Source organism: Nerophis lumbriciformis, linkage group LG35, assembly GCF_033978685.3.
Source record: "Nerophis lumbriciformis linkage group LG35, RoL_Nlum_v2.1, whole genome shotgun sequence".
Lineage (NCBI taxonomy): Eukaryota > Metazoa > Chordata > Actinopteri > Syngnathiformes > Syngnathidae > Nerophis > Nerophis lumbriciformis.
In genome coordinates, this window is record NC_084582.2 from 11,312,877 (window position 1) to 11,435,000 (window position 122,124).

At 39.7% G+C, this 122,124-nt stretch overlaps 4 protein-coding genes across 7 annotated transcripts; 2 read left to right on the top strand and 2 right to left on the bottom strand.

The window, feature by feature from the left end:
* The first annotated feature begins 9,890 nt into the window (after positions 1-9,890).
* Positions 9,891-41,482, top strand: rnf44 (ring finger protein 44). 4 transcript variants are annotated; one of them, XM_061927882.2, is made up of 12 exons: positions 19,981-20,304; positions 27,975-28,164; positions 28,299-28,407; positions 28,492-28,521; positions 28,936-29,103; positions 29,798-29,971; positions 30,062-30,223; positions 31,560-31,675; positions 32,563-32,650; positions 34,624-34,745; positions 38,211-38,310; positions 38,381-41,482. In XM_061927882.2, exons 2-12 carry the CDS (start codon positions 28,061-28,063, stop codon positions 38,438-38,440), a joined length of 1,233 nt encoding a protein of 410 aa, XP_061783866.1. In that variant the 5' UTR covers positions 19,981-20,304; positions 27,975-28,060; the 3' UTR covers positions 38,441-41,482. The 4 variants fall into 4 exon arrangements, with proteins under 4 accessions (XP_061783863.1, XP_061783866.1, XP_061783862.1 ...); XM_061927879.2 differs by lacking the exon at positions 19,981-20,304 and adding an exon at positions 9,891-10,195 and having other exon boundaries at positions 28,299-28,521; XM_061927878.2 differs by having other exon boundaries at positions 19,983-20,304; positions 28,299-28,521.
* Positions 41,483-42,111: 629 nt separating this feature from the next.
* On the bottom strand, positions 42,112-68,806 carry faf2 (Fas associated factor family member 2). The gene is made up of 11 exons (XM_061927877.2): positions 68,649-68,806; positions 61,124-61,192; positions 59,342-59,476; positions 59,118-59,194; positions 58,898-59,036; positions 56,252-56,337; positions 56,017-56,108; positions 54,544-54,721; positions 51,643-51,814; positions 51,430-51,573; positions 42,112-42,507 (listed from the first exon to the last, which is right to left on the bottom strand). Exons 1-11 carry the CDS (start codon positions 68,709-68,711, stop codon positions 42,325-42,327), a joined length of 1,338 nt encoding a protein of 445 aa, XP_061783861.1. The 5' UTR covers positions 68,712-68,806; the 3' UTR covers positions 42,112-42,324.
* Positions 68,807-74,045: 5,239 nt separating this feature from the next.
* pin4 (protein (peptidylprolyl cis/trans isomerase) NIMA-interacting, 4 (parvulin)) lies at positions 74,046-80,997 on the bottom strand. Its single transcript, XM_061927921.2, has 4 exons — positions 80,838-80,997; positions 80,581-80,648; positions 80,391-80,510; positions 74,046-74,324 (listed from the first exon to the last, which is right to left on the bottom strand). Exons 1-4 carry the CDS (start codon positions 80,875-80,877, stop codon positions 74,166-74,168), a joined length of 387 nt encoding a protein of 128 aa, XP_061783905.1. The 5' UTR covers positions 80,878-80,997; the 3' UTR covers positions 74,046-74,165.
* A 3,242-nt stretch (positions 80,998-84,239) lies between these two features.
* nek12 (NIMA-related kinase 12) lies at positions 84,240-96,721 on the top strand. Its single transcript, XM_061927925.2, has 2 exons — positions 84,240-85,305; positions 96,277-96,721. The coding sequence occupies exons 1-2, from the start codon at positions 84,303-84,305 to the stop codon at positions 96,474-96,476; spliced, it is 1,203 nt and encodes a 400-aa protein (XP_061783909.2). The 5' UTR covers positions 84,240-84,302; the 3' UTR covers positions 96,477-96,721.
* Positions 96,722-122,124: the final 25,403 nt, after the last annotated feature.

The window sequence follows — 122,124 nt, forward strand, 5'->3', positions numbered from 1 at the left end:
CTACCACCAGGAGGCGGGATTACTGCGAGCCTCACACAGTGCTTCTTCGCAGCAGTTTTATGATTGCTCAGCACAAGGAATACGTTACACACATACAGTTGTTGACAAAATACACTGTACATTATATACCTCAGCTAACTAAACTATGGAAATGTATAATACAATTCATATAGCAATACGGTCTCACTGCACAGCAGGCCAGCAGTTAGCCGAGTCATTGCGCAATCCATGGTGAGGCTCAACTCAGTGACGTGCCTCAACTGGCTGGTGACTCACAGCAAGTCTCTTCTCAGTATTTGAACGGCAAATGTGAAAATTCAGCGATTTTGAATAAAAAATAATCTAAAACTGGTGAAGTTAAATGGAAAATAACTTTATAGTATAATCACTGCATACATATAACAATTCAATTTTTATTTTTTTTCTTTCTTTTTTTTCTTTCCATGATGGCACGTGAGGCTCCGCCTCACCTGCCTCCCCTGACTGCACGTCACTGATAAAAAGTATCATCTGTCTATACATTTTTTATACGCACACCTCTGCATAACAATAATATCCTTATTAACAATAAAGAAAACAAAAATGAAAAACATAGATTAACTTACAAAAAAGAATAACTTTATTAACATTGTTTTTTAGTCTTTAACCAAAATTACTTAAAGTGCATCAATTTGCCTGAAATAAAAATAAAAAAAAACATTTGATCCTTATTTAAACTAAAAATATTTTTTCACCAACCGGAACCGTTAGATAATTAAAACAAATACAATTAAATAAACTCAATGAATAATAATACATTGAAATTGATCAGCAACAATAACAAAACAAAAAAAATGTACCCTACAAAACAAAAATAAATAAAAATATTTTGTGCAAATTTTTTTTATCAAAATGAGACACATCAGGAACAATGGCTACAATAATGTTTTGATCTGTTAGGCTAGCCATTCTTTGTTTAGTTTTTGGGTGTTTTTTCCTGTGTTTTTGGTTCACTTACTTTTTTGTGCTCTTATTCTGTTTACACTTCCTGTTCTGTTTGTGTAGTTCCTGCACTGGCTTCACGCTGCTGCTGCTGCTGCTGCTTGGCGCTGTCTTCACCACCTGGGGGTGATTAGTAATTAGGTTTTTCACCTACGAGATAACTCAAATAAAATAAAAAAAATATGTGGGTTTGGCATGGCATCCTGGACAAGTCGCCACCTCCTCGCAGGGCCAACACAGATAGACAGACAACATTCACACTCGCATTCACACACTAGGACCAATTTTTAGTGTTGCCAATCAACCTATCCCCAGGTGCATGTCTTTGGAGGTGGGAGGAAGCCGGAGGAAGCCGGAGTACCCGGAGGGAACCCACGCAGTCACGGGGAGAACATGCAAACTCCACACAGAAAGATCCCGAGTCCGGGATTGAACTCACGACTACTCAGGACCTTTGTATTGTGAGGCTGTATTGACTACAATTAAAAACTACAATGTGACGTATACTTCCTATTTCCGGTTCAGGTTGTGCCCTATGAGTGTGATAGCTCCCCCCAAATAGGTACTACATAGAAGCCACACCACTTCCTGGGGTCATAAATCAATCCCTTGCTGGCCCCCCTTGTGTGGAGCTACTGTATAAGGCACGCCCACTTCCCGGGGTCATAAATTATTTTCTTTCCCGCAGTTCCCGCTCACCCCCATTTTATCGGTCATACAGTACCTTCTTCTAACAGTCATTATACCTGTGTCTTATCCAATAGACTTTGGTTTATGACTTGACTGTGAGGAACACACTGCCACTCCCGATCTAGCAGTATAAACAAGTTACATCAAAAGGGTGTGAGGGTAATAAAACACAGCTGAAGCCCTCCCAGTACTGTAATTATAAAGTGTTTACCTTCATTAGAGTCATGCTAGTGAGTAAAATTGCAATCAAATGTATGAAGTTAACACCTACTCAGTGGCCTTGTGGTTAGAGCAGTGGTTCTTAACCTGGGTTCGATCGAACCCTAGGGGTTCGGCGAGTCGGCCTCAAGGGTTCGGCGAAGCCTCCGCCGCGGAGGTCAAGACACACCCGACTCATCGTGTACATAAAAACTTCTCCCTATCGGCGTATTATGGATACCCCAAACAGTATTCTCTAATTTTCCACATGCGTGGACATACTCAGTGGCCTAGTGGTTAGAGTGTCCGCCCTGAGATCGGTAGGTTGTGAGTCATACCAAAGACTATAAAAATGGGACCCATTAACTCCCTGCTTGGCACTCCGCATCAAGGGTTGGAATTGGTGGTTAAATCACCAAAAATGATTACCGGGCGCGGCACCGCTGCTGCCCACTGCTCTCCTCACTTCCCAGGGGTTGAACAAGGGGATGGGTCAAATGCAGAGGGCACATTTCACCACACCTAATGTGTGTGTGACAATCATTGGTACTTTAACTTAGATGTACACACTGTGGCCACACCAGCAGCACACCTGTCCCAAACCTGACTAAATACCAAGTTAATCACCCCAAAAGGGACAAGCGGTAGAAAATGGATGGATGTTTTATTATTATAATCAAATGACAGCAGTCATTTCCATGGGATTATAAGTGTTTTGGCCCACTTACAATGACAATAACAAAAAATATAGTTTTTCATGAGCTGTGTACTAGTATTGTATGTCTGGGTGGGGGTCCTGCTTTGGAAATAATTTGTACCCCTTTCCGATACCGCATTTAGTTCCCACTAAAACATTCACATGTTGCACAATGAGATGTAAACACGGGATCATGTGTACATTCCTGTAACTTTCTGTTTGTAACATATATCCTTATTAGCATTACTTTAATATAATATTAATCATTACATGATTAATATTTATAAATTAAGATGAAATTAAGAAAAAAAAAACATTTTATTTTTCACTAAAGAAGGGTTCGGTGAATGCGCATATGAAACTGCCGGGGTTCAGTACCTCCAACAAGGTTAAGAACCACTGGGTTAGAGTGTCCGTCGTGAGATCAGTAGGTTGTGAGTTCAAACCCCGGCCGAGTCATACCAAAGTCTAAAAAAATGGGACCCGTTACCTCCCTGCTTGGCACTCAGCATCAATGATTGAAATTGGGGGTTAAATCACCAAAAATGATTCCAGGACACGGCCACCGCTGCTGCTTACTGCTCCCCTCACCTCCCAGGGTGTGATCAAGGGTGATGGGTCAAATGCAGAGAATAATGTGACAATCATTGGTGCTTAACTTTAACTTAATGTTCATGTGTCTATGATATATATTCAACATACTGTACAGTCCAATATATGGCCGTAAAAACAACCCACCTGTCGTAAGTTCCCCAAAACAATAATTAGCGTTGCTGGGGCAGATTATGTACCTAGCTGAAAGGATCAGATGACAAATGAGCATCTGACAAAACGGAATGTCGCCATCGTCATGAAGCAGTTGACATTCAAAGTACTTTGGACCTGATCTAAGATCCAAATAACAAGTGCTAAATAGTGTGAACAAACCATAAAATTAGGTGCACTATTGTGTTGCGTGTGATCTACAAAGACTGCATGTACAATTGATAACAAGTGCAAAAGTGGTGCAGACCGCCCTATTTAAATGAGAATTTTGCATGTTTACCAGCTGTCACCATGGAGACACTAACTTCCCTCCACATTTATGGCATCATATTTACTGGATGATAATCTAGACCTGTGTTTTTCAACCACTGTGCCGCAGCACACTAGTGTTGTAGCGCGGTCTACTTGCAGGTAAAAGGACATCTAATGCTTAAACCAAAAATACACAAAAGGTGAGTGCCCCTAACAAAAGGCATTGAAGCTTAAGGATAACTATGCAGAACAAAACTAAAACTGAACTGGCTACAAAGTAAACAAAAACAGAATGCTGGACGACAGCAAAGACTTACAGCATGTGGAGCAGCAGACGGCGTCCACAAAGTACATCCGTACATGACGTGACAATCAACAATGTCCACACAGAAAAAGATAGCAACAACTTAAATGTTCTCGATTGCTAAAACAAAGCAGGTGCGGGGAATAGCGCTCAAAAGAAGACATGAAACTGCAACAGGAAAATACCAACAAAACAGGAAAAGCCACCAAAATAGGAGCGCAAGACAAGAACTACAACACTACGAACGCGAAAACACCAAAAAACTCAAAATAAGTCCCGGTGTGAAGTGACAGGTGGTGACAGTACACCTACTTTGAGACAAGAGCTATAGTGGTGCATGCTTGGTTGTGGTTTAAATTCATATCCAAAAATTGCGACGACAACTTTTTATTGACTACTGAGTTTCATTTTTTAATGATTTCTGCTGGTGGTGTGCCTCCGGATTTTCTCAAAGAAAAAAATGTGCCTTGGCTCAAAAACGGTTGAAAAACAATGATCTAGACCAGTGTTTTTCAACCACTGTGCCGAGGCACACTAGTGTGCCGTGAGATACAGTCTGGTGTGCCGTGGGAGATGATCTAATTTCACCTATTTGGGATAAAAATATTTTTTGCAAACCAGTAATTATAGTCTGAAAATTATGTGTTGTGTTTGAGTGTCTGTGCTGTCTAGAGCTCGGCAGAGTAACCGTGTAATACTCTTCCATATCAGTAGGTGGCAGCCAGTAGCTAATTGCTTTGTAGATGTCGGAAACAGTGGGAGTCAGTGTGCAGGTAAAAAAGTATCTAATGCTTAAACCAAAAATAAACAAAAGGTGAGTGCCCCAAAGAAAAGGCATTGAAGCTTAGGGAAGGCTATGCGGAACGAAACTGAAACTGAACTGGCTACAAAGTAAACAAAAACAGAATGCTGGACGACAGCAAAGACTTACTGTGGAGCAAAGACGGCGTCCACAATGTACATGACAATCAACAATGTCCCCACAAAGAAGGATAAAAACAACTGAAATATTCTTGACTTCTAAAACAAAGTAGATACAGGAAATATCGCTCAAAGGAAGACATGAAACTGCTACTGGAAAATACCAAAAAAAGAGAAAAAGCCACCAAAATAGGAGCTCAAGACAAGAACTAAAACACTACACACAGGAAAACAGCAATAAACTCCAAATAGGTCAGGGCGTGATGTGACAGGTGGTGACAGTACACCTACTTTGAGACAAGTGCTATAGTGATGCATGCTTGGTTATGGTTTGAATTCATATACAACACTTGCGACAACGACTTTTTACTGTCAACTGAGTTTCGTTTTTTAATGATTTCTGCTGGTGGTGTGCCTCCGAATTTTGTCAACGCAAAAAATGTGCCTTGGCTCAAAAAAGGTTGAAAAACAATGATCTAGACAACAGAACCGACTTATCACACTGAAGTTGCGCTCCTGAACGAGTTGCGCTTGTAATGACCTCCTTGACACTTGTGTTGTTTTTTCCACTGTGTGTGGTATTTCAGTTCCTGTCCAGTGCTCATAATTTGTAATGTCACATCCTCTATCTTGCCACTGAGCACTGGCTCCCATACACCTGTTCTGGTTGCCAATCAGACTACTATTTAGGCCTGCCCTGACAGGGTTAGATCATTATTCTTTGTTCCCTTGTGAGTGATGTTGTGCACTTCCTGTTGCATAGCTCTCAAACCTATTTTCTGTCAAGTTACATCGTCTATGCTGCTCTACTAAGAGTATGTGTTTATTTCTAAAATATGTTTTGCCGTTTTGTGCACTTCCTCGCTGCACTTGCCGTCTTTGGTAATTACATATTCTTTTACTTGCATTCCGACTGCCGTCTCTGCATCTCTGGGGTCAGTCATGCTGCAAGCACCGCTCTCCAATCTTTACATCGGTGTTGTGATGGTGCGTCTGGCTCGTTCCAGAAAATGCATATTGCAATACGTTTTTCATATAACAGATATGATAATATATTTCCTTTATTAAAAAAATAACGCCTTTGGAAAAAAAATGCCAGCAGGCACAAAAACGAAATCAATTGAATCTGCTTTGATCAGCCACATGAGTCATCCAGCAGCTATAAAGTAAAATAAAATATTTTTCAACAGACAATATGTATAATATTTATATTTTTGACAGTCCAAATATGTTGATTTAAACAGACAAAACATTCTCTCTCAATTGTCTCACAGCCACATGTGTGTAACTGTGCCAGTTTGCACAAACATTTTTGATGTGCTAAATATTGACGCAAAACAGCAGCCGCAGAACAGTTTTAGTTTAGATAAATCACATTTAGCCAGGGCTAAATCATTATATTTGGGTCTTTTCCTCTCAGTATTGTGGCCGTTCTGATAAACCGTATAAATTCTAAATATACATGGGTTGCTTTATTTTGCTCATTCGTTGTGAAGACTTGGACTATGGCGTGGTTTGTTCTCCCGTGGAGCAAATGAACATTTGGACCAGACATGGCGTGAAGGTGAAGACATTATTTATTTTACACTAACAAAGGAACAAAAAGCGAGCTCAAGGCGGAAGTACAAACTTGACTAACGAAACAAAAGGACTTGCACGTGGGCAAAAAACTATGGACATGAACAAAAGTCGCTAACTGTGGCATGAATAGAAAAAACTTACTTGACATGGCATGAAGTGCGCAGAGGTAAACAGAGTGAGAAGCAGAAAGTCAGGGGTATGATGTCGCCAGGGAGACTTCCTGGCAACAATGGGTTTAAATAGTGGTGACATGATTAAAGACAGGTGCGTGAGTCGTGAGGGCAGGTGTAAACTAATGGGTTGCTATGGTGACAAACAAGAGTGCACAATGAGTCCAAACGTGGAACAGGCGAAACTAATGGGTAACCATGGAAACAAGACAAGGGAGTGAAAAGCCAGAAACTAAAGAGTCCAATAACTAAACAAAACAAAACATGATTACACAGACATGACATTCGTAATCCTCTGCACACAAGCTTAGTAGATCGAGCTTTGCTTGTGCTATCAAGTTTGCATGCGTTTTAGTACGTTGGAGCACGAACTGCAAGATCTACATTCAGTTAAATGGAGAACGGGAGGAAGCTAAAGTACTTGTTGTCAAAGACATCCATGAACTGGGCAAATATTTAAAAAATACATCATCTCAATTACAGCTCAAGAAAAATGAATGACACAACACACAAACAAAGAATGATTTAGTCTAATGGAACAAAGTCAGTATTGTAGTAAGGTTTCCAGTGCCTTCGATGTGACTGGTGTGAAACAGCTCTATCGTGAGGTCAATTTTAGTCAAGTAACTCCGCCATTCCAGCTGATTACTTTTCATTGTGAGGAGCAGTGGCTCCCTCTAGGCACACTAAGGAGGAAACTACATTTCTGTATTTCTGATTTGTTTGCAGAGATATTGAAGTGATCTATCCTTCACAGAAAATCTGTTGACATGTGCATTAGGATAATGGAGCTCACTGCTCAGTGTTGTTCATATATGTATGTGTTTTACACATGACCAAACTCAGCATGCTGTACTGTATCTCAGGACAGCAAATACACACTCGCATATCATTAAACACTGCATAACAGTATATAATCTTAAGAGACAATAAAGCTTAATATACAAAATGTACACTGACTACTTTTAAGTGTACATAAGTTTAATTTATGTAGTATTGTTTTAAAGGTGTAGTGTAATAAAAAGAGTGCTGTATATACTGACTTATGTTATGTATCCTGGTAATCAATGACAAAACAAATACATAATTCAACATAAAGATAGAAAGGATTTGTAAAATTATTTTCTAAATTATATAAATGTATTTAGTTTTATATATATATATATATATATATATATATATATATATATATATATATATATATATATATATATATATATATATTAGACTAGTACAGGGCAAAAGTTTGGACACACCTTGTCCTCATTCAATGCGTTTTCTTTATTTTCATGACTATTTACATTGTAGATTGTCACTGAAGGCATCAAAACTATGAATGAACACATGTGGAGTTATGTGCTTAACAAAAGAAGGTGAAATGACTGAAAACATGTTTTATATTCTAGTTTCTTCAAAATAGCCACCCTTGGCTCTGATTACTGCTTTGCACACTCATGGCATTCTCTCGATGAGCTTCAAGCACACCTGTTGGCGTGAAAACCATTTCAGGTGACTACCTCTTGAAGCTCATCGAGAGAATGATATATATATATATATATATATATATATATATATATATATACAGTCGTGGTCAAAAGTTTACATACACTTGTAAAGAACATAATGTCATGGCTGTCTTGAGTTTCCAATCATTTCTACAACTATTTTTTTTTATTAGTGTGATTGGAGCACATACTTGTTGGTCACAACAAACATTCATGAAGTTTGGTTCTTTTATGAATTTATTATGAGACATCACATGGACAAAGATAAGACCTTCTGGAGGAAAGTTCCATGGTCAGATGAAACAAAAATATAGCTGTTTGGCCACAATACCCAGCAATATGTTTGGAGGAGAAAAGGTGGGGGCTTTAATCCCAGGAACATCATGCCTACCGTCAAACATGGTGGTAGTAGTATTGTGCTCTGGGCCTGTTTTGCTGCCAATGGAACTGGTATTTTACAGAGAGTAAATGGGACAATGAAAAAGGAGGATTACCTCCAAATTATTCAGGACAACCTAAAATCATCAGCCTGGAGGTTGGGTCTTGGGCGCAGTTGGGTGTTCCAACAGGACAATGACCCTAAACACATGTCAAAAGTGGTAAAGGAATGGTTAAATCCGGCTCGAATTAAGGTTTTAGAATGGCCTTCCCAAAATACTGAATTGTGTGGACAATGCTGAAGAAACAAGTCCATGTCAGAAAACCAACAAATTCAGCTGAACTGCTCCAATTTTGTCAAGAGGAGTGGTCAAAAATTCAACCAGAAGCTTGTGGATGGCTATCAAAAGCGCCTTATTGCAGTGAAACTTGCCAAGGGACATGTAACCAAATATTAACATTGCTGTATGTATACTTTTGACCCAGCATATTTGGTCACATTTTCAGTAGACCCATAATAAATTCATAAAAGAACCAAACTTCATGAATGTTTTTAGTGACCAACAAGTATGTGCTCCAATCACTCTATCACAAAAAAATAAGAGTTGTAAAAATTATTGGAAACTCAAGACAGCCATGACATTATGTTCTTTACGAGTTTATGTAAACTTTTGACCGTGACTGTATATATATATATATATATATATATATATATATATATATATATATATATATATATATATATATATATATATATATTTATATATATATGTGTATATATATACATGTATATATACATATATATACACATATGTATATATATATGTGTATATGTGTATATATATACGTATATATATATATACATATATGTATATATATACGTATAAATGTATGTATGTATATATATGTATGTATATATATATATATGTATGTATGTATGTATGTATATATATATATATATATATATATAATGTGTGTGAGTGTATGTATGTATTAGAAAAACTAAACATCGGTTTAATCAAGTCACTGAGATAATATTTAGACAAGGAAATGTAGCCTCCACAGAAAAATATATTATTATCGGCCATGCATATAAAAGTACTAACAATGTTATTATTAATATTATATTATTAATCAACAAGAAAGGGAAGAATTGGAAATCCACTCCTAATTTGAATAATAGATGTTTGTAAAAAAAAAAAAAAATTAAATGTGCGGGCGTGATGGGACTATATGCAAAAATATATAAGTATATGATCATTAAAAAGTTAAATCAATGCAATATATTATTCAATCCGTGCGTGTATGATTTGTTTTCCTATCATATAGCTTTATTGCAAGGTAAGGGTCATAAAATGATACACATTCCTAGTTTTGTTGACATAACACGCAGAGTCCTTCATACTTGACACTTTGAGGAAGTGCACAGACGAGACAACCGTGGGCTGGATTATGCAGAAGATGGCGCGCGCAGAAAGAAAGTGGGGCGTCGTAAAAACGTAGAGTCGCATTTACGTGCAGATAAAGCGAGCTTTTACGTTAGGTTTTGCGTGTTTTTTTTTTGTGTGTGTGTTTTTTTTAATATATATATATATCCATATTTAGCGCGTGTTTCCACAGCATTTGTGAAATCCTCGCATGGAACGTTCCATGCAGGAACATCTGTCCACAGGATGCCGCGTTTCGCCTGACGAGATGTGAACATTTCAAGGAGGGAATATCAGCGGTCGGATGTTTGCACATTAACAATCAGGTAATTTCATTTATTTATTAGATTGTTTTTTTTTTGGGTGGGTTGTCGGGTCACGCTTGTAGGACGTGCGTGTTGTTGTTATGCTGCCTCCGCGGACCCTCCTTGTTTTGCTGCCACGGAGTGCAACGCTGTCATGTTTACGAAATACCTCCTTCTTCTTCCGCCTCAACGTCTCATTTTTGGGACGTTTGCGTGCTTTATAAAGCTGCCAAGCTATGCAGAGACGGCGCTTATTTGGGTGAAAGTGGGCCTGAAAGCGATGCTAATACACGGCCTAGCCATGATGATGAACATATGCTATTATAAGTAACGTTGTGCATATTCCACGAATATTCCTAAAAGCATTGACGTTAACGTGGAATATTCACGTTACATAATCCATGTCGTCCTGTCCTGGCGGGGCATTGTGGCCTCTGTGCACAAAACCACTTGATGTCATAATAATCCACAACAACATTATTAGGGATTATTTCATTAGAACACCCTGATATCGGGAGTCTAGATGCACACAATGTTTCGATAGTGCGTGTTTTTTTTTCTCCACCGGGTGCAAGCAAAAAGTACACTTAATTCACACATTGGGTTGTCGGATGTCATGGACCTTTTGTTTAGGAGCTACAAGTAGCACACGACACAACACTGACGTTTGTGTTGCGACGTCGCAGTCATGGCTGTCTCGACTAGGGGGGGTGGGTCGATCCGAATATCGACCATGTCGATCCTATACAGCGTCAGCGTTATATCATAAGTGCAGGGGTCGGGTTGAAAGAGCCATATTGGATCAAAAAATTAATAAATAAAAAAAATCTGTCTGGAGCAGGCCTGGGCAATTATTTTGACCCGGGGGCCACATTTAGAGAAAAAAATGTGTCTGGAGGCCGTGGCACGCCAAATTTCTTCCCCCAACAAGAACCTTCCCTCCATTTACTTCCGGGGTCATTTCTTCTTTCGTCATTTCCTCTTACTTACGTCATTTCCTCTTACGTCATTGACAGCGATCGACTTTGACTGCCCATCGCTGGAAGGATACTAGTTTTTTTTTAATTGTTTTTAATTTTTTATAATATAGCATTAAAGGGGAACATTATCACAATTTCAGAATGGTTAAAACCATTAAAAATCAGTTCCTAGTGGCTTATTATATTTTTCGAAGTTTTTTTCAAAATTTTACCCATCACGCAATATCCCTAAAAAAAGCTTCAAAGTGCCTGATTTTAACCATCGTTATTAACACCCGTCCATTTTCCTGTGACGTCACATAGTGAAGCCAACACAAACAAACATGGCGGAAAGAACAGCAAGCTATAGCGACATTAGCTCGGATTCAGACTCGGATTTCAGCGGCTTAAGCGATTCAACAGATTACGAATGTATTGAAACGGATGGTTGTAGTGTGGAGGCAGGTAGCGAAAACCAAATTGAAGAAGAAACTGAAGCTATTGAGCCATATCGGTTTGAACCGTATGCAAGCGAAACCGACGAAAACGACACGACAGCCAGCGACACTGGAGAAAGCGAGGACGAATTCGGCGATCGCCTTCTAACCAACGATTGGTATGTGTTTGTTTGGCATTAAAGGAAACTAACAACTATGAACTAGGTTTACAGCATATGAAATACATTTGGCAACAACATGCACTTTGAGAGTGCAGACAGCCCAGTTTTCATCAATTAATATATTCTGTAGACATACCCTCATCCGCTCTCTTTTCCTGAAAGCTGATCTGTCCAGTTTTGGAGTTGATGTGAGCCAAGACATCCAGGGGGTTTAGCTCACTTGTCTGCGGGAACAAACTGCCGTCATTGCTTGCCGTGCTACCGAGGTCCTTTGTCCCTGAATTGCTCACACACTCCGGCAGATTCAATGGGGGTCTGGCGGCAGATTTCTTTGACTTTATCGTTGGAAATGCATCTGCTTTGAGTGTCGCAGGATATCCACACATTCTTGCCATCTCTGTCGTAGCATAGCTTTCGTCGGTAAAGTGTGCGGAACAAACGTCCAATTTCTTGCCACTTTCGCATCTTTGGGCCACTGGTGCAACTTGAATCCGTCCCTGTTCGTGTTGTTACACCCTCCGACAACACACCGACGAGGCATGATGTCTCCAAGGTACGGAAAACAGTCGAAAAAACGGAAAATAACAGAGCTGATTTGACTTGGTGTTTGAGAAAATGGCGGATTGCTTCCCGATGTGACGTCACAACGTGACGTCATCGCTCCGAGAGCGAATATTAGAAAGGCGTTTAATTCGCCAAAATTCACCCATTTAGAGTTCGGAAATTGGTTAAAAAAATATATGGTCTTTTTTCTGCAACATCAAGGTATATATTGACGCTTACATAGGTCTGGTGATAATGTTCCCCTTTAACAAAACGTCTGTATTAATCGGACAAATTAACTTGAGGATATTCCTGACTGCACATTTGACGGAGAATTAAACGATTTTTGATTCGTTTTCCATGGGTCAACACTACTTCAGGGTTAATTTTTCTTTCAGACGGATGGGTTTTAGGTTGATATTGTTGGCAAACACTTATTACTGAGATTCACTCTAACTTCGAGTAAGAACATACCTTTACTGTATGCGGCTGGTCCGTGGTAGCCCAATATTGAGACGTGAGTAGGAGCAGTTTTTAGCAAATAATAAAAATAATTGCCAACAACCCCCATAATAACCCTGACATGACTTTGAATTCTCTACAATTATCAACTTTGCCCTCCGTGTTAAGTGACTTTCCGTAATGAGCCAATTATCAGTTGAGGTATAATTGAAGCTGCCTAATAATAAGTATATGCCCAATTGTTTGTCCATAATGTAAATAGCACTGCACATATGTACCTCAGTGAAGTCAGATGACCCGTGGTCAGACAAACGACAATATTTAGAATAAGAACATAAAAATAAAGAAAAACCTTGGGTATTTCTTCAAGACTTTAAAATGAGGCAACAACTGCAATGTAAAAATGATTTTTTTATTGTTTACAAATTTTTTGTTCCAAACATTGTTAAAGTACAGACATTTAACAGTATTATATATGAATTAATATTTTTTGCACGTTACCACGAAGACAGAAGTTCCCAGCAGCGGCCCTAACACTCCGCCTGAAATTTTCCCTAACACTCCGCCTGAAATTTTCCCTAACACTCCGCTTGAAATTTTTCAAAGCCTGCTGGTGTTTGACATAAGTCCCCTGGGAAAAATAAAGACAAATGTCATTCAGTGACACCACCATTTTCAGGAGATTTGGATTCTATCGATCGCTGTCAATGACGTAAGAGGAAATGACGTAAGAGGAAATGACCCCAGAAGTAAATGGGGGGGGGGGGGGGGAATTTGGCGTGACAGCCGCCGGTATATCTATTTTTAGGAACACTATTGTAGCTGAGATAGGCTCCAGCGCCCCCCGCGACCCCAAAAGGGAATAAGCGGTAGAAAATGGATGGATGGTGGTTCTCAACCTTTTTTCAGTGATGTACCCCCTGTGAACATTTTTTTAATTCAAGTACCCCCTAATCAGAGCAAAGCATTTTTGGTTGAAAAAAAAAAGAGATAAAGAAGTAAAATACAGCACTATGTCTTTAGTTTCTGATTTATTAAATTGTATAACAGTGCAAAATATTGCTCATTTGTTGTGGTCTTTCTTGAACTATTTGGGAAAAAAAGATGTAAAAATAACTAAAAACTTGTTGAAAAATAAACAAGTGATTCAATTATAAATAAAGATTTCTACACATAGAAGTAATCATCAACTTAAAGTGCCCTCGTTGGGGATTGTAATAGAGATCCATCTGGATTCATGAACTTAATTCTAAACATTTCTTCACAAAAAAAAGAAATCTTTAACATCAATATTTATGGAACATGTCCACAAAAAATTTAGCTGTCAACACTGAATATTGCATTTTTGCATTTCTTTTCACAGTTCTTTTTGACAGACATTTAAAAAAAAATCTTACATACCCCTTGGCATACCTTCAAGTACCCCCATTTGAGAACCACTGCACTAATATAAAGCCTCACAATAATGTCTGATTAAATGCTAAAAATGTAATGGAATTTTAAATGTTTCTATTGATTGAAACTTTTATTAGTAGATTGCACAGTACAGTACATATTCCGTACAATTGACCACTAAATGGTAACACCCGAATAAGTTTTTCAACTTGTTTAAGTCGGGGTCCACGTAAATCAATTCATGGTACAAATATATACTATCAGCATAATACAGTCATCCCACAAGTTAATCATCAGAGTATATACATTGAATTTAGGGCTGCAACTAACGATTAATTTGATAATCGATTAATCTGTCGATTATTACTTCGATTAATAATCGGATAAAAGAGACAAACTACATTTCTATCCTTTCCAGTATTTTATTGAAAAAAAACAGCATACTGGCACCATACTTATTTTTGATGATTGTTTCTCAGCTGTTTGTACATGTTGCGGTTTATAAATAAAGGTTAATAAAAAATAAAAAAAACATTTAAAAAAAAAAATTAAAAATTGCCTCACTGCATGCGCATAGCATAGATCCAACGAATCGAAGACTACCGGTAAATTAATCGCCAACTATTTTTATAATCGATTTAATCGATTAGTTGTTGCAGCCCTAATTGAATTATTTACATTATGTACAATATTTACAATCCGGGGGGTGGGATGAGGAGGGTTTAGTTGATATCAGCACTTCAGTCATCAACAATTGCATCAACAGAGAAATGGACATTGAAACAGTGTAGGTCTGACTTGGTAGGATATGTACAGCGAGCAGAGAACATAGTGAGTTCAGAAAGCATAAGAATTGATTGATTGGTTGAGACTTTTATTAGTAGGTTGCACAGTGAAGTACATATTCCGTACAATTGACCACTAAATGGTAACACCCAAATAAGTTTTTCAACTTGTTTAAGTCGGGGTCCACTTAAATTGATTCATGATACAGATATATACTATCATATATACTATCATCATAATACAGTCATCACACAAGATAATCATCAGGGTGTATACATTGAATTATTTACATTATTTACAATTCGGGGTGTGGAGGGAGGGGGGGGGGGGTGTGGTTTGGTTGTTATCATCAGTCATCAACAATTGAGAACAGAGAAATGGATATTGAAACAGTGTAGGTCTGACTTGGTAGGATATGTACAGCAAGTAGTGGACATAGAGAGAGAGAGAGAGAGATCAGAAGGCATAAGAAAAATATCTGCATTTGATTGTTTCCATTTGATTATTAACAATCCGGGGGCTGTATATATATATATATATATATATATATATATATATATATATATATATATATATATATATATATATATACAGCCCTGCCCCCGGCCAAATTTTTTTAAACCAATGCGGCACCCGTGTCAAAAAGTTTGGGGACCCCTGCTGTAACATTACATACAGTTTGAATAGTAACACTGTGTTTTAATATTTTAATTAATTGATTATTTTGCGTGAGTTAAGTTAAGTTTAACTTAACTTAACTTAATTTTACATGTCCACGCACAAACTTGAGTTTTGCGACATGGGCAATTATAGAAATTAGACGATGACGCAAAAAAAACAAAAAAACTGTAGGTAATTTTAAAAAACAAAAAACAAGACTACATGTAATTTCAGAGTAGAGTAAAACAAAATGTTTTTTTTTATTATTATATCAATGCAAATGTACAATAAACAATTAATAAATAAAATGGTAATATAAACTATGTACATCTGTGTGAGCTAATTCTTGGACATAGGACCAATGATTTGAATAAGATTTAATAGTACTGTAGTGTTTGCTCCTGTTTAATTATCCTGCACTATTGACTTAATTTGCTTAATTATAGGTCATAAAAGGTAATCATCACTTAAATATATTGTCCTATATTGTTATATTGATATGTGGTTAAAATTGAAAAAAGGCTGTTTACCTTTGTTCTGTGTTTTACACGGATGTAATCAATATAATCATTCAGGTCATAAAAGGGAATACCTGTATTATTTTGTTGAAATTGATACACTGTCATTATATTGTTGCATTTATTATGTTTTTGTTTGCCTAAATCCTTTGCTCTGTGTTATATACATAGAGACTTAGAGAGAGAGACTTCCTTTTATGGTCATTCAAATTTGAACTTTACAGTACAGATAAGAACAAAATTGTGTTGCATTAGCTCGTTGTAGTGCAGGATAAAAGAGCAATAAGGTGCAGATATAAATAAATAGATTACTGTATTGATTGACTGATTGCTTGAAACCACCCCGGGTCCCGACTCTGGACAGCCAGCACTTCATCCATGGCCACCGGACCTGTGTGTCTCCCCCTCCACAAGGGAGAGGGGGAGCAGAGGAGAAAGGAAAAGAAACGGCAGATCAACTGGTCTAAAAAGGGGGGCTATTTAAAGGCTATAGTATACAAATGAGTTTTAAGATGGGACTTAAATGCTTCTACTGAGGTAGCATCTCTAACTGTTACCGGGAGGGCATTCCATAGTACTGGAGCCCGAATAGAAAACGCTCTATAGCCCGCAGACTTTTTTGGGGCTCTGGGAATCACTAATAAGCCGGAGTTCTTTGAACGCAGATTTCTTGCAGGGACATATGGTACAATACAATCGGCAAGATAGGCTGGAGCTAGACCGTGTAGTATTTTATACGTAAGTAGTAAAACCTTAAAGTCACATCTTAAGTGCACAGGAAGCCAGTGCAGGTGAGCCAGTATAGGCGTAATATGATCAAACTTTCTTGTTCTTGTCAAAAGTCTTGCAGCCGCATTTTGTACCAACTGTAATCTTTCAATGCTAGACATAGGGAGACCCGAAAATAATACGTTACAGTAATCGAGACGAGACGTAACGAACGCATGAATAATGATCTCAAAGTAACACTCCAATGTCCATTAGTGGAGCTGTACACTTACTTAAAGGCCTACTGAAACCCACTATTACTGACCACGCAGTCTGATAGTTTATATATCAATGATGAAATCTTAACATTGCAACACATGCCAATACGGCCGGGTTAACTTATAAAGTGCAATTTTAAATTTCCTGCGAAACTTCCGGTTGAAAATGTCTCGGTATGATGACGTATGCACGTGACGTCAATAGTTGAATCAGACATTTTGGAATAGGTCGGTCGCCAGCTTAAATTGTCTTTTTTCATCGCTAAATTCCACAGTATTCTGGACATCTGTGTTGGTGAATCTTTTGCAATTTGTTTAATGAACAATGGAGACTGCAAAGAAGAAAGCTGTAGATGCGACCGGTGTATTATATATAGGGCTGCAGCTAACGATTATTTTTCTATCGATTAATCTATAGATTATTTTTTTCGATTAATCAGTTAATCTATAGATTATTTTTTCGATTAATTTATAGATTATTTTTCTTTTTACCGATTTTTTTTTTTATTTAAAATGAAGAGGAAAAAATAAATGTAGGCCAGTTTTTTCAAAAGGCATGGCTTTTATTTACAAAAAAAAAAGTATGGCCACTCAGTCAACATTGACAACAACATGACAAAATATTCTGTAACAATGTAAACATTTAAAACTTTTAACATTTAACAAAATTAAAAGTAGCTTATTTGCTTTTTAATGTGCAAATATAAAAGTAAACATCCAGTGCAAATCTTAATATTCTGGAAGAGTATAAGCATTTCAAAAGTAAAAGTATTGCTTATTTTGCTTTAAAATGTGCAAAAATAAAGATAAACATCCAATACAAAAAAGTGCAAAATGGAAATATTCTGTAACAAGTGTAAACATTTCAACAAAAGTAAAAGTATTGCTTATTTGCTAAAATGTGCAAAAATAAAGCTAAACATCCAATACAAAAAAGTGTACAGTGTAAACATTTCAACAAAAGTAAAAGTATTGCTTATTTTGCTTAATAACACAACAATGATAGTATGATTAAAGTGAAAGTTAATTGTTCGTTTGTACATAGTATATGTAACTGTTAATGTTGTAAAAGGTATTTGCACAACTAATTAACGTTAGCGTTTGTGACACGTCTTGTGCCGTGGGGTTCTTTCAGGACCGACAGACTGAACGCCAGACGGCTTTGCCAGGTTTACAATCTTTTAATTTTACACAAAGTCTTTTCTCTTCCAACTGCGCGGATCGCGCACCTGGGCACGATTGCGGCGTCGCTCCCGGCGCGCCCCGCCTCGCCGCTCGCTGGCCGCCGCCGCCTCTCCACAGCGTTAAAGAGGAGCGCGTCTTTGTAAACACTGAACAGGCACGCCAAACGCGCCTCTCAGAGCGAAACGGTGCTTTAGTTTATGAATTTACAACGCAGATACAAATGACACATTCATGTTTTTGTGTAATAATGACAACGTATACGCACGCGGACGATTGACTTGTTGATGGTGATGGCAAGAACGCTGTCGGGGGTTTTCTTTTCAAATGTTCGTTCATAGCCGTTGTGCTGCTATGATAGGCCATTTCCGCTCGACACAGTGTGCATACAATTGAAATACTCCCACACTTTTGACGACTTTTGGCGTGCTTTTTTCCCCTCGCTCGCATCGTCTGCTTTGCGCTCCGCCTTGACAGTAGTGTGACGTAAATATGCGACGCGCCGACGCACAAAAACGGCGTCGACGTATTTACGTAACCGATGACGTCGACTACGTCGACGCGTTGTTTCAGCCTTAGTGTATTAGCGTCTGGCTACAGCAACACAACCAGGAGGACTTTGACTTGGATAGCAGCTATAGCAGCTTGGATAGCTATCCGACGCTAGCCGCCGACCGCATCGATGATCGGGTGAAGTCCTTCGTCGCTCCGTTGATCGCTGGAACGCAGGTGATCACGGGTGTTGAGCAGATGAGAGCTGGCGTAGGTGGAGAGCTAATGTTTTTAGCATAGCTCTATCGAGGTCCCGTAGCTAAGTTAGCTTCAATGGCGTCGTTAGCAACAGCATTGCTAGGCTTCGTCAGGCGGTACATCATTAACCGTGTGGTTACAGGTCCATTGTTTAATAGTATTGTTGATTTTCTGTCTATCCTTCCAGTCAGGGGTTTATTTCTTTTGTTTCTATCTGCAGTTAAGCCCGATGCTATCACGTTAGCTCCGTAGCTAAAGTGCTTCACCGATGTATTGTCGTGGAGATAAAAGTCACTGTGAATGTCCATTTCGCGTTCTCGACTCTCATTTTCAAGAGGATATAGTATCCGAGGTGGTTTAAAATACAAATCCGTGATCCACAATAGAAAAAGGAGAGAGTGTGGAATCCATTGAGCCCTTGTACCTAAGTTACGGTCAGAGCGAAAAAAGATACGTCCTGCACTGCACTCTAGCCCTTCACTCTCACGTTTTTCATCCACGAATCTTTCATCCTCGCTCAAATTAATGGGGTAATCGTCGCTTTCTCGGTCCGAATCGCTCTCGCTGCTGGTGTAAACAATTGGAAAATGTGAGGAGACTTTCAACTTGTGACGTCACGCTACTTCCGGTACAGGCAAGGCTTTTTTTTTATCAGCGACCAAAAAAATCGTCGATGTTCTCTACTAAATCCTTTCAGCAAAAATATGGCAATATCACGAAATGATCAAGTATGACACACAGAATGGATCTGCTATCCCCGTTTAAATAAAAAAAAAATCATTTCAGTAGGCCTTTAAAGGCAACAAGTATTGGTATCGGCAATACTGTATGTACTGTACCTGGTATCGAATCGACACCAACATTTCTAGTATCGCCCACCCCAAGTCTGGACGTCTGCTGTCTGTGTTTGCTGCTCTCTGATTGGTCAATGCGCGACGGGGGCGTGTCCTCCCGTAACAATGCAGTTTAAGGAACATGCACGCCACGCAGCTTTGATGACTTTGTGACTAAAAGAGCGTGCTTTGTGTCCGTTTGCTCTCTTTGAAGTTAATTTGCTAAGTACTTGCAGCCGTGCGGCGCGGGGTCTCAAGCCACTGTCGACGGGGAGCCGAGCGTTAGCGACGTCGTACTTGGGACTTCTCGGCTGAATATCCGTCGGAGGAAACAAGCCGAACGTTGTTGTTTGTTCGGACAAGCAGTGTTTGGAGGCGCTAGGTTGATGGGACGCGACATTGTGGAAGCTGAAACACCTGCCGTCTCCTCTGCAAAAGTAAGCTCCCATGCTATGTTGTTAGCTCACTCGTATCGTGGGTACATTGACGCCGTGCTGGTTGTTTCTGCTTTCGCGAATTAATACTTCCCTTTTTTTTCAGAAGCATGTGTGCGTTTCAGCAGAATAAAATGTCTAAAAAGAGTTTCCACGCTTAACTGTGCAGTGAGCCGATGGTCCAAGCCTTAGCACAGTCCAGCTACCGAGCTAGCCCATCTCCTCCACTCGTCCCTGGGAGAAGGAGTCTTCGCTGTTTTGTTAGTAAATGTGTCGGTCGTGTATGCGGTGCTTCGTGCGATGCTCCGAAGGAATCGTGGAACCGTCAATCGGTGTCCTAAATGTCGAGCGCCACCGTGGCTTTTGTTGTTGCTTTGTCTGAGGAGCACATGGCTTTCCGTGTTTTTGTTCACAGCGACCCCTATTCATGCCTCTTGCTATACCGCAGTGCATGCATCCGTCCGTTTTCATCGTCATGACTTCATTTAATATACTTTTTAACGTGATTTAAAAAAAATAAAAACTCTTATTTTGTAAAATTTCACTTGCAAATTGTGTCGATTTTAGTCTAATTACAACGCATTTGGCAGTTTGTTATTCTAGTTTTAAAGATGGGTAATATAAACTAAAATCTATGTCTCGATATAGATACACATCTAATTTAAAACATTTGTATGCTCGTACAACACTTAAAAGCTTTAGCATATCTGTATGTGGAATTAAATTATGGGATGGATTAACCAAATAAATCAAACAAAGCACCAATATGATTCAGTTTGAGAGCCTGTTCAAACTACAAGTGTTCACAAAGTATATACATTTACTGTTAATATCTGCTTACTTTCTCTTTTATAGTATGGTATGATTCATTAGTATCGCGGTACTATAATAATACCGGTATAACGTACAACCCTAATGCGATGCGTCCTCAATGTGAACGCTCCCGCGCTCAGGTCACATTTATCCAACCAGAACGTCAACAAAAAGCGATAAGCGTTCGCCAAAAGAGACGGTTACAAAATAAATAGTTGACAATGGAGCAGAAAACAGGTGAACATAATGTTTTAGGAACTCACAAGAACATTTTACTACTTCTGTCTCAGACTGCTCGCCCCCAGACACGCTCTTCAAGCAGACATCGAAGCAAAATACACCGTAACATTGCGAGAGCCAAAATACTAGTCTTCTTCTTAATCTTCTACACCAGTGGTTCTTAACCTGGGTTCGATCGAACCCTAGGGGTTCAGTGAGTCGGGCTCAGGGGTTCGGCGGAGGTCAAGACACACCCGACTCATCGTGTAAATAAAAACGTTTCCCTATCGGCGTATTACGGATACGGCAACAGCAGAAGTCAGACTGATTTGCAGGTGTGTAATTTGTTGTGAGTTTATGCACTGTGTTGGTTTTGTTGTTTGAACAAGGTGATGTTGTGCACCAGTAAAACAACATGGTGACACTTTAGTATGGGGAACATATTCACCATTAATTAGTTGCTTATTAACATGCAAATTAGTAACATATTGGCTCTTAACGAGTCATTATTAAGTACCTATTAATGCATGGCCTTATTATAACACTAACCCTGGCTCTAACCCTAACCAAATAACTTTAAATTACTTAGAATATGTTCCCCATACTAAAGTGTTACCAAAAACATATAACTTTGTCTTGAATTTGAAAAAATACAACATTTTATTTTTCACTAAAGAAGGGTTCGGTGAATGTGCATATGAAACTGGTGGGGTTCGGTACCTCCAACAAGGTTAAAGGGGAACATTATCACAATTTCAGAAGGGTTAAAACCAGTAAAAATCAGTTCCCAGTGGCTTATTTTATTTTTCAAAGTTTTTTTCAAAATTTTATCCATCACGCAATATCCCTAAAAAAAAAAAAGCTTCAAAGTGCCTGATTTTAACCATCGTTATATACACCCGTCCATTTTCCTGTGACGTCACACGATGATGCCAATACAAACAAACATGGCGGATAGAACAGCAAGATATAGCGACATTAGCTCGGATTCAGACTCGTATTTCAGCGGCTTAAGCGATTCAACAGATTACGCATGTATTGAAACGGATGGTTGTAGTGTGGAGGCAGGTAGCGAAAACGAAATTGAAGAAGAAACTGAAGCTATTGAGCCATATCGGTTTGAACCGTATGCAAGCGAAACCGACGAAAACGACACGACAGCCAGCGACACGGGAGAAAGCGAGGACGAATTCGGCGATCGCCTTCTAACCAACGATTGGTATGTGTTTGTTTGGCATTAAAGGAAACTAACAACTATGAACTAGGTTTACAGCATATGAAATACATTTGGCAACAACATGCACTTTGAGAGTGCAGACAGCCCATTTAAGTACACTTATTAAGCCTGTTGTTCACTATTCTTTATTTATTTTAAATTGCCTTTCAAATGTTTATTCTTGGTCCGTCTGTTTACCAGCGCACTAGTCTGGAATGAGGACCGCACCAACAAAAAAACCGCCAGCTAAATATGACATCAGCAAATGTGACGACAACCAGGCGCTGCATAGTAGGGATCGACTGATTATCGGCCACGCCACGCTGATATTTCGCATTTTGACGTAAATCAGTAACAGCCTTTATTTACTTATTATTGTTTTTTTGATAAAACTATAACAAATACATCAGCAGATACAATATGTATACAAAAAATACCAATACCACTACCAATACCAATAAAAAGTAGTGATGTAGCTAGTAATAACCACTGCTCCATTTTGCTAAGATGGGCTGTGGTGCTCACATGCCCCCCTCCCTCGCGCCCCTGTGCTGTCATTTTTTGCCAGGAATTTCAGTTTTTGTACTTTAATCCTGAAGTATTTCTCCGTTTTGTGTTTTCGCTACTGCAACGACTCGCACGACAAGGCTCAATTCGCAACACTTGCATCGTGGGCTCATTAGAGTAGCACGGCAGGTTTTTATGTTCATGATACAATCAAATAACGTGACAGTGATGGACAGAAATTAAGATGACAAAAAATATATATTTGTCAAAAATCCAAACTTTGTGTATATTGAAAATTAGGAAACTTTTATAATAATAAGAGCAGGCAGCAGCTCACACTTTCTGAAACATCCAGGAAGCTAGCTTGAAAAATGTCTTGCGTGTGTATTTGCGTGGCATTATTACACACATGTTCATATGTGTGTAATAATGTTTATATCTGTGTATAAATATGTTTACATATGTATGTATATCTATCTATTGTGTTTACATATTATAATATTATAATGGATATATGAGCCCTGTGATGAGATGGCGACTTGTCCAGGGTGTACGCTGCCTTCCGCCCTAATGCAGCTGAGATACGCTCCAGCACCCCCGCGACCCCGAACGGGACAAGCGGTAGAAAATGGATGGATGGATGAATGGATATATGATTAATATATAGTATAATTGGTTAAGAGTATGTGAAAGTTCAACTCCTACCTTGTTTACTTGCGTAACGACCTTCTTAAAGTTTTGCAACCAATTATAAATATCAAGCAGCTAAAATGCGCCAATTAATGGATAAGTGTGCAGACTGTTTTGCAGTTTTTCCATCATCCCTTGTAATGTATTTAAATTACTGTATTATTGTTGTTTTTTTATGGTATTAGGATGTTTTTTTTTTTTTTTAAATAATTTCTACAAAGTTCAGTGAGCAGGTTGTTGTGTCACCATGTTTGTCGAATTTTTGTGCTGGTTGAATTTTTATTTCTGCACCATGACTAGAGAAGGTTGTTTGGAATGTGACATTTAACAGCTGTGCTGTGCTCCCATGAAATTATAATGACTGGTCACTGACTTTGTTCATCATCAGATGGTGCCACAAGGCCATCTGGCGGGCCAAATTAAATATCCTGGTTGTGGCCACATTTGGCCCGTGGGCCCCAGTTTGGACACCCTTGCTATAGACCACAAATGAACTAAATGTTATGTCACATGAATGGTTTTTAAAAGTAATACGTATTTGACATGAAAAAAAAACACAAGTAATGTAAGTTTACGCTTTGATATCAATATAAAACACAAAATGACACCAGCTTTGTTCTTCTCCAACAACACCATGTGGTTCAGTGCAACTGTTTGGACAACAAAACTAAACAGGAGTGTTACCTTTAACATCTGATACACAATCTGTGTGCTCACTGACAACTCAGCGTGTTGACACTTAACAGCCTGCGTTCAATTCAATGAGATGAGAACATGTTTTAGGTACTATTGAAATCATTTAAACAGTCAATATGTGTCAATGCACTAAATTAGTCAGATTTCTCAAATAGTTCGGCTCTAAATAAGCATCGTAGAACCCATGGAAACACCTTAATCCAATCGTGTTCAGTTTTTGAAAAGTCGATCTAACCAAATAGGAATGCGAGGAAAGAGAATGAACCAGGTATAATAAAGGCGAATAACAACACGTACACAAACGTCTTCATGCTGCATTTGTGCACTCCAAACTGATAACAATAACTCTGTACTGCACACAACTGGCAAGATAGTCCAGAAGAATAACAACCTTCATATGAAACAGTATCGACCGGGACATGAACAGTCTTTTCCTTCGGATTTAAAATTCCTTCCATCAATTCACAGAGCCTTATGAATGAACTTCCAGACATTTGAAAGTTTTGTTTCCATGATTCTCCGTCAATAAATTATTTCAAAAAATCTCTTTCTTTGCTTAGGACCTGCATCTGGTTGGGGACCTTCTTGGTAATACCGTCATGTTTGTAGCTCAATATAAGATAATTTCTTCATGCTGTCTGGTATTCAACAGCAGCATAGCCATTAGAGACGTAATATTTATAACATGGGCAAATATTAGAGCGGACATCAAGTACAGCAGAGCTAAACTGTTGATTTGTAAGGAGCCGCAGATGCTTGATGTGACGTCATACAGTAGGTCAACAGGAAAATAAATACATATATCTGTGCTAAAAGGAAATAAGCGCTCCCCAGTGTATGGGAGGCACACGGCGTATGACTCATAGCCTCATTCAAGGATGTGCAATTGTGCATGGACACTGGGACTTCACATGTAGGTGTAAACATTTAGAAAACCAAACTATTTGAGAAATCAGACTAATTCATGTACCGTATTTTTCAGACTATAAGTCGCACTGGAGTATAAGTCGCATTTTTGGGGGAAATTTATTTGATAAAACCCAACACCAAGAATAGACATTTGAAAGGCAATTTAAAATAAATAAAGAAAAGTGAACAGGCTGAATAAGTGTACGTTATATGACACATAAATAACCAACTGAGAACGTGCCTGGTATGTTAACGTAACATATTATGGTAAGAGTCATTCAAATAACTAACATATAGAACATGCTATACGTTTACCAAACAATCTGTCACTCCTAATCGCTAAATCCCATGAAATCTTATACATCTAGTCTCTTACGTGAATAAGGTAAATAATATTATTTGATATTTTACGGTAATGTGTTAATAATTTCACACATAAGTCGCTCCTGAGTATAAGTCGCACCCCCGGCCAAACTATGAAAAAAAACTGCGACTTATAGTCCGAAAAATACGGTAGTGACTGACAATGTCCGCAATGGGAAAAAAAGGATGAGTGACTGTCCCAAAAATGTTTTCCAAAGCCAAACGTGCTGGTGTGCATGTGCTGGCGCTGCTGCGACTTCATTTCCTGCAAGTGAGAAGTGTTGCCTAAAATGCATTAAAAAAATGACGTTTTGTTTCTGTAATTAAAAATTCTAACATTTCTACTAATCGTTTGGAATTTTACCGCGTTTTTACCGCGTATTATAATACCGTTTATCCTAGTCTGGAATGACTCAAGACACAAGAAAATGCGCATTGAAAGATGTCTTTACATGTAGGAGATGTACTATTGTAATATATTTTCTAAATAAAAAGATAAAAATAACAACATTAAAAGAAAACAGCAGACACCAAAACACATCAATTGAGTTCAGTTTAATCAGACCTTTAAATCAACCAGCAGCAATACAATTATAAGTTTAGATGATATGTCGAATATTTTGTATTTGTGACCGTCCAAATATGTTGACACACACGTAGGGCGGAGGATTCTTGTCTGTCCGTCGTCTGTCTGTACTGTACAAGCGCTGATCCTGCAGAACAGTTTGCACGTCCTTCTGACACATGTTAAATAAAACGCTAAATAGTGTTCGCAAAACGGTGATGAGTGTTGATAAATCACATTGCCTGTGCTAAATAATTATATTTGCATCTCCTCCTCCCAGTATTGTGGGTGTTTTTGATGATCAGCATATATTGTGTATATTAATGAACACAAATACACAAAATTGATTGCTTGCCTTATTCTGCTCACTTAACAGACACAATCCACTTTGCACACGTTTAGTAGATAAGCTTTGTGTGTGCTATCAAGTTAGCACGTTTTTTAGTACACGCAAACCTTTAGTAAGTCAGGCCCTATGTAAAAAGAAAAAAAAATTCAAATAAAAAAACTAAAAAATCTTGTCCAGTACTAACATACATGTCTGTTATCGGCTTCCTCGACTACTTATAAGAAGAAAACATATTGGTCGATCTCTAATGGGCAAGCGTATCAGCATCTGCTTTTGCTAATATAAAGTTGCTCAGATTAATTATTTAATTATTATATTTATTGCTGTGATTGTTGTGTGGGAAAGCACTGCGTCATGCTGAAGAGGTTTTTTTTCCTCATAATTGGGTTAACAAATTTAGCTGTATGACATGGGCAAAATATTGGAAAGACCTACACAATATTATGGTCAGATGTTGTACAATCTCAAATGAAAAAAAAATAGGGCAGTCAAAATTTATGTGAATGCGGGTGAATTTGTCATTATCAAACTGGCAAAAAATGGCTTAATTAAATCCAATCGAATGCCTCAAGATCTCTGAAAATGTATGTGGAAACTCATTTCGGACAATTAACACAAGTCGTGCGCAAATAGGCAGTCAAGTGACAGGCTACGGAACCAAACAAAACACTGTGGAAAATACTAAACCTAAATTTGTTTATCTTCTGGGAAATTCCGTACGTGAACCTTTCGCAGGTTCACTTACGGAAACTTTGTTACAAATTTTAGAGCTTCTATTTACTCAAGTTTGAGGACCTCATTTAAACTAAACTATCAAATCTACCATGTTCTTTTGTTCATCAGCATGGTTTAATCTTTTTTTTAGGTGGAAAAAGTCAATTCACTTCAATGAATCATTGTCAAATACATTGAGATGTAGAGATGTGAATCTCATAACAACTCACGATTCAATTTAATACTTATTCTTAGGCTGACAATTCGATTCAGAATCACGTTTTGATTCAACCCAATTCTTGATTCAAACCTCTTTTCACATTATATTATTTTGTATATACTGTAAATTATAATAAAACCTTTTTAGAACAGGTTACAGAGGTCCCCCTAATAAAGTATATGTGCAGCAACTAATCACAGAGATGGTCTGAAAAGCCTTACAGAAATGAATTTAAGTGTGTAATAAATAAGAGTTGCGATTCGAGTGATTTGTAAACATAAGCAACTTAGTGTGTCCTAGTGAACTTCATTGTTTTTTTTTAACTTTTTGCCCCAGCACTTTGTGTTAAGGTTGATTCATGGGTGTTTTTGAAGTTCAACTCCTAATTTCTTCCATTGTTGGACTTTTTCAGGGTTAAGACAATCAAAGGCAACATCCAAGTGCCTGCACTGAGCAGTTTCCTTTCCCAGAGCGTGACTCGTCTACACGACGTCACCAATGCGACCATGGGAAGTAGCAGTAAATAGGCTGCCCCCAACAGCCCCCTTGAACCCAAGGAGGTTTCTTGGAGAGCCCTGTAACATCCCTGTGCATCTCAGGAGGTATAAGAAGAGATTTGATTGTATTCAACAACAAGCTGTACACTTGCAGTGTTACATTCCTCTGCTAATCTCTCATCACATAGTGCTCATATTATTGTCAATTATGTGACTGATTATTATTTCTCATTTCTCAGCCCACAAGTGAGACGTCAGTGGGGCAGACGAGACAGACCTGTGCTACACACTTCTCTGGTCCACGATGAGAATCTCCATCATCTGCTTTTCTCCCAACATCACCAACAGGTTCCTATAGATGATTCCAGACAATTTAGCCACACCAGCTCTCAGCCACGCATGCTTCACCCTGCTGCCCACTTGCCTCAACAGAACCCCATCATGGTGGATCTACACGAGCAGGTAGCACATCAAGACTTACTTGATACTAAAGTTTGTGGCTGTCGTATTCTGTCATGTGCAGCAAATCCTTGCATATTTGCGATTCATTCATTCTTTCATTAACTAATTTAACCCGTCTCAGTGCGATTTATGGATTTGTGACCCCACAAATTTGCTAATTTGGCCCAAAAATGTATTGTATAATTGTTTTATTTTTCACAGAAAATGCATTTAATACACCCCAAGTCAGTAATTTTAAAAATAAATAAATGTGTATTTGGGGTGACACATTTATTGGGGGAGTCTTTTATTTGTACCTTTTTATTGGAGCGGAGGCAACCATTTGAGGAAATATAATTAACAATATTCCTAGTTTCACAACACGATACCTGTCACTCAACCACTGTGTCCACTTGTGTTTTTTTTCTCCTCCAGATGCACCAGGGATCCGTTCCAATATCATACACTATTACGACGGTGACAACCCATGGATTTCCCATCCACACTGGCCAGCATTTACCAGGGTGCACCACTCAGCAGCTCCCAGCATGCTCGGTAATGTTCAGCGGACAGCTCTCTCTGCTTTGCTGCCTTCCTCCTCCTGTGAGTTTAAAAGGGAAGAGCCCAAATGTCAGTGGCTTTTATGTGGTACACAATAGCAGCCATGCAGTCTTGTCTCTGTGCAGGGTCTACAGTACTTACACGCTACATTGTGTGTGTCTATGTCCTTGAAATCACAGCAAAATTAGTGGCATGACTTTGTTGTTGGTGAAAACAAGTCTTTTTGTCATTTTGCTGAAAGATGCCTGGTGTTGTGACAATATTGTCAGTGCTATGGTTTTATGTGATTGGTCATATCTGCCCATCTAATGCTTTTAACACGGGTTGGGCGATGTGTCAAACATTTCCAAATTGACCACTGATTGCTCTGCAATGGTGGTGAGAAATGTTATCAGTGTGAAAGACTGCAATTAAAATATTTCTTGTTAAGATGAATACATCTTGCTCTCCATGTTCTGAACTCCTATTTCAATGTTGAATTGAGCCTGGAGGAGTTCCACCATAGAAGAGATCTTAGTGGATTTAACTGAACTTCTTATTGCTGCTGACATGTTCTTCTTTAGATCGCAAACCATATAGTTGAAACCCAAAAGCAGCAGATTGTGAGCTCAACATAAACATCCTGCAATGTGTCCCTTCGCCCAACCCTACTCAAAGCATGGAAGTTTCATTCAAATTTTGAGTGGAGAAAAGAACACTCCTTAAAAATATATCTTTCTCTTGCTTTTCTCTTCAGCTCATACAGGCATGTACCATGCAGCATATGCCAGTGTCGTATCAAGCCTTCCCACCCTTGATCTCCAGCGAACATTTTATATTGCACCCAACCCCATGTGTACCCCCCCACCAGCCGCCGCACCTTACTCCTCTGAGCCAGTTTGTCCCTTTACAACCTCAGCACCCACGCATGGTGAGTATACCACATAAACTGTGGTCACCATTGTTTTTCCTACACAGTTAACCAAACATTTTTCATGTATTTCATGTATTTCCCCCTCAGCCTCTACAGAGGGTAGAGAATGAAGTTGACCTAAGAGGGGACCAACACCCATTAGGAACCTTCTCGTACCCTCCCTCACATCATCCACCAGCGCTGCCTCCTTCTCTGCCCATACAGTATCTTCCTCAAGAGCCTCTGCATCAGGAACTTCCCTTCGGAGTGGTAAGACTCATTTGCCATATTTGGGATGTGTGCATTAAAACTACACGGTATAGTTCCTCAGTGGGGGCCTTTTAAGTAACTTTTTTTGATGTGTGCATAAAGTTATATAGAACGTGCTGTAGGGGTGCACAATATTATAAATTATGATGCCACACTGATAAATCCATTAGCATTTAAAAAAACGCTCCAGTAAATAATTGCTCCAATGAGGCAAGGTGACATGTATTGTGTCGGTGAGTTAGAGTGAGCAAATCAAGCGCTCCTACCTTGTAGGAGATCGTAAACCTCCCTGAATTCAGTGTTAGCAAACATTGCATCCATTGTGTTGGACTTCTTTATTCTTGAAGAGAAGACATTGTTTGTGCTATTTACACCAAATGTTTTGCAAACATTCCGCAAGGAGGGGAAAAATTACATAAGCGCTTCAACACAAACTTTATCAGCCACCTAAAACGCCAGCATCGCTACGACAGGTTTTGATAGCCTAAGCAGATGCCTGCTTAAAAAAAGCTGCAGAGGTAGTCTTAAAAAAAGGCTAGTTCCTGTTGCTGCTGCTTTAGAAAAGTGCAAACAGTTTGACAGGGCTAAAGCGATCTGTGATATCTTTATAGAAATGTTTGCGCTGGAGGACCAACCTTTTTGTCGATGTTTTTTCGAATGTGAGTTTGCTAGCAAAATACAACTTGATCGCCACACTTCTGTACACACTCCATCCATCCATTTTTTTACCGCTTGATTGTGATAGTGGGATATAAGGACATACAGTAAGTTTCAATACTGCTTTATGGACGTGATGTGAGCCCTACCATCGTAGTATTGTCATATTTGGTTTAGGCAAATCTACAGGTAGAGTTTATCAAATCCACTTTTCTTTATTCCTTACTTCCAAGTGTGCACAACCTACAGTTAAATCTAAAATTACAAAATTATATGTATGAATAAGTACCGGTAATTGATATTGGTCTTGAAAAGCAAGATTTTGTCAGTATCGGCTTGAAAAAAAAAGTACACCCTACAGTAATAAACACGTGCAATTTACTACCTGAAATGTGCTATGTATACACATTTTAGTATTTTTTTACAAAATTTCATATTGTGAGTTACTGTATTATTCTAGCTTTGGTAGATTGTACAGTGTGACTAAAACATGCTTTTTGAAGTATTTAACTAACAACTGCGGAATTTAGAGTCCACTCTTACAGACCCCATGCTTTCTTTTCTCAATTCAGCAAGAGAGGTTTTGCTTTTTTATAATTTTTCTAGAGCACATTTGAAAATATTCATAGCTGACCAAGTTCCAATGTATTTTCCCACATATGTATGTTTCTTCCACCAGCCATATCCACACATGCTGCCCCGGCGAGCGAATGGACAGAGATACCGGTTACAGCAGCATCTCCCTCCTCCGCCACCGCCTCCATCTTACTACCCAGGCTTCCTCCCTTACTTCCTGTAAGTACCTGCTCTGTGGACACTACGGGTTGGGAAAAAATTGATATGGCAATATATCGCAATACTTTCGCTACCTTGCTGTACGGGGGTAGTGGGTGAGCAAGGCAGTATAAGAAATAGACAGTTTTTGCCATTTTAGTGGCAAGAAACTTAATTCACTTTCTCTCCAACTGCAATACATGACAATAGGTCATTTGGTCATTGTTTTTTATTCAATACATTATTACTGTCATATAGTGTACACCAGGGATGCCCATGACGTCGATCGCAATGGGTGTATCAGTCGATTGCCAGCCAGGCATTAAAAAAATAGTCCTAACAATTAGAGATCATCAATCTTCACTATGACTTCACTTGATTGACATTAGCAGCACCCGAGGATCTTGTGAGATGAGGCTGGTTGCAGCGAACTCACCAGTAGGTGGACATCAGAGTTTATATTTTAATTGTATTTAGTTTTGTGTTTTTTTTTATTCCTTTTTTAGATTTTGTTCAAGAATTACTGTGTAAGTGTTACGATCTAGTTGCATGTCTGAGACGGTCATGTCTCAGAGGATTCAAAGGACAGCAGGAAGCAGCTTGCAGGTAAAAATGGTTGTTTAATTCCAGTACGAGGCACAAAAACTTCCTGGGCATTAGCCTAGCGTGAAGCTAACTGGAACTCAAAGAGTCGCCAACGGCAAACAATAACAAAGTCTAAGTGTAGCAATGAAGACATGGCCGGGTGAGATCGGTCATGTCAGTAAGTTTGGAAATACGCGATCATTTGGTGAAAAACAACGCGATTGACTCTATATCGAACTTTGAGTGTATAACTTTCGTTGTCATGCATTGTTTGATCTGTTTAGGATTGGGCTTCATTATTTTTTGCTCTTGTCTCCATTTAGCTCTATGCTTCCTGTGCCTCCAACAGCTGTGGGCCCAGCCATCAGTCTTGATCTTGATGTGGATGATGTAGAGATGGAGAATTATGAGGTTAGTTGACCAGTCAGCAACACAGACATCACACTTAACACGTAAAGCACAAAACGTTTAGCTAGTGTAAGCACATTTTTTCTAATTTTTCGTAAAATTAGAAGAGGAATTCTAGGGCCTATGCACTTACACTTAGCGCTGTCTTCGAATGACAAGACTGCTACAGGCAGATTACACCTGACACGATTCATAATTCAAAAACATAAATGATCCAATAGACAAAACACACAGCACATTCTGCAACTACATTATTGTGCGCCATGAAGTAGGGCTGGCTGGGCGATACATCGACATACTCGATATATCGCGGGTTTGTCTCTGTGCGATATAGAAAATGACTATATCGTGATATTCGAGTATACGTTCTCACGCAGTTGCTTTTAGCTGTGGGCATTACACTGCATGCGTTTCCCACTCTTTCTTGTCTCTCCTTCTCACAGAGACTTAAAACAAGCGCACCTTCTTATATACGTCACGTGTACAACGTCACACGCTCCCGCGGAGCAGAGAGGTAGCAACATGGTAACGTTAGCTGTGATGCTAACAGTGCGGTGCGGGTGGTAATAAGAGAGAGAGAAGGTGCGAATCTGGTAACAAATGAAGGAAGAATTAATTCCCAAGAAAAACAGCACGGGGTCCATTTTCTGGCGGTGGTTTGGCTTCAAGCGGGAAGATGTCGAACAATTATGCGGCAAAAGCGTTGCTACAAAAAGTAGCACTGCTGCTAATGTAGCATCATTGGAAAAGTCACCCGCTAGAGAATAAGGAGTGCTTGAAACTTCGCATGTCAACATCTCCGTTCGGTGCCACACCAACAAAATGCCGAAGCAACTATTTCCAGATCAACACCGTATGAAAAAAATAGTCAACAGGAGATAACGTCCGCAAGAACCTACTACATAGCGAAAGACATTTGATTTCCTATTATGCAGCTAATTTTTATTTGACACTTATTGAAATATCTTATGTGACATCATGTTTTAAACTATTGTAGTGGCGTTCTGTACAAAAAGTGCACTTTAATTTAGTGTTGTTTTGATATGTCACCTTAGTGACATCATGCACAAAAGTGCACTCATAGCTTGTTTTAAAATGTTTCTGACAATCTTGCACTTTCTGTTTTGGAAATGACATGAATGTTTGTGCCACTGATTAATAACTGTTTAATAAATACAGTTTTGGTAAATTGACTTACCGGTAGTTGTGATTTCCCTCTCTGCATGAAAGTTTAAAATAAGCATGTATTAATGAAATATGAACAAGAATGTTTTAATGTACACACAGAATCATCATACTGCTGTGATTATATGCATCAAATGTTCATTCAAGGCTAAGGCAAAATATCGTAGATGCGTAGGACATATTAATAAAAGGCCATATCGCTCAACCCTACCATGAAGACGTTATTTAAATTCATGCACTTCTCTTGTTAAAAATGACGGTGGAAACTGTGTACATCGGATAGATACTGTGTACTTCCACTTTTTGTATGATTTGTTTTGTTCTCATAAATTTGCTTCATTTGTGTACTTCCTCGGTTATATATAAATATTGCACATCACAAATGTTTTCTTTGCCACTGTATCATTCCGCAAAATCCTGTGCCCATACAAAGAATCCTATGCGTTGGTGACTCAGCCTCTGTGCTTTTTTTTAATTGATTGTGACATGAATATGACAAAATAGGCCAAATAAAGTTGTGAGTGCCATCACTTTGATGAAGAAGGTGGGGAACTTTTGCATTCAAGAAAAAACTAATACAAAAGTACATACCTCGCTTCTCCCCTCACCCCTTTTCGCCAACAAGAGTGATTGAATATTTGTGTTTCACATCGTTTTCTGCTTGTAAAACTATAATTATTTACTTTAAAATGTGTTTTGTGTTCATATATTTGAGTGTCTGGAACAAAGTAATTGGATTTACATTTAATAGAAAGAAAGTGTAGAAAGTGACTACCGTGTGTTCTTTGCAGGCTTTACTTAATCTTGCCGAGAGGCTGGGTGAAGCAAAACCACGTGGACTTGCCAAGGCTGACATCGAGCAACTTCCATCGTACAGGTTCAGCTCAGAGAATCATCTATCTGAACAAACGCTGTAAGTCTCTACATTTTTACTGCGTTTTCCCAACATGTTTTAAACCACACATTTGTGTGGACAGTAGATGAACACATACCAATGATTGAGGCGTCGAGCATATAAAGATGTCCAGTTAACCACTCAATGGTGAGTAAGGGGAGCGCAGTTAGTGATGAATCTCAGTGCACCGTGGTACACACCATCCAGCTTGTGGAGACAACCAGCAGTAGCATTCATATACAACACATCTCCATAGTCAATAACAGGTAACTGTTTCACAGTAAAAGAAAAGCAAGACTTGTTCCTATAATAAAATCCCAGTACAAGTTTCAGTTTTTTTTTTTACAACATACTGAATGTGCTCCTTAAAACTCAAGTGGTCATCAATACTAAAAGACAAGTTGTCTTAAACTTGCAATAAGAAACATATGTTTAATGTACCGTAAGATTGTTTGTTGAAATAAAGCCAATAATACCATTTTTTGTGGTTCCCTTTAAGTATTGAAGTATCTAAATCAGTGACGGCTGGTGAGGAACTGACTTCATCACAGTCAGATTTACAAACATATGAACCCTAAAGAGTATCTTATTCACCATTTGATTGGCAGCAGTTAACGGGTTATGTTTAAAAGCTCATACCAGCATTCTTCCCTGCTTGGCACTCAGCATCAAGGGTTGGAATTGGGGGTTAAATCACTAAAAATTATTCCCGGGCGCAGCGCCGCTGCTGCCCACTGCTCCCTTCACCTCCCAGGGGGTGATCAAGGGGATGGGTCAAATGCAGAGGACAAATTTCATTACACCTAGTGTGTGTGTGACAATCATTGGTACTTTAACTTTACTTTAGGCTCTTTATTGTTGTTGTTCTTGCTTTGTCTTGCACTGGACTTTTATTTTATTTTTTTGTAAAACTGAAATACACACAATGACATATGGCTACCGGTATATGATTCAATCAACACACTGAAATGTAATACACAATATGTAAACATCAGCTCCACACAAATACACAGCACCATCATCAAACACTGCTGAGTGTTGAAACTATTTCTATGGTGGAAATACACGACCGGCAGCCATTTTAAGTCCTCAAACATCCATTAAATTAGTGCACAAAAATCGTTTTTCAATACACATCTTACTATCAAATTTAGCCACTTTCCACCTTCATATTGAGCCACATAAACAAGTTAAGCAGTTTACTTACAGACTTAATCTTTTCCAAGGCTCGTAAGAGGTAACACAACTTGTCTACGTCTTATTGTCTCATGAACTGAACTAACATTGTAAACCGGAAGTGCCCAAACTGATGACGCGCAGCATTTTCCCATCGCCACAAGGTGTCAGTAATAGTCCACAATCAAACGGGCATAACAAAAACTTTTATTTTAGATATGTAATCCTCCATGTTAAAAGTCCAGGCGTGAGGAAAAAAATAAACTATCGCTAACTGTTGCTGCTTGTTGTCACTTATTCTGCTGCCGAGTAGTCGCAAAAATGATCCGGGATCACTAGCGCCCTCTACCACCATGAGGCGGGATTACTGCGAGCCTCAGCCAGTGCGTCTTTCGCAGCCGTTTTATGATTGCTCAACACAAAAAATACGTTACACACATACAGTTGTTGACAAAATACACTGTACATTATATACCTCAGCTAACTAAACTATGGAAATGTATAATATAATACATATAGCAATACGGTCTCACTGCACAGCAGGCCAGCAGTTAGCCGAGTCATTGCGCAATCCATGTTGAGGCTCAACTCAGTGACGTGCCTCAACTGGCTGCTGATCACCGCAAGTCTCTTCTCAGTATTTGAACGGCAAATGTGAAAATTCAGCGATTTTGAATAAAAATAATCTAAAACTGGTGAAGTTAAATGGAAAATAACTTTATAGTATAATCACTGGATACATATAACAATTTAATACATTTTTTTTCTTTTTACATTTTTTTTCTTTCCATGATGGCACGTTGAGGCCCCGCCTCACCTGCCTCCCCTGACTACACATCACTGATCTAAATACATTTTGGTACCGGTACCAAATTATTGGTATGGAGTAGGGATGTCCCGATCCGATATTTGCCAAAAAATGCGTATCGGCAAGGCATGGGAAAATGCCGATCCAGATCCAGTTTAAAAAAAAACTCTGGTCCGTGTTTTCCAACGCACCGATTTATATAGTACATTCCACTTTTCTGCTGCTCCCTAATTTCCGTTCCGCATTTTCCAGCACACCTTCAACACATCCACAGGTCTGTGGATTCTCACGCAGTTGCTTTTAGCTGCTGGCATTACACGACAGGCTCTTCTCACTCTTTCCTGTGTCTCCCTCTCACAGACAGCAAGCGCACCTTCTTACACACGTCACATACTGTCACGTCATACGTCACATACGTATACGCCCTCTCCCAGCAGAGAGATAGCAGCATGACTAACGTTAGTTGTGATGTTAGCGCAGCCGTGCGAGCAATGCTCCCTCTAAGGTGCGCGCCTGTGCAATTGCGCACTGCTCAAGCGTCCTCTGCGCACGGCAAATCCATGCCACGCACAAAATCAAAAAAAAAAAAGAAGTGCATAACAATTTTCGACACGACACGGACACGACAGATAAAACAGTTTTCGTCATCATTGTTCAAATATTGTAACGTCTGTCGAGACGCTTATCTCCATTCGGTGCCACACGTCCACACCATCAAAATGCCGAGGCAAACATTTCCAGATCAACACCGTATGAAAAAAAATAGTGATTTTTTTTAGTTGTGATTTCCTTCTCTGCATGAAAGTTTAAAAGTAGTATATATTAATGCAGTATGAAGAAGAATGTTTTAATGTAGACACATAGAATCATCATACTGCTGTGATTATATGCATCAAGTGTTCATTCAAGGCTAAGGCAAAATATCCACATATGTATTGTGTAAAATATAATAATAATAAAATATCGCAATATTTAAAAAAGGCCATATCGCCCAGCCCTAGTTCAATGATGCCATTTCTGTTTGTCATTTGTAATTTTGTCTATTTTGTGTTTATCCTTGAGGTCAGTTTCTTGTTACCAACCATTGTGTTTTATTCAAACTCCCCTAATTCAGCTGGCTAGTTGTTATCAAGAGTACTAAAACCCTTTTCAATATGATTCTGACAACTAAGTAGGCTAAATAACTTTAAACTTTAATACATGCTCTGATAGGCCAGTATCGGTCAGTATCGGTATCGGATCGGAAGTGCAAAAACCTGGATCGGGACATCCCTAGTATGGAGACAACACTACATCACATATATGCATTTTTTATCCACATAGGAAAGAGGACTGGGATGAAAAATAATCTGATACATATTTGCATTTATAAGGAGGGTCAAGTTCACAGAGGTGAAGATTATTATGCACATTGCTTTTCTTAATTGCTCCAAAGGCTGACAACAGCTGTACTTCCATCTCTTGATTGTCACATTGACTCTTGTCTGTCTTCTCCTCAGGTGTGTTGTGTGCTTTAGTGACTTTGAGTGTCGGCAGCTACTTCGGGTATTACCCTGCAACCACGAGTTCCACGCCAAGTGTGTGGATAAATGGTTAAAGGTAAGACGGGAGACAATTTCCGGGTGTGGTCAGCGCGTTCTAACGTCTTCCCCCCCGTTGGACTTTCCAGACCAATCGCACTTGTCCCATCTGCCGAGCTGACGCGTCCGACGCCGTGGCCGTGCACTGAACGGGCCCAGTTAGTCCTAAAGCTGTAGACACCTGCCAAGACCTACATCCTCCAGTAACTACAGCTAACTACCCACTTCCTGAATAATAAGCACTCTGGGATCCTTCCTAGAGCCTGTAGTCTTGTGAAAAAGGCGCTGCAGCCCAAAAGGCGGGAACGCTGGGATTAACCAGCCGGGACTTTCTCTGCCGTCCTCGTTGCAGATTCCAAAGAGTTAATCCCATCCACGTATTATCTGCTGCTTTTGTTTACAGGGTTTGCATTTGTTCCGTGTAGGCTTGGTGGTTGGCGTTGACGCGTGACAGTTAACAAAGACTAGTACGAGGGCCGTAGATGCATGTTTGTATTGGGCCATATTTGTTCTGCAATACGGTATTGATCTTTTCTACACTTACAGCCCCTCTTTTGTTCAGCCTCCCGCTTTTAGGCGCCTATCCTCTGTGGAACACCCATGTCTGAAAAAGATGTCTTGTATTAATGAACTGCATCATTTCAAGAATATTTAGCATAACTGCACAAGTGCTTACTTCTATCCTCTGCGTGTGTGAGAGAGTGTGTGTGTGTGTGTGTGTGTGTGCAGGTGAGCCAATGTATTGTGTAACCACTGGATGCTCGGATTTGCATGTTGATTCCGACTAGCAATATTTAAAGCAAGCATTACCACCAAAATGATCAAATTTAAAAGGGAAAGAGAAACAAAGAAGTGCTTGCTTGGTTGGAAGAGGCGCGTGCAGACAGCAATATGTGCAGAGTGGCGAGCTTCGAATGGACTTTTTAAACTTCCCGTTTGAGGAAGACGTGGCTGCGTGTTTTTTTTTTGTTTTGCGTGTGAGCCAACATTTGCTATCTTAGGACCTTGACAAGCACAAACCTACTAATACTAACCTTGGAAAATACTGTGTCATTTTCACCATTTCTACGAAAGTTTATTTATTGCTTTTTAATCTTAAAATCTAGAGAAAATGCATTTGAAGGAAAGTTTAACAATGTTTGGTATGTGTTTATACTCTGGTAACGTGGTCAGGTCATCCGCTTAATGGTGGTGTTTACTAAAAAACAAAACGACAGAAAAAAAAAAAGAAAAAAAAAGCAAGTATGTTCAAGTTCCGTGTGAATGCTTTTAGATTTGAAGACAGAAGAATGTTGCTGAAGTCGTGGTTGCACTGCGGCGCACGCCCACCGTCTGCACCCCAAAGTGAGCCGCACGGGGGCTGCGAAGGCGGGACGTGTCGGGTGGTGTGGGAACACTGTGGGACTTCTACTTTCCTGCGTGTGTTCACACTTCAAATAAGTCAGCACTAACAAGGCCGTGTAAAAGGGATCTTTGCCTTTTTTCTTTCTACTTCAGTGTCTTAAGTGAGTCTTTGACATGTGTGCGTGCCACCTTTTGAACGACAAAAAAAAAAAAAAAGCCATTTAATGAGTTCTACCCACAGCTTTTGAGAATCTATGTGTACATATCTACTCGCAGGCTATATCGTACGTAAAAAAAAATAAAAATAAAAAAACACAAGAAAAAAACCACTCAGGGCCACTCGGTATATAAAAATAAAGGACAAACGGAAAGGATGCCATGAAAAGGATATATCTGAATTTATGTTGGTCATTTTCCTCGGGCCAGAAATGAGTTTATGTAATCAATTATATCCGTATTTTAACGACAAGGCATGTTTCAAAATAAAAAGAGGCAATGTACACAGCAAGTCATTTATAACCCACTTCTTAATGTGCACACTTTCCAGGTGTTTGCATGACTTTACAAAGAATAAGGAAAAAAAAGATCTAGTTGAAATCTGGCAGGAGGGCCAACAGTACGCTTAAACGATGCACAATATGCATGCTTGTCAACCACTTCGTAGTTGGCTTCTGGAGGGTTGAAACTTGTACCGCTCAGCTGATAACTGCCATGCATTGTACTGCACATATTTCTAATTGAACTGAATGACTTACAAGATTTTATTGCGCTAACTTCATTTTACAGAAGAAGAAAAAAAAAAAATGTCTTGAGTCCTATCGATTGTTTCTGTTGTTACTGTTCTTGCCCTAATGACTGAAAACAAACCTGCTCTGAGACTACTGTAGTTTGATCAAAAAGCCATAGTGACAAGGTGCTAGATGTTCTGCTTTTTAGGTATGAATGCAATAGTTTGTCATGGATCTCATGTATTCTTAAAGCATGTTCTACTAATAACCCAGTGGAGGTCATTCTAATTATAGTTTACTAAAAAAAAGAAAAAAAAGTGTTGTCATACTTATTCCAATGTAATGCTGTACTGCCTCTCAGGCACTTGCTCTCTCCGTGTATCAATATCTTCAAATGTATTGTTCACATATATTTCATATTAGCGCTTATTTTTGGAGTGGGATCGACCATTTAATTGGCCCTACTACTTTAAAAGAAGCTCCCACTAAAGACTAAGAGTATTTGTAGTCTTTCTGCTAACTTCAGTAATCACACACAGAGGGAAAAAAAAGATGTTCCAATAAGCAGCTAAAAAAATGTTTGGATTTGTGATTGATTGCTTTGTAGAAGCCAGTTATTGTTTACCAATTATCTCTTTTTGCTGTGATGGGATTGTGGTTTACTGTTGTTACCCTCCCTGGCCGCTAGAGGTCCCCATCTGACCTCTTGACCCAACCCACCAACAGAGCCAGGCCACATGTTCTTTTGTTAGGCAGATAGTTTTGCTTTGGTACTTGCACTTTTACAGTTACCTCATTTTTCCATGTTTGTATTGCTGCGGGGCGGGTGGGATGAAACAACTAAAATATATATATATAAATTTATATATGTGAAAAATATATATAAATATATATATATTAGAGGAAATGGCTGTGATTATTTTGTCATTCCATTGGAATCATTGTTTGTAGCATTTAACATTAGTGTATTACGCATCTGTATACTGTTTGGAATTTTTAAGATTTGTACTTTTTTTAAATGAAAGTTGCTAGTTATGCTTTAGCAAGTAGTGCAATCATATTTTTTTGTCGCTCATTGGAAAGGGTTGTTCACTAATAAATGTATTACGTATACCAACACTGACGCCTGCCTCCTTTATGTGACCACAGACTGCCAATCAACTTCCCGTTTTTGAATATGGTTTTAATTTATGGAAGGGAAATGACATCTTTACATGAGTCCATTAGATGGTACAAGCAAAAGCATGTGGGACTTTTAGTAGGACATGAAAAAGCTGTGGCTTCTTCAGTAGAACTTGATGAACTTCAGTCAAGTCTGCTCAGCACAGTCATTACATGACGCAGAAACATCTGGAAGGGCCAGGGGGGGGGGGAATGGGAGTCTTTAATGATTTATGAACACCTAACTTATGTACATGTCATGGCTCGTTTTGAAACAGGGTTCCCATAATTCCTGCAAGTCTGCGATGAGACAATATGGAGGACTTCTGGCATGTTCAAATGAATCAAAACCAACCTGCCAAACGAGTGAACATTTAACATCACAATAGAAAAAACAAAGCCAAGTCAATCCTTGATATTCATGGAGGTTCATACTTAGCTCCTTTTGGTCATGGTTCTTGTTTTGCAAAAATGCTATGCTACTTCAGTACTTTTAGTGGATGAATTAGCAGCAGCTACTTGAAGGAAAAGACAGGATGGCAGCAGACAAAACATTGGCCTTCATGGATAAAAAGAGTCCCAGGGAAAAAACTTGAAGATAATATTTATTTTGATAAAATTCAAGACTTTCCAGGCTATTGGGAACCCTGTGAAGGGGTGAACGATGACTGGTGTAGGTGAGGCTTACATATTCCATCTCTTCCTCCGGGACCCCATAGTGGCCATTCAACAAAAAAAGAGGGGAGGGTCGTGTGGAGCGTTGGAAAATTGTGTTCCCACAGAAGCGGCGTGAGGTCTTTTTAATCTTCCGTAAGATCCTGAACAAAAAGGACCTCGGAGCGGCTGAGTCCGGCCTCTTTCAGCGTGGGAGGGTTGGGCTGATCCTCAGTTGGAAGGCAGGGCAAGACTCGACGAGGGAAGTTGGTGACTATCTGAAACTTCTCTGGGCTTTCTTTCAACGAGAACAGGAAGTCGTATATTACCTGGTAAAGACAAGCGCAAGTGTGTGAGAGAGCAAATAAAAGTTTTACCACAGCTTAAAGACTTCACACTACTTGCAACTTTTCAGCTTCTTTAGAGGACACTTACGGACAGAGGTGGGTAGTAACGCTCTACATTTACTCCGTTACATCTACTTGAGTAACTTTTGGGATAAATTGTACTTCTAAAAGTAGTTTTAATGCAACATACTTTTACTTTACGCTACTTTTACTCCGCTCCATTTATCTACATTCAGCTCGCTACTGATTTTTATCGATCTGTTAATGCATGCTTTGTTTTGGTTTGTCAGACAGACCTTCAAAGTAAGATCTATGCATGCTTGCGTTTCACCAATCAAATGCAGTCACTGGTGACGTTTGACTCCGTTTCACCAATCAAACAGAGCCAGGCGGTCACATGATTAACAAGCTTAAGCTTACATGAACTCAACGTCAAATTTGAGGAAGCACATCGCGGTAAGTAACGTTAGTAGATATTTTGGCTGTCACCGTAGGCTGATGTTAGCTTCCCTGCTATGAATCACTGTCAAATGTACATCGTGTGGGGACATTTATTAACGCACTGCAGCCTCATAGACAGACAGACAGAGACACACTCACACGCATGCATAGAAACACCAATCAGAAGTGCACAGTGTGTTCCCAGGTGCAGCCCACACCTATCAGTTTATGGTTTGCGTAAAGGATAACTTGTTATTTTCCTTTGTAATCTCTGCCTACTGAGCCTATGGTGCTGTTAAGTTATTGTGGCTCAATTTGCCTTAATTTTTTTTATGTTAATGTATTTTTATTTAATATATATTATTGTTTTAGTTGCTTAAGAGATATTCCTGGCTCTGAATTTGCTCATTGCTATTTTTATGTTTTTGTGCACTTTTTGTTGCCGTCATTAAACAAACAGGTTACTCATCAGTTACTCAGTACTTGAGTACCGGTAGTTTTTTCACAACATACTATTTACTTTTACTCAAGTAAATATTTGGGTGACTACTCCTTACTTTTACTTGAGTAATACATCTCTAAAATAACAGTACTCTTACTTGAGTACAATTTCTGGCTACTCTACCCACCTCTGCTTACCGAACACAGGAGTGATGTAATGTGCCTTTTTAAAGAGTACTGTGGTACCTCAGCAGTGTTTGGAGATAAGAGCTGCGTTATTGCACTGTTTCCCACACATTCATTTATTTGTGGCGGCCCGCCACAAAAGAATTACGTCCGCCACAAATAGATTTTTGGCTTTTGACTCGCTCGACCGCTCATAAAAGCAATGGGACTCTGTCTGTGAATGTAGCTTGTAGTTACAATTCCGGTGCAGTAGGTGGCGGTAGCCTACTATGCATTGTAACTCCGCCAATAGCACTTAATTCACCTGGTGGGCCAGAAGAAGAAGAAGAAGAAGACGACGAAGTAAAAGAAGAACAGACCGACCGGATCAAAATACGAGGGTAAGACGTCTTGGCAAACAAGTTCAAAAGTGGTCCGAACCTGTGCAGTGTGCAGCACCGACTCGGATTTTCTTAATTTTTATTTTCGGGATTTGAATGCATTTATTTTGAAAGGACAGCTGGAGAGAGACGGGGGAGGGGTGAGAGAGGGTGAGAGGGGGGATTGACGCGGAGCAAAGCGACTGTCAGGTGGGATCGAACTGGGTCGCCGCAGCGGGTGCTCTACCAGGTGAGATAGGTTATAGCTGCATCGCTCGCGAGCCGGCTCGTCTTATATTTAACGTTAATCCGCGATTGTTTGACTGTTTGACTCGGAGGCCGGGGCAGACGCAAGCAGTAACAATCACCTGTTACCATACTGACGAGCTAACGTGTCCAGGTTATAACCCTGTTGTCAATAAACACACGTGGAGACGGTGCTTCAGATACTGCATTAATACTGAAGCTAAATTGTCCACTGTCCACTGCAGCATGTGAATGCAATGAAAAGAATAAAATCTGAGCCAACCAGCTGTTAAAATGTTGTCCAGGTTAATGTTTTGGCCATTAAAGGCCCTTCATTTCAAGATTTCAACTGTGATCGGGCTTTAAACAGGTGGCTGACCTGTTCAGATGGGTGTAACTGCTACTGGTCAAATAATGTGAAATAGCATTTAATTTTACATGTATGCAATGCCATTTAAATGTAATCATAGATAATAATAATAAATAATAATAATAATAAATACTGTGTAGTGTTGTAAATAGTCAACGGGAAGGATTTTAGTAAGATATAAGCCATGAGCACTACACAGCCAGAAAAAAACCTAGGCAGGACAAGTAAAAATATTGGGGCAAATAGATTTGAGAAGTCGGGCAAGTAGAAAAAAACCTTAACGTTGAACCCTGCATGTGTTGAGCTGCTGCCGCTTAAGGTTAGACTGCACTGTACATAGAGCGCTTCTGCTCGTTAGTAATAAATTCTAATGTTGGATGTTCACTCCTTCACACAGACGATGTATGCACTAATTAAAGGGGCAGAGCTTTAAGAGACATTTTAGCTTTTATATTTTATAAGATATATTTTTTGTAAGAACCACAATTAATAAATATACTTCAGTGAATAACTAATTGTTCAAATCTGTATATAAATATGTACATAAAGTGTTGTAATTATATTCCAACTCCGCGTTCTTCTTGGTCATCGCCGCTGCCGCCCCCGACCACACCACCACAAATAGATGCCTGTCCTGTGGGAAACACTGTATTGTTACGTTTTAGTCTTGCTAACATTAGTTGCTGCAGCAACTAACGACCGGGAACCCCGTATGAGCCGCCCGAAACATCTTGGTCTTTCTTGCTAGCATTAGCTTATAGCTAATGATCGACAAGATTTAGCTTTCCATCCATGGGAAGAAAGTGAGTGTGAAGGACAGTGTTAAGGAAAAGGATGATATTCATTTAATCACAAAAAAATTATAAACATGACTAACGACTTGAAGCAGCTGGAGTGTAACAACGCTAGTCTGCACTATACTCAAGCAGAATGAGTCTAACACAAGTCAAAGATGCTATATCTAACGGCGGACATTTATACCGTATTTTTCGAAGTATAAGTCGCTCCGGAGTATAAGTCGCACTGGCCGAAAATGCATAATAAAGAAGGGAAAAAACATATATAAGTCGCATTTTTTGGGGACATTTATTTGATAAAACCCAACACCAAGAATAGACATTTGAAAGGCAATTTAAAATAAATAAAGAATAGTGAACAACAGGCTGAATAAGTGTACGTTATATGACGCATAAATAACCAACTGAGAACGTGCCTGGTATGTTAACGTAACATATTATGGTAAGAGTCATTCAAATAACTAACATATAGAACATGCTATACGTTTACCAAACAATCTGTCACTCCTAATCGCTAAATCCCATGAAATCTTATACGTCTAGTCTCTTACGTGAATGAGCGAAATAATATTTGATATTTTACGGTAATGTGTTAATAATTTCACACAAAAGTCGCTCTTGAGTATAAGTCGCACCCCCGGCCAAACTATGAAAAAACTAGTCCGAAAAATACGGTACATGAAAATATGGAAAAGCTGCTGATGGTATATTTCACTGAGAAGCAGCAGGAATTTCACTCTCCAAGGTAAATTCTGTACATTATTATTACATTACTTCATGAAAGTACTGTAGTTGTTTGTAGAAGGGCTGGGCGATGGAACAAAACTCATATCCCGATTCATTTTGTCTGAATATCAATATGCCATACATATCGCAATATTTTTTCCGGAAAGTAAATTTAGACAAAGTCAAACCCAAATATATGTGTAAAGTTGTTTTATTGAAACAAATACTTAACATGAGTAATTTTCTGGAAATGTTCAACTTTCATGCACATACCGTATTTTCCGCACCATTAGCCGCACCTAAAAACCACAAATTTACTCAAAAGCTGACAGTGCGGCTTTTAACCCGGTGCGCTTTATATATGGATAAATATTAAGATTCATTTTCATAAAGTTTCGATCTCGCAACTTAGGTAAACAGCCGCCATCTTTTTTCCCGGTAGAACAGGAAGCGCTTCTTCTTCTATGCAAGCAACCGCCAAGGTAAGCACCCGCCCCCATAGAACAGGAAGCGCTTCTTCTTCTACTGTAAGCAACCACCCGCCCCCGGAAGAAGAAGAAAAAACGCGCGGATATCACCGTACGTTTCATTTCCTGTTTACATCTGTAAAGACCACAAAATGGCTCCTACTAAGCGACAAGGACCCGGTTCATGAAAAGACGCAATCTCTCCATCCGCACACGGATTACTACCGTATTTCACAGCAACTGATATTCCTGTGAACCGCACTGTGGAACGGGAGCACGTACGGTGAATATTCGCACCACAGGGAATGAGAAGTCATCCTTCACTGTGGTTCTAGCTTGCCATGCTAACTTCCACCCATGGTGATATTCAAAAGGAAGACCTTGCCAAAAGAGACCTTTCCAGCCGGCGTCATCATAAAAGCTAACTCGAAGGGATGGATGAAGAAAAGATGAGCGAGTGGTTAAGGTAAGTTTAAGTTTACGCGAAGAGTCCGGGTGGCTTTTTTCACGCAGCTCTGTCCATGTTGATATACGTATGTTTGTGATTGCACATTTGCGTACATTTTGGGAGTGAACAGAGTTGTTAGAACGCTGGTTTTTAATATATTATTAAAGTTTGACTGACCTATCTGACTGTTTTTTTGACATTCCTTTAGCGCAGTTAGATGCGGCTTACAACACGGGGCGGCTTATTGGTGGACAAAGTTTTGAAATATGCCGTTCATTGAAGGCGCGGCTTTTAACCCAGGGCGCCTTATGATGCGGAAAATACGGTACACTGTTTAGAAAGCCTTGAAAATAATATAAGAAAAGTAAAGTATAATCTTCAATCTTCTTTATAAGTAACCTTTAACTATGCTCAAATCCTCAGCTATTCACAAAAGAACAAATGATTAAAGTCTCTGGTTTAAGAGGACATTTTAAACATCAGCAACTTGAAACTAATTTACTTTTAAGAATAGTGTTTTTTTTTTTTAGCTCAAAGGTCAGCTTCGTTCCTTTAAAAAATGTAGGCCTAGAACACCAAGCTGCCAACTGCAGGATGCTGTGTGGCAGCTGACAATATTGCCACTGCAGCTAAACACCCTTTCAGGTTGTGTGTACATTTGTTGTGGCAGTGCTTCCTCAGCACAGTAGTTGTGACTGGGAAGCACATAGAACCAATTAATTATTTCAGGCATTTTAAATCGTTTTTTTCATACCATTGCAACTGGGAACATACTGTATATATTTACACAAAGTTTGAATTTTGGCAGAAATGTCTTCATTGTTTTCAAGTGCTTCCTTTCCTTTCGTGTTGTTGATTTGATAGAATCACGTAAATTGCAAGTGGCCATGCTGCGGTCATGAACGTGTATTGCCGGGGCTCGAGTCAAACAGCCGATCTCTGGCAATGCTGCTGAGGATTCTTTTACAATTGAGAGCAAACTCCGGGGGTTTGTCAAGTGAGCACGACTCCTACCCCGCCTCACTCTGCCCTAGGTGCTGTGTCCCGCCTCCTTCACACACAGACAGTAAGTCGAGACTTCCACATCAACACATTAAGGATTACATGTATCGGTGTTGCAGTATTGTCTCAGATGAATGCTGTATTTTTCGGACTATAAGTCGCAGTTTTTTTCATAGTTTGGCCGGGGGTGCGACTTATACTCAGGAGCGACTTATGTGTGAAATTATTAACACATTACCGTAAAATATCAAATAATATTATTTAGCTCATTCACGTAAGAGACTAGACGTATAAGATTTCATGGGATTTAGCGATTAGGAGTGACAGATTGTTTGGTAAACGTATAGCATGTTCTATATGTTATAGTTATTTGAATGACTCTTACCATAATATGTTACGTTAACATACCAGGCACGTTCTCAGTTGGTTATTTATGCCTCATATAACGTACACTTATTCAGCCTGTTGTTCACTATTCTTTATTTATTTTAAATTGCCTTTCAAATGTCTATTCTTGGTGTTGGGTTTTATCAAATAAATTTCCCCCAAAAATGCGACTTATACTCCAGTGCGACTTACCGTATTTTCCGCACTATAAGCCGCACCTAAAAACCACACATTTTCTCAAAAGCTGACAGTGCGGCTTATAACCCGGTGCGCCTTATATATGGATTAATATTAATATTCATTTTAATAAAGTTTAGGTCTCGCAACTACGGTAAACAGCCGCCATCTTTTTTCCCCGTAGAAGAGGAAGCGCTTCTTCTTCTACGGTAAGCAACCGCCAAGGTAAGCACCCGCCCCCATAGAAGAGGAAGCGCTTCTTCTTCTACTGTAAGCAACCACCCGCCCCCGTAGAAGAAGAAGCGCGCGGATATTACGTTTCATTTCATTTGTGTGTTTACATCAGTAAAGACCACAAAATGGCTCCTATTAAGAGACACGCGTACAACGCAGAATTCAAACTCAAAGCAATAAGTCACGCAGTAGAACACGGAAATAGAGCAGCAGCAAGAGAATTGAACATAAATGAATCAATGGTGCGTAGGTGGAGGAAGCAACAAGATGACCTGCGCCACTAAGACAGGGAGACAGCGCCGGACGACATACGCCAACATCTGCCAGTGGATTGTAAATGCCTGAGCGGATATATCGGTCTCAACTGTGGTCCGAGCTTTCCGGAAGGCAGGATTCATGGAACTGCTGGACAACAACAGCGACACTGACTCTGATGACTTCGACGAGACGGAGCCGGCCATTTTGGATGCCGTATTCGCCCAACTTTTTAATTCAGACACCGAAGAAGAATTCGAGGGATTTATGGATCAGGAATAACTTCAGAAAGTGAGCTTTAAATGTTTATTTTGTGTGTTGTGTGACATTAATGTTCGAGCAACGTTGAGTTATTGATGTTGCTATTGCTCTGCATTATTTTGAGTGTTACTATTTTTGTGATTGCACATTACATTTTGGGGGTGAACAGAGCTGTTAAAACGCTGGTTTGTAATATATTATTAAAGTTTGACTGACCTATCTGACTGTTTTTTTGACATTCCCTTTAGCGCAGCGTAGGTGCGGCTTATAACCCGGGGCGGCTTATAGGTGAACAAAGTTTTGAAATATGCCATTCATTGAAGGTGCGGCTAATAACCCGGGGCGGCTTATAGTGCGGAAAATACGGTATATGTTTTTTTCCTTCTTTATTATGCATTTTCGGCCGGTGCGACTTATACTCCGGAGCGACTTATAGTCCGAAAAATACGGTAACTCTTTCTAAAATATACCGGTATAACTCGTAATAATGATATACCATCCAGCCCTAGTTTGTAGTAAATTTTATTGTTTTGTTTTTATACAATGTTTGTTTTTCTTTTTAAAATGCATGTTGCAATTGAGATTTGCGTCCATTTGAGATGCAAGTGTTTTGAGTTAAGAGCTCTGTCACAGAATCAATTAAACTCGTAACTTGTGGTACTACTGGATTCAAATGTGAGTGCCTGGGAGGCCATGAAGGTGTCCTGACCATACTTGCCAACCTTGAGACCTCCGAATTCGGGAGGGGGGTTTAGATGGGCAGGGTTGGGGGGGGGGGGGGGGGTTTGGTGGTAGCGGGGGTGTATATTGTAGCGTCCCGGAAGAGTTAGTGCTGCAAGGGGTTCTGGGTATTTGTTCTGTTGTGTTTATGTTGTGTTATGGTGCGGATGTTCTCCCGAAATGTGTTTGTCATTCTTGTTTGATGTGGGTTCACAGTGTGGCGCATATTTGTAACAGTGTTAAAGTTGTTTATACGGTCACCCTCAGTGTGACATGTATGGCTGTTGACCAAGTATGCTTTGCATTCACTTGTGTGTGTGTGAAAGCCGCATATATTATGTGACTGGGCCGGCAAGCTGTTTGAATGGAGAAAAAGGCGGACGGGACGACAGGTTGTAGGGGACGCTAAAGGCAGTGCTTTTAAGGCACACCCCCAATATTGTTGTCCGGGTGGAAATCGGGAGAAATTCGGGATAATGGTTGCCCCGGGAGATTTTCGGGAGGGGCACTGAACTTCGGGAGTCTCCCGGGAAAATCGGGAGGGTTGGCAAGTATGGTCCTGACTAGTGACTGGATGAAGGCAGTCGTGTGTTCAGTGAGAGAGGCGTCTATCTGCACACAAGAGAGAGTGTGCAACCCTTGCACTAAGATAACCTTGAATACATCCACAAAAAAAGATAAAAGTTTAATTCTGCATCAACAGATTTCTTTGCCTGTAAAATAAATTTAAAAAACTAAAATTTTAAAGTTTATAAGATGCGTTGTGTTTTAAGGGTCCAGACCTTTTCTTTTTTGACTAGGAGGACAGACAGTTGGGTTTGTTTTCTACAAATCCATCTGAGACCTTTAGTCTCAGATGGTTAGGCTATACTGTAAACCTACTCAGTGGCCTAGTGGTTAGAGTGTCCGCCCTGAGATCGGTAGGTTGTCGGTTCAAACCCCGGCCGAGTCATACCAAAGACTATAAAAATGGGACCCATTACCTCCCTGCTTGGCACTCAGTATCAAGGGTTGGAATTGGGGGTTAAATCACCAAAAATGATTCCCGGGCGCGGCCACCGCTGCTGCCCACTGCTCCCCTCACCTCCCAGGGGGTGATTAAGGGTGATGGGTCAAATGCAGAGAATAATTTCGCCACACCTAGTGTGTGTGACAATCATTGGTACTTTAACTTTAACTTTTTAACAATGCACACTTTTGTGCTATTCTTAAAAGGCCAAACTGGATTCAGGACTATGCAATTGAGCCAAGTCAGCTTCCTTACTGTTCTATTCACATATTTTCACTTGGATATGCACTTTATGACTTTATGACAAAAAAACAACCCACCGTCGCCCCATGTGCTGTGATGATATCAACATCAAAGAAAAATAAGTGTGATTCTCACCGTAAGAGATTGGCCAAAGAGGAATCGTCTTTCTACTCGTGTGTCATTGGGCAGCTTGAAGACTATTTTGACGCTTTCAGGGTCATCAGCAAGCGGCTCGGGTGGGAGACATTCTGACTTCCTCTCCTTCTCCTCTTCAAGAGTCTCAAGTCGCAAAAGAAACGATTGTCAATACATGACTGACTCCTTAATTTAAGAGGAGTTGGGACTCACTCGTCGTCGCCTCTCCTCAGCAAGGACACTCTGTAGGACCTTCTCCTCTTCTTGCCTCCTTTGCTCCTCCTCCTCTCTTTTCTTTCGGTCCTTCTCCTGGTCGGCACGCAGGGAGGCCAAGTACGCCTCGTCCTGCTGCTGTCTTAGCACTTGTGTCTGACTCCTCTCTTCCCTGAAACAAAAACAGTATTCTCATCTTCATCATCACTCTGTATGTTTTCTTCACCCCAATTGTCCTGCTTTGCAACATCAGCTGAAGTTGCTCATTGGCGACATTAGTAGAAATGTTAATAAAAAACACTTAATGATTTCAACCTTTGACCTAAGATGCATTAGTCATGGGTAGGGGTGTAACGGTACACACAAATTTCGGTTCGGTACGTACCTCGGTTTAGAGGTCACGGTTCGGTTCATTTTCGGTACAGTAAGAAAACAACAAAATATAAATTTTTTGGTTATTTATTTACCAAATTTGTAAATAATGGCTTAATCCTTTTAACATTGGGAATACTATAATAATTCTGCCCACGTTAATCAACATTAAACTGCCTCAAGTTGTTGCTCAGATTAAATAAAATGACAAAACTTTTCTTCTACATATAAAAAGTGCAACATTAAACAGTTTCAAGTCAACTCATCATGCTGAATTTATTACAGCATTTGGGAAGCCTGTAGTTGATTTGTTATGTAAATGTTATATTTTTATCAACATGTGATAGCAGGGACCCTGCCATTCAAAACTAGGCTGCTGCATTACTAATGATTAATGTAACTATAGCTGAAAAAAATGGTACAATAGCAATAGGAGAGACTATTCATCCCTGAACACCATGGAGTTCATGTAGGCTTAATGATGCAGTTACATTATTAGATCAACTATCAGAGACAGAAACTGTTCATTTAACATAATGTCCTTTTTTGCTGATTCAACACAGCTCAATCAACAAAGAAAAAGGTATAGTGAAATAGCAGACAGACAGGGCTTTGCTGTCCGTAACACACACACACGCACCGCAAAATGAGCTAACGTTAAGCTAAAAGCGAATTAGCCTTCACTTCAAACCTGGACTGCGAGCAAGCTGAGCTGCCTTTTATATTTCTAGGTCAACGGGCTCATAGTGATGTTACTAGTAGTTGACTGGGAGGTGTTTATTATAATTTGGGGGGAGTCCGCTGCCTGATGCTTACCTGCTAAACGCTAAGCACTGACTACATACGCTCTGAATACGCACTGCTGATTGGCTGTTACCGCTCTGTTTGTAACCAATCAGACGGTTGTGTGGGTGGGACAATGCGGGGTGCTGTGTAGAGTACTGACAGAAACAGAGGCAGAAGGAAGCGGAGGCGGCTACTTAATATGTTCGTGTGGAAAATCGTTCGGTACACCTCCGAACCGAACCCCCCGTACCGAAACGGTTCAATACAAATACACGTACCGTTACACCCCTAGTCATGGGTCCTTGTTTTGATCTCTTTGAACATACAGTTATGCAGAAAAACCAACACTTTCACAACTGTACTGTATATACATTGTAGGTTTATACCAGGGATATTCTGCTCATATGCTGCTGATTTTGATATCAATCATTTATGAATGAAATCGGTAGATTTAACATTTCTTGGGGCCAGTTGTTCAAGGGTAATCTGATCGGGTTGGATCAAATCTTGAAATTGTTTCAAAAGAGAAAACAAGGATTCTGAAATTGGATAGGATAACAGAATCCAATCCTAGTTTTAATCTGGATTAAACTTTCAGTTTGTGTTGTCCAAAAAACAGGATTACCCTGATCCCAACATGGGGTAGGATTTCAGGGAGAACATGTAGTAAAAATTGGTCAAATAATACACTTGTATGTATATAGTTTTAAATGTATATTTTGCACTTGAGCTGTTTAACCGTTAAAAAACGTAATAAAGTAAATAAAGCAGACATAGGCTACCAAATAAGATTTTTAGTATAGTAAAGTCAAAATTAACAATGACAAATTAAAAAAAACGCGAAACAATCCCCCTGAACAGATTTCAATAATAAACCAAAGTATATTAAATGTTTCTGTCATCATTATGAATTATTTTCAAAGAAACAATCATTTGAAACTGTTAAAATATCTACAATGTATTTGCTAATGTATATATTTTTTGCATTTGTTGTGCTTCATATGCATGGTCATAAATCAAATTATGATAGGAAGTGGAAGTTCATTATTTTCGTGTTTAATCACAAAATAAAAAAACACTTTGTGACCCCATGTTGGCTCGTCTGTTGTTCTTTACGTAGCTAATCCATTTAGCGCACTGGTAATCCGAATTTCGTCATCTTAAAAACTGTGCATTTGGACCAGGTTGATCCAATCCAATGTTGCTTTGAAAAACCATCAAAAAAGTAAGACGGATTACCTGATTTTGGGTAGCAAAAAATGGGATTTACAAATCTGGATCATTTTGATCCAGATGAAATGTTTTGAACAATTGGCCCTTGGTGTTGTTTAAAGCTAGCCAAGTAGCTATCTTAGCATGTCTGCTCCTAGCTTGTGCTCAGTGTGTAACATGTTTAACCTCATCCTCCAGTAATAAATGTACTTAATAAAGATACTTAAGAAACTAAGAAATGCAGTTTATTTACCATAATAGAGGTGATTATTGTTATTAGTTTATGTGAGCAGCTCCCCACTGTGTATGGAGACACATAATTAGCTGCTAGCTGCTTGTCAGCCGGGTACTAAAATAAATACAGTGTCAGCCAGAGGAAATCTGCATTTTGTGTGTTTGACATTGAAAGGCATTAATGACTTTTTCACAAAAAACAGTGGCTGATCAATCAGCACATTCTTATTTTATACAGTTATATGTTAAGATCCTTATTTGATCCAATTCAAATCTAATTAGAAGAGTTTCCAATACCGTTCCATTCTTTCAGACATCAGATATGTTTGGTTGGCTTCCATGATGAAGTTGAGCTGATTGATGAAGTCCTCGGGCTGAATGAGACCCTCAAGCCTACCCACCACTGTCATCTTGCGGTCCTTCAACATGATCATGGCCAGGAATGGGTAAGTGTTCTCCCGCAGAGCTTGGGACACTAAACGTGAAAGAAAAAATCCTCTTTATCTATCAACACGGCTTCCACAGTCAAACCTACTCATCTATTATGTTATGGTACTGTGAGTCACACAATTTAAATCAGTCCTTGTACTGGAGTTAAGTGTCAGAAATGTAGGAAATATTCTTTATTTTTACATCTGACAAAAAGCCTTTTTGTGCACAAAGTATTGTGTATAACAGCCTTTGCTTTTTAGGCACTATTGTAGACTGCACTTTTCACACATGAACCGTTTGACTATAAGTTTTTGCATTGGACTGAAAATAACTGTTCAGGGTTTACTTTTGATTGCCAAGATAAATGTGGCGGTGGGAGTGTGGCTGGGTCAATAGGACGTCATAGTATTTGCTATGATGCAAATTTTATTTTTATTTTTTTTTTTTTTTAAAAAGGCCAAAAAATGTATACATACATTTGAAACAAATCTGTTATTATAAATTATAGTATTAACATATTTTTTTCTTACAAAGATTATGCGCAAAGGACACATACCACAAGGAACACAGTATATATACAGGACATCTATTAATCCATCCATTTTCTGCCGCTTGTGTCGTTGCTAAATAAAACGGTATTACATCCGTTATTTATGCGCGTCTTTGAAAGGTGGATGGATATGGGATCCCTCGGTGCACGGTTGATGTTACGGTAGTCTGTACGTTGGGGCTTTGCGCCTCTGTGAGCAACCATAACTCTGTTTGGATTATTAGCTTCTCGTCACGGGCAAGCGATGGCGGTTGAGAAAAGAAGGGAAGTGTTTTTAATGCTTAATCTGTCATCGCTACTTAATAATTTGTTTAAATGTGCAGATTTTTTTTAACAAGGCACTTACTGTAACAAATCTATACCTGCGGCCTAACAAAAAGTATACTTTTAAATGATCAGTATTGTGAGTAAAATTATAAATTAGGTAGTAAAACAAAAAAGATTGATTTCTTGCCATTTAAGGGTGCTGAGCACATCATTTAAGTTTCTGTACGGATCTGTAGGTTTTTAAAACAAATACTGAATTCTTAAGTAACATTTGTTTTGTTTTGTGTGTAATCTTTTATTTAACTCTGTTATTCAAATACAGATGTAAAAAAATGAAAACCATGATGAATGTGACCGCGGACACGATCATAACTGCCGTAAAACAAGTTGACGGAAGTGATGTAGTCTTCGTGCGTGCGTGGGACCGATCGTGTCTTCCTGAATGATTGTGTAATGACATATATTACAGCGACAGGAGTCTGTTTCTGAATGTGGCGTCAAAGACGACGCAATCTGCTTACCTCTGTAGCCCTCAGGTTTGTTCGTTGAGCATGCCCAGAACAGCATTCGGGCGTTGAGGAAGGTTATCACTTCTTCTGTACATAATGTGGAGCTACAGAGAGATGTACAGCACAAAGGGAAGAAAATCACATTACAAATGGTTCGTACAAGAAAGCAGAAGGTTCACAAGCACATGGCTATCACACAATTGTCAACATTAGAACAAAAAAAAAAGATTTAAAAAAATCCACAAACCGGCAAAACTCATCAGTGTCTTGATGATCGTCTCCATGAAGATACACTAAAAGGTAACGGAGCTCCCCTTTGGCATCGTTTAGTGCCTGTAAACATGTCAAATATAGTGTGACATTTCAGATATGTTTTTTCTGGTTAGAAAAATAAGTATCAATATGCTCATTTCTAAATGTTTATCAATGTATAGATTTGAGTTCTTGTAGCTTTAAATATGTTGTTATCCAATTTTGGGTTTTCCCTGTCCGCGATCGCCACAGCAAGTTAATTGCATTATTGTTTGGTTTAGTTTTTACGCCGGGTGCCCTTCCTGACACAACCCTGGCCAGGAAGCGATCCCATGCCCTCTGTATTGAAAGTCAGAAGTGTGTTTGTGCCATTACACCACTAGGGGATCCTGTAGCTTTGAATATATATTTTTTAAATATATGAAAGTAGAGGCTTACAGTGATAAAACCTGTAGGTCGACATCCTTCGGACTGGGTGACTCACATCGACATAAGCGGTTGTCGAAATAACCGAAAATAACTATTGTTAATTATTTGTACGTTTTATAAATGATTGATATTGGCATAGAAATAGGCTATGGGATAATATTTTTTTTCTGAGGTAGTGCTTGGATGTCGGCGCATTAGTGATGACCTCGTCAAGCTTGCTAACTTAGTATGTCTATGCTGTAGAATGATTTCCAAGTTCCACCTTTGGACTGTATATTTGCAATTTGAAATGGAAGAATCACTCAGAGTAGGTTTGGCCGATTATATGATCGTGAGCACAAAACAATCCATCTTTATTGACCGTGATCCTGTGTGTGTGTTTGTGTACGTTTGCCTGTGTATGTGAGGCTCGTCACAACGTAATAAATGTTCAATCAGCGCTGTACCTCTTCCCCTTACACAGTTGGAAGTGCAGCCCAGAAAAACAAAATAAAGAAATATGACTAACATTAGCATATAAGTTGAAACACAACTTTTAAAAGGAGCAGCACCTTTAGTGACAGTCTTTACTTTCACTTTTGTATTCTGCTGCAGCTGACCAGTAATCCTGCCCTGAATGCAGACTTGCAGGCACTCAGAACGTATATGTGACTGTATTGGTCCTGACTGGGAGAATCAACACACCCACTAAAAGGCATATTGATATCTAAATATTTTTAATCAGACGTTTTGCTTGTATTTTCACAAACAGTGTTTTTGTTATATGCATTCTGTGGCATCGCAGTAAAAGAAGAATAATGTATTCATTCATTCATGACACCACATGTGACCTGACATTAGTTTGAGGGAAGAGCTGCTGCATGTGTGGGAAATGAAGTGCTGGAATACTAGCATATCGGCTATTAGTCAGCCAATATCAGCATCAATAGTATTGAATCCTTCTTAAGGGGGAACTGCACTTTTTTTTTTTAATTTTGCCTATCATTCACAATTCTTATGCATGACAAGAACACATGTTTTTCTTTTTTTCATGCATTCTAAATAATAAATAAATGCGATGAAAACTCTGCTTGCAATGGAGCCTAAGGGAGTTGCTCTATATCGGCGTGGCGCAGTGGCAGAGTGGCCGTGCGCGACCCGAGGGTCCCTGGTTCAATCCCCACCTAGTACCAACCTCGTCATGTCCGTTGTGTCCTGAGCAAGACACTTCACCCTTGCTCCTGATGGGTGCTGGTTAGCGCCTTGCATGGCAGCTCCCTCCATCAGTGTGTGAATGTGTGTGTGAATGGGTAAATGTGGAAGTAGTGTCAAAGCGCTTTGAGTACCTTGAAGGTAGAAAAGCGCTATACAAGTACAACCCATTTATCATTTATCATTTATAAAAGGCCTTAAAAAACATCCAAACACTCTATTAACATCTATATACATGCTGTAAGTATATATGTAGTGTAGTAACAGGCACATTAATAATAACATTCGATATTTACATATTTTGATCATTTTAAGCATACGCTGCACATTAATTTAAAAAACGCATCACGTTTGCCCCCCACCCCACCCCCTCCCAATACATCACTGATTATTACTGCCTGCAGACTTAATGAGCCAACAACCAAAATACAAAAATCACTTACTGTGTAATGTCTGCAGTCATTAGGATCCCGACTGATAGAATCTTGTTAAATTTCCGTTTTAGATGAAAAATGACTCCTAATCCTTGAGAAGTAAAGCGTCTTTTCGTGTCGTTCTCAACATTTCCGGGTCTAAATTGGCTGTCAAAGTTTACCAACATGTCGTATTACATCCTTCTCTTTCTGCTATCCAGGTGAGACATGGTTTAAATGAATCTGTGAAATTATTGCGCTGCCGTATGCTTAAAAGGATCAAAATTTGCAAATATTACATGTTTTTTTTTAATGTGTCTGGTACTACATTACATATATACCTACAGCGTATATATAAAACGATGGAGGTTATTGGATGTTTTTAAGAGCGCTTTGACGGCAGAATAAAGCGAATCCTATTAGCTTCATTGTTAGCTGACTTTTGCTATTGTTTATTCACAAGTTAGAATGCATTTAAAAAAAACACGTCTTCTTGTCTTACATAAGACATTTATTTTAAAAAGTGAAGTTCCCCTTTTAAGTTGTTAGTGACAATTCTGCCAAATCTCACTTATGGAAATTGTCCTAATGATGATCTCATAACTCACCTGGCTGTACGTTCCCTGGTAAAAAACAGGATGTGCGCGGCCATACTTCTCCTCAAAACTATGAATGAAGGACACAACATCTCCTACAGGGTCTGTAACACGGCCGCGAGGGTCTGGTCTGACAAACCGCAGGGCAAACCTGGAAGAAAACAATATTGATGATTTGTTTTAAAAGGTCCAAGTGTACATCAATATCTGCATCTTATATTCTTCTTCTTACCTGAATATGTCCAGGAGTGTGTAATATGTAAATCTGAAAGGTAACATTATCAAGTAATAACTCCATCCCAGCAACCCCTGAAATACACAACCAATCAAATCAATTACAGAAATACAAACCATATGCTAAAAATACCATTAAAAGTACAATGCGTTTAATATATCCAAACTACAAATCTTGATAGAACATTAGTACATATTGTGTATTCTCTGTAGCAGACCTACCCTGGGTTGCGGCCTGGAGACAATATAACTATATACTCTGTGGTCTGCTGTATTGACCTGTAAAGGTCTGGATGGTGGAGGGTTGAACACACTGGGTACTCCTTCCTGCTCATTAAGTCTGTCTTGTACCGCAGCCTGAAAGCAAGACAATGAAAAGCAGTGTTTTCCATATAATTGTCACAAATAAACGTGGAGCTATCTGTTCACCCCCACTCATGAACACTCTATAATGACCCTGGTCTGCCAGACAAAGCAAGAGAAATCAATGTTGTCAAAATAGCAACTTTGTCGCTATTTTCAGCGAGTAATACGACCCCTCAAGATAGTGTCTTTTGAAAAAGCGATTAGCTGCAAATCTAATGGAAACTTTTGGAGAAATGAAAGCATGTCTCACTCGTCTGAACGAGCACTGGGTGCTGCTGTGGGCCCCTACCCATCTAAAAGCACTCACAGGCAGCATGGTCTTAAGACAATTGTAATGGTGCGTTCCATTCGGAAGTTGAAAGTCGGAGCTGGGAATGACATCACAGCCTAATTGTGAGCGTTCCAGTTACGAAATCGGAAATCAAGATGGCCACATCCACAAAAGCTTTTTTTGAATATAAACAACTTATGGGAAAATATGCACTTTCTGCAACATTCAAACACAGTGGATGAAGAGGAAACACATACACAATGTAGAACGTATAGAACATGAAATACATTTAGTTTACACAACAGTAACGTTACCATATAAAAGTGTTCAACAATACATCATATATGGCTGATTTAGTGTGACAAATACCAATCAGAAGTGGTAATAATGGATATTATAGAAGCGTATATCATTGCTTACATCTAGAGCAGGCATCTCAAAAAACAACTCAGGGCTGGTGAGAACGCTGCGACTTTCTGAGTCGGGAGTCTGACCTCGAGGGGCGCTCCCGTTGAAATTGACTTCCAAATAAAAATGAAACGCACCATTAAGTGACAAAAAGAAGCAACATGTTGCAAAAACTGAAAAGAGCAGCATACATTGAGACTAAGTTAACACCATTAATACACATACAACTATTAATAAGCACCCTTCCAATAGTTCTAACAAATGACTTGTATAAAAATGATGTTATGATGCTAAAATGATGCTATAAAGCAGTGATTCTCAAACTGTGGTACGTGTACCACTAGTGGTACGCAGGCTCTATCCAGTGGTATGCAAAAAAATTAACAATTAAATAATGTCATTTAATGGGGAAGGCGTGGCGCTTTTGGGAAAGTGGCCGTGCCAGCAACCTGAGGGTTCCAGGTTCGATCCCCAACTTCTACCAACCTAGTCACGTCCGTTGTGTCCTTGAGCAAGACACTTCACCCTTGCCACTGATGGGTTGTGGTTAGCGCCTTGCATGGCAGCTCCCTCCATCAGTGTGTGAATGTGTGTGTGAATGGGTGAATGTGGAAATAGTGTCAAAGCGCTTTGAGTACCTTCAAGGTAGAAAAGCGCTATACAAGTATAACCCATTTACCATAATTGAATTTCCCATATTAATACAAAACATCTGCCTTGTTTTTAATGATAATAATTGAATGGAGTATTCCAATGATTGCAGTTCTTAGTGGTGTAGGACCCTGCTGCATCATTCGTACCATAAAAACAACACAATGCAGTGGATTTCCACACCACTGCAAATAAAAATCACAACAATGACCAACACAACTGAACAAGAATCGCTTTGTAAGGGCAGAACCGTTTACATGACTTTACTATGGGATCAAGTAGGACTGTGTGGTGTTTTGACAAATTACCTCAATGTTCCAGTTATGTTGTTCTAATGTGCGACGACATTGGTCCATAGATTCCAAACCAGTGAGGTCCTGTCAAAAACATAAAAGGAAAATAATTGATTAGTTCAAGCTAGTTTTTTGATTGATTGAAACTTTTATTAGTAGATTGCACAGTACAGTACATATTCCGTACAATTGACCACTAAATGGTAACACCCGAATACGTTTTTCAACTTGTTTAAGTCGGGGTCCACGTTAATCAATTCATAGTACAAATATATACTATCAGCATAATACAGTCATCCCACAAGTTAATCATCAGAGTATATACATTGTATTATTTACATTATTTACAATCCGATTGTAGCTGAGATAGGCTCCAGCGGCCCCCGCAACCCCAAAGGGAATAAGCGGTAGAAAATGGATGGATGGATGGGACAATCCGGGGGGTGGGATGTGGAGGGGTTTGGGGCGGGGGTTAGGCTTGGTTGATATCAGCACTTCAGTCATCAACAATTATATCATCTGAGAAATGGACATTGAAACAGTGTAGGTCTGACTTGGTAGGATATGTACAGCGAGCAGTGAACATAGTGAGTTCAGAAAGCAAAAGAACAAGTATATACATTTGATTATTTACAATCCGGGGAGGTGGGATGTAGTTGGGGGAGGGGGTTAGACTACGGTTGTAGTTGCCTGGAGGTGTTCTTTTAGTGTGGTTTTGAAGGAGGATATAGATGCACTTTCTTTTACGCCTGTTGGGAGTGCATTCCATATTGATGTGGCATAGAAGGAGAATGAGTTAAGACCTTTGTTAGATCGGAATCTGGGTTTAACGTGGTTTGTGGAGCTCCCCCTGGTGTTGTGGTTTTGGCGGTCATTTACGTTATGAAAGTAGTTTGACATGTACTTCGGTATCAGGGAGGTGTCGTGAATTTTATAGACTAGGCTCAGTGCAAGGTGTTTTACTCTGTCCTCCATCCTGAGCCAGCCCACTTTGGAGAAGTGTGTAGGAGTGAGGTGTGATCTGGGGTGGAGGTCGAGACGTAACCTAACTAGCTTGTCCTGGGATGTTTGGAGTCTAGATTTGAGGGTTTTGGAGGTGCTGGGGTACCAGGAGGTGCAAAAAGGGTTGAATGAGAGTTCCCGCTAGAATCTTCATGGTGCTTTCGTTGACCAAAGAGAAAAATCTGTAGATAAATCTTGTTCGTCGGTTGACCTTTTTGATTACCTTGGTTGCCATTTTATCACAAGAAAGATTAGCCTCTAGAATGGAACCTAGGTAGGTGACCTCATCTTTCCTGGTGATAACAATGTCACCCACTTTAATAGTGAAGTCATTGACTTTCTTAAGGTTGATTTGGGACCCAAATAGGATTGATTCCGTTTTACCAAAGTGTATGGATAGTTTATTGTCAGCGAGCCAGGTGCAAATACTAAGGAGTTTAGCAATGAGGATTTTTTCCACCTGTGACTTGTCCTTGCCGGATACCAGCAAGGCCGAATCATCCGCAAACAGGAACAATTCACAGTCGCATGTTGATGACATGTCATTTACGTATATTAGGAACAGTAAAGGTCCTAATATACTGCCTTGGGGGACTCCACAGCTTACTTAGAGGGGGCGTGGGGGGGACACGATGCCGTTCACCTCTACCACCTGTTTCCTCCCCTCCAAGTAAGATTGCATCCAGCTCGATGAGGTTTTATCAAATCCGACTGCTCTGAGCTTATCCAACAGTATAGCGTGGTTTACGGTGTCAAAGGCCCTCTGAAGGTCCAGCATGACCATGCCTCAGTATTTGCCCGCGTCCACCTCATGTTTGATGTGGTCGGTCAGATAGAGAAGGCATGTGTCAGTGGAGTGGTTAGTTCTGAAGCCGGATTGGAATTTGTACATGAGATTATTAGTAGCAAGGTATGTATCGACCTGTTCATAAACTATTTTTTCCATAACTTTCGAAATGGAAATGAGAATAGAAACAGGTCGGTAGTTACCAGGTTCAAATTTGCTACCTTTTTTAAAAAGCCTCTAGAATGGAACCTAGGCAGGTGACCTTATCTTTCCTGGTGATAACAATGTCACCCACTTTAATAGTTAAGTCACTGACTTTCTTAAGGTTGATTTGGGACCCAAATAGGATGGATTCCGTTTTACCTAAGTGTATGGATAGCTTATTGTCAGCGAGCCAGGCGCAAATTCTACAGAGTCACTCAGTGCTGGACTGCTGTAGGGAATTATTACTACTAAGGTAGAGGGAATCAAAAACAAGCTGTAGGGTAAACATTTATCTTCCAACAAACTCCACAGTTATTATTAGCATTGACACAACAAACCTCCATCTAGCACAGTGGTTCTTAAGCTGGGTTCGGTGAGTCAGGCTCAGAGGTTCGGCGGAGGTCAAGACACACCCGACTCATCATGTAAATAAAAACTTCTCCCTATCGGTGTATTACGGATACGGCAACAGCAGAAGTCACACTGATTTGCAGGTGTGTAATTTGTTGTGAGTTTATGCACTGTGTTGGTTTTGTTGTTTGAACAAGGTGCTGTTCATGCACGGTTTATTTTGTGCACCAGAAAATAAAACATGGTAACACTTTAGTATGGGGAACATATTCACCATTAATTAGTTGCTTATTAACATGCAAATTAGTAACATATTGGCTCTTAACTAGTCATTATTAAGTACTTATTAATGCCTTATTTGGCATGGCCTTATTATAACCCTAACCCTGGCCCTAACCCTCTAACCCTAACCAAATAACTCTAAATTAAGTCTTTGTTACTTAGAATATGTTCCCCTAGTGTCCAAATAACTCTAAATTAAGTCTTTGTTACCGGTACTTACAATATGTTCCCCTAGTGTCCAAATAACTCTAAATTAAGTCTTTGTTAGCTAAACATGTATCTTCCAACAAACCCCACAGTTATGATTAGCATTGACACAACAAACCTCCATCCAGCACAGTGGTTCTTAACCTGGGTTTGATCAAACCCTAGGGGTTCGGTGAGTCGGGCTCAGGGGTTCGGCGGAGGTCAAGACACACCCGACTCATCGTGTAAATAAAAACTTCTCCCTATCGGCGTATTACGGATACGGCAACAGCAGAAGTCACACTGATTTGCAGGTGTGTAATTTGTTTTGAGTTCATGCACTGTGTTGGTTTTGTTGTTTGAACAAAGTGATGTTCATGCACGGTTTATTTTATGCACCAGTAATAAAACATGGTAACACTTTAGTATGGGGAACATATTCACCATTAATTAGTTGCTTATTAACATGCAAATTAGTAACATATTGGCTCTTAACTAGTCATTATTAAGTACTTATTAATGCCTTATTCGGCATGGCCTTATTATAACCCTAACCCTAACCAAATAACTCTAAATTAAGTCTTTCGTACTTAGAATATGTTCCCCTAGTGTCCAAATAACTCTAAATTAAGTCTTTGTTACTTAGAATATGTTCCCCATACTAAAGTGTTACCAAAAACAAATAACTTTGTCTTGAATTTGAAAAAAAACCATTTTATTTTTCACTAAAGAAGGGTTCGGTGAATGCGCTTATGAAACTGGTGGGGTTCGGTACCTCAAACAAGGTTAAGAACCACTGCACTAGAATCTTCATGGTGCTTTTATTGACCATAAAGGAGGAGATTCTGTAGAGAAATCTTGTTCGTTGGTTGACCTTTTTGATTACCTTGGTTGCCATTTTATCACAGGAAAGATTAGCCTCTTGAATGTAACCTAGGTAAGTGACCTCATCTTTCCTGGTGATAACAATGTCACCCACTTTAATAGTGAAGTCACTGACTTTCTTAAGGTTGATTTGGGACCCAAATAGGATGGATTCCGTTTTACCTAAGTCAGTGGTTCTTAACCTTCTTGGAGGTACCGAACCCCACCAGTTTCATATGCGCATTCACCGAACCCTTCTTAGTGAAAAATAAAATGATGTTTTTTTTCAAATTCAGACAAAGTTATATGTTTTTGGTAACACTTTAGTATGGGGAACATATTCTAAGTAACAAATACTTAATTTAGAGTTTTTTGGACACTAGGGGAACATATTCTAAGTAACAAAGACTTAATTTAGAGTTTTTGGACACTAGGGGAACATATTCTAAGTAACAAAGACTTAATTTAGAGTTTTTTGGACACTAGGGGAACATATTCTAAGTAACAAAGACTTAATTTAGAGTTTTTGGACACTAGGGGAACATATTCTAAGTAACAAAGACTTAATTTAGAGTTATTTGGTTAGGGTTAGGGCTAGAGGGTTAGGGCTAGAGGGTTAGGGCCAGGGTTAGAGGGTTAGGGTTATAATAAGGCCATGCCGAATAAGGCATTACTAAGTACTTAATAATGATTAATTAAGATCTAATATGTTACTAATTTGCATGTTAATTAGCAACTAATTAATGGTGAATATGTTCCCCATACTAAAGTGTTACCATGTTTTATTACTGGTGCACAAAATTAACCGTGCACGAACATCACTTTGTTCAAAGAACAAAACCAACAAAGTGCATAAACTCACAACAAATTACACACCTGCAAATGAGTCTGACTTCTGCTGTTGTTGTATCCGTAATACGCCGATAGGGAGAAGTTTTTATTCACACAAGTCGGGTGTGTTTTGACCTCCGCCGAACCCCTGAGCCCGACTCACCGAACCCCTAGGGTTCGATCGAACCCAGGTTAAGAACCACTGATGTATGGATAGCTTATTGTCAGCGAGCCAGGCGCAAATCCTACAGAGTTCAGCACTGAGTGCTGGACTGCTGTATGGAATTATTACTACTAAAAGGTAGAAGGAATCAAAAACAAGCTGTAGGGTAAACATGTATCTTCCAACAAACCCCACAGTTATGATTAGCATTGACACAACAAACCTCCATCTAGCACAGTGGTTCTTAACCTGGGTTCGATCGAACCCTAGGGGTTCGGTGAGTCGGCCTCAGGGGTTCGGTGAGTCGCGCTCAGTGGTTCGGCGGAGGTCAAGACACACCCGACTCATCGTGTAAATAAAAACTTCTCCCTATCGGCGTATTACGGATACGGCAACAGCAGAAGTCACACTGATTTGCAGGTGTGTAATTTGTTTTGAGTTTATGCACTGTGTTGGTTTTGTTGTTTGAACAAGGTGATGTTCATGCACGGTTTATTTTATGCACCAGTAATAAAACATGGTAACACTTTAGTATGGGGAACATATTCACCATTAATTAGTTGCTTATTAACATGCAAATTAGTAACATATTGGCTCTTAACTAGTCATTATTAAGTACTTATTAATGTCTTATTCGGCATGGCCTTATTATAACCCTAACCCTAACCAAATAACTCTAAATTAAGTTTTTCTTACTTACAATATGTTCCCCTAGTGTCCAAATAACTCTAAATTAAGTCTTTGTTACTTAGAATATGTTCTCCATACTAAAGTGTTACCAAAAACATATAACTTTGTCTTGAATTTGAAAAAAAAAACATTTTATTTTTCACTAAAGAAGGGTTCGGTGAATGCGCTTATGAAACTGGTGGGGTTCGGTACCTCAAACAAGGTTAAGAACCACTGCGCTAGAATCTTCATGGTGCTTTTATTGACCATAAAAGAGGAGATTCTGTAGAGAAATCTTGTTCGTTGGTTGACTTTTGATTACCTTGGTTGCTATTTTATCACAGGAAAGATTAGCCTCTAGAACGGAAACGAAACGAAAAATGGTGACCTCATCTTTCCTGGTGATAACAATGTCGCCCACTTTAATAGCGAAGTCACTGACTTTCTTAAGGTTGATTTGGGACCCAAATAGGATGGATTCCGTTTTACCTAAGTGTATGGATAGCTTGTTGTCAGCGAGCCAGGCGCAAATTCTACAGAGTTCAGCACTGAGTGCTTTTGATTGATTGATTGAAACTATTCCGTACAATCGACCACTAAATGGTAACACCCGAATAAGTTTTTCAACTTGTTTAATTCGGGGTCCACATATACAGATATATACTATCATCATAATACAGTCATCACACAAGATAATCATCAGAGTATATACATTGAATTATTTACATTATTTACAATCCGGGGTGTGGGATATGGAGGGGGTGGGGTCAAGTTTGGTTGGTATCCACACTTCAGTCATCAACAATTGCATCATCAGAGAAATTGACATTGGAACAGTGTAGGTCTGACTTGGTAGGATATGTACAGCAAGTAGTGGACTGCTGTATGGAATTATTACTACTAAAAGGTAGAAGGAATCAAAAACAAGCTGTAGGATAAACATGTATCTTTCAACAAACTCCAGAGTTATGATTAGCATCGACAAAACAAACCTCGGAGTCTTGTTCACGAGTGAGGGAAGAGTGGATCGTGAGATCGACAGGCGGATCGGTGCGGCGTCTTCAGTAATGCGGACGCTGTATCGATCCGTTGTGGTGAAGAAGGAGCTGAGCCGGAAGGCAAAGCTCTCAATTTACCGGTCGATCTACGTTCCCATCCTCACCTATGGTAATGAGCTTTGGGTTATGACCGAAAGGACAAGATCACGGGTACAAGCGGCCGAAATGAGTTTCCTCCGCCGGGTGGCGGGGCTCTCCCTTAGAGATAGGGTGAGAAGCTCTGCCATCCGGGAGGAGCTCAAAGTAAAGCCGCTGCTCCTCCACATCGAGAAGAGCCAGATGAGGTGGTTCGGGAATCTGGTCAGGATGCCACCCGAATGCCTCCCTAGGGAGGTGTTTAGGGCACGTCCGACCGGTAGGAGGCCGCGGGGAAGACCCAGGACACGTTGGGAAGACTATGTCTCCCGGCTGGCCTGGGAACGCCTCGGGGTCCCACAGGAAGAGCTGGACGAAGTGGCTGGGGAGAGGGAAGTCTGGGCTTCCCTGCTTAGGCTGCTGCGCCCGCGACCCGACCTCGGATAAGCGGAAGAAGATGGATGGATGGATGGACAACAAACCTCCATCTAGCAGGAACACACAGGCTAGGCGCTTAGCTCTCCTATGACCAGCTACTAGCGTCCAACTGTCCATCAAGGAAACTGCAGTATGGTACATTTAAGACCGTGGATTAATGCAGGGCGTTATAATATATTATATTATTATCACACAACTTAGCCAACAATGACTTCCAATGCATTTGTCAAAACTTTAATGACAGCTCGGTGGTTGTGCTAAGCTTGAAAGGAGGTAAGGGAGTCTGTAATGATAGTGACAGCCACTCATCATTTGGCAAATGGAGCCCTAAAGCGTACATGTGAATGTTTTAGTAACAGCGACGTTAATATATATGCGATTCCGATTAACAATAAAACGGACTGTATTTTATTCCAATCGATTCAACGCTCGCTAACTTGTTAGATCTTCCAGGCTAATGCTAGCTAGCGTCCTAACGTTAGCTCTGAAGTTGACGGGGACCCTTATCGAAGTTGACTGTGCAAAAAGCCTCCCAATACTGTCAGTTCGGCCGGTTCGCGACAAACGATGACACGTCATCGTGTGTTACACGAAACTCACTCGCGTCGGTCGTGTGTGTAACCGCTTTACCTGAAATTGGAGGAGTTTTTCGGTCTGCGCCTGAGATAATTCTGGCTCCTCTGGCGCCGCCATCTTAGCTCGCCAATCGCCTAGCAAGGCGCAGCAACGTCAAAACGTGTGTTGGCGACACTGGAGGTGAAAACACAGGCTTCGCACACTGCTGCCCCCTAGCGTCTTGGAGGTGCCACCCAACTGATGGAAAACTTTTATTAGTAGATTGCACAGTACAGCAGTGACGTGCGGTGAGGTTCATGACTGGTGAGGCACTGACTTCATCACAGTCAGATTTACAAACATATGAACCCTAAAGAGTATCTTATTCTCCATTTGATTGGCAGCAGTTAACGGGTTATGTTTAAAAGCTCATACCAGCATTCTTCCCCGCTTGGCACTCAGCATCAAGGGTTGGAATTGGGGGTTATTAAATCACCAAAAATGATTCCCGGGCGCGGCGCCGCTGCTGCCCACTGCTCCCCTCACCTCCCAGGGGGTGATCAAGGGGATGGGTCAAATGCAGAGGACACATTTCATTACACTTAGTGTGTGTGTGACAATCATTGGTACTTTAACTTAACTTTAACTTTACACATACAAACTGTAGCACACAAAAAAACAAATTTAATTAAAAAAAACGTTATTATGGTCTTACCTTTACTTGATGGATGCCAAGAGCCGCTGACGAGAGTGTTATATCAACTAAAGCCCTCACTTAAACTTTCCACATGCAAGATTGAATCTATTTAAAAAAGTGTAACTGAGGGTTTATAAATGTCGCCTATACTGTTGAAACTACAAAATAACAAACACGGAGGCTCCAGTTTACACGAGGACCACTTTATTTACCTTCTTTCAAAAACTCCAACGTGTCATCACTTCCGCTCTTAGCGCCTTCAAAATAAGAGCTTAAGGCATATACTGTATAACAGCACATAACAGGAACTTAACATCACAAAGAGGAAAGCCCATAAAAATAGGCTACAAAAGTTATTTAATAAGAAGCTAAAAAGTGCAAAAACAATAATGTTCGTGTTGGAGGAGTTGTGAATTAGGTACACCTGCAGTATGCAGGTGTACCTAATGTTGTGTCCCTGCAGTCATTCACAACTCCTCCAACACGAACATTATTGTTTTTGCACTTTTTGGCTTCTTATGAAATAACTTTTTTAAATAGATTCAATCTTGCACGTGGAAAGTTTAAGTGTGGGTTTTAGTTGATATAACACTCCCGTCAGGGGTTGCCGTGCATTCTACGGCGGGGGTGCAGGAGGCGAGCCTCAGCCAGTGCGTCTTTTGCAGCCGTTTTATGATCGCTCAGCACAAGAAATACGTTACACACATACAGTTGTTGACAAAATACACTGTACATTATATACCTCAGCTAACTAAACTATGGAAATGTATAATATAATTCATATAGCAATACGGTCTCACTGCACAGCAGGCCAGCAGTTAGCCGAGTCCGCAATCCATGTTGAGGCACAACTGAGTGACGTGCCTCAACTGGCTGCTGATCACCGCACCGTCTCTTCTCAGTATTTGAACGGCAAATGTGAAAATTCAGCGATTTTGAATAAAAATAATCTAAAACTGGTGAAGTTAAACGGAAAATAACTTTATAGTATAATCACTGGATACATATAACAATTAAAATTTTTTTTTTTCTTTTTACATTTTTTTTTCTTTCCATGGGGCCTCACCTGCCTCCAGTGACCGCACGTCACTGCATATTCCCTACAATTGACCACTAAATGAAAACGTTTTTCAACATGTTTAAGTCAGGGTCCACGTTAATCAATTCATGGTAATGACACAAATGTTAGTCATTTTGCAATTGACTTTCTACTACATATTCATTTACCACTTTTATTTTGAATATAGGTTTTGCATTGTACAAACCCCGTTTCCATATAAGTTGGGAAATTGAGTTAGATGTAAATATAAACGGAATACAATGATTTGCAAATCCTTTTCAACTCATATTCAATTGAATGCACTACAAAGACAACATATTTGATATTTTTTTGCAAATAATAATTAACTTAGAATTTCATGGCTGCAACACGTGCCAAAGTAGTTGGGAAAGGGCATGTTCACCGCTGTGTTACATCACCTTTTCTTTTAACAACACTCAAACGATTGGGAACTGAGGAAACTAATTGTTGAAGCTTTGAAAGTGGAATTCTTTCCCATTCTTGTTTTATGTAGAGCTTCAGTCGTTCAACAGTCCGAGGTCTCCGCTGTCATATTTTACGCTTCATAATGCGCCACACATTTTCGATGGGAGACAGGTCTGGACTGCAGATGGGCCAGGAAAGTACCCGCACTCTTTTTTTACAAAGCCACGCTGTTGTTACACATGCTGAATGTGGCTTGGCATTGTCTTGCTGAAATAAGCAGGGGCGTCCATGAAAAAGACGGCGCTTAGATGGCAGCATATGTTGTTCCAAAACCTGTATGTACCTTTCAGCATTAATGGTGCCTTCACAGATGTGTAAGTTACCCATGCCTTGGGCACTAATGCACCCTCACACCATCACAGATGCTGGCTTTTGAACTTTGCGTCGATAACAGTCTGGATGGTTCGCTTCCCCTTTGGTCCGGATGACACGATGCCGAATATTTCCAAAAACAATTTGAAATGTGGACTCGTCAGACCACAGAACACTTTTCCACTTTGCATGAGTCCATCTTAGATGATCTCGGGCCCAGAGATAGCCGGCAGCGTTTCTGGATGTTGTTGATAAATGGCTTTCGCTTTGCATAGTAGAGCTTTAACTTGCACTTACATATGTAGCGACAAACTGTATTTAGTGACAGTGGTTTTCTGAAGTGTTCCTGAGCCCGTGTGGTGATATCCTTTAGAGATTGATGTCGGTTTTTGATACAGTGCCGTCTGAGGGATCGAAGGTCACGGTCATTCAATGTTGGTTTCCGACCATGCCGCTTACGTGGAGTGATTTCTCCAGATTCTCTGAACCTTTTGATGATATTATGGACCATAGATGTTGAAATCCCTAAATTTCTTGCAATTGCACTTTGAGAAACGTTGTTCTTAAACTGTTTGACTATTTGCTCACGCAGTTGTGGACAAACGGGTGTACCTCGCCCCATCCTTTCTTGTGAAAAACTGAGCATTTTTGGGAAGCTGTTTTGATACCTAATCATGGCACCCACCTGTTCCCAATTAGCCTGTTCACCTGTGGGATGTTCCAAATAAGTGTTTGATGAGCATTCCTCAACTTTATCGGTATTTATTGCCACCTTTCCCAACTTCTTTGTCACGTGTTGCTGGCATCAAATTCTAAAGTTAATGATTATTTGCAAAAAAAAAATGTTTATCAGTTTGAACATCAAATATGTTGTCTTTGTAGTATATTCAACTGAATATAGGTTGAAAATGATTTGCAAATCATTGTATTCCGTTTATATTTACATCTAACACAATTTCCCAACTCATATGGAAACGGGGTTTGTATATCATTATATTAGTGCAGGTATATCTACATCGACTCCATGTAGATAACAATGCAATGCACACTAGTGTGCCGTGAGATACAGTCTGCTGTGCCGTGGGAGATTATGTCCATTCATCCATCCATTTTCTACCGCTTGTCCCTTTTGGGTTCGCAGGGGGTGCTGGAGCCTATCTCAGCTGCATTCGGGCGGAAGGCGGTGTACACCCTGGACAAGTCGCCACCTCATCACAGGGCCAACACAGATAGACAACACCAATTCTCAAATCCCTTCACTGGCTTCCTGTTCCACTCAGGATTGAATACAAAGTCTCCCTACTAACCCACCAGTGCCTCCATTGAAATGCCCCCCTCTACCTCAAAGAACTACTCACCCCCAAATCCGAGTCCACACGACACCTCCGCTCCGGACAGGCTAACCTCCTCCAACCTCCGAGGACAAAGCTACGAACAATGGGAGACCGGGCTTTTTGCTCCGCCGCTCCAAGTCTGCTGAACGCTCTCCCTGACCACCTGAGGGCACCACAGACTGTGGATGCTTTCAAAAAAGGCTTAAAAACCCTTCTTTTAAAAAAAAACATTTTTTTTTTAGATATATGCATACTAGTTCTAGCTATTAGGCTTTTCTAGTTTTTATTTTTATTATCTTTTTTATTTTTTTAATACACTGTAGCACTTTGAGGTTGTTTACTCAGTGTAAAGTGTTTTTTACAAATAAAATATATTATTATTATTATTATTAACATTCACACTCACATTCACACACTAGGGCCAATTTAGTGTTGCCAATCAACCAATCCCCAGGTGCATGTCTTTGGAGGTGGGAGGAAGCCGGAGTACCCGGAGGGAACCCACGCAGTCACAGGGAGAACATGCAAACTGTCATTTCACGTAATTGGGTTAAAAATATTTTTTGCGAACCAGTAATTATAATCCGCAAATAAAGTGCCGTTGTTGAGTGTCTGTGCTGTCTAGAGCTTGTCAGAGTAACCGTGTAATACTCTTCCATATCAGTAGGTGGCAGCAGGTAGCTAATTGCTTTGTCGGAATCACAATATGCGGATGACAGCGGGAGGCAGTGTGCAGGTAAAAAGGTATCTAATGCTTAAACCAAAAATAAACAAAAGGTGAGTGCCGCTTAAAAAAAAGGCATTGAATCTTACGGATGGCTATGCAGAATGAAACTAAAACTGAACTGGCTACAAAGTAAACAAAAACAGAATGCTGGACGACAGCAAAGACTTACAGCGTGTGGAGCAGAGAAGGCGTCCACAAAGTACATCTGAACATGACATGGCAATCAACAATGTACCCACGAAGAAGGATAGCAACAACTTAAATATTTTTGATTGCTAAAACAAAGCAAGTGTGGGGAATAGCGCTCAGGGAAGAAATTAAACTGCTACAGGAAAATACTAACAAAACAGGAAAAGCCACCAAAAGACAAGAACTAAAACACAACACACAGGAAAACACACAAAAAAACTCTAAATAAGTCCCGGCGTCATGTGACAGGTGGTGACAGTACTTTGAGACAAGAGCTATAGTGATGCATGCTTAGTTATGGTTTGAATTAATGTCAAACACTTTCTACTGTCAATATCGGCTGCTGAATTTCATTTTTAATGTTTTCTGCTGGTAGTGTGCCTCCGCATTTTTTCAATGAAAAAAATGTGTCTTTGCAGGCATAGAGTATATTTATCCTTATGATATATGTTCATACGCATTCATAATTATACAAATTTGCTTGTGTAAAAACACTTTTTTTTACTGAATCATATTTATTTTTCAATGAACAGCCACATAAACATGCCAAATGCTTAGTTTTTTTTGCGCTACGTTGCATATAACGGTCTTATTTATTGTGTACAACTTAATTTGTTATCTTTAGAGACTTATATTCTTGTCAATCGACAAAAATTAGTTCTGTTAGTGTCGCTGTTAAGCTTTTATTCAAAAACGATGAACTACCATGATATGGTAGTGTACAACGAGACGTTATAATATACGAAACATTGCAGAAGTGAATGTCCTCAGTCAGTGTTGCTTCTTGCTACTTTTTCCCCTCCACCATAATGATGTGGTAACCAAATTTGGTCTTGACTGGGGGGTCCGTGTAAACAGGTTTATCCATGGAAGAAACAGCCAAGGCGAAAGCAGCATCCTGGAAAGGTCCAACCATGGATCCTCGCGTCATCCAACCCAGGTCCCCCTGTGCAAAACAATTTCATGAGTTCAATCCCCAGAAAGCTACACCAGTTCTCTGCACTTTACAAATTAATAATGTGAGTTAAGTGATTATTTTGATGATGTTTTTACAATATTGCAAAACAATACATATTTATATGAGTTATTTTGGCTCTCATACAAATTAATTCAGTCTTTTCTTGCTCATAAATGTTTTTACATTGTTGGATACTCATGTTAAACAATGCCAAAGTATTGTTTAACACATATTCGGGCGAGAGCTTGCAAAATAAATGCATCCGTGTTTTTTGTCCACAACATGTGAGCCACTACGAAATTTGATCAGAGGTTGAAGTCCAGCGGAAAAAGACAGCGACATTACTACTTGATTTGTGGAAACAAGAAAAAGGTGAATAAAGTATTATTTTTATCTAATCTTGGCATGTGCATAATTACACTGACATTTAATATGTAGTGACATAAATAGTCTATAGTCTGTATCGTTCGTAGTGTGTCGGTGTATGTAATGCTTTGACCAGGTGAATCTATACAATGTTTATGAAGTTTATTTTTGACTGTGACAGAGAAAAATAGTGGTCATGTTTCTCTTCAAGATATATATTGAAACAGTATACATTTTCATAACAAATTATGATGCTTTTGGAGAGGGTGGGGCATGGTTTCATTTGCAAACTGGAAAGACCTTCACACACAAATATCTAAAAAAAAACAACAAAAAAAAACAGGTTATAGGCATTATTTCCACGGACCGGTGTTCCACGTGTGGCAGATAAATACAGCAAAAATACGTGCATGATAAAAACAACTCGCCATAACACTGAATTAGTGGAAGCCCTGGACTACTTATTTTTGCAAAAAAGCTCTCCAAAGGCTTTTGTTTGTTCTTGTGGGCTTATTTTCTGGCTAACATATCTGATGCGTTATAGATGATACATCATCGTGACGGACAAGAGCATAGGTAGATATAGAATAAAACTAGATATAATTGTCATTAGTTTCAATAGATTTTCATGGATTTCAATTCTAAAAAGATATGTATTCACATTCTTTGCAATACTTCATACATATATACACTTACCGTATTTTTCGGACTATAAGTCGCACTGGAGTATAAGTCGCATTTTTTGGGGAAATTTATTTGATAAAACCCAACACCAAGAATAGACATTGGAAAGGCAATTTAAAATAAATAAAGAATAGTGAACAACAGGCTGAATAAGTGTACGTTATATGAGGCATAAATAACCAACTGAGAATGTGCCTGGTATGTTAACGTAACATATTATGGTAAGAGTCATTCAAATAACTATAACATATAGAACATGCTATACGTTTACCAAACAATCTGTCACTCCTAATCGCTAAATCCCATGAAATCTTATGCGTCTAGTCTCTTACGTAAATGAGTTAAATAATATTATTTGATATTTTACGGTAATGTGTAAATGATTTTACACATAAGTCGCTCCTGAGTATAAGTCGCACCCCCGGCCATACTATGAAAAAAACTGCGACTTATAGTCCGAAAAATACGGTATGTATGATTTTTTGGTGCAATTTTCCATGCATATACACATCTGTTATTTTAACTATTTGAGCAATAGGGCTATGTACTATAATACCAGCACTTAACTTACCGGTACTAGGCCAAGAAAGATGTGTGTTTTCTTCCTTCAGCCAACTTATTATATGCAACAATTACCACACTTGCCCTTTAGCAATTATCAGATTAACTACTATAGAGACTTTGTTCTTGAGCTGTCCAGAGCTGAGGTCATGCAGCAACCAACTGATATATATGGTCTCTATTTTATTTTAATTATTATATCTGAGTCTGTTTATTCGATTGTACTGTTTATGTCTGATGTTGGTGTGTCTAACTTAACTTTTTATGGACATTGTTGTATATACCATCAACCTGCCAGGGATTGCAGATAGAAATTAGCCTTTGGCAACAATCTGGCACATTTACATGTTATTTGTTCATTGATGTGCATTGTCCCACGTGACAAATACACAACAAATATACCAAATGGCGACTTCCTATCAGGAGTTTTAGTATACAACTATGAACAAGCTTATTGGTGTGCTTAGGACAGGCAAAGTTATTTCAGAGAAAATGCAGTTTTTTTATAAATTATTTAGGGCTGAAACGACGCGTCGACGTAGTCGACGTCATCGGTTACGTAAATACGTCGACGCCGTTTTTGTGCGTCGACGCGTCGCATATTTACGTCACACTACCGTCATGGCGGAGCGCAAAGCAGACGATGCGAGCGGTGCGAGCTAGGGGGAAAAAGCACGCCAAAAGTCGTAAAAAGTGTGGGAGTATTTCAATAAACGACATAATGTTGTTGTATGCACACTGTGTCGAGCGGAAATGGCCTATCATAGCAGCACAACGGCTATGAACGAACATTTGAAAAGAAAACACCCGACAGCGTTCTTGCCATCACCATCAACTAGTCAATCGTCCGTGTGAGTATACGTTGTCATCATTACACAAAAACATGAATGTGTCATTTGTATCTGCGTTGTAAATTCATAAACTAAAGCACCGTTTCGCTTTGAGAGGCGCGTTTGGCGTGCCTGTTCAGTGTTTACAAAGACGCGCTCCTCTATAATGCTAACGTTAATTAGTTGTGCAAATACCTTTTACAACATTAACAGTTACATATACTATGTACAAACGAACAATTAACTTTCACTTTAATCATACTATCATTGTTGTGTTATTAAGCAAAATAAGCAATACTTTTACTTTTGTTGAAATGGTTACACTGTTGTTACAGAATATTTCGTTTTGCACTTTTTTGTATTGGATGTTTATCTTTATTTTTGCACATTTTAGCAAATAAGCAATACTTTTACTTTTGTTGAAATGTTTACACTGTTGTTACAGAATATTTCCGTTTTGCACTTTTTTGTATTGGATGTTTATCTTTATTTTTGCACATTTTAAAGCAAAATAAGCAATACTTTTACTTTTGAAATGCTTATACTATTGCAGAATATTAAGATTTGCACTGGATGTTTACTTTTATATTTGGACATTAAAAAGCAAATAAGCTACTTTTAATTTTGTTAAATGTTAAAAGTTTTAAATGTTTACATTGTTACAGAATATTTTGTCATGTTGTTGTCAATGTTGACTGAGTGGCCATACTTTTTTTTTTGTAAATAAAAGCCATGCCTTTTGAAAATTTATTTTTTCATCTTCATTTTAAATACAAAAATAATCGGTAAAAGGAAAAATACTCTATAGATTAATCGAAAAAAATAATCTATAGATTAACCGATTAATCGAAAAAATTATCTATAAATTAATTGATAGAAAAATAATCGTTAGGTGCAGCCTTAAAATTATTTAAGGGGGAACCGCACTTTTTTTTTTTTAGAATTTCGATTATCGTTCACAGTATGAAAGACATGACGACGGATTTAAAAAAAAAAAAAAGCATTCTATCTTGTAAATAAACAAATAAAAGTCCACTTATAGCGGAGCCGATGAGAGGGCCTCTATTCCGCCCATAAAATCAAAAAAAAAAAAAAAACATCCAAAAAGCACCAACAATACTCCATTTACATTTAGTGACTTACTTAACCAAGTATTAGTGATATTGTTATTATAAGCGCTAACACAGACAAACTAGTTATAGCTGCGCCGTTATCACAAGCTTGTGTGCCAATGTTTACATCATCGACTGATCAGCTGCTTCCTTGCTTGTCAAACTTTATTGTAGATCATAAATCATGTCACTCACCTGGATAGTAGAAGAACGAAGACATATTTTGACAAGTTGGTACATTTTGACAGCCAATTTAGACATGCAAATGGAGAGAACGACATTAAAAGAGGCTTGGTTCCATCCCCCTTTTTTTCGCTAGGATTATGAGTCATTCTTCATCTAAACGGGACTGTATGAACATCCTAGCAGTCAGCATCCTAATGACAACAGACTTTGTACAGTAAATGACGTTTTATAATAGTTGTTGGCTCTCGTAAAGTTTGAACTGAGTAGTAATCAGTGATGTTCAAAAAAAAAACAAGCGAACGTTGTGATGGGTTTTTGAAATGATTGCGCCGCGTATGCTTAAAATGAGCAAAATATATAAATTCCAAATATTATTATAAAAGTGCTACATTAAATACACACTAACATCATGCATATGAAACCTTAATGGAGGTGTATGGATGTTTTTTAAGGGCTTCTAAGGCATAATAGAGCGGCTCCCATAGATTCCATTGCAAGCAGACTTTTGAACACATTAAATATTTAGAATGCATTAAAAAAAATACACCCGTCGTCATAAATGGTAAATGGGTTATACTTGTGTAGCGTTTTTCTACCTTCAAGGTACCCAAAGCGCTTTGACACTATTTCCACATTCACACACTGCTTGGCACTCAGCATCAAGGGTTGGAATTGGGGGTTAAATCACCAAAAATTATTCCCGGGCGCGGCACCGCTGCTGCCCACTGCTCCCCTCACCTCCCAGGGGGTGACCAAGGGGATGGGTCAAATGCAGAGAACACATTTCACCACACCTAGTGTGTGTGTGACAATCATTGGTACTTTAACTTGAACTTTAACACTGATGGCGGGAGCTGCGACCCATCAGGAGCAAGGTTGAAGTGTCTTGCTCAAGGACACAACGGACGTGACGAGGTTGGTAGAAGGTGGGGATTGAACCAGGAACCCTCAGCGCCACGCCGTCCTCATGTCTTTCATAATGATTGTGAACGATAAGTCAAAATTCCCCAAAAAATGCAGTTCCCCTTTAATGTTTCTGTACGGCCCGAAGGTTGGGGACCACTGCCCTAAGTTAACCCAGCGGGAATCCTATTCTTTATTGTTCCCAAGGTGCTGCACCTCTCCTTTAGTCGTCTGTGAGGCCCTCTTCACCAGTGTTGGGTTAGTTACTGAAAACCAGTAACTAGTTACAGTTACTAGTTACTTTATTTCAAAAGTAACTCAGTTACTTACACCAAAAAGTAATGCGTTACTGTGAAAAGTAACTATTCAGTTAATTTTTTATTTTTTTTAAGACTCCCATTAATGCCCTTTTAGCCTTCATTTCAGTACTATTATTGCACTGGAGAATAATACAATCTGTTGATCAACTTGACATGCATTTGCATCACTGAACTCAGAAAGCAATGTGGTCTACATACAACACACAAAGACAAAGATATGTTTCAAAGGGCCAATTTATTTCAGGCCAGCACAAATTGACAAAACTATTTTAAATAGCTGCAACATAATGGCACTTTAACTTTAAATTTAAGTAGATAGGATCTTTGATCCAAGACAGAACTTATATTTAACTAAAATGTTATTTTCTTTGTGCTCGACAAAAGTATTGAGAATGTCTCCATGTTAAGAAACTCGACTTCTGGCTTCGCCATGATGTCTTGTTAGTTGTTATGAGAGTAGCGTATGTGTGTGTGTGTTGCCCTTTAAGATATGTCAGCATGTGAGGTGAGTGACGTCTGTGAGTGAGCGGGCGAGAGAGGTGAGGGAACGGCGACAGTGAGTGCGTGCAGGTGCTCTAGCTTGGTGGATGGCTGCGTCCAATAAAGTCATAAAGTTGCAACAAACCGCCGGCCTCGTCATTCACCCTCAGCTGTAAAGACCCACTTCCGGGTAAAGTGAAGGTTGTTAGCCCCGAAGTACATAGGCCCTGGAGGAACGTCTCCCCTGCGCCCCTCAACTACGGTCTGGGAGCCCCCAGCCCCCACCCACAGAAAGCACGCCTCTTATTTTCCTTGTGACACAGAAGGACGACACCGCAGCGCTTCAATAAAACACACTCAGATCTTCTGTTTCTAGCCGATACTACATAAAAAATAACGTAAAATAACGCGGTAACGCATCATGTAGTAACGGTAACTGAGTTACTGAATATAAAAAATAACGCGTTAGATTACTAGTTACCGCCGAAACTAACGGCGTTACTTTGTAACGCGTTAGTCCCAACGCGTCAGTCCCAACACTGCTCTTCACGCTTGCAAACATCTGTTAAAGGGGCTTTTATCAAGTATCAAGCATGCATGAGGTTCTCTTACTCCTTGTCTTGCTTTGTCTTCACTGTATTGCGATGCTACTTCGCTGAAGCGAACTCCCGACTTCAGTTTCTCCATTGCCTCCATACATTTTCCGTGTTTCTCGCAGAGGATGTGACGCACCTATAGTCACACATGCATCTTATCATGACGTCATTCAGTAGTAAGCATACAAACGTAGGGGTGTGTATACCTTGACAGCAGTGCCTCCTTTAGGTGCTTTATCTTTCTTCTCAGCATCTGCACTTCCTGACGCAGCTCCTGAGCAAGGCAAATAAAGGACAATGAACGTATGACAAAACACGGCAATGTTATTAAATCCCCCGTACACTATACACCACATGCACGCAATTGCAGCTCTATGCTAAAGTGACAAGCTAACACTCCGGAAGTATTTATTTACGGCTGAAGAACACAATTAAAGGGGGAAAAAATAAAACGAGTGCGAACCTTTAGCTCCCTTGCCGCCACCTTTGCCTTTTGGTGGCATTTTTAAAGAAAACGCACACCGGACTTCAAATGGCTGTGGAAAAGAAAAACAAAACTAGCATGGATTCAAGCTTGTGTAGTGGACATGCGCAGTAGACACGTGTCTTCTTCTATGGTCACATATTGGTAAACTGCAGTCTATACTGCCATCCAGTGTACAAAATGTTTCTGACAAGTATATTTTAAAGTTACCAATGATTGCCATACACAGACTAGGTGTGGTGAAATGTGTCCTCTGCATTTGACCCATCCCCTTGATCACCGCCTGGGAGGTGAGGGGAGCAGTGGGCAGCAGCGGTGGCCACGCCCGGGAATCATTTTCGGTGATATAACCCCCAATTCCAACCCTTGATGCTGAGTGCCAAGCAGGGAGGTAATGGGTCCCATTTTTATAGTCTTTGGTATGACTCGGCCGGGGTTTGAACGCACAACCTACCGATCTCAGAGCGGACACTCTAACCACTAGGCCACTGAGCTTAATATAGTATTATGTAGCCAAAATTAAATTTGTTGCATTATAGCCAGTAATAGTAAACATTGGGATAGTATATTATTATTGTTTTTATAATGTAATTATTTGCAGTGAAGGCAGGGATTGATTGATTGAAACTTGTATTAGTAGATTGCACAGTACAGTACATATTCTGTACAATTGACCACTAAATGGTAACACCCGAAAGACATTTTTCAACTTGTTTAAATCGGGGTCCACGTTAATCAATTCATGGTACAAATATATACAATGAGCATAATACAGGGGATATAAAACACAACAACTAGTGGTTAGCGCAGTGGTTCTTAACCTTGTTGGAGGTACCGAACCCCACCAGTTTCATATGCGCATTCACCGAGCCCTTCTTTAGTGAAAAATAAAATGTTTTTTTCTTCAAATTCAAGACAAAGTTACCATGTTTTTTTTACGGGTGCACAAAATGAACCGTGCATGAACATCACCTTGTTCAAAGAACAAAACCAACACAGTGCATGAACTCACAACAATTTACACACCTGCAAATCAGTCTGACTTCTGCTGTTGCCATATCCATAATACGCCGATAGGGAGAAGTTTTTATTTACACGATGTGTCCCGCGACGGAGGCTCCACCAAACTCCTTAGGCCGACATACCGAACCCCTAGGGTTCGATCGAACCCAGGTTAAGAACCACTGGGTTAGAGTGTCCGCCCTGAGATCGGTAGGTTGTGAGTTCAAACCCCGGTCGGGTCATACCAAAGACTGTAAAAATGGGACCCTTTTCCTCCCTGCTTGGTACTCAGCATCAAGGGTTGGAATTGGGGGTTAAATCACCAAAAATGATTCCGCTGCTGCTCACTGCTCCCCTCACCTCCCAGGGGGTGATCAAAGGTGATGGGTCAAATGCAGAGAATAATTTCGCCACACCTAGTGGTACTTTAACTTTAACTTAACTACAGTTTCAGCACATGAGTTTATTCATTTGTATATCTTATAGAAATACTTTGTTTTTAAATGATCATCCAAACTTGTAAATACATGCTCATTTTTTATTTTTGTTTGCTTTGTTGTTGCCCTAGTCCAGGGGTCGGCAACCCAAAACGTTGAAAGAGCCATATTGGACCAAAAATACAAAAAAAAAATCTGTCTGGAGCCGCAAAATATAAAAAGCCTTTTATAAGTGATATAATGAAGGCAACACATGATGCAAGTGTCTATATTAGCTAAATTAGCCTACTATCAAAATGACTGTGTCGGAGGCTGACACAAATCTTCGCTGACACAAATTTTGACATCGGGAAACATTAATCAAATGCAGGCTTCTTAGAAGGAGAGATAATTCCTGGAAATTACTGGCTCAGAATGGCCAAAGGTATAGATGTGTGTCCAAGTTAAAGGAAATGGCGGGCTGTCTTCTTCTAATGGATTTATAACAATCTATGCAAGCTGAGTTACGTTTGCTGTGGTCTGGAACAACATGGCACACAATCGGAAATGCAGCCAATATTACATACAGATAATGTGTCATGAGAAATGCAGATATAAATTAAATACACAGAGGACATAGGAAATTAAATGAGCTCAAATATACCTACAAGTGAGGCATAATGATGCAATACGTACATAAAGCTAGCCTAAATAGCATGTTCGCATCAATTAGCTTGCAGTCATGACCAAATATGCTTGATAAGCGCTCCACGCAAGTCAATAACATCAACAAAGTTCACCTTTGTGCATTCACGCACAGCATAAAACATTTGGTGGACAAAATGAGACAAAGAATGAGTGGCATAAAACACTTCTTTCTCTGGCATCGTTGAAGAAAGTTATACATGTAAACAAACTACGGTGAGTTCAAAGACCACCAAAATTAGTAGGACAAAACGGCGCTCGCCAAATACTCTCATCAGAGAAGCTTGTTTAATAAAAACAATGGGATTTGTAACAATTAGGGAGGTTTGTCATGTTGTCCTCCTACAGAAACCCTATTAAAACAAAAATATATTCCCCCCTTCCCCCATCTTTTTCTTTTTTCATACATTTTTGAAAAAGTTCCAGGGAGCCACTAGGGCGGCACTAAAGAGCCGCATGCGGCTCTGGAGCCGCAGGTTGCAGACCCCTGGCCTAGTCGTCCTTGAATATTCTACACCTGCTTGCTATTTTATTCCACTTTTCTTTTTTTTTTTTAAAATAGTATTTTTAGAATGTGCCATTACTCTCTAGAAAGAGGTTCCGCAGCCTCCGAAGCAGGTTCTGTAACAGCTTCTTCCCTCAGGCCGTAAGACTCTTGAACGCATCATAATTAAATTATCCCCTCAACTCCCCCCAAAATGGATTAACTCGCTGGAATAAAAAAGACAATATAACATACATCCATAAACGTGGACGCATGTGAAAAAGTGCAATATATTTTATCTGTACAGTAACCTATTTATTTATTTATATATGCACCTTATTGCTTTTTTATCCTACACTACCATGAGCTTATGTAACAAAATTGCGTTCTTATCTGTACTGTAAAGTTCAAAATTGAATGACAATAAAAAGGAAGTCTAAGTCTAAGTTTAGAATGTGCCATTACAAAATTTGCTGTGGGCCACAAACGACACTCGGGCCACACTTTGGACACTCCTGCAATAGACCCACAGAAAAAATCAGATATAGATGGTAATTAACATTCCTAGCCTCTTTAAAAAAAAAAAGTTTGAATATTTAACATTTTATTGAAATGACCCATGAATAAATGCGTACATAAACACAGATGTATACATTTATTAAACTTACCCATGAACAAGCTGTCAGAAAACCATAGACACTCATTAACAGAACGCAAAGGGGCCCACCTCTCACATTTCACAGCGTCCGGTCTCCATAGCAACCACGACACAAAGCCCTTCATGGCACAGCTGCCTTGTGTACTAAAGGTTCCTCCCCACTATCCCGACTATTGACAATGGAGAAGTATGAGAAGGTGTCGCGTTTGGGCAGAGGCGCGGCAGGAGAAGTCTTCCTGATGAGACACACCGAGGCCAAGAGTCTGCATGCCGTGAAGAGGATCAAACTGGAAAGCAAACACACACAGGCGGCCATTCTTCAAGAGGCGGAGATCATAAGGAAACTGGAGCAGCCTCACATTGTGAACTGCAGCGATGCCTTCGCCAGCCCTGCGGACGGCTTCATTTACATCGTGATGGACTACTGTGACGGCGGGACCTTAGACGACAAAGTCCAAGAGAGGCAACCGGGTCGTTTCTTCCCAGAGGGAGTGGTCATGGGCTGGTTTGTGCAAGTCGCCCTGGCCGTTAATTATATACACAAAGCTAAAATAGTTCACAGAGACATCAAAACGTCCAACGTGTTGCTGACAAAACGAGGCACGGTGAAGTTAGGAGACTTCGGGGTGTCCAGAATCATGACGAGCACAGCTGACATGGCCTCCACTTGTGTCGGAACTCCTTGCTACCTCAGCCCCGAACTGTGCCAGGATGTGCCATACAGCTCCAAGTGTGACATCTGGGCTCTGGGCTGCCTGCTGTACGAGATCTGCGCTCTAAAACCCCCTTTTGCAGCGACCAACCTCCTCAGTCTGTTTATCAAGATCACTAAAGGAGAGTACCACCCCGTGCCTGAACTTTACTCTCGAAATGTCAGCTCTTTGATGCACGGGATGTTGTGCCTTGAACCTGAAAACAGGCTAAGCGCCGCCTGCATCCTTGACAGCGCCTTTGTCCAAGAACATTTACGGCGCATTCAATGCGAAGACACACACTTTCCTCCGGACGAGGACATCGGTCGTCATGCTCCCTGTGAGCAAAGTCTGAACGAGGTGGAGGAGGATGGTGCTGGTGGTTGCTTCTACCCTGACGACTTTGACGAGGGGGAAAGTTTGTCTTCCTTAGAGGAACGGAGTCAACACTCAGACTTATCATCAAGGAGCCACTCTGCGGAACCTCTTGGTAATGTCCAGTACCTTGGATGGATGCATGATAGACAGAGATAGTGAGTGTGTGCATGCAGGCACATGAGCTAATGTATTCAACTCAACATTACATGCCCTTTTTTGCTAAAAAAACACACAAAAAAACAGCTTTTTTATGCAGTCTGAATCGACCTGAGAGTGTGCAGGTGTCCCTAGTACCATACCATACCAACTTTATTTATAAAGCCCTTTAAAAACAACCACAGTTGAAGAACAAAGGGCTGTACACCACAAAGAAATACAGGCAAAGGACAGACTAAAAAATAACATTTAAAACAGAGGTAAATACACACACAAGTATTTTATATATATATATATATATATATATATATATATATATATATATATATATATATATATATATATATATAATTTTGGTTATATATAACCAAAGTAGGAATCATTTTGGTGATTTAACCATACTTGCCAACCTAGAGACCTCCGATTTCGGGAGGTGTGTGTGTGTGGGGGGGTATATTTACAGCTAGAATTCACCAAGTGAAGTATTTCATATATATATAAGAAATACTTGACTTTCAGTGAATTCTAGCTATATATATATATATATATATATATATATATATATATATATATATATATATATATATATATATATATATATATATATATATATATAAATAAGAGAAATACTTGAATTTCAGTGTTCATTTATTTACACATATACACACACATAACACTCATCTACTCATTGTTGAGTTGTTGTTAAGGGTTGAATTGTCCATCCTTGTTCTATTCTCTGTCACTATTTTTCCAACCATGCTGAACACCCTCTCTGATGATGCATTCTGCTTCGTCTCCTTGTTGTGTGCGCAGTTGTGCACTGCACTCTCTAAAAGCCCTAGATGTTATTGTCACATATGCATGTACAGTAGATGGCAATATTGTCCTGTTTAAGAGTGTCACAACATTGCTGTTTACGGCAGACGAACTGCTTTACGGTAGACGAAAACGTGACTGCTGTTGTTGTGTGTTGTTACCGCGCTGGGAGGATGTTAATGAAACTGCCTAACCATAAACCCACATAAGAAACCAAGAACTCGCCCTCGATCATTCTACAGTTATAACGTCATTGGGCAGGCATGCTATTTATATTGTGGGAAAGCGGACGTGAAAACAGGTCAGGTCCGCATGGAGCTGGAGGGGGCGTGGCCTCCAGCTCCAGCTGAATTTCGGGAGATTTTCGGGAGAAAATTTGTCCCGGGAGGTTTTCGGGAGAGGCGCTGAATTTCGGGAGTCTCCTGGAAAATCCGGGAGGGTTGGCAAGTATGTGATTTAACCCCCAATTCCAACCCTTGATGCTGAGTGCCAAGCAGGGAGGTAATGGGTCCCATTTTTATAGTCGTTGGTATGACTCGGCCGGGGTTTGAACTCACGACCTACCGATCTCAGGGCGGACACTCTAACCCAGTGGTTCTTAACCTGGGTTCGATCGAACCCTAGGGGTTCAGTGAGTCGGACTCAGGGGTTCGGCGGAGGTCAAGACACACCCGACTCATCGTGTAAATAAAAACTTCTCCCTATCGCCGTATTACGGATACGGCAACAACAGAAGTCAGACTGATTTGCAGGTGTGTAATTTGTTGTGAGTTTATGCACTGTGTTGGTTTTGTTCTTTGGTGATGTTCATGCACGGTTCATTTTGTGCACCAGTAAAAAAAACATGGTAACACTTTAGTATGGGGAACATAATCACCATTAATTAGTTGCTTATTAACATGCAAATTAGTAACATATTGGCTCTTAACTAGTCATTACTAAGTACTTATTAATGCCTTTTTCGGCATGGCCTTATTATAACCCTAACCCTCTAACCCTAACCAAATAACTCTAAATTAAGTCTTTGTTACTTAGAATATGTTCCCCATTCTAAAGTGTTACCAAAAACATATAACTTTGTCTTGAATTTGAAAAAACAACAACTTATTTTTCACTAAAGAAAGGTTCGGTGAATGCGCATATGAAACTGGTGGGGTTCGGTACCTCCAACAAGGTAAAGAACCACTGCTCTAACCACAAGGCCACTGGGCAGGATTTTTATTTATTTTTTGTTTCATTTTTATTTTTTATTTAAGAATCTTATTTTCGACCGTGTCCGCAAAAAAACAACTTAAGATACATATATTTAAACAGTGTACATTTTTAAAAGATAAATTATGATACGTTAGAAAAGTCGAGAGTGGTTTCACTTGTAATTTTCAGAACACTTTCAAAAATCAACATCTTGCAGACAGACTCAACAAACGGGTTATAAACGTGACCGTGGAGCAAAATGTATGCAACATTAACGCCAACACATATCCAATACATATCATCCAGACCACTTGGAAGTGTTTTCAAAGTAGATTAAAATCATCATATGTGCCCTTTAAGTTGCAATTAATTTATGGGAGTGTGTTCATAACCATTAAACGATATAATACGGAACGTCGTAAGCCTAGGACCACGTGTATTCATTAGGGATGATGTTCGAAATCGGTTCTCCCGGTTGTTCGATAAGAAAAGAACCGATTCCATGGACTCGAATCCCTTTTTGAGAACCAGTTCCCGTTATCGAGGCCACTATAGTAAAGAAAAAGAGTTGGTTCTTTATTCGAATCCCTGAGAACGAACCACTTCCCACGTACAGGAAATGCCCTGTGGGACCTGCAATGTTATGCCCATTTGATTGTAGACTCTTACTGACACCTTGTGGCGATATGAAAATACTACGTGTCATTAGTTTGGACACTTCCGGGTTGAGACAATTGAGAAGTAGACAAGTTGTGTTAGCTCTTACAAGCCTTGGAAAAGATAAGTCTGAAAGTAAACTGTTTAACTTGTTTATGTAACTCAATATTAAGGTGGAAAGTGGTTAAGTTTGATACCAAGATGTTTATTGAAAAACGATATTTGTGCACTGTTTCAATGGATGTTTTGAGGACTTATAATGGCGGACAGTCGTGTATTTCCACCATCGAAATAGTTTCAACACTCAGAAGTATTTGTTTGATGATAGTACTGTATATTTGTGTGAAGCTAATATTTACATATTGTGTATTACATTTCAGTATGTTAATTGAATCACATAGCTTATACATTTGTCATTGTGTGTATTTCAGTTAAAAAAAATAAAAAATAACAATCCAGTGCAAGACAAAAGTAAAGATAGGAAAAGACAAAGCAAGCTCAACAACAATAAAGAGCATAAATGGATTAATCTGCTTTGGATTGTTTGTTAGCTGTCTGCCAAGCTGTATAACCTCAACACATATAGTGAGGGCAGAACAGGCAATGTGCAATTATTGCCAGGCTTCGCTCTCATGTAAGGGGGGAAGAATTGTTGATTGATGACTGTGGTGTTCTTAGTGTCATAGTGTGTGTAGTTAGTATGTTCCAATAGCAGCAGAAGTGCACTTTTTGGAGAGCTGTATTATTTTCAGTTTTGTGCCCAAGGAACTGATTTTATTTAACACTACATTATTATTTATACACCTATAGTGATCACAGAGACAGGTTGTTTTTGTGTTACTATATATATTTGTTTTTCTGAAAAATCCCACTTAATATATTTTGGGTAACAACAGTCAATATATATATATTTTTTATTTTTTTCTTATAAAATACAAGTGAGCTTTTGTTAAACCAAATATTGTGTTTTTTTCCATATACAACAACCTATCTGGATTCGATAGGAGAATCGATAAGGAATCGGTTCGATAAGAGGATTCGATAATGGGTTCAAACTCGATAATTTCTTATCAAACATCATCCCTAGTATCTCTTCTAGTTTTCTGCACATTATTCCACACTGCTCTCCAAAAACTGACATCTAGGCAGGTTTAAGTAACTGAAGTGAAAGTTGAACTATTTTTTTTCCTAACAAGATATTTTATTGACTTGTCAAAATGAAAAATGTTACTTGTTTCAATCACTTATTTTACATAGATAAGTTATTCAAATATGTACACATTAATTATAAAAATTAGGGCTCTCAACGTTAACATAATAAAATAAAACCATTGTCTTATCATATATGAATGAAGATAAATCACATCCGGTCTAAGGCTTAAGATGGAAGACACACGCTTTGTTAAACGGTCTGAGAGGCTGCCAATTTCGCTTCCAAACAGAACTTTAAATAAAACTGAGGTAACTTGTTAGTATTGCAGCAACAAACGTTCTTATCATCGGCGCACATCAAGTTTAAAATACCATCTTAAAGTGAAACACATACTCAAGGCCAGCATAATAAAAGCGGTGCTTTAAAAGGGGAACTGCACTTATTTTGCAATGTAGTCTATCATTCACAAGACAAGGACACATGTTTCTCTTTTTTTAATGCATTCTAAAACATAAATAAACACTAGCAAAAGTCAGCTAACATTGGAGCCAAAGAAAGTCGCACTATACCGCCTATAAAGCGCTTTAAAAAACATACAAAAACCTTCATCATTGTTTCATACACACTATAAGTATATGTGTAATGTAGTATCAGGCACATTCATAACAACATGTAATATTGAGGTATTTTTCTCATTTTGATCATATGACGTAGTATTTATTTCACAGATACGTCACAGCTTTTTCCTTCAACAACAAAACTACTACTAATCATGACAGACTTCATGAGAGACAACAACCACTACTTTGGGACAAATAATGATCCAGAACCTTATATTTTTGAGCGTGAATATAAAGGTGGAATAGCTACAAGTTTTAGAATGTGTGTGATAAATATATCCAACTTTAATGAAACACTCAACAATCATGTAACAGTATAGCTAAGTGCTGAACAAGAAATACAAACTACAAACTTAATAAAACAATCACTTACTGTTAAATGTCTGCTCTCAGTGGATTGCCAACTGATGGGATGTTTATATCTTCCTGTTTGGATGAAGAATTATTTATAATCCTCACAAAGCGTAAAAAAAAAAGCCTTTCTCGCCATCTTTGGGTATAATTCGATTGTCAAACTTTACCAACTTTTCGATTTATGGCCGAGGCCTTTTACTATACAATTTCTGATCTAGAATTCATTTTCACTAGCTCAGAGGCCATCGCAACAGCTCACCGGCTCAATATGTCAATATAGCAGCATGAGCTCGTTAGCTCCTGTTATTGCTAATACTTGGTTAATATTCAGGTCACCAGATGTACAAACCCCGTTTCCATATGAGTTGGGAAATTGTGTTAGATGTAAATATAAACGGAATACAATGATTTGCAAATCATTTTCAACCCATATTCAGTTGAATATGCTACAAAGACAACATATTTGATGTTCAAACTGATAAACATTTTTTTTTTTTGCAAATAATCATTAACTTTAGAATTTGATGCCAGCAACACATGACAAAGAAGTTGGGAAAGGTGGCAATAAATACTGATAAAGTTGAGGAATGCTCATCAAACACTTATTTGGAACATCCCACAGGTGAACAGGCAAATTGGGAACAGGTGGGTGCCATGATTGGGTATAAAAGTAGATTCCATGAAATGCTCAGTCATTCACAAACAAGGATGGGGCGAGGGTCACCACTTTGTCAACAAATGCGTGAGCAAATTGTTGAACAGTTTAAGAAAAACCTTTCTCAACCAGCTATTGCAAGGAATTTAGGGATTTCACCATCTACGGTCCGTAATATCATCAAAGGGTTCAGAGAATCTGGAGAAATCACTGCACATAAGCAGCTAAGCCGGTGACCTTCGATCCCTCAGGCTGTACTGCATCAACAAGCGACATCAGTGTGTAAAGGATATCACCACATGGGCTCAGGAACACTTCAGAAACCCACTGTCAGTAACTACAGTTGGTCACTACATCTGTAAGTGTAAGTTAAAACTCTCCTATGCAAGGCGAAAACCGTTTATCAACAACACCCAGAAACGCCGTCGGCTTCGCTGGGCCTGAGCTCATCTAAGATGGACTGATACAAAGTGGAAAAGTGTTCTGTGGTCTGACGAGTCCACATTTCAAATTGTTTTTGGAAACTGTGGACATCGTGTCCTCCGGACCAAAGAGGAAAAGAACCATCCGGATTGTTCTAGGCGCAAAGTTGAAAAGCCAGCATCTGTGATGGTATGGGGGTTTATTAGTGCCCAAGACATGGGTAACTTACACATCTGTGAAGGCGCCATTAATGCTGAAAGGTTTTGGAGCAATATATGTTGCCATCCAAGCAACGTTACCATGGACGCCCCTGCTTATTTCAGCAAGACAATGCCAAGCCACATGTTAAATCAACGTGGCTTCATAGTAAAATAGTGCGGGTACTAGACTGGCCTGCCTGTAGTCCAGACCTGTGTCCCATTGAAAATGTGTGGCGCATTATGAAGCCTAAAATACCACAACGAAGACCCCCGGACTGTTGAACAACTTAAGCTGTACATCAAGCAAGAATGGGAAATACTTCCACCAGAGAAGCTTAAAAAATGTGTCTCCTCAGTTCCCAAACGTTTACTGAGTGTTGTTAAAAGGAAAGGCCATGTAACACAGTGGTGAACATGCCCTTTCCCAACTACTTTGGCACGTGTTGCAGCCATGAAATTCTAAGTTAATTATTATTTGCAAAAAAAAAAAATTAAGTTTATGAGTTTGAACATCAAATATCTTGTCTTTGTAGTGCATTTAATTGAATATGGGTTGAAAAGGATTTGCAAATCATTGTATTTCGTTTATATTTACATCTAACACAATTTCCCAACTCATATGGAAACGGGGTTTGTAAATGGCGGTTTTTGGATGTTTTTTTAGAGGGATATATGAGCGGAATATTATACACCCAATTTGTTGCATTGTTAGCCATCTTCTACTTGCCGTATTTAGCGACTTAGAATGCATAAAAAAAACTAATAACATCTGTGTTCTTGTCTTACATAGGGATTGAGAATGAAAGGCACAATTCCAAAAAAAGTGTTCGTCCCCTTTAAAGTTATTCCGTACTAAACTTGCCTTTATTAAGTATGCCCTTATTGACCAAAGGACTCTACCAAAATATCTTGGTAGAATGAAGAATTTACATTCAGGGTGTTAAGAGGAGTTATCTTTGTTCTGTGACGCTCATTTACTGCGTCTTCAGATTTGCATGGATGCATTGGCAGTGGAAGGCAAGGCAAGTTTATTTATAGAGAACAATTTGTACGCAAAGCAATTCAAACAAGCAGAGCTGTTTTAAAGTCTATTCTCTGAGTGACAGGGAGCCAATGAAGTGACCGAAGCACTGGACTAATATGGTCAGATTTCCAGGTTTCGCTCAGGACTCGAGCAGCAGGGCACAGATTGATGAGGTCATCACTCGCCATGCAGACATCATCCATTCCTTGGCATAAAATCTGGGCAATACATTATCAGATATCATTTTCTGGCAGAAAAAACACTACTGATATGCTCCGAATTTTCATTTTCATGCCAATATCAGCCGATATCATCGGACATCTCTAGAAAGAAGTGACCTTTGGGGGTCATGATACCATCCATCCATCCATTTTCTACCGCTTATTCCCTTTGGGGTCGCAGGGGGCGCTGGAGCCTATCTCAGCTACCGTTAGGGGAAAAATGGGACACTTAGCTTTACAATAATTGAACTAAAAATACTTGCTACAGCTGCACAAGCTAAACCACAAGTTCCTCAAACCTGCATTGTCACTTTATTCTAATAAGCCTTTGCACCTCTGGGGTTGTTCTAGGAAGTCAAATGTAATCATTTAGACATTAATCATGAACACTTTCAAGAGCTCCTGAATCGGAACTCCACAGTGGAGATGGAAACCATCAACCAGATTCCTCAGCGACCCATAATGGAGCATTTGGGTGATCCTCCCACCGAAAATGAGGTTCAGGATGCCATCAGAAAACTGGGTAACAACAAGGCTTCCGGACCAGATGGGATACCAGCAGAAATATTAAAGCAAGGCGGACCAAAACTCCTTTGCCACATCCATAGCCTCATTGGTAAAATCTGGGATAAGGAGGAAATCCCAGCCGAACTCAGGGACGCCCTGATTGTCACCATCTTCAAGAAGGGAGATAAGGCGGACTGTGGCAACTACAGAGGCATCTCTCTCCTGTCCACAACAGGAAAAATACTGGCCCGTATTTTGGCAAACCGGTTATTGCCGCTGTCAGAAGAGATCCTACCAGAGTCCCAGTGTGGCTTTCGTCCAGCTAGGGGAACATCGGACATGATTTTTGCAGTTCGTCAACTGCAAGAGAAATGTCGGGAACAACACCTGCCACTATACATGGCTTTCATTGACCTTACAAAGGCCTTTGATTCTGTGAACAGAACTGCCCTCTGGGGTCCCCTCTCCAAGATCGGATGCCCAGACAAGTATTTGAAGATCTTGCGTCTGTTGCATGACGACATGACCGCAGTGGTAGTTGGAAATGGCGGTTCTGAAACGGCTCCCTTCAAAGTTGACACTGGTGTCAAGCAGGGCTGCATCATCGCACCAACCCTGTTTGCTATCTACATCTCAGCCATACTTCACCTCACCAGTCAAAACCTGCCTGAGGGAGTCCAGTTCATATACCGGACAGACGGCGGGCTCTTCAACCTGAGGAGGTTAAGGGCAAAAAGCAAGGTGCTTATATCCTCCATTACAGAGCTTCAGTACGCAGATGACAATGCTCTAGTTGCTCATTCTGAGTTGGACCTGCAGAACATCATGGATGCTTTTGCCAGAGCGTACCGACTCCTGGGACTTGACATCAACATAAAGAAGACTCAGAACCTGTACCAACCGGCCCCTGACACACCCTCCCAACCCCCCACAATTTATGTGGACAACAACATCTTGGAAAACGTGGAGTATTTCGCTTATCTTGGCAGTCTTCTTTCAACGAGAGCTGTCATCGATGCCGAGATCCACCACCGCATAGGTTGTGCCAGCGCAGCTTTTGCTAAGCTCAAGAAAATAGTTTTTGAGAATCGGGTCATCCAGACCAACATCAACCTTCTTGTATATCAAGCTGTAGTTCTGCCCACTCTGCTCTACGCGGCTGATAGTTGGACCACCTACAGCAGATACCTGAAGACTCTGGAGCAGTACCACCAGCGATGTCTCCGCAAGATCCTCAGGATCAGCTGGGAAGATAGGCGTACCAACATTAGTGTTCTGAAGGAAGCTAACATGCCCAGTATCACTACAATTGTCAGTCGGCACCAGCTGCGATGGACAGGCCATGTAATTCGCATGCCAGACAGTCGCCTTCCAAAACAGATGTTGTACGGACAACTGACGGAAGGACAACGCACCCAAGGGGGGCAGAAGAAGCGGTATAAAGATAACCTCAAAATCCACCTGAGGAAATGCTGCTTCAACCTCAACACCTGGGAGGAGGCTGCCCACCAGAGGGTTTTGTGGAGCAGGATGGTCCATGAAGGCACAGCACGATTAGAAAAGGACCTCCACCGTGCCGCGGAAACCAAGAGGCAACAAAGAAAGGAGAGATCCACTACCAGAACAGCTCCTCAGACCACCACCACAACCACCACTACTACCACGACAATCACGCACATATGCCCCCACTGCAATAGTCTGTGGATCACCTGAGGACCCACAGATGACCAGACTCACCAACAGGAGGACTATCATACTCGCGTCGAGTGATCGCCAATGATGATTCACAGAGGGTATTTTTGGCTGCTATTTGTCAAATATTAACCCAAAAAACTAACCCAGAAGTTTCGGGGGGGATTTCAAAACAGAAACAGAAACAAGACAGTCCACCTCAACACTAGTTTCAAAGGGGTCATGATACCGTTAGGGGAAAAATGGGACACTTAGCTTTACAATAATTGAACTAAAAATACTTGCTACAGCTGCACAAGCTAAACCACAAGTTCCCCAATTTGTTGCATTGTTAGCCATCTTCTACTTGCCGTATTTAGCGACTTAGAATGCATAAAAAAACTAATAACATCTGTGTTCTTGTCTTACATAGGGATTGAGAATGAAAGGCACAATTCCAAAAAAAGTGTACGTCCCCTTTAAAGTTATTCCGTACTAAACTTGCCTTTATTAAGTATGCCTTTATTGACCAAAGGACTCTACCAAAATATCTTGGTAGAATGAAGAATTTACATTCTGGGTGTTAAGAGGAGTTATCTTTGTTCTGTGACGCTCATTTACTGCGTCTTCAGATTTGCATGGATGCATTGGCAGTGGAAGGCAAGGCAAGTTTATTTATAGAGAACAATTTGTACGCAAGGCAATTCAAACAAGCAGAGCTGTTTTAAAGTCTATTCTCTGAGTGACAGGGAGCCAATGAAGTGACCGAAGCACTGGACTAATATGGTCAGATTTCCAGGTTTCGCTCAGGACTCGAGCAGCAGGGCACAGATTGATGAGGTCATCACTCGCCATGCAGACATCATCCATTCCTTGGCATAAAATCCGGGCAATACATTATCAGATATCATTTTCTGGCAGAAAAAACACTACTGATATGCTCCGAATTTTCATTTTCATGCCAATATCAGCCGATATCATCGGACATCTCTAGAAAGAAGTGACCTTTTAGCTGGATGGACTTGTGTACTCTGTGGTTGCATATTCACAGAGGGTATTTTTGGCTGCTATTTGTCAAATATTAACCCAAAAAACTAACCCAGACGTTTCGAGGGGAAATTCAAAACGGAAACAGAAACAAGACAGTCCACCTCAACACTAGTTTCGAAGGGGTCATGATACCGTTAGGGGAAAAATGGGACACTTAGCTTTACAATAATTGAACTAAAAATACTTGCTACAGCTGCACAAGCTAAACCACAAGTTCCTCAAACCTGCATTGTCACTTTATTCTAATAAGCCTTTGCACCTCTGGGGTTGTTCTAGGAAGTCAAATGTAATCATTTAGACATTAGAAATGACAAAGTTTGAGTTTGTAGCAGAATCTGCAATAAAAGCATAGCAAACTCACGACATGTTTTGTCTCCTACAGTGTTTTCACAATGTTGCCACGGTGACCAAGCTGAGTATCCGGATGACTTTGAGGAAGAAGAGGAGAAGGAAGAAAGTGCGGCGTTGATAGGTGGGATTCACACTTCCTCTCTCCAGCATGATGATTCCTTGGATGAGTTCCAGCTCTGTGATGCCGGAGGAATGGCCGTCACGCTGAAGGCCTTGAAGGAAAAGGGATGAAAAGAAACAACAACATATATAGAGTACATTTGTCTGAGTTACAATAATTCATATTCAAATTCCAGGGAAATGTTTCCTGTTCAAACCATCTCTGTGCAGATAAAAAAAAACAGTCATCCAGAAACTAGAGTTTTCCTGCAATCCTTCTTCTGCCATAGAAAAGAGAGTCTTGGTCTCAATGGGACTTTCTAGTAATGTCTGCCAGTCTGGTCGTTGTCCAATAAAGACATGTCCTTTGCAAAATACTTATTCTTGTTGTTATTAAGAGGTGAGGTGAGGATAGAGAACACCAAGCTGCAGCACATTGAGGTTTGTCAAAACTGTAACTACTGTACATGATCATTTGTGGTGTACGTGTACACCCCCTTAATGGTCAATATTTTTGTTATTAAAGGAGCACGGGCGGAAAAAATAAAATAGCTGATTTATCTGCGTTTATACATGATTAATGCGATAATCTCTGTGGGATTAATCAGATACCCAATTTAGAAATACGAATAAAAAATAAACGGGAATAATTTTTGGCATAATTTCATCACACATCAGTTTAGTATCTGAATCCGATCAGCTAAAGTGCAGAAATGATGATGATTATGACGTTGACAAAATTTGTTCGCAATTTATCATCAACTCTATGTGTATTATCTGTAAATTTAACCGCGACTCATTTGGCCAAAGCCCCTAAAACAGTGATCACCAACCTTTTTTAACCCAAGATCCCTGGTCTCAGCCAAATATCTAAGCAGGATCTACCCCTGCGTCAACTATGTATGTGTGTGTATATATAAAAAAAGTATTTGGCCACCTGCCTTGATTCACATATGAACTTGAAGTGCCATCCCATTACTAACCCATAGGGTTCAATATGATTTCGGTCCACCTTTTGCAGCTATTACAGCTTCAACTCTTCTGGGAAGGCTGTCCACAAGGTTGCGGAGTGTGTTAATAGGAATTTTCGACCATTCTTCCAAAAGCGCATTGGTGGGGTCACACACTGGTGTTGGTCGAGAAGGCCTGACTCTCAGTCTCCGTTCTAATTCTGTCAGGCTTGTCTCTGACAGTTTGGTCACGTTTTAGTTTTTCCTCTGTCATTTCCTGTCAACGCTCTTATTTTGGTTATTTCCTCATTGTCTCCCTGAGTGCTGCTTCCCCTCAGCTGCGGCTGATTGGCACCTGGCCACACCTGGTGTCAATCAGCCAGCTGCTATTTAAATCTGCCTTCCCCTCCAGTCAGGGCTGGATTATTGTAGTGTCATTGTCGCTAATACTTGTTGTCACTACTACCTGTCATTATAATTGTTGTTGTAGCTCTGTCTACTTTTGTTCACTCTGCTCTTGTCATAGTTCCTTCGTGTCACAGTAAGTGTTTTGGTTTCTTGTCGACAGTTAGCTTTTGTGCTATTTTAGTTCATAGCCAAGTTTGTTCTCCGCCTTGTGTTTGTACCCTTTTTTTTTTTTTTTTTTTGCCATAGTGTTAAATTAAATCATGTTTTCTTGTACCAAGCCTGCCGCCATCTCTGCATCTTGGGGTTCGCCACCAACAAACTCTGACAAATTCATCCCAAAGGTGTTCTATCGGGTTCAGGTCAGGACTCTGTGCAGGCCAGTCAAGTTCATCTACACCAGACTCTGTCATTTTGGAAGAGAAAGGGGCCCGCTCCAAACTGTTCCCACAAGGTTGGGAACATGGAATTGTCCAAAATGTTTTGGTATCTTGGAGCATTCAAAGTTGATCATCACCCACCAAGTATGAACCCACACAAAGTATCAAAATTGATACAGTTGAGTACATGTAGGGATTTTTAGGTACTGTATCAGTTGAAATGTGAAAAGGTATCATCCCTATTTATTGGAGACTTAAGAAGACTCTGACATGAAAGGTACGTATCATTTTTGATCAATCACGGTTAGCCCCTCAACCATCTAAAAGCTCTCACAGGTGCCTTTGTCTTGTTCGTGACGTACAAAAAAGAAGTGCTCTTTTTATTTATTTAGTAGATATTGGTTTTGATTTTCTTGTTTTTTTTTGCTCATTCTTTTTGTTTCTTCCACGGTGTTATTGCTTTCTCATTGCATCCATTACAAGTACATGCACATGAGTCATGGCCAGTTATTCAAAAAATGACGATGGGCTGTGAACTGCGGGGAGAAACCCAGCCAAGCATGAGGTAATTCAAACCCACAGCTACCTGTCTGTGAAACAGATGTGCTAAACAGATTTGATCTGTGATGCACATTAGAAATAAGTAATTTTCCCCCCCAAGAGTTTTGTTTCATTTAAAAAAAATAGTATAAGTACCACTGCAGGTTGCCATAATAAAATTCCTACAATAAATGTAAGCATCATTACATCATAAAATGTAATTAATGGACAAATTATCTCTCAGTAGAGGTTTCTGGCCCTCCTTATCAGCAGTCTCAGATTTGCGTTCTTTCAGTATGATTGGAAAGCCACAGTTTTGGTTTCGAACTTTGTGAAAATACATTTTCCAAGAATGCATCATCAATCATTTAAGGTAAACAAATTTTTCTTTATGACAATCCATCCTACAGAGTGGGTAGTCGCGACATGACGATGAAGTATGTGTTACCAAGTGAGCTGAGATGAGCTTGCGATGAACATTCTCAAGGGAACCACTCGTAACTTGAGACTCAATGATCATCTTTATGTAATTTATATTTAAGACAGAGTTGCCTCTCGATTGAGAAACAAAAATATAAATAATGTGTCACGCAATCAGTATAATACACCCTATATAGGGGCACAGATAGCAGCTTTGTAATCATGACAGCTATAACCTCTTGAGAACCTGCAGTGGCCCTTTGGGGCACGTACTATTGAGCTGCCGGAGCATGGATTCCAGCCCACAGTGAACCAAAAACATGGCTGACAACCACAGATGCAACTATTAACTTGAATCAGTGATTCTTAAACTGTACCACTAGAGTGCTCCATCTAGTACAGTGGTTCTTAACCTTGTTGGAGGTACTGAACCCCACCAGTTTCATATGCGCATTCACCGAACCCTTCTTTAGTGAAAAATAAAATGTTTGTTTTCTTAATTTAATCTTAATTTAATCATGAAATTATGTTATTATATTAAATAAATACTAATAAAGATACATTTTAAAAACAGACAGTTACAGGAATGTACACATGATCCCATGTTTACATCTCATTGTGCAACATGTGAATGTTTTAGTGGGAACTAAATGAGATATCGGAAAGGGGTACCAATTATTTCCAAAGCAGGACCCTCACCCAGACATACAATACTAGTACACAGCTCATGAAAAACTATATTTTTTGTTATTGTCATTGTAAGAGGGCCAAAACACTTATATTAGAAAATAGTACCATGGAAGTTACTGCTGTCATTTGATTATAATAAACAAACATCCATCCATCCATCCATTTTCTACCACTTATTCCCTTCGGGGTCGCGGGGGGCGCTGGAGCCTATCTCAGCTACAATCGGGCGGAAGGCGGGATACACCGTGGACAAGTCGCCACCTCATCGCAGGGCCAACACAGACAGACAGACAACATTCACACTCACGTTCACACACTAGGGCCAATTTAGTGTTGTCAATCAACCTATCCCCAGGTGCATGTCTTTGGAGGTGGGAGGAAGCCGGAGTACCCGGAGGGAACCCACGCAGTCACGGGGAGAACATGCAAACTCCACACAGAAAGATCCCGAGCCCGGGATTGAACTCAGGACTATTCAGGACCTTCGCAGATGCACTAACCCCTCTACCACCGTGCTGCCATAATCAAACATTTAACTTGTTATTTAGTCAGGTTTGGGACAGGTGTGCTGCTGGTGTGGCCACAGTGTGCACATCTAAGTTAAAGTACCAATGATTGTCACACACTAGGTGTGGTGAAATCTGTCCTCTGCATTTGACCCATCACCCTTGTTCACCCCCTGGGAGGTGAGGGGAGCAGTGGGCAGCAGCGGTGCAGCGCCCGGGAATCATTTTTGGTGATTTAACCTCCCAATTCCAACCCTTGATGCTGAGTGCCAAGCAGGGAGGTAATGGGTCCCATTTTTATAGTCTTTGGTATGACTCGGCCGGGGTTTGAACTCACAACCTACCGATCTCAGGGCTGACACTCTAACCACTAGGCCACTGAGTAGGTCCACGCATATGGAAAATTAGAGGGAACATTGTTTGGGGGTATCCATAATACGCCGATAGGGAGAAGTTTTTATTTACACGATGATTACTCCGCCGAACCCCTGAGGCCGACTCGCCGAACCCCAAGGGTTCGATCGAACCCAAGTTAAGAATCACTGATCTAGTAGTATGCCAAAGAATCACTCAATTAAAGTATAGTGTTTTATTTTCCATCATTCAAACTGTGTGTAATGTTACAGTGATCAAAAATATTACATATACTTGTTAAATAAAACCTCTGCATTGTTTTTAATGGTTACTTAGGCCTACTACGCTACTGTATTTTAATGTTGGTCATTACGGTGGTACTTGGAGAGCCAAGTTTTTTTCTGAGGTACTTGGTGAAAAAAGTTTGAAAACCACTGACCTAGATTATAAACATCACAATTATTTAATTGCAAAGGTTCCACTACACCGTTTGTTCCATCCATCCATCCATCCATTTTCTACCGCTTATTCCCTTTGGGGTCGCGGGGGGCGCTGGAGCCTATCTCAGCTACAATAGTCCAACAAAAAAGTTACACCAGCACCTATTGAGAGACACGGAAATATGCAACATCAGTTTAAAAATGGCAGAAAGACAAAGCAGCAAACCTCTCCCACCCCTTGAAAATGCCTAAGTCGGCAGAATGGGAAGATTTTGGGTACTTCAAAAAATGACCCCAGGAGACTTTGAAGACGGTGGCTCACCCCTTAGAAAATAAAAGTTGCAGTTAAAAGGTTGTTCAATATGGTGTGGCTTTACAAGCCAAAGTAAAAGTAAGACATAATAACGGAGTACATTTCTGTTTGTGCTACAAAACCCAAAAGCAGTGAAGTTGGCACGTTGTGTAAATCGTAAAAACCCCCAGAATACAAAGATTTGCAAATCCTTTTCAACCTATATTCAATTGAATAGACTGCAAAGACAAGATACTTAACGTTCCAACTGGTAAACTTTGTTATTTTTTGCAAATATTAGCTCATTTGGAATTTGATGCCTGGAACGTGTTTCAAAAAGTGGGCACAAGTGGCAAAAAAGACTGAGAAAGTTGAGGAATGCTCATCAAATACCTATTTGGAACATCCCTAATGAACAGGCTAATTGGGAACAGGTGGGTGCCATGGTTGGGTATAAAAGCAGCTTCCATGAAATGCTGAGTCATTCACAAACACTTTGTGAACAAAAACTGTATGTGAGCAAATTGTCAAACAGTTTAAGAACAACATTTCTCTGCGAGCTATTGCAAGGAATTTAGGGATCTACGGTCCGTAATATCATCAAAAGGTTCAGAGAATCTGGAGAAATCACTGCATGTAAGGGATAATTTTAAAGACCATCGATCCCTCAGGTACTGCATCAAAAAGCGACATCAGTGTGTAAAGGATATCACCACATGGGCTCAGGAACACTTCAGAAAACCACTGTCAGTAACTACAGTTGGTCGCTACGTCTGTAAGTGCAAGTTAAAACTCTACTTAACGAAGCGAAAGCCATTTATCAACAACACCCAGAAACGCTGCCGGCTTTGCTGGGCCCGAGCTCATCTAAGATGGACTGATACAAAGTGGAAAAGTGTTCTGTGGTCTGACGAGTCCACATTTCAAATTGTTTTTGGAAACTGTGGACGTCGTGTCCTCCGGACCAAAGAGGAAAAGAACCGTCCGGATTGTTATAGGCACAAAGTTCAAAAGCCAGCATCTGTGATGGTATGGGCGTGTATTAGTGCCCAAGGCATGGGTAACTTACACATCTGTGAAGGCACAATTAATGCTGAAAGGTACATACAGGTTTTGGAGCAACATATGTTGCTATCCAAGTAACGTTATCATGGACGCCCCTGCTTATTTCAGCAAGACAATGCCAAGCCACGTGTTACATCAACGTGGCTTCATAGTAAAAGAGTGCGGGTACTAGACTGGCCTGCCTGTAGTCCAGACCTGTCTCCCATTAAAAATGTGTGGCCCATTATGAAGCGTAAAATACGACAACGGAGACCGCGGACTGTTGAACAACTTAAGCTGTACATCAAGCAAGAATGGGAAAAAATTCCACCTGAAAATCTTCAAAAATTGGTCTCCTCAGTTCCCAAACGTTTACTGAGTGTTGTTAAAAGGAAAGGCCGTGTAACACAGTGGTAAAAATGCCACTGTGCCAACTTGTTTGCAATGTGTTGCTGCCACTAAATTCTTAGTTAATGACTATTTGCAAAAAAAAAAGTTTGAGTTTTCAGTTTGAACATTAAATATATTGTCTTTGCAGTCTATTCAATTAAATATAAGTCGAAAAGGATTTGCAAATCATTGTATTCTGTTTTTATTTACGAATTACATGTGCCAACTTCACTGGTTTTGGGTTTTGTAGAAGTCTTTGAACCTTAGTCTTGGACTTATGCATCTATCCAAACTACATTCCCTTACATAACATGGCTTAATGTTCACCTAAATGAACTGGAACTAATTGGTTTCCGAGACTGGTGGCGAGAAAGATGACTTCTGAAGGATCACAAAGCTGTTGGAGACTAATTTAACTCACCATCATAGAAGCAATCATCCCTCCTTAAATGTGCATCCCAATCTGCGTTGCGATGCTTCATGCTGTGAAGCACACAAAATCAGAAAGAGCCTACAAGCTCTGATGTTGATGGGATTTTTTTGCGAATTACAACAAGGAGCCCTGCAGTTAAAATGGCAAACTACAAAATTAACTTTTAACAAATCTCCCTGACTTAACTGAGCACTGTGTCAGTCGTCAAACAAGTAGACAACATGCCTCAAATAGTTGTCGGGTGCCTTGCTCAGTTGATCAAATAAATGCTTTTCCCCAGATACATTTCTCCTAAAATAACATGTTTTACTCCACAAAGGGGTACAGTTCTTTGTCAAAGATCATACCATGATTGAGCTGTGTCAGTGTTGAGCTGGTTATGTTTTTTATTTTTTTATGTGTACCCCGCCTTCCGTGACCCCGAGAGGCACAAGCGGTAAAAAATGGATGGATGGATAAATGCATTCTTAATAGTGAACAAATGCGATCAAAAGTCCGCTTACAATGGAGCCTATGGTAGTCGCTTTATTCTGCCTATAAAGCCTTTAAAAAAACCTCCATTAAGGTTTCATATATGTGATGTTTGTATATCTGCAATATAGTACATTTATAATAACATTTCATATTTACGTATTTTGCTAATTTTAAGCATTAATTTAAAAACACATTAATTTAAAAAACTGAGGACTATAATGATACCATAGATAGAAATCCCAACAGGAGGAAATACAGGTAAAAGCCAGTAAATTAGAATATTTTGAAAAACTTGATTTATTTCAGTAATTGCATTCAAAAGGTGTAACTTGTACATTATATGTATTCATTGCACACAGACTGATGCATTCAAATGTTTATTTCATTTAATTTTGATGATTTGAAGTGGCAACAAATGAAAATCCAAAATTCCGTGTGTCACAAAATTAGAATATTACTTAAGGCTAATACAAAAAAGGGATTTTTAGAAATGTTGGCCAACTGAAAAGTATGAAAATGAAAAATATGAGCATGTACAATACTCAATACTTGGTTGGAGCTCCTTTTGCCTCAATTACTGCGTTAATGCGGCGTGGCATGGAGTCGATGAGTTTCTGGCACTGCTCAGGTGTTATGAGAGCCCAGGTTGCTCTGATAGTGGCCTTCAACTCTTCTGCGTTTTTGGGTCTGGCATTCTGCATCTTCATTTTCACAATACCCCACAGATTTTCTATGGGGCTAAGGTCAGGGGAGTTGGCGGGCCAATTTAGAACAGAAATACCATGGTCCGTAAACCAGGCACGGGTAGATTTTGCGCTGTGTGCAGGCGCCAAGTCCTGTTGGAACTTGAAATCTCCATCTCCATAGAGCAGGTCAGCAGCAGGAAGCATGAAGTGCTCTAAAACTTGCTGGTAGACGGCTGCGTTGACCCTGGATCTCAGGAAACAGAGTGGACCGACACCAGCAGATGACATGGCACCCCAAACCATCACTGATGGTGGAAACTTTACACTAGACTTCAGGCAACGTGGATCCTGTGCCTCTCCTGTCTTCCTCCAGACTCTGGGACCTCGATTTCCAAAGGAAATGCAAAATTTGCTTTCGTCAGAAAACATGACTTTGGACCACTCAGCAGCAGTCCAGCTGGTGTCGGTCCACTCTGTTTCCTGAGATCCAGGGTCAACGCAGCCGTCTACCAGCAAGTTTTAGAGCACTTCATGCTTCCTGCTGCTGACCTGCTCTATGGAGATGGAGATTTCAAGTTCCAACAGGACTTGGCGCCTGCACACAGCGCAAAATCTACCCGTGCCTGGTTTACGGACCATGGTATTTCTGTTCTAAATTGGCCCGCCAACTCCCCTGACCTTAGCCCCATAGAAAATCTGTGGGGTATTGTGAAAAGGAAGATGCAGAATGCCAGACCCAAAAACGCAGAAGAGTTGAAGGCCACTATCAGAGCAACCTGGGCTCTCATAACACCTGAGCAGTGCCAGAAACTCATCGACTTCATGCCACGCCGCATTAACGCAGTAATTGAGGCAAAAGGAGCTCCAACCAAGTATTGAGTATTGTACATGCTCATATTTTTCATTTTCATACTTTTCAGTTGGCCAACATTTCTAAAAATCCCTTTTTTGTATTAGCCTTAAGTAATATTCTAATTTTGTGACACACGGAATTTTGGATTTTCATTTGTTGCCACTTCAAATCATCAAAATTAAATGAAATAAACATTTGAATGCATCAGTCTGTGTGCAATGAATAAATATAATGTACAAGTTACACCTTTTGAATGCAATTACTGAAATAAATCAAGTTTTTCAAAATATTCTAATTTACTGGCTTTTACCTGTAGTTAAAATCGTGAGTATATGCAAATCTAAGACGTCAATTGATTGTAAGGGAATTGATATGGAAACGATAAAACAGGTTATTGAAGAGATCTCAGGACCATTAATGTATATCAGCAATCTATCCTTTCAAACAGGCAAATTCCCAAACAAAATGAAAATAGCTAAAGTTGCACCAATTTATAGGACTGGAGACAAACACCAATTTACAATTTATAAACCCGTTTCTTTACTTCCACAATTTTCTAAAATCATTGAAAAACTGTTCAATATCAGATTAGAGAGTTTCACAAACAAAAATAGAATACTCGCTGAGAACCAATATGGATACAGAGCTAATGTTTCAACATCGATGGCTTTAACAGAAATTACAGAAGAAATTACCAATGCAATAGATAGTAAAAAAAAAAAAAGTGCAGCAGCAGTGTTTATGGATCTCACTAATGAATTTGACACAATTAATCACAATATTTTAATCAAAAAACTAGAACGGTATGGCATCAGAGGGTTGGTCTTAAACTGGATTAGAAATTATTTAACAATCAGGAAACAATATGTGAACCTAAGCGAACACACATCTACAATGCTAAATATAGCCTGTGGTGTACCGCAGGGATCAATACTAGGACCAAAACTTGTTCAATCTTTATACAAACAACATTTGTAAAGTTACAAAACATTTAAAGTTAGTATTATTCGCGGATGATACAACAGCATTTTGTGCAGGAGAGAACACACAGTTGCTAATACAAATAATAACAGGAAAAATGAATACATTAAAGCGATGGTTTGACAAAAACAGACCATACTTAAACCTCAGTAAGACTAAAATAATGATATTCAGTAACAGTAGAAGAGAAAGTCAAACACAAACACAAATAGACGGAATAGAAATTGAAAGAGTAAACGAAACCAAATTTCTAGGTATAATGATTGATGATAAAATGAACTGGAAATCTCATGTAAAAAATATACAACATAAAGTAGCAAGAAACACATCAATAATGAATAAAGCAAAACATGTTCTAGACCAAAAATCACTCCATATTCTATACTGCTCGCTAGTGTTAAGATATCTGAGTTACTGTGTAGAAATATGGGGAAACAACTACAAAAGTACACTTCATTCATTAACGATGTTCCAAAAAAGATCACTTAGAATAATACATAATGTTGGATATATATATTGTATCATTCATTCATTATGTCATATTAAAACTATTGTGTTGAAGTCTTCATATGACTAACTGTGTCACTTAAAAAAGAAAAGGACACCGGCTCAAACTGATGGAAAACAGAAGAGAAATGCAGAGGAACAGAAGGGTCATATGAAGGCTGAGATAGACTGGCTCTAGTTGACACAATTTTGTCAGTGAAAAAATGGAGACAATTTTCACATAATTCAAAAGAAGCATCAAAACCAACAGATTTGGGAGCATCAATGACAGTGTTAATAGTTTTAAACAGAACTCTGGGGTTGTTACAGTTAGAAGATATAATCTGAGATAGATGTATATTCATTTCTGCTTTTACAGTCATCTGAAAGGAAAACAGGCTTTCTTTAAAAATGGCAAAAGACACATGCAGCCTGTCTTTTTTCCATTTTCTCTCTGCTCTTCTACATACGCGCCTGGCAGCCCGAGTGACGTCATTCAACCAGGGCTGAGGCGTAGCTTTAGAGCGGCGGCACTTGAAAGGAGCGATCGTGTCCAGTGTTTGTAAACAAATAGAGTTGAACCCAGAAACCAACTCTTCAGTATTCAGACATACAGAGGCTGCAGAATTATCATCACAAAGAGTCAAAAAAAATTGAGGAGAACAGAGCAGGAGACGAAGAATTAAACATGCAAGAGCGTTGGGGCGGAGCGCACAATTTAACTGCGTGGGAATATCAAACAGGATCGGCATATGATCAGAGAACACAGCGTCGCAAATGTCCAAATTAAAAACACACAAACCATACGAGAGCACTAAATCGAGTGTATGCCCGCGTTCATGTGTAGAACCACACACAGACTGTACAAAGTTAAATGAGTCGATTACATTCAGGAAGTTCCTGGAAAGCGGCTCGTCTGGACAGCAGGTGCAGGGGCGCCGCTAGGGATTTTGGGCCCCATGAAAAGAATCTTTACAGGGCCCCCAACACAGCGGCAACATTTTTTGATGCTATTTTACATACAATTATGCATTTTAATGGTATTTTTGACTATCATTACCATATTTTTGAAAGAAGAACAGCATCACAGTTGACATGTACAGTAGGGGAAGAACCAGTGACGTGCGGTGAGGTTGATGGCTGTGAGGCACTGACTTCATCACAGTCAGATTTACAAACATATGAACCCTAAAGAGTATCTTATTCACCATTTGATTGGCAGCAGTTAACGGGTTATGTTTAAAAGCTCATACCAGCATTCTTCCCTGCTTGGCACTCAGCATCAAGGGTTGGAATTGGGGGTTAAATCACCAAAAATGATTCCCAGGCGCGGCGCCGCTGCTGCCCACTGCTCCCCTCACCTCCCAGGGGGTGATCAAGGGGATGGGTCAAATGCAGAGGACAAATTTCATTACACCTAGTGTGTGTGTGACAATCATTGGTACTTTAACTTAACTTTAACTTTACACATACAAACGGCAGCACACAAAAAAGCACATTTAATAAAAAAAACGTTATTAAGGTCTTACCTTTACTTAGAAATTAAGTCCATGCACCACAACTAAAGCCCTCACTTAAACTTTCCACGTGCAAGATTGAAGCTATTTAAAAAAGTGTAACCGAGGGTTTATAAATGTCGCCTATACTGTATGAAACTACAAAATAACAAACACGGAGGCTCCAGTTTACACGAGGACCACTTTATTTACCTTCTTTCAAAAACTTCCGCAACGTGACATCACTTCCGCTCTTAGCGCCTTCAAAATAAGAGCTCAAGGCATATACTGTATAACAGCGCATAACAGGAACTTAACATCACAAAGAGGAAAGCCCATGAAAATAGGTTACAAAAGTTATTTAATAAGAAGCCAAAAAGTGCAAAAACAATAATGTTCGTGTTGGAGGAGTTGTGAATTAGGTACACCTGCAGTCTGCAGGTGTATCTAATGTTGTGTCCCTGCAGTCATTCACAACTCATCCAACACGAACATTATTGTTTTTGCACTTTTTGGCTTCTTATGAAATCATTTTTTAAAATAGATTCAATCTTGCACGTGGAAAGTTTAAGTGTGGGCTTTAGTTGATAGAACAATTCTACGGCGGGGGTGCAGGAGGCGAGCCTCAGCCAGTGCGTCTTTTGCAGCCGTTTTATGATCGCTCAGCACAAGAAATACTTTACACACATACAGTTGTTGACAAAATACACTGTACATTATATACCTCAGCTAACTAAACTATGGACATGTATAATATAGTTCATATAGCAATACAGTCTCACTGCACAGCAGGCCAGCAGTTAGCCGAGTCATTGCGCAATCCATGTTGCGGCACTGAGTGACGTGCCTCAACTGGCTGCTGTTCACCGCACCGTCTCTTCTCAGTATTTGAACGGCAAATGTGAAAATTCAGCGATTTTGAATAAAAAATCATCTAAAACTGGTGAAGTTAAATGGAAAATAACTTTATAGTATAATCACAATTTAATTTTTTTTTTTCTTTTTACATTTTTTTTCTTTCCATGATGGCAGGTGAGGCCCCGCCTCACCTGCCTCTAGTGACTGCACGTCACTGGGAAGAACTGAGCACTCTGAATACAATGGAATTCATTTTGAGTCATTTATTTGCTGCACCACTGATTCTTAAATTGGAAATAAACTCTTCCATGAAAAAATAGCAATTATAATCAGTGGAGAGAAAAAAATCTCAGCAAAAACAAAAACGCCATCAGAATACAAAATGGCCATATATGATTTCTCATAATTTAAGTAGAACTTAATATATGAAAGAATGGTGAATATATATATAATATAACGTTGCAGACTGAGTCAAGCTTCCTTTTGCAACCTTTCAATCACTGGTCCTTGCTCAACTTTTCTCACCAAAAGCCCAACGCCGAGCCTTCTCACGTGCAAAATCACTTATCAGGTCTTTGAAGTCCAGCTTTCTAGCCAACTGACTCTCAATTGACAGCAGGGGCATCACTAGCTTTTAAGGACAGGGGGGGCTTTGCCCCCAGGAGATGCACAGGATGCAAGTGAATGTTACGCACGAGCACAAAACTTCACAAACGGCTAACAAAGACTTAGAAATGATTCATTGTTATTATTATTATTTTTAAAAAATGCACGGGACGAAATGAAATGCTCCCCGGGACGATGGATTTTAACCATATATTTTCTTTTTCTTTTTATGTATTTATTCATTTTACATTTTATATTAAATGTCTTGGTTTTTCCTCCCTCTGAAAATCCTATTAAATGTTTAACAAGCCATCCTATAATAATAAAACAGCTATTAATGTAACAATACAATAAAACAAATATATTTAATGATATTTTTTTCATTATTTTAACAATAGGCTTATGTATATTACTTTATATAGATTCTACAAGAAACACAAAACTTTTTGCACACACAAGGTTTTGTGCAGCTTCACTCATTGTAAAGGAAGATAATGTGCTTCGTACACTTGCAGGACCGCAAGCAAGGTCGCAGAGAAAATGTGGGCTGGAATTTGAGTGATGTGGGCATTTTCTATGTGAACAAGTGGAATGGATTGGATACTGACGCACGAAAGGGGCTCTCTACCTTACGCTACGAAGTGAGGGGAAACTGAGTGAATAATAACAGGTTATATGATTATTTATTCAAACTCATATTTGGGCCACTTTATAATGAATATGTCAGCATTTATTTGTAAAAAAAAACAAAAAAAACACCAAATTATTTAGGGGGGGCTTAAGAATATTTTAGGGGGGCTTCAGCCCCCCTAAAATAGGCCTAACAACGCCAATGATTGACAGCATGACAAAACTGCAAAGTCTTTCCTGAGACATTGTGGACCTAAATATTGGGTGACATATTGTCGACCCTTCAACTCCTTCCATCCATCCATTTTCTACCGCTTATTCCCTTTGGGGTCGCGGGGGGTGCTGGAGCCTATCTCAGCTACAATCGGGCGGAAGGCGGTGTACACCCTAGACAAGTCGCCACCTCATCACAGGGCCAACACAGATAGACAGACAACATTCACACTCACATCCACACACTAGGGCCAATTTAGTGTTGCCAATCAACTTATCCCCAGGTGCATGTCTTTGGAGGTGGGAGGAAGCCGGAGTACCCGGAGGCAACCCACGCAATCACGGGGAGGACATGCAAACTCCACACAGAAAGATCCCGAGCCCGGGATTGAACCCAAGACTACTCAGGACCTTCGTATTGTGAGGCAGATGCACTAACCCCTCTGCCACCGTGAAGCCCCCTTCAACTCCTTCTCCTCTCTTATTTTTTTTTCCTTTCTTTTTTGGCTGCCTGATTTTTGAGGCATACTGCTGTCTCCTCCGCTTTGCCCGCTGTGGCGCTGTCTGTGACAAATCGCCGGTGCTCTACCTGCAGCTGATCCAGTCGGACTGAACCATTTTACGTAAATATAGGGGGGAATTCCCTTTAAAGGATGGCCCTGCAGGGGTTGATGCTTCCAAAACAAATAAAGGTATTGTTACCAGGACATGGAAAATAAAACAAGTGTGATTACATGTTAGTTAATAACTTAGTGTCATTATTTTTTCTGTATTATAATTTCATCATCATTAGGGGCCTCTCTGGGCCCCCCCTCCATCATGGGCCCCTAGAATCCGTCTCCTTTACCCCCCCCTTTTCGGCGCCCCTGAGCAGGTGTGAATATTAAAATCATCCACAATAAGGACACGATCATATTTGGGCAGGATTTCAGCCAGAAATTCAGAAAAGTCAGTTATAAAGTCTTTGTGGTACTTGGGTGGTCGATAGACGACGGCACACAGGACGACATCAGAAAGACCCAGTTCAAACATGCACAGTTCGAAGCTTGAAAAGGAGGATTGCAGGCGGATCTGACGGCATTTAAAGTTATTTTTAAAAACGACTGCTCATCCTCCTTTTCGACCGGACGACTGCGGAGAATTAAAGTAGGAACACTCCGGAGGCAGAAGTTCATTAAAAGGGGCGGATGACTCACCGGCTCTCAGCCATGTCTCCGTCACACAGAGGAAGTCCAATCCGCGGGAAGTGAAGAAATCCTTCAGGATAAACGTTTTGTTTGTCAAAGATCTTGCGTTCACAAGACCGAACCTGGCGGGGGTCAGCACGTCCAAGGCCGCAATTAATCCGGGTGGGGCCCGGACACACAGCCCGCAGGAGCGACGGCGGCAAGCTAGCTCTTCCTCCAAACCAACGATAGGAACAAGCCAGGAACCGATGGGATCCAGCGAGCGTGGGTGCACGATGGAGACCGGATACCGCACCATTCCTCCTTCGGGAAGCCACGGGAAGCCGGGCCAGGAAGTGCCCTAACTTTCACAAGCTGGCCGGAGACGCTTCCGCCGGGGGAGAGGAGCCAGGGGGCGGGCGGGAAAGGAAGGCAGGAATCCGGCCAGGTGAAAAAGCTGACTGGGACGTCGAAAAAAACAACGTCGAAGTTGATCATATCAGTGGGAGTGGGGCAAAGATCCAACAGTGTTTGGCGGTCATACACAAGCAGTGAGCAGACAGAGACGAAAATAGACGCAAACAACACAAAAACGAACAGAGCTGACAGCGAGAGACGGCAGGCCAAAGCACATACTGGCGCCATCTTGGTCCGACGCTAGTATCGATCCGTTAATAAAGCCGCCGTTGATATCGACGCTATCGATGAAATATAACTTCCATCCATCCATCTTCTTCCGATTATCCGAGGTCGGGTCGCGGGGACAGCAGCCTAAGCAGCAGGCCCGGCCCTAACCAATCTGGCGCCCTAGGCAAGATTTTAGGTGGCGCCCCCCTACATCGGCAGTGAAGTGTATATACTCACAAGAAACCGGATAGCTTTGTCTTTGACCTTTTTTTTACTTAAAGAAAGCAAATTAACAATCAGAATAGTTAACAAGATTAAAAAAAATATGAATAAATAAATGAATGCAAAAATGAATATATGAAATACAATATTTTTTACATACATATTGCTTAATTAATATTAATGATGTGCACTTTAACAACTAGGCTTACAACTATACCTAATATATAAAGGGGTGGAAAAGTGACTATTACCTGCAGGGCAAACATTAGCTAACCAGAAGGCAATAACAATGTAAACAAAAAACACCTGCTTAAAAGATCTAATACAAATGTCCCTGAGGTATGTAAGGTGGGAGTACTGTAATTACCTAACGTTACATTATTATTTTCCATAACAATTTAGCCCCCTCCACAATATTAACCCGACGTTAAAACAGAACTAGCTATTTATTGATTAGCAATTGCCGAATCATGTAACATTAGCTTAATGCTAAAAAGCCAGGTTACTATCACATTCTGTAACAGACAAATAATTTCATGTAGGCTAACGTTACCTACCTGCTACCTCTGTCTTTTTCTCGTTTCTCCTCTTCTTCTTTTCTCTTTTTTCTTCCCTGGGCACCTGACAGTTTTGGCCGTTTTGACATCTTGTGTTGATTTTTTGATGTGGTGACGTCCAAAAAGAGTCATGATACGGGAAGGGAGGGGGCGCACCGTGCGGGGGGGGGGGGGGGGGCGTAATGTTGTAACAAATAATATTTCTATTATATAGGCTTTACTTTGCATATTAATTAACGTGGGATTATTTTTTGTATTTAGAAATAATAGTACCAACTTTTTTTTTTTTTTCTCCAACATTTGTGGCACTGGCGTGGCGCCCCCTGATGGACGGCGCCCTTAGCATTTGCCTATACGGCCTATGCCACGGGCCGGCCCTGCTAAGCAGGGAAGCCCAGACTTCCCTCTCCCCAGCCACTTCGTCCAGCTCCTCCCGGGGGATCCCGAGGCGTTCCCAGGCCAGCCGGGAGACATAGTCTTCCCAACGTGTCCTGGGTCTTCCTCGTGGCCTCCTACCGGTCGGACATGCCCTGAAATATAACTTACCTCACTCATTATTATTTATTTATTTATTTATTTTTAATGTTATTACCTATGGAGTATATTGTGAATAAATTGAGAACAAGAAGTGAACAAAAGTTTTAGCAACTGCTATGTGACCCCAAACGGGACAAGCCGTAGAAAATGGATGCATGGATGTAAAGGAAAAGGGGTAGGATTAAATAAGCTCTGCTTCTTCCTACTCCTTTTTGAACATGTTGAATTGAGAAACTGGAAATTGTATCATGTAGTGTGAATGCATGTTCGAAATAAACACAAACTCAACTCAACCCAATGTGGCCCCCCGAGTATCTGATTTGGATCTTTGATTCAAACTATAGCTTTCCCTTCACACTTTTTAGTGGTAACAATTGTTTTGTCATAAGATTGTTGTGTAAAAGCCTAAAATACAAATACTGAGGAGGTGAATATTTAAAATTTGACATAAAAAAAACTAAACGTCCTTATGTTCACTTTAATATAGTTGTCTTATACTCTTAGAGAAGACTGTATACAGGTAAAAGCCAGTAAATTAGAATATTTTGAAAAACTTGATTTATTTCAGTAATTGCATTCAAAAGGTGTAACTTGTACATTATATTTATTTATTGCACACAGACTGATGCATTCAAATGTTTATTTCATTTAATTTTGATGATTTGAAGTGGCAACAAATGAAAATCCAAAATTCCGTGTGTCACAAAATTAGAATATTACTTAAGGCTAATACAAAAAAAGGATTTTTAGAAATGTTGGCCAACTGAAAAGTATGAAAATGAAAAATATGAGCATGTACAATACTCAATACTTGGTTGGAGCTCCTTTTGCCTCAATTACTGCGTTAATGCGGCGTGGCATGGAGTCGATGAGTTTCTGGCACTGCTCAGGTGTTATGAGAGCCCAGGTTGCTCTGATAGTGGCCTTCAACTCTTCTGCGTTTTTGGGTCTGGCATTCTGCATCTTCATTTTCACAATACCCCACAGATTTTCTATGGGGCTAAGGTCAGGGGAGTTGGCGGGCCAATTTAGAACAGAAATACCATAGTCCGTAAACCAGGCACGGGTAGATTTTGCGCTGTGTGCAGGCGCCAAGTCCTGTTGGAACTTGAAATCTCCATCTCCATAGAGCAGGTCAGCAGCAGGAAGCATGAAGTGCTCTAAAACTTGCTGGTAGACGGCTGCGTTGACCCTGGATCTCAGGAAACAGAGTGGACCGACACCAGCAGATGACATGGCACCCCAAACCATCACTGATGGTGGAAACTTTACACTAGACTTCAGGCAACGTGGATCCTGTGCCTCTCCTGTCTTCCTCCAGACTCTGGGACCTCGATTTCCAAAGGAAATGCAAAATTTGCATGGTTGGGTGATGGTTTGGGGTGCCATGTCATCTGCTGGTGTCGGTCCACTCTGTTTCCTGAGATCCAGGGTCAACGCAGCCGTCTACCAGCAAGTTTTAGAGCACTTCATGCTTCCTGCTGCTGACCTGCTCTATGGAGATGGAGATTTCAAGTTCCAACAGGACTTGGCGCCTGCACACAGCGCAAAATCTACCCGTGCCTGGTTTACGGACCATGGTATTTCTGTTCTAAATTGGCCCGCCAACTCCCCTGACCTTAGCCCCATAGAAAATCTGTGGGGTATTGTGAAAAGGAAGATGCAGAATGCCACATGCTCATATTTTTCATTTTCATACTTTTCAGTTGGCCAACATTTCTAAAAATCCCTTTTTTGTATTAGCCTTAAGTAATATTCAAATTTTGTGACACACGGAACTTTGGATTTTCATTTGCTGCCACTTCAAATCATCAAAATTAAATGAAATAAACATTTGAATGCATCAGTCTGTGTGCAATGAATAAATATAATGTACAAGTTACACCTTTTGAATGCAATTACTGAAATAAATCAAGTTTTTCAAAATATTCTAATTTACTGGCTTTTACCTGTATATACACACACACACAGGGGTGCCGAAAAGAGGGGGTAAAGGAGACGGATTCTAGGGGCCCATGATGGAGGGGGGCCCAGAGAGGCCCGTAATGATGATGAAATTATAATACAGAAAAAATAATGACACTGTGTTGGGGGCCCTGTAAAGATTCTTTTCATGGGGCCCAAAATCCCTAGCGGCGCCCCTGCACACACACACACAGACATATATATATATATATACAGTTGTGCTCATAAGTTTACATACCCTGGGAGAATGTATGATTTCTTGGCCATTCTTCAGATAATATGAATGATAACACAAAAACCTTTCTTCCACTCATGCTTAATGGTTGTGTGAAGCTATTTATTGGCAAACAACTGTGTTTACTCTTTTTCAATCAAAATGACAAAAGAAAGTACCCAAATGACCCTGATCAAAAGTTTACATACCCCAGTGACTTTGATCTGATAACATGCACAAAAGTTGACACAAACAGGTTTGAATGGCTAATCAAGGTTCCAATCCTCACCTGTGACCTGTTTGTTTTTAATTAATGTGTGTGTATAAAAGGTCAGTGAGTTTCTGGGCTTCTGACAGACCATTGCATTTTTCATCCAGTGCTGCACAGATGTTTCTGGATTCTGAGTCATGGGGAAGGCAAAATAATTGTCAAAGGACCTGCGAGAAAAGGTAATTGTCTGCGAGAAAAGGTAATTGAACTGCATAAAACAGGAAAGGGGTATAAAAAGATATCCAAGGAATTGAGAATGCCAATCAGCAGTGTTCAAACGCTGATTAAGAAGTGGAAAATGAGGGATTCAGGTAGACCAGCAAAGATTTCAGCCACAACAGCCAGGAAAATTGTTTGCGATGCAAAGAAAAACCAACAAATAACTTCAGCTGAAATACAGGACTATCTGAAAATTTGTGGTGTGGCTGTTTCAAGATGCACAATAAGGAGGCACTTGAAGAAAAATGGGCTGCATGGTCGAGTCGCCAGAAGAAAGCAAAGTATCCCGCTTACATTACGCCAAACAGCACAGAGACAAGCCTCAAAACTTCTGGAACAAAGTAATTTGGAGTGATGGCTTTCTTCTGGTGACAGAAGCCCAGAAACTCACTGACCTTTTATACACACACATTAATTACAAACAAACATGACACAGGTGAGGATTGGAACCTTGATTAGCCATTCAAACCTGTTTGTGTCAACTTTTGTGCATGTTATCAGATTAAAGTCACTGGGGTATGTAAACTTTTGATCAGGGTCATTTGGGTACTTTCTTTTGTCATTTTGATTTAATAAAAGTAAACACAGTTGTTTGCCAATAAATAGCTTCACACAACCATTAAACATGAGTGGAAGAAAGGTTTTTGTGTTATCATTCATATTCTCTGAAGAATGGCCAAGAAATCATAAATTCTCCCAAGGTATGTAAACTTATGAGCACAACTGTACGTGTATATTTATATATATGTGTGTGTGTGTGTGTGTGTGTATATACAGTCTTCTCTAGGAGTAAGACAGCTATTTTAAAGTGAACATAAGAACGTTTATATATATATATATATATATATATATATATATATATATATATATATATATATATATATATATATATATATATATATATATATATATATATATATATTCTTCTTTCTAGTGCGAAACACTAAATGTATCCAAACATTTAATGAAGTTTTGGTTAATGTGGGCGGGGTTGGGGCGGGGCGAGTATATTGTAGCGTCCCGGAAGAGTTAGTGCTGCAAGGGGTTCTGGGTATTTGTTCTGTTGTGTTTATGTTGTGTTACGGTGCGGATGTTCTCCTGAAATGTGTTTGTCATCCTTGTTTGGTGTGGGTTCACAGTGGGGCGGGTATTTGTAACAGTGTTAAAGTTGTTTATATGGCCACCCTCAGTGTGACCTGTATGGCTGTTGGTCAAGTATGCCTTGCATTCACTTATGTGTGTGTAAAAGCCACATATATTATGTGACTGGGCCGGTACGCTGTTCGTATGGAGGTAAAGCGGACGTGACGACAGGTTGTAGGGGACGCTAAAGGCAGTGCCTTTAAGGCACGCCCCCAATATTGTTGTCCGGGTGGAAATCGGGAGAAATTCGTGAGAATGGTTGCCCCGGGAGATTTTCGGGAGGGGAACTGAAATTCGGGAGTCTCCCGGGGAAATCGGGAGGGTTGGCAAGTATGACTATTAACTAGATCCACTCGACGTCTACATCTCCGGTCCCCTCCAAGGTTTCTCATTGTCATCCCATTGGGTTGAGGTTTTTCTTGCCTTGATGTGGGATCTGAGCCGAGGAGATCGTTGTGGCTTGTGCAGCCCTTTGAGACACTTGTGATTAAGGGCTATATAAATAAACGTTGATTGATTGATTCATGGAAAAAAAGACTTTAATATTTAGTAAACAAATGCAATTGCATTGTCAGAATGTCGTGCAAAAAACTATTTTTTTCCATGTTTTATTTGAATGCACGTCATTTGTTTGCTACAAACTCGGCATTGAAGTGCACATTTCAAACAATTCAGCGATAATATTGCAAATAACAAAGAGCAAAGCGCGAGTACATCAGTCGGAGTCTCCTCACTCATCTTTGCACTGACGCATGCAGTGACCTGATCAACAACCCGCACAACCGTTCAGGTGAGCAAGGTAAAGAAACATGTGCAGTCAAAATAAATTGTGCAGTCAAAATAAATTGTGCATGCATACATGATGAATGCGATAACTTTTGTTAGACAACACTGATATTCATACATATCAGATATAGGATGGCTGAAAGATGTGTTTCTTATTACCGCTTCTTGTTTGTTGTGTGTCTGTTGAGAGTGTTGGTTGTTACACTGTGTCAGACTGTCTTTGATAGCTAATTTCTTCTTTGTTACAAAGAGTTAGAAAACAACAAGGATTTACATTTCAAACATCTTAAAGGGGAACTGCACTTTTTTGGGAATGCCGTCTTTCGTTCACAATCATTATGAGACGCAAGAAGACACATGTCAGTTCCCCTTTAAGCTTCAGTTTAATGTAGGGATGGCTATTGAATGCTGATTTAATGATAAACAGATAGCTAAAACCATTTGTTAGACAATCGTGTATTAAAGATATAATACAAACCCCGTTTCCATATGAGTTGGGAAATTGTGTTAGATGTAAATATAAACGGAATACAATGATTTGCAAATCCTTTTCAACCCATTTTCAATTGAATGCACTACAAAGACAAGATATTTGCAAATAATAATTAACTTAGAATTTCATGGCTGCAACACGTGCCAAAGTAGTTGGGGAAGAGCACGTTCACCACTATGTTACATGGCCTTTCCTTTTAACAACACTCAGGAGACACATTTTTTAAGCTTCTCAGGTGGAATTATTTCCCATTCTTGCTTGATGTACAGCTTAAGTTGTTCAACAGTCCGGGGGTCTCCGTTGTGGTATTTTAGGCTTCATAATGCGCCACACATTTTCAATGGGAGACAGGTCTGGACTACAGGCAGGCCAGTCTAGTACCCGCACTCTTTTACCATGAAGCCACGTTGATGTAACACGTGGCTTGGCATTGTCTTGCTGAAATAAGCAGGGGCGTCCATGGTAACGTTGCTTGGATGGCAACATATGTTGCTCCAAAACCTGTATGTACCTTTCAGCATTAAAGGCGCCTTCACAGATGTGTAAGTTACCCATGTCTTGGGCACTAATATACCCCCATACCATCACAAATGCTGGCTTTTCAACTTTGCGCCTATAACAATCCGGATGGGTCTTTTCCTCTTTGGTCCGGAGGACACCACGACCACAGTTTCCAAAAACAATTTGAAATGTGAACTCGTCAGACCACAAAACACTTTTCCACTTTGTATCAGTCCATCTTAGATGAGCTCAGGCCCAGCGAAGCCGACGGCGTTTCTGGGTGTTGTTGATAAACGGTTTTCGCCTTGTATAGGAGAGTTTTAACTTGCACTTACAGATGTAGCGACCAACTGTAGTTACTGACAGTGGGTTTCTGAAGTGTTCCTGAGCCCATGTGGTGATATCCTTTACACACTGATGTCGGTTGTTGATGCAGTACAGCCTGAGGGATCGAAGGTCACGGGCTTAGCTGCTTACGTGCAGTGATTTCTCCAGATTCTCTGAAACCTTTGATGATATTACGGACCGTAGATGGTGAAATCCCTAAATTCCTTGCAATAGCTGGTTGAGAAAGGTTTTTCTTAAACTGTTCAACAATTTGCTCACGCATTTGTTGACAAAGTGGTGGCCCTCGCCCCATCCTTGTTTGTGAATGACTGAGCATTTCATGGAATCTACTTTTATACCAAATCATGGCACCCACCTGTTCCCAATTTGCCTGTTCACCTGTGGGATGTTCCAAATAAGTGTTTGATGAGCATTCCTCAACTTTATCAGTATTTATTGCCACCTTTCCCAACTTCTGTGTCACGTGTTGCTGGCATCAAATTCTAAAGTTAATGATTATTTGCAAAATTTTTTTTTTTTTTTGATCAGTTTGAACATCAAATATGTTGTCTTTGTAGCATATTCAATTGAATATGGGTTGAAAATGATTTGCAAATCATTGTATTCCGTTTATATTTACATCTAACACAATTTCCCAACTCATATGGAAACGGGGTTTGTACATTCCTGCACTGGTTCGTTACAACGGCAAATGTGTGGGATCTTCTCGCCCACCTTTAGTGACTCTGTTTAAATATTAATGAAAAAACCCCAATTCAATAGACTACTACAGAAACTATGAGGTCACAGCATTGTGGTGGTTTAATTCAAAGAAAATGAGGAAGTGGGATGACATATGTGTACCACAGTTGTGGAACGGAAAAAAAAAAATGCTGAGGGGATATCCATTTCCGGACCTCTCGTCTTGAAGAACAAACGGTTCATACACAACACAGTGAATATTAATGACTACCAAAATGTGAATATGCTCTATTATACTGTGTAATAAATTGATGCTGCACAATGACATCTAGTGTAATAGCTCATTATTAATATACAGCACTTGTAACTGTGTAACATATATGTTATATAAACCTATGTATATTGGGTTGTGCCGTATATTGGTATTGGTATAGTACCGCGATACTAATGAATCATTTTCGGTACTATACCGCCTCTGAGAAGTACCGGTCCAGCTACTTCTAAATCACTAATCCTCGCCACCATGGCGACAAATAAAGTAAGTTTCTTACAAGTATCATTCCTGCAGGACGAGGAATAGCCAAACATGCTTCACTACACACCGTAGCTCACCGTCGTCAAAATGTAAACAAACGGCATTGGTGGATCTACACCTGACATCCACTGTAATGATACCAAGTACAGTAGTGTATCTAGTCGATACTACTATGATTAGGTTGATATTTTTTGTCATCACAACATCTTTCGTTTTTTTAAAATGTATATAATGTTTATAAACTCAGGAAATATGTCCCTGGACACATGAGGACTTTGAATATGACCGATGTATGATCCTGTAACGACTTGGTATCGGATTGATACCCAAATTCATGGTATCATCCAAAACTAATGTAAAGTATCAAACAACAGAAGAATAAGTGATTACTACATTTTAACAGAAGTGTAGATAGAACATGTTAAAAGAGAAGGTAAGCAGATATTAACAGTAAATGAACAAGTAGATTAATAATTAATTTTCTACCACTTGTTCTGAATAATGTTGACGAAATAATAGAATGATAAATGATACAATATGTTATTGCATACTGCAGCTAAACTAGGAGCCTTTGTTTGCTTACTTACTACTAAAAGACAAGTTGTCTTGTATGTTCACTATTGTATTTAAAGACAAACTTGCAATAAGAAACATATGTTTAATGTACCGTAAGATTTTTTGTTAAAATAAAGAGAATAATAACATTTTTTGTGGTCCCCTATATTTAGAAAAGTACCGAAATAATTTTGGTACCGGTACCAAAATATTGGTATCGGGACAACACTAATGTATATAGCCTCATGATATTAAACCATTTCTCCTTCATTTGTTTATTATCATTGTTTACCAACAAACGTATTGCTTGAATCACAAATCAAAGTGACCAGCAGATATTGAATGAATGAATGAAATAAGTTTATTTCGGTCATATAATCAACCATTAACCATTTTGTGTGACCAGTTTAAGAGTACAGACTATACATATACAGTATAACAATCATACACATTTACACACAAAAGGAAAAGAAAAGAAAAGAAAAAGCATGACCGAAAAAGGAATAGGCTGAAGCCAAAGCTTATATTTGCCTATCCTATACCTTCACTGAAAATAAGATTACCTGGAACATCAATGTTAAAAAAAAAAAAAAATCAAAATCAATGGGATGAAAGTAAGTGTTACTATATTTTATAATTTTCAATTATCTCACCTTTCAATGTTTTCTTAAACCTTAACAAATAAGTACATGTCTTCAACTCATCACTGAGCTTGTTCCACCATTTAACTCCTAAAACTGAAATACATTTGTATTTAATATTCGTTCTTGCTTTACCTATTTCAAAAATCAATACCCCCCGTAAATTATGGTTTTCTCCTCTTAATTGAAATA

Bases quoted from the DNA above. Each gene is read 5' to 3' on its own strand.
- pin4 (XM_061927921.2), bottom strand. From the start codon at position 80,877: ATGCCACCAAAAGGCAAAGGTGGCGGCAAGGGAGCTAAAG. The intron at 80,649-80,837 runs GTTCGCACTCGT...TGCCTTGCTCAG, and splicing joins TGGCGGCAAGGGAGCTAAAG to GAGCTGCGTCAGGAAGTGCA. The intron at 80,511-80,580 runs GTATACACACCC...GTGTGACTATAG, and splicing joins AAGGAGGCACTGCTGTCAAG to GTGCGTCACATCCTCTGCGA.
- rnf44 (XM_061927879.2), top strand. From the start codon at position 28,061: ATGCGACCATGGGAAGTAGCAGTAAATAGGCTGCCCCCAACAGCCCCC. The intron at 28,522-28,935 runs GTAGCACATCAA...TTTCTCCTCCAG, and splicing joins TGGTGGATCTACACGAGCAG to ATGCACCAGGGATCCGTTCC. The intron at 32,651-34,623 runs GTTAGTTGACCA...TGTTCTTTGCAG, and splicing joins TAGAGATGGAGAATTATGAG to GCTTTACTTAATCTTGCCGA.
- nek12 (XM_061927925.2), top strand. From the start codon at position 84,303: ATGGAGAAGTATGAGAAGGTGTCGCGTTTGGGCAGAGGCGCGGCAGGA. The intron at 85,306-96,276 runs GTAATGTCCAGT...TGTCTCCTACAG, and splicing joins CCACTCTGCGGAACCTCTTG to TGTTTTCACAATGTTGCCAC.
- faf2 (XM_061927877.2), bottom strand. From the start codon at position 68,711: ATGGCGGCGCCAGAGGAGCCAGAATTATCTCAGGCGCAGACCGAAAAA. The intron at 59,195-59,341 runs GTAGGTCTGCTA...TGTGTATTTCAG, and splicing joins TCTCCAGGCCGCAACCCAGG to GGGTTGCTGGGATGGAGTTA. The intron at 51,574-51,642 runs GTGAGTCCCAAC...TTGCGACTTGAG, and splicing joins CTGAGGAGAGGCGACGACGA to ACTCTTGAAGAGGAGAAGGA.